The 144,179-nt window shown below is 39.5% G+C and overlaps 1 protein-coding gene and 1 long non-coding RNA gene across 4 annotated transcripts in view; both read right to left on the minus strand.

The window, feature by feature from the left end:
- Positions 1-3,777: 3,777 nt before the first annotated feature.
- LOC132824968 (protein Wnt-7b) lies at positions 3,778-90,456 on the minus strand. Of its 2 annotated transcripts, none has more exons than XM_060839894.1 (4): positions 89,816-90,456; positions 81,377-81,603; positions 21,653-21,924; positions 3,778-12,845 (listed from the first exon to the last, which is right to left on the minus strand). In XM_060839894.1, the coding sequence occupies exons 1-4, from the start codon at positions 89,884-89,886 to the stop codon at positions 12,366-12,368; spliced, it is 1,050 nt and encodes a 349-aa protein (XP_060695877.1). In that variant the 5' UTR covers positions 89,887-90,456; the 3' UTR covers positions 3,778-12,365. The 2 variants fall into 2 exon arrangements, with proteins under 2 accessions (XP_060695877.1, XP_060695879.1); XM_060839896.1 differs by lacking the exon at positions 89,816-90,456 and adding an exon at positions 88,518-88,540.
- A 29,866-nt stretch (positions 90,457-120,322) lies between these two features.
- The window catches only part of LOC132824746 (uncharacterized), a 65,217-nt gene continuing 41,360 nt past the window's right edge, over positions 120,323-144,179 (minus strand). The window contains exons 2-4 of one of the 2 annotated variants that reach the window (XR_009645698.1): positions 131,474-131,646; positions 131,344-131,384; positions 120,323-121,411 (exon numbers count right to left, since the gene is read on the minus strand). This is a non-coding gene — a long non-coding RNA (uncharacterized LOC132824746). The remainder of the gene's footprint in view (positions 121,412-131,343; positions 131,385-131,473; positions 131,647-144,179) is intronic. The other variant, XR_009645697.1, reaches the window with a different exon arrangement.

A 144,179-nucleotide genomic window follows, 5' to 3' on the forward strand; every position in this document is an offset into this window, starting at 1 on the left:
GACTTTCTGTATGGAGTTTGCACATTCTCTCCCTGTATATGTGGGTTTCTGCTAGGTGTACTGGTTTCCTCCCACACTCCAAAGACATGCAGGTTAAGTGAATTAGCTGGGCTAAATGCAGAGTTATGAGGATAGAGTAAGGGGCCAGGTCTCAGTGGGATACTCTTCAGAGGGTCTGTGCAGTCTTGATGGGCAGAATGGTCTCTTTCCACACTGTATTGATTCTATATTGTCTCCACATATAAGAAACAACTGTTCTTTGTCTCAATTGAGCAGACATTTGCTAGTATTATTACAAACAGTGCAGACTGGACTGTTCATTTGCAATACCACACTGAAAAGATCTATAGGAAGCAAGAGAGAAAGATGGGTTTGAGGCTAAGGTCATTGTGATGGGTATGTCATTTAGATTCCTGAACTCACAAAACACTCCTGCAACACTTTCACCATTGTCTATCTGTGGAGGGAAGGGACGTGCAAAGGTTGTGATCTTGTGCAAGAACAAGGATGACCAAAGGGTGACCACAGCGATTGCATCAACTATCAAGTTGAGGATTGTTGGGAAAAGTGCTTGTCTGTGTTGTCCTTGACAGGCAGCAAATTATAGCCAAATGCATTGGATCCAAATCCCAGTGTGGTTCCAGAACTGGAAGATCCATAATTGACATAATATTTTGTGACTGGCATTTGCATGTGGAATGTCAGGAACAAAAGAAACAACTATATATTGGCATCATCAATCTCACCAAAACATTCTGCCAAGTGAGCAAAGGCAGTCTGTTTAAGCTGCTGGATTAAAGTGGTTGCCAAAGCTGCTCGGTGTGATCTCTTTCCATGACAGCATGATGGAAATGGTCAGCTATTACAGGATTGGAACCTTTGAGATCTTCAGAGGGTTCAAACAGAGTTGTCTTCTGATGTCAGTACACTTTGGCATAATCTTCTCCTTGTTGGTGCCATATACCTTCAGTTCATCAACAGAGGATGCCTACTTACTAGAATTGACAGAAAATCATCAGCCTTGTTCATCTGCAATCCAATGCAAAAGTGTTCCATGTTCTCAAGAAAGCATTGCTGTTTGCCATTGATGCTGCAATATCTTCCCATACTGAGTTACACCTGCAGCAGCAAATGGGCAGATTCTCTCACATTTATCAAGAGCTTGGTTTAACCATCAGCATCAGGAAGACAAATAATATGGTCTAAGATGGTTGCATAATGTCATCGTCAACTTTCACAATGTGGCCTCGGGGTTGTTGAGAATTTCACATCTATGAGCTTTACAATCACCAATAAACTTTTGCTTGATGTTAACATGAATGCCTGCAGTGCAAAAGCTGTACCTGTTATGTCCAAGCTAAATAAAATGCTGTGGAACTAAAGCAAACCGACTGAGAACACCAAACTACAATTTTACCAAGCACATTATGTTACAATGGTTAGACCTCAGAATCATATGCTAGGCAGGAGCAAAGGCTAAACAGCTTCCATTGCTTGGGAATATCTACACAGATTTTGCAATACTGAGGTTACACTGAGTTGGTTGATCAGATTATATTTGCTGTCTCAAATGTAACCTCAGCATTTCCAGACAAGCCAGATGACATGCCAGTTGCCTTAGCTTAAGTCAATTGTATCTTGGCTAACTCATCCACAATCATTGGATAGATGATACTGCATACCCTAGGACATTTTGTATGCAAATGAGATATGAAGATGGCAGACATTGATACTGACGATTGGAAAATAATAACCAATGGCTGTGACCTATGTAAGCTAACTGGAGGGGAATTGGAAGAGGCAAAGAGAACTGAAAATAAGTGTCTGGCTAACAAGTGGTCCCAGAGAAAACAGAAGCCAACAAACCCTATGCTTTCTTAGTCCAGTATAATTTTCTGCAGTAACTGTGGCAAGAGAGTGATGCTCCCAATCCACCCCAAGGTTATATTGAACACAGAGTTGACAATCAAGGCACAAACCATCATCTGACAAGATGGATGGCAACCAAAGCAGTGTATAGACTGCTGTAACAAAGAGACAACTTCATAGTAACTTCAACCGGTATCTTTCTTTCTCATCTCTATAACTAAATTCAGATTCACAAACTGAATGAAATTTGGACTTAGATTCTCATTATTAGTTTAGGAACAAGAGCCTCAGTATTAAATGTTCAGCTTATTTTGTCACAATTAAGGTAAACATCATAGCGGCGACCTTTTTGGAGCAGGCCATTGTCCACAAACCCATTTTCCAGCAAGGATCATGAGGTGATCCTCAGTTACTTGTCCTTGCTACTCCAAAAGATTTGCTTGATTATAGCCCTTTCACCTAGAGATCAAAAAGATGAGAGTTCAAGCTCCTTATCAAAACACAATCTGTGTAGATACTCCCAAGCACTATTGTATTGATGCTATCATTACAATGCTATCCTTCGAATGAAATTTTAACCTGAGTTTCTGTTTGTCTTTTCGACTGGTTGATCTGAATGATAAGGATCTATGTCACTTGGAACAAATGAATGGGAAGTCTGGCCGTAAGTTTTCCCTCAACCACAATCATGAAGTTGACGGAATCAGGTAATTCTGCACTGTGCTGGTACAACAGGCTGAGGGACACAACAAACACACTGCTGTATTAGCAATTCATCATATGAAGTGTTCTGATTTGCAATTACACGTAAACAACAGTATCACTACCACTACAATGATGGAGAGCAGCTAACTCAGCATGAACCAGGTATCTGTCACTGTCCTTATGTTGTAGTACTCGCAATTCAGTGCATTACTGTTGGCTGTTGAAAGTATTCTTCCTCAACTTGGTGGGGATCAGGCTGAAGTTTCAATCCTGTACTAATCTGATTTCAAATTAATCAAAGCCTATCAAATATGAGCCATCCATGCCTCTGTGATTTCTTAAGTTATAATCCAGCATCAAAATATGCCACATTTTAACAAGTAGGTGGATGCATTTCCTATGAATTGAGTCAAAACCAAGTAGATTCGACCTGTAGATAGTCTTTTTGATTATTGTGTCAAACTTTCCTCTGCGCTTTTACTGTAAGCAAATACTTGAGAGAGGAAGAGGTCGAAGGAAAGGATGTTTTAAAGGGGTTAATTGGAGTCATGCAATTGATGAAAAGATTACCCAGATCCCTTAGTGAGAAAACAGTGACTCAGTTTCACCAGTCCTGTCACTTTTAGCACTTTTTTTTCTCTCTTTTCAGCTTGGGTTTTATTTAAGCAGCGGACACGTAGACCCGCAGTGAATTAGATCAGAAGCATTAGCTTGCAGAATATATGCCAATGAGCTAACGATTCTGACACTTTGACAATACTAGCCTTACAGCAAAGTACTCACACAGCAAAACCCATTTTTGTATCTCATTTTTTTAATTGTGAAATGTTTGTCAGAAAGAAACGGATTTATTTTCTGTCAATCCAGGCTAAATATCAGAGGTTATCCGGTTCCGGTCCTTAGGGCTTCAGACAACTAACAAAACACATCTTATTTCTGCTCCGATAGTTCCCTGCTATGCCTTTCAGATACAGGGAAAAGTAATGAAAGCATAAACTAGTTGAATGTGGCAGTACTGTGCCATTCATTGCTTATGAAGCATCACGTGATATGCCTTTATTTTTCAAACAAAAAAAGTGTACCTGCAAAAATGGGAATTTATTTTAAGAAAAATAAATTACAACGAGCTATGGTTATTTGCAAGAATACAAATTAAACATTATATAGAAAAATATTCTCTTTGAAAATATATACTTAGTTGAGTTTCTACATAGAGGGAAAATGCATTGCTTAAAAGCAATGGGAATTGTTCATGTCAGGCAAAAGTGCTGGTGTTTATACAAATTGTTGTAGATCTGTGTAGCTGGAGTATCTGCTGTTCAAAATGTGAGACTGAACTTTAATGTCACTATACACACACAGTTCAAATATGTAGGCCTTTCAGTCATTGTCAAAAGCATAAACTGCTCAAAATATCCAAAAATAACTATCATGCAACTCAGAAATTACAAATCAATTAAGTCGGATTTACATTTTATTCTGGAGGATTCCAGCTGGGAAAATTAATGTTCCATCCCAGTTTCATGTCAGGAAATTCAATGAGTGAATCTCCCCTTCCCAAATCATTCAATCCAACAAATATAACTGTTAGCACAGATTTAAAGTAGAATATCTGTGTCATGTTTTTTCTTTTTGACAAATGTTTTCTTTTTGTAGGTCACCTTTTTTTGCTCAACTGAAGTGGAAGGCTAATACCTGTTTGTTCCCATACCTATGGCTCCAACAAGTACTCAGTTTCTAAACATGTATTTGGGATGACTTACGTACGACTTTGATTACCTACTTACTTTGTTTACTTACAGTGTGGAAACTGGCCTTTCGGCCCAACAAGACCACACCGACCCGCTGAAGCGCCCCCACCCAGATCCATTCCCCTACATTTACCCCTGCACCTAACACTACGGGCAATTTAGCATGGCCAATCCACCCTGACCTGCACATCTTTAGACTGTGGGAGGAAACCGGAGCACCCGGAGGAAACCCACACAGAGACGGGGAGAATGTGCAAACTCCACACAGTCAGTCGCCTGAGGCGGGAATTGGACCCGGGTCTCTGTGAGGCAGCAGTGCTAACCACCGTGCCGCCCACCAGTCCAGTGACTTTGGGATGATATGTGCAAATTATTTTCCTCCTCTGCATCCATCCATGGGGGAAATGAAAGCATAGACTTCTCCTGAGTACTTATTCTCTCGAGCAGTTCAACCAATATTGGCTGCTAAACTGTTTGACGAATTGTGTCTCACCACGCTGCTACTGATTTCATTAAAAATGTTAAACAGTCTACAAAAAGTCTTGGTATCCACAGGGCTGCTTTCTTAGCACCTGAAAAATTTATGAATCTGATGCTTTGAGCACTTTTTAAAATCATAAGTGAGGATCACTAGCAATTCTAGCATTTGTTGTCCATTCTCAAGTGCCCTTAAATTGAATGTTGCAAGGCCGAGTCAGAAGACACTTAAAAGTCAGTTACATGATGGTGGATTTGGAGTCACATGTAGGCCAGATCGTGTAAGGATAGCAGATTTCTTTCCTTCAAAGAAGCTAGTAAATCAGAAAGGCTTTTAGAATAATTGATTCATCATTACTGATGACTAGCTTTCAATTCCAGATTTTTTAATTAATTGTATTTAAATTCTACCAGCTGCCAGAATGGGATTTGAACCCTTGTCCCCAGAACCTCTGGGTAACCTGTCCGGTGACATTAGGAGGAGAGTGGAGAGTGGTTAAATAGTTTGTTCCCTTTGTTGGTTAACTACTAGGGAGAAAAGAAAGCAGTTGGATGTCTCTTAGCTTTTAGGCCTTGGGATCTACTAAGTGTACAGCTTAAAACAGATCCAAAAGTTAGTCTGTTGTCCCAATAAATCTTACTATAGAACTGAAGGCTATGTACAAGTCCTTAGCAAGAAGTCCTGTAGAGCTTTTATGCACTCAGAAGGAAATATCGCAGTTATATTGGCCAGCGCTTTAACACTATATTCTGGTTTGAAAACTTATTCAAAATTACCCAAGAAAATTTACATTCATCACCAGAATGCCCATTTTTAAATTATGTGATAATGTATGTTTTTGAAGGGTACATTGTCAGCAGATGTATTGCTTCAAATAACTGACAGATAGAGTATTGTCAGTGTACTAATGTCCACAACATGGGTTTATTGTCTATGAATTCACATATCTTGCAGTGCTGCAATACCAATGTGACAATAACTGTGCTTTGTGAATGTAAAAGAAGGTAGTGTAGGACAATTTTGAAACAATTTAAGGCATCCAACATGAGAAATAGGAGCAGGATAGACTGTACAATCAGACTTCAACTTTACTTCACTTTCCTGCCTTATCCCCATTTCCTTCAATTTCCATAGAGACCAAACATTTGATTATCGCAGCATTAAATGTATTCAACCACAGAGTATCCATAACCCTCAGGAATAAAAAAATTCAAATAGTCAAAACTCTTCCATTTCTCCTCATCTCAATTCTAAATGATAAACCTCTTATTGTGAGACTTTGCCCCTGTGTTTTAGATTTTCCAATCAGTGAAAACAATCCCTCACCATCTACTCTGACATGTTACTTAAATATCTTACATGTTTCAATTAGATCACCTCACATTTTTCCGAGCTCTGGGCAACTTAGGCCCAATTTACTCAACCTCTTATTATATGATAATCCCAATGATCAAGGGACTAATTTAGTGGACCTTCAATGTCCTAAGTCCAATAAAAATAATGCAATGCAACATAAATTTCTTAAATATGGAGACCAAAGTTGCACGCATTATTGCAGACTTCATCTCACCAGCCCCTGTACAATTGCAGGACAAATTCTACATTCCTATACTCCAATAATGTTTAGTAGTCTTGAAAGTTTTTTTTAAAAAATGGCTTCTCTATCCTTACTTCCAAATTGTAAAACTTCACATTTTCCCAGATTATACTCCACCTGCCATCTTGTTATCCTTTAAATATCGATATGTCTTTCCATTTCCTCTGTGTTCTACCCACAGATTACCTGACCACCCAACTTTGTATCATCAGCAAACATAGATGGAGGGACAGAGTAGTAACATACGTAATTCATACATTACAGTGCAGGAACATACCCTTCGGTCTGCCAAATCTGTACCAATTCCTATTCCTTATTTAGACCTGCTACATATTGCCCATGCATGGTATCTCAACATCTGTTTGCCTCACATTCACATGTCTATCAAGATGCCTCAAACGTTGCTAATGTTTTGCTTCTACCACTTTCACTGGCAGTGTGTTTCAGGCACTCGGCACCCTCTCTGAGAAAGATTTTCACTGCCCTTCTCCCCTAATTTTTCCCCCCCTCACCCTGAACCTGTGCCATCTTGACGTCAACCTTTCCACCTTGAGAAAAAGCCTCTGACTATCCACTGTATCTATGCCTCTCATAATTTTGTAGACCTCTCAAATCACCCCTCACCCTCAGTCTTTCCAGTGAAAACAATCCAATTTTATACAGCCTCTCCTCATAAATAACGCCTTCCAGACCAGGCAACGTGCTGGTAAACCTTCTCTGCATCCACATCCTTCTGGTAGTGTGGCGACCAGAATTGTATGCAATCTTCCAAATGTGGCCCAACAAAGTTTTCTACTGTTGTAACATAACTTGCCAACTTTAAATTCATTGCCCCGGCCAAAGAAGGCAAGTGTGCTATATGCTTTCTTGATCACCTTATCCACCTGTGTTGCCACTTTCAGGCATCTGTGTACCTGTATGCCCAAATCCCCCTCTATGTCAATGCTTCAAAGGGTTATGCCATTTATTCTAGAATTCGCACCTGAGTTTCATCTTCCCAAATGTATCCCCTTGCATTTGTTTGGATTAAATGCCATCTGACATTTCTCTGCTCAACTCTGAAATGTACCTATATCCCACTGTATCCTTTGACAATCCTCCTCACTATCTGCAACTCCAGCAATTTTGGTGTCATCCACAAACTTACTAAATATATAGTGTACATAGCTACAGCCCTAGCACTCCTCTAGTTATAGCCTGCCAAATGGAAAATGCCCTGATTATGCCCAGTATTTGCCTCCTATTCATTAACTAATCCTCTATTACCCCTTACTACCTGAGTCCTTATCTTGCCTGTTAGTCTTCTGTGTGGCACTTTATTGAATGCATTTTGGAAATACAGATATACTGTATCTATTAGTTTCCCAGTATGTGCAGTATTAATTACATCCTCCAAAACGCTAACAACTTTCTCAAAAATAATGTACCTTTTGCAAAATTATTTGATTTGTCCTAATTATACTTCTCTAAGTGCATTGTTAGGACACTCAGCATCTATTCTGACATATCCCTTTCAAACTTACATGTTTCAGTGAGATTGCTGATCATCCTAGGAACCAAGTAAGTGAATCATCAATATGCCATTTCCAATACACGTAATGCAATAGTATAGTCTCACTTTATCCCAGAGACAAACGTTAGGTTAACTGGACAGTAGTTCATTTTCTCCCTCCCTAATTTCTTGAAATGTGGTGTTACATTTGCATGCTTTTTGCATGTGTGACTTGTTGAATGTGTACCTTGCCAGTTAGTCTTCATTGGGGTTGCAAGGTTCCCACACAGAAATCAGATAACTTGATGTAATGTCTTATTTGTTTTATGGTTTTAAATAAACTAACTTGAGGAGTTAATCAAGCGATTGCCATAAACATTAACATGACAGAAGCATTCCCAAATCTAAGGAATTTTGGAAAGTCATAGTTACAGCCTCCCGTACATCTGCATTAGAGGCAAGAAAACTGCAGATGGTGGATTCCGGGGTAGACAAGCAGGAGGTGGGAAGAACACAGCAAGCCAAAGTATCAAGAAGTGGAGAAGTCAACGTTTTGGGTGTAACTCTTCTTCAGGTCCTGATGCTTCCTAGCTTGCTGTATCCTTCCAGCCTCCTCCTTGTCTATCCAGTACATTGCAGCTATCTCCCTTAGAAGCATAGAGTTTTAGGCAATCAGTTCTAAGGGATTTGTCAGGTTTAAGTTGTAAAATACTTTAAATTACCTTGACTTTCTCACTACATATTCTCATAATCCAAGTATATTGTTTGATTCTTTTAACACCATAGTCTGAAAAGGTTTGGGTGACAGTGGTTGCTCATCTGATTTTTTTTTCTTGTCATGTACATTAACTATTTTCCAAATTTTGTCAATCTCATTGCCTGAATTGGGTGGGGATGAGGAGTGGATATAAGACAACCTGACCCTTGTTCATTCCAAGGAAGAGTTCTAGAAGGGAAGTAAGAGTTTGTGCTAGCTGGCAGCATATTTGGAAATCCCCTAAAAAAAATTGCAGTGGTGTTTCTGTGTCAGCATTCTCTTGGAGGTAAATAGAATTGACTTCCAATTCTATCAAAGATAGCAAATAACACCAACAGTCTATTCAATTCCTAGCTGTCCTTGAATAGGAAATTGCCTCGTGTTCTCTAGTATTCCATTATGGTTCCATTTTGTTCTATTGGCGTAACAGAATGGAAGTGGAATTTATTTCAACTTTCAGCTTTGAATATTGTAATTGAAAAATGTAAACTTTAACATTTATTTCCATTTTCTCCAATACTAAGTGCCACCTTGTAATTATACAATGTAGTTTGGGCCTTTTTTTTGACGTTTTAATTTTTATGTTGGCAATCACTGTAAATGTGTTAAGCTGCTCAAGCAAACTCTGTCTCTATTGTGTACAACTACAGGAAAACATTGTTGAAGGAAGAATTCAAGGCTTGTTGAGGGTGATATTGAATTGTTTTGAACTGCCACATATCCAGCTGCCTGATATAATTGAACTTGCTTCATTGTCGTATCATTGCTTACATGTTCAATATCCAGTTGTATTTCTTCTAAAGTAATAATTTCTCTTCTGAGAATCTGGGAAAAAGGTTTTAGTAACAATTGTAATGGATGCAAACCACAGCAAAGCCCTTTCTTGATGTCACATGATATGAATTCTCAGTGGAGTCTGTTTTTCTGAGGCTACTAAAGTCAACTGTAAAACATCTATTACTGCCCTCGATACTACCAATAAACTGAGATCATAACTTGCATATTTAAATGATCACTATCCCTTCTGGTCTGTTTGTATATGAGAAAACTGAAAACTTTTACATAGGTTTTAATGATCGTTATGAGTAATTTTGAAGATTTACAAGTTATTGCAAACTTCAGTGTAAATGGGACTACAGATAAGTTCCCCAAATCATTTCTTGCTGGCAAGTAACTCATTACAGTGTCTCTATCATACTGGTAGCAGACCAAGATCTTATAATTTATCTGGAAAAACCTTCTAAACTGAGTTTAGTATTATTTGATGACTAGCAATTAATTTTAAAATCCCTAACATACTGAATGTTTCAGTCTTTTCAGGATGTCACATAAATCAAAACTCAGATTTTGGTATGCTCAAATATGTCTGATTTCAAACATGTTCACTACAAACTTAATAACCAGCTCCTTGAATTAAGTTCCCATTCTAAAAGGTTCTGGATGGCTGTTTGAAATTTGGGTATGTACTATGGTCCTGAGCCGGTGTGTTTTCCTGGCATCTTTCAGCACTTATTGTTTTCTTTGCTTTTTCATTATTTTTCAGTCACTTAATTGAAATCATTGAATTGCAAAAGTGGCAGAGCTGTGGCTACCTATATGGTGATGATGTATGTGTATGAATACAAGCTCAGCTCGTATCTTTACTGGAAAAAGTGCCAGTCATTTTCCAAAATATAACCTCAGCAGACAGACATCAATTGTGTCACTATCCACAGGTGATTTCATAATGCACAACCAGGTGAAGGACAGTGTCAAAACAGGAAGAAACCAGAGATGGTAACAAACTGAAGGTATGTTCGACAGTGCTTGTACGTGGTCACAGATGAAAATGTTCCAGCGTGGAAACTGTATGATGAAGGGAGGAGGCATGGTTGTCAAATATTCACTTAAAAGTAATTATAACAATATGAGTCATCTCATTTCAAATTTCTCAGTCATACTGTTATGTTATCAAGTTTTCCATTATATTATTAATGTTCTGGTAGTGGTTTCCCAGAGGGAACTGGGTTCAATCCCAGTTGTGCACTGATCTCTTAACTCTAGGGATTTTAGTAGGACAATGAAAAGTGTGGTCTCAGCTTGGCTTGCCAGCTAAAGTATGGTGCTTTGAGTGCTGTTTGGCATAAAGCAAATAAACTAGTTTTATTCTGCTACCTGAACAACACTCAGCTTCCACAGGCCAAACCTGAAATGGATTATTTCCTCCTGATTGAAGATGAGGGAACTATGGAAAGGATGAAGTAAGTCCATAAGGACGAAGTAAATCTAAGCCATATGTTTATGTAAGATTCCATGTTTAAGTAATTGAATTGTCTCAGTTGGTTACAATGTGGCACATGTGCACTGTAGATGAGAAAGCACCTACTGAAACCCATAATCCATTGTCTTGAACTTAATGCATGGGGTGAGGGAACAAAGCTACGTATAGACCAGCCAGCCCACAAATTGTATGATAGTCATGTAGTGAAAGAGAATACTATATAGTTACAACCAAAAGAGCACATTTTCAGCCACAATCACCTTTTCTAGGATATTCCTTTTCTGCAAAATGCAACAGTGACAAGGGTCAAGTGGAGACACAATACTGATCAAATTAAGGATCAATGTATTGATCTGAGTAATAAGATATCCTCAACTATAAAACATTTATAATCAATAATTATGGTCAGCCATATTTGTAGCAAATAACATCCCTTTGTCCCAGCATTCAGGAACTTTCTTTCAAAATAAATTATTTTTTAAAAGAGTATTTGCACCTATGAATACCTTGATGTTAATTTTAAAATTAAGTTGTTCATGAGTTTCTCTATAACATTCTAGCCACTTGTATTGTTAAACTATTGGCATATATGTAGAGTAATGTCACAAAAATATTTGGGAACATATCCAAATAAATGTGTTAGAAGTCAGAAAGGAATCTAACAAGTTTACATTTTTAAAAAATTACAATATTACTACCCGTTAGTGCTTAATCTTGCTTGTGTTCTACAACATAAATAAACATTTTTAAGATATCCGAACAGCTCCAGTGAGACTGGACAAGACATATATTTAGTCATTTTGAAACAAAATGATCTGCATGGCCTCCAGCCTTACTCTGAATGTCAGCACATCATTTCTACAATGATGCAGCTCAGTTATTTCCAGTTCTTAATTACAAGAGTAATTTCTTGTGATCCTTTGCCATCTGATGACTCTCCTAACACCCCGCTGCTCACTTTGCTTCACACTTTTTCTTTATTGTGCACAATTACTGTTTTCTAGAAGCATAGGATTGTGCCACAGTTGAGCAGAATTTCTTGTGGGGAAAATGAAAATGGGGAGAATCTGTAAAGTGCACAGCATTCTGAGAGTTGTAGCTTGTTCACCTATTGTACAGATATCAACAATATCACCCATAAGAATGGATTGCAGTTCCCAAAGTGCATTGCAATTATTGCAGACTTGCACTGGCGTTACATATGTCAAATTGCATCTGACTCCTGGTTTATGGTGATCATGAGATGGAAACATCAGCCAACCTACAACATCCTCTCAAGCAGAGAGTGCATTTTTAAGTACATACACAATTTTGTACTGAAAAGGTGGTGAGTTAGTATTAAATTCCATTCTTCTTTTGTTGACTCCTTCCAATTTCTTTCTTCTCCATTTCTCCCGTGTTGTTTCTTTTCCCCTGGATGAAGTATCTGACTTTTTTTTCTGGCAGGTTGACTTTCTCACTTACAGGTGAAGACTTCAGTTCTTTCACTGCATGTGTTACATTTGACGAAACAGCACCAGTGGAACTTGCAGTTGCACTGCCACACTTTGGTATACTGGTGGGTATTGTAACCTCGACCACAGCACATCAGGTCACAGCCATCTCCATGAAGAGAGGTGCGATTACATAGTCTTCCCTGTGTTCCTACACTTCCTGTTGAGCTATCCTCCTCACAATAGTTTGGTGATCGGTCAATATAAACTAAATCTGTATCCATGGGCTTTCGATAGGTCCTGGGCTTCTTGATTTTGAGAAATGTGGGCTGTCGTAATCGGGTGGCCCTGACAGCTTCAACATGAACAGCTTCACTGTACTTTTCTTTCAAAACATATCCAATCTCTCGGAATTTGGGAAGAGTTGTCCAACATGTCTTGGTAGTACACGAACCAGAAACACCATGACATTTGCATTCCAACTTCATCCTTTCTTCCAAAATCTATTGAAGTTAGAATAAGAAGTGTTACATGTGAATATCTTGACTTTAGCCATGCTTTATTTGAGATATTGCTCAGTTGATATGAAAGAATACCAAGAGTACCTTTGCAACTAGTATACGATCACTAAAGTAATATTTGCTTATTTTGCTTGCTTGCGATCTTACAGAACTGTAAAATATTACTTGTTTAATGTATTTTAAAAATAAAACTGCTTTGCTACTGATATATTTATTAAATCTAAAAATAAACATCTTTCCATTATTTGTCTTCTCAGCTAAGATATGACTGACTGGATTTGCAGCAACAAAAGCAAAGAAAGAACCAGGTTCCTAACCAATTAGTTAGTTGGATACATGAAGTGTTTCACTTTGGATTCCAAATTCAAGCTTTAAGAATTTTAATCTATCTTTTGCTCTCAAATGTTGGCAGATCTGATTTTTCTGTTCTTCTTTAAGATTCTTTAAATCTGCTTTAAATCGATGAGATTGTATTGAACCCGCAGATTGCCAGTGTTGGTTTTCTTATTGATTCCTTGGAATTCTTTATTCCACAATCATTTCACGTTGCCATTTCAGTGTGTTTTATTTGATTGCCTGATCCTTCAACACATTTCCTCTAATCCTTATGTTTGTTACATTTGGTTTGAAAAATTATATATAGTGAAGCCATCTAAAAGTGCTTTGGAATTGTCCATTGAGGGTCATTCTAAAAGTCCTCATGAGCCCTTTAACCAAATTTCAGTCAATGGTTGGTTAATTTTAACACTTTCCTTCTGCAGGTGTTTTGACATGATCTATCTAATGGCAGCATCCCAAATCAAGCTATGGTCAGAGACACCATGGCATTGCCACAAAAGAAAACTGGTGTCCTTTCCCAATACATCTATGGCTCTGCTGCTGGGATCATAGATCCACAAAAAAAAACTGGGTTTGAGATTCTACCACTAGAAGACCCATTTAGCAGTCTATAATAAAGTCTCAGAATCGAAATAAAATAAATGCACAAACCTATGGGTGGTAAATAATGTAGGTGTTTGGATTGATCCTTTAAATCTCAGATGTATTGACGCACATTGTAACCAATGAGAAAACAAAGTGTGTGCTCCTAGTAAAGTCACAAACTTTGAATTTGCACTAATGGAGAGAAAGCTAACTAAGATATAATGCAAAGTATTTTAATTTGATCAAATATCCTGTCATCACAAACTTGTGTCTTCAATACAAGGTTCAGGATGAACCAGTTTTTCCATTTACTTCAGCTGATTAGCTTATTGCCCCTTCCTTGTTGACAGTTAAGTTTCAACTGGTATTCAGAATATTACTTTTTTTTGTATCTGCTTCTTTCTGTTGACAGTCAGGAATGTGGAATACGTTTTGAGGAATGTGAGTTTTTTTTCTCATCTGTTCATTTTGCTGGGGTTAACAAAAAATTCTCTGCCTACTTGTCTTTTCACCTGGAATCAGTGACCTCTGACTTGCCAATCAGTGGACTTCTAGCAGTTATATGACCTTATACTAGTTACAATGTGCATGTTTCAACTGGAAATAATTTGGACTCTGAAACATTCTGATAATAAATTGATTACTGCATAAATTGGCTAGATAATAAACAGCTGCAATGCATCCCATTGCTTTTCTGAAATATTTGTTGATAGTTTTACCACCCAGATGTTGCCCATGGTATACTATCGTCCAAACTAAATAATTTCCAGCCCAAACAAATACAATAGTCAAGTACCCACTATAAAATTATATGTGTCCAGTCTGTAATGGGTGTGTAAAGATTATATTTTTAGCTTCTTAAGTACTAGGTGGAAATGTTCATGCTTTAACGCTGACATGGCAAATTCAAACAAACATCTGTACTTCAGCATGTTATAATTACAGAATTATGTTACAGATCATTTCTCTTGAAACGGATATTGACATTTTCAAAACTTGATTTAAAAATAATAGATTTCTCCAGAATCTAATGAAAGCAAGTAATAATTCATTTTATACATGGCCGTTAATGTTACATTTGCTGGATTACTAGCCATAAAATGGGTTAACTAGTGAATTGACTAGCCAAACCAAAAACACCCAAGCTAAATTCCTGAAGTATCAATGGCATGAATCTCATCCCATGATCTACTTCTATAGCCACTGGTAAGAAATGCCTTCACTAAAAAAGCAGGCTGCTTACAACTGATAGTAATGTGGTGGTCTGCATCTTCCTTTAGAAAGTATTTTTGGTTTAGCACCTTTTTCATTGAAATTTCACGCTTATATAACTCTTCAGCTTTATATTAAAGTGCTAAAATTGTTAACTGATGCATCTTCTGTGTTTAAAAGATTTCCTTTTCTCCCCCCTTTCCTAGCCTATTCCATGATGTGGAGGAGCTGGTGTTGGAGTGGGGTGGGCAAAGTTAAAAATCACAATGCCAGGTGGTCTCTGCTCCACACCCACCTGATGAAGAATCAGTGCCTCGAAAGCTAGTTCTTCCAAATAAACCTTTTGGATTATAACATGGTGTTGTATGATTTTTAACTTCAACCTATTTCACTGTGCTATTTCCATTTTCACTTGCTGTCTCTTAAAACAGAGCAGTGGAAATTACATTTCTCAGAGGCATTGTTCATGTTTTTCTGCAATAGATAACAGGAGACTTGTATTTCAAATGTCTTTCACAACCATAGGACATCCTAAAGTGTATTACAACCAATGATGTATTTTTGAAATGCAGTCATTGTTGTAATGTAGGTATTATGGGGTCAATCCAGGTTTTCTTCAATCCATGCATGAGTAGAATACCACACAGACATGGAATAAGCTCTAATTGTGCTGCAGAAAACTATCAAAGCCAAATGAAATCTGAGTATTAGCTTGAATCAATTGTAATATTCTCACACTCTGCATCAAAATGTTGAAGGTTCAAGCTCAGTTGCCAACCTGAGGACATACTGTAACTGACATACTATAGCTCAGCTCTCACTCTGAGGACAAACAGCAGATGTTGGAGATCCGAAACAAAAGTAAAAAGTGCTGGTGAAACTCAGCAGGTCTGGCAGCATCTGTGGGGAAAGAAACAGAGTTAATGTTTTGACTCAAGTCCAAACTGACTTCTTTGTAACAGATGTAGGGTGTAAGTGCCTTGGGTTTTACAGTGTGGGGTGGAGCAAGTGGAAGGAAAGGGAAGGTCAAGGAAAGGTTGGAGGGCAAGAGAGATGAGAGATCACAGGTGTCACAGAGCAAAAGGCAAAGGGAGAGTGAGACAAGAAACAAAGCACGGATCAAAACTAGGTTTTAATGATTAAATATTGATCAGCTCTGCTGAAAACAAAACCATGAAGACTGTGGGGTGGTGGAGGAAGGAGGAGGTATCAGATGGAGGATAGTGGTCTGAAGTTGTTGAATTCAATGTTGACTTCTGCAGGCTGTAAAGTGTCCAATGTCAAAATGTCAGCAATTTATAAATTAAATCAAATACAATAGTGAAAGCAGGACAGGTGATGTGTTGCTACTGCAACATTTGGAAGTTGCTGCACATCAGTGGGATCGAGAGTGAATATATCTGTAGTGAGTGTTTGCAGCTTGAGGAACTTCATATCTGAGTTGGAGAGCTGGAATCTGAGCTGCAGGCATTGCACAAATCAGGGAGGGGAAAGGGCTACCAGGACATTTTGCTCCAGCAGGCAATCACACCCTCAGACTAGGAAATTCAAAATTGGTTTGTGATCAGGGACAGGAGCATGGGACTGTAGGTAGATAGCAGGATGTAGGGGGTTCCAATTGAGGAGCCTTAACCCATACAATTGTCCAATAATTACAAGGTTCTTGTAAGCTGTGCAGATGAAATTGGGGACAGCAGGGAGAAGGAGCAAACTGGTCATCATGCCTTAGCTCAAGGAGTCATTCAAACAGTGGAGCAAATAGGCAAGTAGTAATGGTAGGGGAAAGTATTAGGGGGATAGAATCTGTTCCCATAAGCAGGCATTCCAAAGGAGGTGTTGCCTGCTTATTGCCAGGGTTAAAGACATCTCCTTGGGGCTGGAGAAGAACATGGATGGGAGGAGAGGGATCCAGTTGTCATCATCCATGTTGATACCAACAACATTACTAGGACTTGAAAAGAGGTACTGCTGAAAGTTTGAAAATTTGGGAGCTAAACTGAAAAGCTGAATCTCCAATGTAGTAATCTATAGATTACTATGCGAGTCACAGGCAAAACTGGTACAGGGTAAATAAAGTCAAGGAGTTAAATGCATGGTTCAAAAGTTCATATTGTGTCAGTTCATGGGTCCTTGGTACTAATATTGGCATAGAAGGGAGCTGTAAGCGGGGGATGGGCTTCACTTGAACCATGGGACCAGTGTCCTAAGGAATCAAATAATTAGGACCATAAGGGGGACTTTAAACTAAGAGGTTTTTGAGTAGGGATGGGGGGTTATGGTGGGTTGGGCCAGGGGTTGGTGGGGGTTTGGAATGCAGGTTTTTAAGCAAGAGGATGTAGCAGTATTATAGGGCAGCTATTTGGATAACAATACCCACATTGGGGTGGGAATGGACAGAGTATATAAAGATAGAAAAGCAGCTAGAAACAGAATAAATGGGAGAAGAAATGATAAAAAGGCAAAATTAATGGTTCTTTACTTCAGTGGTGTATTCAAAATGATAGAAATGAATTAATGGCACAAATAAAAATAAATGGGTATGATCTTATCACCAATATAGAGAAATGGTTACAAAGCTGAGAACTAAATACTCAGGGTTATGTGACTTTTCAAAAGGATAGGCGGGAAGGAAAGGGTAGTGGGGTAGCATTGTAAGATAGAATTAATATGATAGCAAGAAATGATCTTGGATTAAAGATGTCAAATCAATATAGGTGGAGGTAAGAAAAGAAATAAGAAGGGAAGACAATAATGTTTGGAGAAGTAATTAGGCCCCGAACAGTAGCTGTACTATCAGACTGAGAAAATGGATATAGGAGCAATTCAAACCTCTCTGCTGGAGAAACACATCATTATTCCTCCAGAGACCTTATTGAAAAGCAAAGCCTTAATAAACAGGATAAGAGGAGAGTACATGGCATTCTATTGTACAAAATGCACTTAGATTGTGACTTAATATGCAGAACACTAAGTAGGAGTTTTTCAGAAAGTACGCATGGATAGAGTTGACTTCCTATGAGGTAAGAATTTAGTCTGAGTAAAAGTTATAGCTTTGCCATAATCAGAGAAAGTCTGAGTGAGGTTAAAGTGATGGAGCCATTACAGGAACAAGTTCCATCATGTGTGGTGACCAGGGCAATGACTAAACAGAGGTAATATCACAATCAAATGCCTTTCTTTAAGGGTGGGTATTATTCAAAGCAGGTGTCTTTAATTGAGGCTAGGAAAGCAGATCCAGAGTTAAGCTTGCACTGGAGCTAAGGCTAAAGCAGTTCCAGAGTACTAAAAATGGAGTTTTGATGAGAAAGTGGAGACATCCTCACAGACCTGCAGATGAGGAATGGATGGTTTATCAGATAGTGCTATTTCCCGTATCATACGGAGATATTGTAAATAGCAAATTCAGTTCCTTCAGGGCATGTATGAATATGGAAAATTCAAGCATCAATAAAGTGGCATTTTACGTGGCCAAGACTTCATCAGAGTGTAGTGCTGTTCTGTAAAATATACCATTCATATCAGGTAGTGGAAAAACCTCATCATGTAATCAAGCAGTGTATCCTTACTGTTATGACAATGACAACCTGATTGCCAGAAGCTATTACTTGGAAGATATTATAGATAGAGTAGAGATGGAAAAATAAACTTTTTTTAATTCCATATGGACTCCCAGTAGAAATACAGGTAGGATCAAGATTCCAATCATATATCTAAAGATTTTCAGGACATATTAAGTAACTTAGATGAATCCTCAATGCTAGATTATGTGTCCATTCCTCTAGAGATGGATGTAAAATAGCACAGGAATATTTCAGAAAGCTTCACAGGTAAAGACGCTGCAACTTTTTAAGCAGTGTTAGTGTTATTACCTTTACAAGGTGAATCTCTGAAAGTGACATACAATAGTAAGGTAATTAAGAGAATTAGTACAGTGACTTATTTGATAGATACTCCAAATTGCAAGCAGAAGTATCAGTTGGAAAAATAAACATGTTAAAATGATACCAGAGACAGGAAGATAATAAACAACAAATATGTAAAATGATAAGAATAATGGCAGTTGACGTACACTGCAAGAGTGAGGTAGGGAAGTGAGGAACCTTCCACAATCCAATTAGCCAATACTGGAAGTTAGACAATATGTTCTCATACTTCAAGGAAGAATAATGGAAGATCTAGCAAGGTTACTTAGAAAATTAAATACAATTTGTAAGAATACACAAGAGTGTACAGTGTTAGCCAGGCACAATGTGGATGTAGCAAAAGCAGTACCAAAGAAACAACAGCCTTATTAATTATGCCCAGAGGAACAAGCTCAGTAGAAACTGAGATGCGGCACATGTTAAAAAAAAATCACTTGATTTAACCTAGTCAAGTCTGTTGAAGTTTATCAGTGGTGTTAGATCTTGAACCAAATGGATTGGCTAGATTCTGCATTGATTATAGAAATGTAAACGCGATAACTAAAACAGATTTGTATCCAGTCCTTTGGTTAGTAGACTGTATGGATAGGGTCGGAAGTGCTTCATTATTTACTAAGATTGATCTATTGAAGGGCTGCTGGCAAGTACCCATAGATCATTTAGATAATGTTTGGATATGCAGCAATATGGGAGGAACATGTAAAATAAATTAGGAGACTTAATTTAAGCAATTACTGTTAGCTGACTGAGTATAAAATCTTGCTAAGTGTGAGTTTATGACAGCAAGGATGAATTACCTAGAGCACATTGTAAGGTAAATATTACCCTCCTACAAAGAATAGCAAAAATGAAATCTCTAATAGAATTCAACATTTCTAAAACTAAATGATAAATCATGAGATTTCTGGGGATTGTTGTTTTCAGGGAAATTGTTGCATAACTTCAGCATCATAGCTATACCTCTAACAGACTTATAAAGAAAACGTGCAAAGATAACATGGTCAAAAAGTGTCAAACAGCTTTTGAGAAGCTGAAAGCAATCCTAACGAAAGACCCTGTGTTAGCCACCACTGACTTTACTAAATCTTTAAAAATGGCAATTGATGTTAATGCCTTGGGGGTGAGAGTGCAAAAAGATGAATTGGGAATAGAGACACAAGTGAGGTACTTTTTAAATAAATTAGACAGTGGACAAGAAGACTCTGGGATTTTTACTGGTTTTAAACATTTTACCATTATGTCTGTCGACCACAAAGAAACACTGACTACAATCCCATTTTTTTTTTAGTGAAATTTATACCTCAAAATATGAGATTATTTTAACGCAGCTTGTTAATTCAACCTTTATATTATAAACATTGTTCATATTCTGGAATTTAAAAAGAATTGTTGGTACATTCTGAATAATGTGATGATGCTGAAATAGTTTGAAAATTGGAGAATAGATGATAACCAGAAATCATCCAAATCATATGTAAAGAATGAGTAAGAATGAATGTATGTAACTTTTTGTGTTTGATTATATGTTTCTTAACTGGACCAGGGGGTGCCACCTTAGCTGATTACACTCCCACTACTATATCAGAAGATTCAAGAACTAATTCAGTTCTTAGAAGCTCAGAAACAAAACAAGAATTGTTGGAAAAACTCTTCAGGTCTGGCAACATCTGTGGAGAGGAAGCCAAGTTAACATTTTAAGTCCAGTGACCATTCTTCAGAAAGTACTGTAGAAGGGTGACTGGACTTGAAATGTTAACTCTACTTTCTCTCTACAGCTGCTACCAGACCTGGTTAGTCTCTCTAGCAATTTCTGGTATTATTTCAGATTTTCAACAAGCACAGTTCTTTGTTTAGTTTTTACTTAGAAGCTCAGTATCCAGGCTGAGAGTCCAGTAGAAATTTTGAAAGATTGCTTTATTGTTAGGTCTTCAGATGAGATTTCAATCCAAGCTTCTACCTACTTTTTTGAATGTTGATGCAGAATATAAAAATTTGCTGGAAACCTATGGATAAATATAGGTAGTGTCCTGATCTTTTGACTATTTTTCCATCTTCCACTAACAGTGAAAAAGAATTAATTATTTATCTCAGGACTGTGCACACAACCAAAGTAACAGCAACGTAATATAAGTTTAAATAGTTCATTGTACATTAAAGACTTGAATTTACATACTCCTTGTCATGTTGCAAGGCATCCCAAAGTGTTTTTAAAGCCAATTTTTGAAAGGACTTGAAATACAGTCACTGATGCAATATGTGTGAAATTTGAGATGTTTGAGATATTGCTGAGAAATAATAATAAAAGAAGGTACCAAATAGTTGCAAGTCTATTTTTTCTTTTGGCTATCTTTAAATATTGGTTTTGTAATCTGATTAGATGGCTCTTTGTTTCTTCTGATTATCAGGCCTTTCATTTCTCTTTTCAGATTGCTCTCCTTTTTTGGCTAAATGCTAACCAATCTGCTGAGAATGGTGTGGAAGTGGCACATGCAGAGTCATCCTATATTCCTGTTTACCCTAATCTTCTTTGGTTTAGTTTAAATATCTTCTGAAGGATGGAGGTTGGCTTGATTTTTTTTCTGTTCATTTGCATATTGGAACATTTACTGTTTTTATTCAAGTGCAGCAGAAATTAACATTTCTCAAATAAGCATTGAACATGCTTCAATGGAACTATGTTGAAATCCTTAGCTTAGCTGATGTTGGTCACACATCTATCCTCAAAATTACCTTTCTCCCAGCTTTGTTGTTATGCAGATTCATCAGCCTCCTGGCGTTTTTTTTAATTTCCCTTGCATCTACAAATTTCCTTGAGAACTCAATTCCATATTTGATGTCTGCCGAGCAGCCTCCCCACTTCCAGCCTTCGTCTTGGTTGTAGTAGCCCTGTTTCTCTCGATCACAGCCACAGTTGCTCAGGTTTCCTTGACTGCAGGCAGCAGTCACTGCATGAGCTACACCAGCTGCAGTGATGGCATAAGTGAACGCTGCTTCTCGACTACCTGTAGACACAGGATGTCAGCAGTTAGTGCAGGGCATCAGACACCTGTAAACTTATTGAAATTTATCACATTATTTTATTGAAATAAAACCCTTTTAAAGCATTAATGGAAAGATGCATGGCTGACAGTTAATTAAATTACAGAATATCAGAACAGCAAACAATCTAAGTGACAACAGAATATTCTTAATTTGTTATTGTGAAGACCATTTACCGGAGTTCTTGGAAGGCACCACCTAAATTGAAAATAAATTCTCCCAGTCTTAAAACGAGGAGCAGACTTTGATTTGATTTATCATTGTCACACGTACCAATGTACTGTTTGTTGTACCAACTTTCTAAAAAAAAGGGCTGCCCTCTATTATGGAATAGCTCTCCCCACAAACTTGCACACCCTCTAAATGTTTTGTCAATACACAAAAATGAGTTTTGGGTTTTACACTCTTACAATGACTGACATCCTCTACCTCCAGATAGGATGCTTTCAATGGTGCATCAATAAAAATTGATAAGAGTCATTGTGGACATGCTGAATTGCCTTAGCTTTCTGAGGAAGTAGAGGCTTTAATTGATCTACTTCTTTAAGATTTAATTTAATCTACTTATTCGTATAAACTAAACAGGAAGCAGCAAGAACAGTTGAGGCTGAGTTGATCAAGTTATTGAGTACATGCTGGCAAACTACATAATCAGCAAAAATATAATTGGTTCAAGAGATAGATGTAGATTCAATGGATGTATTGGTTCTTGTGGTTTTCTGTCCATGCCCAATCCCCCTGCCCTTCATTGCACCCAACCACTCAAACAATATACAGCCTACACTGTCCTTATGTTCCATCAGTAAGATGTTATATTGTAAGCCCCAAAGAGCTCCTTTGCTGTGGTTTAGGTCTTGGAACAGTGTGTAATATAAAGGAAAAAAAGAATCAAAGATTTGGCATATCAATATATGAAAGACAGGCTTTTATTTACTTGTTTATGCAATAACAGCCTTAAACTTTGCTGCAGGGAGAACAAGACTTGATTTGCTAAAGATGATCTTAGCTGTATTTCACACCATGGGGCACTAATTCCAAGAAATCATCCAGCACATCAAGAGTGAGAGGGTTTGTTTAAAAGGAGAATTCTTACAAGTGAGACAGATGAGAACTATGGCCTAGTGTTTTTTTATCCTGCTGACTTCATGACTTCATTCTGAGAATACCAATTACATTAACAAGTTTGGAAGCCTCAGTCAGACTGAAGGAAAAGCAAGTCATCATAAAATACAAAGCAGTGTGTATGGTGGGTGAAGCGGAAGCAGAAAATATCCAGTTTGTACAAAATAAACGTCAATTTGACAAAATATTTCCAAGGCAGCAATCAAATTCCAGTTTCAAATCTTATTCAGCTCTGCATATAAAATCTAAATGGCTTATCATCACCTAAATATAAAATTCAGTTTCACATGTTGAATTCCTCTGCAGGCTTTTTTGAAACGTGTTATTTTGTTGGGTCATGTCTACTTAGAGCAGTTCAACAAAAGTCATCATTCTAAAAGGGAGATTCACCATAGACATCTTTCTTTATTTGACTTTGCTTCGAGATTTTTATGAAGTTAGCAACGAATGCCAAAATGCTGGTGACGCTCAATAAGTGAGATTAAAGCAACTTAGGACATGGAATCAAAATTCTTTATTGTCATGTGCATTCAATATAAAATGCAGTAAAAAGTGTGTACTGTCACCATGTATAGGCGCCATTCTCATTAACTTAGAATAAAATTTTAAAAACAGATAGCTTAAGAGAATCCAACTTTTCCTTCTCTGCTGCTACAGTCCCACTCCGAGCTTCACCAGCTCACACCCTGTGGCATTGAAATACCTTCTCTATTCTCTCCATAGGTTTTGTCTCACCTGCTGTCTGTTTGCAATGTTTTCAGATTCGGGTTTACAAAATCTGCAGTTAATATTAAGATTCCTTATTTAACGGGCTTATGTTTCTCTTCTATTCTTCTCTGAATGAAGTTGAAATAGCTTTACAGGAATTTGAAAGACACCTCACAATTTTGAATAGATTTACCCTCAACAGATTCACCCAATGCAGAGAAACAATCAACGAGGCCAAGAGAATATTCAACTTAATGGCCAGAACAATAGGATACAATTCATGGGAAGTTATAATCAAACCACGGTCTGATCTCATGTAGAATTCTGGTCTTTGAGGCACAAAAGGAACATTCAAGCAATGCAGACTTTATAAGGAATACCTGTGAGGCCAATCCCTAGTTACTAAATTCTGTGTTTTACAAGAACTGACTGAAAACCTGAACAAAATGTGTCTGAAAAATGATCATGTATATAAATATGGTAATTACTGGACCATAATGGTAAATCGGTTGAAAATGTGTTGCTGGTTAAAGCACAGCAGGTCAGGCAGCATCCAAGGAATAGGAAATTCGACGTTTCGGGCATAAGCCCTTCATCAGGAATGAGGAGAGGGTGCCTGGCAGGCTAAGATAAAAGGTAGGGAGGAGGTACTTGGGGGAGGGGCGATGGAGATGTGATAGGTGGAAGGAGGTCAAGGTGAGGGTGATAGGCCGGAGTGGGGTGGGGGCGGAGAGGTTAGGAAGAAGATTGCAGGTTAGGAGGGCGGTGCTGAGTTGAGGGGACCGACTGAGACAAGGTGGGGGGAGGGGAAATCCAGTTTCTCCAGTTTCCTCATTTCCCCTCCCCCCACCTTGTCTCAGTCGGTTCCCTCAACTCAGCACCGTCCTCCTAACCTGCAATCTTCTTCCTAACCTCTCCGCCCCCACCCCACTCCGGCCTATCACCCTCACCTTGACCTCCTTCCACCTATCACATCTCCATCGCCCCTCCCCCAAGTCCCTCCTCCCTACCTTTTATCTTAGCCTGCCTGGCATTCCTGATGAAGGGCTTATGCCCGAAACATCGAATTTCCTATTCCTTGGATGCTGCCTGACCTGCTGTGCTTTAACCAGCAACACATTTTCAACTGTGATCTCCAGCATCTGCAGACCTTATTTTTTACCCCATAATGGTAAATCTGCTACAATTTATTTAATTTGTAAGACACATTTTGACAAAACCTTTTGTCTTGAACTCATCAGGACAATTCGCAAGAATACCAATATAAAAGAAAATACCATTTTTTAAATATATAAAACAGAGCATGCTGATTGTTTGGCAAGGAGAAAGTGAGGATTGCAGATGCTGGAGATCAGAGTCGAGAGTGTGGTGCTGGAAAAGCACAACAGGTCAGGCAGCATCCGAGGAGCAGGAGAATCAATGCTTCAGGCATAAGCCCTTCATCAGGAATGAGGCTTCTGGGTCAAGGCTGAGAATCAAATGAGAGGAATGGGTTTGGGGAAAGGGAGCTGAGAAAGCGATAGGTGGATAAAGGTGAGGGAGAAGGTGATAGGTCAGTGGGGGAAGTGATGGACAGGTCCAGAGGGCAGTGATTGTTTGGCAAATGGATTCTAATTGGTTGCGGCGTGCAATGGAGAATACACCCATTATATGATTAGATTAGATTAGATTAGAGTTACAGTGTGGAAACAGGCCCTTTGGCCCAACAAGCCCACACCGACCCGCCGAAGCGCAACCCACCCATACCCCTACATTTACCCCTTACCTAACACTACGGGCAATTTTAGGTTGACCAATTCACCTGACCCGCACATCTTTGTGACTGTGGGAGGAAACTGGAGCATCCGGAGGAAACCCAAGCAGACACGGGGAGAACGTGCAAACTCCACACAGTCAGTCGCCTGAGTCGGGAATTGAACCCAGGTCTACAGGCGCTGTGAGGCAGCAGTGCTAACCACTGTGCCACCGTGCGGCCCACAAATGATGACTGTCAAGCTTTTCTTAAATAATTAAATAAATTCTAAACTTGAACTCTAATTAAACAAGCCATTCTCCTGAGGATTTAGCCAGAGAATACCTTGGTTAGCTAGAGGCTTAAAACTTAATTTTACTTTTTTTTGTTTGATACTTATAGAAACATAGAAAATCAGTGTAGTTCTATGGTTCTTTTAGGTTTCTCCCACTGATCATGCTGCCACTTCCACTGCAGTACCCTGTTCCTGCTTTCTCTTCATACCTCATCTTAACTAAAGTATTCAGGTGTAGCAATAAATGGGGCAACATTCAGATGCTGGAAGCATAACACAGAAGAGCCCTAACATTTAATATCCAACATCTGAGTTGAGGAAAGATTGGAGTAAAGTGAGCTTCTCAGCCTTCAAAGCAGGTGATATAAGTGATCTTATAGCAGCATATAAAATAGTATATGTTAGATTAAAAATAACAAAATTATTCCAAAGCAAATTACAAGTTTCAGACAAGGGGTCTTGATTCCTGATGAAGGGCTTATGCTCGAAACGTCGAATTCTCTATTCCTGAGATGCTGCCTGGCCTGCTGTGCTTTGACCAGCAACACATTTGCAGCTGTGATCTCCAGCATCTGCAGACCTCATTTTTTACTCAGACAAGGGGTTAACAGGTTCAACTCAGAAGGTGAGTTGTGTAATATATGTATTAAATACATATTTAAATAGATTATTAAGGTTAGAGCTTTGGAATTATACGGTACTTTTTGGAGTCGATATTGTACTGATGAACCATATGATCATAATTTGGGAGAAAGTACAAAAGTCCTCCCAGCATCTTGCATATCATCTCACTAAAACGTTGTTCTCGAATAAAATAATATTGAATGTACAATCAGAAACCTTTGCACTTAGTGTGTTTAGTCATTGCTTTGTAAATATACACTGGATCCTTTCAGTGGTCCAGATAGGAACAGATTCTGTGTGATTTATCAGAGGTTGGAACATAAGAAGTAAACAAACTAGAATAATGGCCTCAATTTTCAAGATGTCACATTTTAATCATGTATAGAACTAATTATGAAGAAGAGTGTACATTTATACAATGCTCCAGTAACTCCTCAAACTTACTGAATTTCAGTAACTGTTATTGCATTGTTAAATATGGCAACTGCAGAATTATAGTTTACAGCACAGAGGGAAGCTTTTGACTCATCATCTCTGTGGCAGTTATTTGATGAAGCAGTAAATTCAATTCTCAGAGCAAATGCAGTGAATTTATTTTTTGGTGGTGTTGGTTGAAGGAACAATAATGGCCAAAACAGAGAGATCTCTTGCCATGGAATAATTTATGCTTATCTGAACCATGGTATAAAATCTAATTAAATGTAATTAAATTCAATAATGTAGCTCTCTCAATACTGCAGACATATTAGTCTCAATAGTGTACTGCTGTGGAATTGACTTGAATTAAATTTCTTGATTCAGAAGAAATGGCACAAACTGAGATTAGCTGCATCCTCCAAAAGTTTTGGTTTAAAAACTTCTGAAGTGTAAGTCAAGTTAATAACTGTTATCTTTTCTCTCTCTGAACATTATGAAATTAGAGCTGATTTCAAAAACTGATAAATATGGACCATAAACGTTATTTTAAAAGATCATTTTACGAGGTGGGGCTCCTTGAACAGTCACTTTTCTTGAAGGTTTTGAAAGTTATGATGTTATTAACGGACTTGTCTCCTCAGGTTTTGAGTGAAATCAGCCAGTTCGGTGATGCTGCATGCGCCTACAGGAAAGTTCTTTGATGCTGGCAATGGGAACATGTTCAGAGTTAGACAAGAATGACAGCAGGGAGATCAATAGGATGCAATTGAATAGACTTGACAATAGAATCTTGCACAAATCTCATGGAAACTGACATTATTCTTGTAAAATCAAATCAAATTTATGTTAATCCTATAATATGATTGGCTGTTCTCTGGATGTTTGTTCACACACAACAGAAGTTACTAAAGTGACCTAAAGATGTTGGCTGCCACTATAGTATTTTCAAATTAAAATTAAATAAGTATTCATTTACTTATGCAATTTTTCTTTTAAATGAACCATATGCCTTAACTTTCAGAAAGTGTGATTGAATAGGAGCCATATACTCTACTTGTAAAATTAAAACTGATACACTTTATATCTGCTTTTTATCATACAATCATGTGACTATCCCAAGTAGTGAACACAGATAAAGGTGCACACTTCCAAGTATGTACAGATGTATTTATTGCTGTTATGATTGCAGCTGTTGTTACTGGACAAGTCAGATCCCAGACACAATCCTAATTTGATAGATCATGGAGATTAACAGAAGGATCTCTTGCTGAAACATAAGCACACACTGCTGCAGCTTTTGCTTTAACATTAAAAAAAAAGGAGTGTATTAACAAATGAAATTAAAATAAATTAGAGTAAACCAAACCATCTACTTATTACCCAAATTCAAAGACTTTTAAACACGCAGTAAAAGTATAATTAATTCTAAAACACTCCTTCCCAAAATTGAAAAGAAATAAAAAAGCTTTAGGAAAGTACCCAAAATACCATTCTTAAAATACTCACACCAGAATCCCTGTAACTAAGACCCCAGTGGTTTAGGTGATTTGTGATTTCAACCTTTGTCTAGAACTGCAGAGAGATTCTTCCTGGAGACTTTATACACTTGAGCTTAAACATACTCCTCTTAAATAACATCTTCAGGGTTTTAATTCTAGTCTGGGAGTTAACTCTTGTTAGGTTGCCTTAGATTGAAGAGTTAATTTAAGTTCAGTAAATATCCTCCCCCTCTCAGGAGCACTAGTCTACACAGCCAGACTGACTAGCAAGGTTAGATCTCATGGAATACAGGGAGAACTAGCCATTTGGATACAGAACTGGCTCAAAGGTAGAAGACAGAGGGTGGTGGTGAAGGGTTCTTTTTCAGACTGGAGGCCTGTGACCAGTGGAGTGCCGCAAGGATTGGTGCTGGGCCCTCTACTTTTTGTCATTTGCATAAATGATTTGGATGCGAGCATAAGAGGTACAGTTAGTAAGTTTGCAGATGACATCAAAATTGGAGGTGTAGTGGACAGCGAAGAGGGTTACCTCAGATTACAACAGGATCAGGACCAGATGGGCCAGTGGGCTGAGAAGTGGCAGATGGAGTTTAATTCGGATAAATATGAAGCGCTGCATTTTGGGAAAGCAAATCTTAGCAGGACTTATACACTTAATGGTAAGGTCCTAGGGAGTGTTGCTGAACAAAGAGACCTTGAAGTGCAGGTAGATAGGATAGTGAAGAAGGTGTTTGGTATCCTTTCCTTTATTGGTCAGAGTATTGAGTACAGGAGTTGGGAGGTCATGTTGGAGCTGTACAGGGCATTGGTTAGGCCACTGTTGGAATATTGCGTGCAATTCTGGTCTCCTTCCTATCGGAAAGATGATGTGAAACTTGAAAGGGTTCAGAAAAGATTTACAAGGGTGTTGCCAGGGTTGGAGGATTTGAGCTACAGGGAGAGGCTGATCGGCTGAGGCTGTTTTCCCTGGAGCGTCAGAGGCTGAGGGGTGACCTTATAGAGGTTTACAAAATTATGAGGGGCTTGGATACGATAAATAGACAAAGTATTTTCCCTGGGGTCGGGAGTCCAGAACTAGAGGGCATAGGTTTAGGGTGAGAGGGCAAAGATATACAAGAGACCTAAGGGGCAACTTTTTCACTCAGAGGGTGGTACGTGTATGGTATGGGCTGCCAGAGGATGTGGTGGAGACTGGTACCATTGCAACATTTAAGAGGCATTTGGATGGGTATATCAATAGGAAGGGTTTGGAGGGATATGGGCCGGGTGCTGGCAGGTGGGACTAGATTGGGTTGGGATATCTGGTTGGCATGGACAGGTTGGACCGAAGAGTCTATTTCCATGCTGTACATCTCTATGACTCTATGACTTCACAGGACTGCCCAATTCTCAAAGTAAAACAGAAACTAAACATTTTCCCCTCTAAGGTATGAGTGTTTCCTTTAAAAAAAAGTTCCATAAGTTTCTAACAAGGTTTAAGGCCCCATTATTTACTTTACTGAGTCACAAAACAATCTAAGTTCAACAAAAAAATCCATAGTTGTGTACACAAACCCATTCACTCTAGTCAGACCTCAAAGACTATTTTAAAATAAATCACCTTCTCTACAAAATACTTAAAAGTTAATCATTAACTTCAGACTCATAGAAAATCCACAAGTTACTAACTCAAATATCAACCTAAACTTACAGTAAATGATATTAAATATATATCACACAGTTTACATCACCCTGAACACAGTGGTACTGTCTCAGAACCTAAAGGTGCATCCTATTAAATTACAGAGATTGTGAACCGTCATAATACATGGGGATATGTTTTGTAATCATAGTGGACTCAAATTGTCCATAAACATCTTGATAGATATTAAACACAAACAACCAGATTTACTTTGATTTTCTTGAACTGTACAATTTTTTCACCAATTGAAAGTATAATTAAAATTATATTTCACCTTTTTTTAGGTGATAATAAGAAATCAGGAACATAAAATTAGGAGCAAGTACAGGCCATTTGGCCTCTTAAGCCTGCCCTTAAGGCTAATCATATTAAGTCTGTCCTGCCCCAGGCCTTAACTGCTGTTTTCTGCCAGCCACTCATAACCATCAGCTTGTTGATATTTCAAAACTTTTTCTACTTTCTCTTTAAATATTTTAACTTCCATTACTCTCTGGAATAGAGAATTCCAAACATCTACTCCTATCAGAGAAGAATTTCCTTCACATATCAGTTTTAAATGAGTATTCCTTTATTCTGTAACCCTGACCCTAGCTTGAGACTCTCCACTCAGACTACTGTATATTTCAATAAGACCACTCCTTGTTCTTCTAAATTCTAATGAGTAAAGTTCTAACCTGTAGTTGCTCTTGATATGTTAACCCCTTCTTGCCAAGAATCAGTCCACTGAGTCTCTTTTAAACTGCTTCCACTGCCACTACATCCTTAGTTAAATAACAGGGCTAAAACTACACACAGTACCACAGGTGTGACTTCAACAACACCCTTATGGTTGTAATGAGATTTTCCTATCTTTAGATTCCAACTCCTTGGCAAAAAAGGCCAAAACTCTATTTGCCTTCTTAATTGCTTCTGGCATTTACATGATAACATTTTATGTTTCATGCACAAAAATATTGTGCTTTTCTGGATTCTCTTTCCATTTAAATAATTGTCTGCCTTTTGATTTTTCATACCAAAGTGCACAACCTCACACTTCCCTACATTATACACCATCTGTCCAAGTTTTTGCCCACTCAACCTATCTGTAACTCCTTATGTATTCATCACTACCTGCCTCCCACCTATTTTTATATCATCTGGCTATATCACACTCTGTCCCCTCCTCCAAGTCAATAACACAGATAATAAATATAAACTTACAAAATACAAGCACAAGTCAGCCAGTCAGTCCTTCAAGTCTGCTCTGCCATTCAATCTGGTTCTGGCTGACCATCCAACTCCATACTCTTCTTTTGCTTTCTCCTATAATCTTTGATTCCTTTAGCTCCAAGAACTGTAAGTGTTTCCTGGATGTAGGTTTGCTCGTGAGCTGGAAGATTCATTTCCAGACGTTTCGTTACCCTACTAGGTAACATCTTCAGTGAGCCACCAGGCAAAGCACTGCTGATAATTCCTGCTTTCTATTTATATGTTTGGGTTTCTTTAGTTCAGTGACGTCATTTCCTTTAGTGATGTCATTGCCAGTGGTGGTACCATTGTCGGTGGTGATGTCATTTCCTGTTCTTTTTCTCAGGGGGTGGTAAATGGGATCCAAGTCAATGTGTTTGTTGATAGACTTCCGGTTGGAATGCCATGCTTCTAGGAATTCTCATGCGTGTCTCTGTTTGGCTAGGATGGATGTCCTAGATTAGATTAGATTCCCTACAGCGTGGAAACAGGCTGTCCCAGTCAAAGTGGCATCCTTCCTTATCTGTATGTAAGGACACTAGTAAGAGAGGGTCATGTCATTTTGTGGCTAGTTGATGCTCATGTATCCTGGTAGTTAGTTTTCTGCCTGTTTGTCCAATGTGCTGTTTGTAACAGTTCTTGCACAGTATTTTGTACATGACATTAGTTTTGCTTGTTCTGGATCAGTGGTGCTGGAAGAGCACAGCAGTTCAGGCAGCATCCGAGGAGCAGCGAAATCGACGTTTCGGGCAAAAGCCCTTCATTTTGCCCAAAACGTCGATTTCGCTGTTCCTCGGATGCTGCCTGAACTGCTGTGCTCTTCCAGCACCACTGATCCAGAATCTGGTTTCCAGCATCTGCAGTCATTGTTTTTACCTTAGTTTTGCTTGTTGTCTATACAGACCCTAGGCAGGTCTAGAAGTCCTCATTCCTTTCTGAGTGTGAGAATCATCATCGGCAGCCGTATAGAACAGTTATCTCATCTTCAGTTTCCCCACTCCACTTCCCTACCTCTCCCCCCAAACACCCAATCCACAGGAACCATTCAAAAAATTTGAGGGTTACTTGCCATCTATTACAAACTTGTTGCTCTTCTCAGTCTGAGAGGTTTTTTTATCAGACCCTCCAGCTTTTTCAGCCCATCACCCTGAACTGAACAGGGAAACTGTCTCCATGTCAATTAAGGTGGCAACCCTGTGAAAATTCAAATTTGACCATTTGCTCCTCTGGGGTAGGCTTGGGACTTGAAAACACCACCAACTCCTATTTCCTGCCCCATGAGAGAATATCCAGCCCTCTGTGTCTGCAGTATGTGAACTAAAAGGACAGGAGTGATCTAATCAACCTGCTAATCATTTACAGATGAAGTATAAATATGAGAGGGATGGTGGAGAATGTGTTCCTTAGAACCATATACAACAATGTGAACAGTTGCAATTTCAGTGAAAGTCTCTACAGCACAAAGCTTTGAATATGGAGCACTTTCTCCCATTGCTCTTTAACATTAAATATGAACTTCCTCCTTCTCTTCACAATTACCTGGAGCATTCATCAATTATCTCCAATTTGAAATTATCGGAATACAGTCCTGTGTGAAGGCAACTATTTAGTTTCTAAAGTAGAATTTGTAAAACTAAAGCTGTAGACCATTGTTTAGTTAGGGGCAAAAGAAAGGATTCATTTATTGATAAAACTATCCAGGTGGCCTACAAAAGTGAACACAATGTGCTCTTGCAAAGAAAGCTGAGATTCATTCATAGTATTTAAATGCTTTTTTTTTAGAAAGGACAGAGATGTAACTCAATGCCTGACTCCAAAACAAAGATGGTATGTCTACCTTCATGCTGCGTTTGCTCACTTGCACACTGGAAGGAATTTCTGACGCTGTTCATATACACCAAAAATGCCTGCAAATTCCATTTTTTTTAAAAAGGGAATGCTTCTGGGTGGGAATGAGCTGAAGATCTGTAAATCTTTTGCTGCAACATCTAATAATTCTGGAATGCAAACACAAGCAACAGATAGTCATCAGCACAGATAGCATCACCCCAGGCATCACACAAGGTGCAAGATCGCAGATAAATCACTGGTTTCAAAAACACATTGATTTTAAGTTCTAAAAATAATTCCTGGATGATCACAATATAAAATTGGTAAATTCTATGATACTTTACAGCTCTCAGTTAGAAATATCTAGAATACAAGAGGAGAAGAATAAGCTAGCAAATTCAGATGGTTATTAGTATTACCTCACATTTTGGCAAACTGATACAATCCATCATATATTGATAAGCACTTGAGAGGCAATGGGTTAATCAGGTGCAGTCTGCATTGACATGTAGAAAACAGGTTGTGCTGGGATAATTTAACTGTAGTCTGAGAAAATTGTAGTGTATATCTGAAGGGAATCTGGTTCAGTTTGTATGTTTTGGCAAAATGCCACATACAAGACTTATGATAATTAAAACAATGGCACTAAAGAAATGAGAATAAAAAGTATAGTGAAGAACAAAACAAAGGATAGGGGGTAAATGGTTATTCTTTTAGTATTGATGTAATTTGCCTAGAGCTGTTTCACCAGGGAAGTGTTTCAGAAACATGAACAGACTATTTAAAATCCCACCTGCTTTTTTTAAAATTGAAACATCTTCTGGATTGAAGTATCAGCAGTTAATAATGAAAGAGAAGGTGTCAGGATTTCACATTGTTTTATTAACATCAGACGATTCCTAACATTGTGTTCAATAAGGCTACCCAAGGGAAATACTTGCAGTATAAATTGGATATCTCTGGCCTCTTACCCTACCTTTATGCTTAAATTATGAATCTTAGATTTATTTTTTAGAGAAACCATCACATTCATTGTGAATTTTGCCTCAATTTAAAGTGATCCTTGTGCTGGTGAAAATGTTGATGATGTTGGATATTAGTAAGTCAGAATCATAGAATCCCTGCAGTGTGGAAGCAGGCCATTCAGCTCATCGAGTCCACACCAGACCTCTGAAGAGCATCCTACCCAGAACCACCCCATCCCTGTCATCACCTAGCCTTCACATGCTTGGACACTATGGGCAATGTAGTATGGCCAATCCGCCTAACCTGCACATCTCTGGTCTGTGGGAGAAAACTGGAGCACTTGCAGGAAAGCCACACAGACACGGGGAGAACATGCAGGCTCCACGCAGACAGTCACCCAAGCCTGGAATTGAACCTGGGTCCCTGGCACTGAGAGGCAGCAGGGTTTCTTTGGGTCAGTGACATAATTTCCTTTGGTGATGTCATTGCCAGTGGTGATACCATTGCCGGTGGTGATGTCATTTCCTGTCCCTTTTCTCAGGGGGTGGTAAATGGGATCCAAGTCAGTGTGTCTGTTGATAGAGTTCCGGTTGGAATGCCATTGAGCAACCGCTGATACGTCCAAAATATGTCAAATTGTGCACAGCAAGAGTCCATAAACATTGATTGAGATGAATGATGAATTAATCTCTTTCAATGGTTTTGGTTGAGAGATGGACATCAAGAAAACTTCTTTTTTTTCAAAAACAAATTCCTTTTTTTATATCTACCTGATTAGCCTTAACATATAGCAGATATTCCATTGTTCGTTGGCATCCTACAATTTCATAGGGAACAAACTGGAAAAGGGAGGTGGGCTATTTTAGCCAGATTTAAACAAGGAAAGTCTTACTAACAACAGAGAGAATCTTAAAAAAAGCCCAGTGACAATGTTTCATGACAATGAATCAATAACAATAAAACTGCCCCAAGCAATCAAATGGGGCAAGCCAGTTCATCTCTCAGAGACCATGAATGTAATAATGGGAATGTCACATTTCAGCAGCTTTAATTATTTTAACAATGAGCAACTAAGTAACATTAGAAAGCACAACCTAAAGTAAACATTCAGGTGACTAATACATATATAAAATTTATTGGCTGCCTGGGAACAAGTTAGTGGCTGGAATATATATGAGAGACTTAGATGGCTTATTTCTAGAATAATAGATACTTAAGTTTACCTTTCAGGGTCAAACCTAATCAATAGGTTAATTTGTAAATTTATACCTGGATGCTTTCGGTGAATTTAATTATGATTTTGACCCAGAGACAATGAAAGAAAGGTTATGTAATTCCAAGCTGTGATGGTGTGTAGCTTGCACATGGTTGTGTGGCCAAGAGGTCCTGAATTTGGAAGGTGCTGTCAAAAGAGTCTTGGTGAGTTGCGGCAATAATATTGTATATGATATATGCTGTTGCCACTACACTAGCAATGGAGGGAGTGAATGTTGAAGGTGATAGACAGAGTGACCGTCAAGCAGGCTGCTTTGTCCTAAATGGTGTGCAATTTCCTTTGTATTCTTGGAGCTGCAATCTCAGCAACAACCAACTGAATTTATAAAAGTGCCTAAAAGTACCATTGCAATTTTCTTCACAGAAGTATAATCAGATGAAAGCTGATATTCAGCCAAAGAATTAGTCACCAAAAGCTCGGTAAAGGGCTAAGCTAAGGAGGAGACATAGAAAGATTTAAAACATCAATTTGCATTAGCCTGTAAGATTATAAAATGTAATTTCAAAGGAACTTTCTTAAATATATTTACCACTGATCTATTTAAAAAGATACATCAGATCAAGTAACCAAAAGTTTGACTAAATGGGTAACATTTAGGGGCAAATTTAAGGAGAAGACAGTAGTGCAATTTAGGGATGGTATTCCACTATTTAGTACCTTGACAGCTGAAAGCATGGCGGTGGAGTGAAGGAAATCCAGATACACAAGAAATCAAATTTGAAGGAATACACAGAACAATGGAGGGTTGTAGGGCTGGAGAATATTACGAGGAGGGCAGAGATTCCTTTTGGCTGAAAACACAGCCATTGGTGGATGAAAGATGTATCCCCCTGAGATAAGTACCACCATCCCCAATTTTTTACTGTTTCAGTGGAAAGAAAATCTAAATGCAGACTAGGCAACAACTCTGCAGTGCACCTACATTCTGTCTGCAAAAGTGAACCCGAGTGTTCTGTTGCTTGCCACTTCAACACACTGCTGTGTTCCCTGGCCAACATTTCTGTTTCAGGCTTGCTGCAGAGCTCAGTATAAGCTGGAAAAAAAGCATCTCATTTTCCACTTGAGTACCCTGCAGCCTTCAGGATTTAATATCAGGTTCAATAATTGCAGGGTCTGAACATCTTCTTCCATGTCCTTACCCCAACTCCACACACCAGGCCTTGTCATCACACAAGTTGCTATCACAACCAACCAATTGTCAGCTACTAACAATCCTTTACCTATTCTTTTGTCAGTCCAATGGTCTTTCTCTCTCTCTGGGTTCCAGAGCCAGGATAGTGAGTAGTTTAGAGGGGAACCTGTAGGTAGTGTTACAATGTATATGCTGTCCTTGTCCTTCTAGATGGATATTGTCCAGATGTTGCATCTGAACACATAATGCTTCAGTATCTGCGGAGCCGCAAATGCTGAACGTTATGCAATCATCAGCAAATATCCCCATTTCCGACCTTATGATGGAGAGATGGTCATTGATAAAGCAGCTGAATGTGGTTGAGCCTAGGATACTACACTGAAGAATTCCTTTAGAGATATCCTGGAGCTGAAATGACTGATCCCCAACAACCACAACCATCTTCTTATCTGCCAGGTATGGCTCCAACCAGCAGAGATGTTGCCAATTCATACCCATTGATTCTTGGGCTCCTTGATGCCACACTCAGTCAAGGGCTGTCATTCTCACCTCACCTCTGGAATTCAGCTCTTTTACCCATTTTTGAATTAAATCTGTAGTGAGGTCTGGCAGAATCCAAACTGGGCGTCACTGAGAAGGTTATTGCTGAGCAGGTGCTGCTTGATAACACTTTTGATAACATCTTCCATCACTTGACTGATAATCAAGAGAAAACTGATGGGGTGATAATTGGCCTTTTCGTTACTGAATATACCTGGGCAATTTTCCACATTGAAGGGGAATTGGCAGTGTTACAATTGTACTGGAAGACCTTAGCTAGGGGAGTGAAAAGTTCTGGAGAAAAAAGTCTTGAGTCCTATTGCCAGAATGTTGTCAGGGCCCCCAACCTTTGCACTCTCCAGTTCTTCCAACTATTTCTTGATATCATGTGGGTGAACTGATTTGACCAAAGAATGTTATCCGTGATGCAGGAGACCACTGGAGGAGTCCTTTAAGGATCATCCACTCGACACTTCTTGCTGAAGAGTGTTTCAATCTTATCTTTTGCACTGATATTTTGGGTTCTTCCATCATTTAGGATGGGGATATTTCTGCAGCATCCTCCTCCAATGAATTAACCAATTGTCCAGCACCATACATGACTGAATGTTTTAGGACTGCAGAGCTTAGATTTAATCCAGTGGTTGTGCTCTCTCTCTCTCACTTGCTCCAACAACCATAACCATCTTTTATGCAATCTATGACTCTAATCAAAGAAGGGATTTCCCCGAATTCTCCCATTGGACCCTTATTGCCACACACAGTCAAATGCTCCTTTGATACCAAGGGCAGTCCGTCTCACTTCATCTCTGGAGTTCAATTCTTTTGTCAAATTTGGACCATAGCTGCGATAAGGTCATAAGTAGACTTGCCCTAGTGGAACCCAAACTGAGCATTAGTGAGCAGTTTGTTGATGAGGAAGTACCACTTGATGCTACTATTGATCACTCCTTCCATCATTTTACCAGTCACCAGGATGGCCAGGTTGGAATTGTCCTGCCTTTCTACATTGCCTTTTAGATGCCAATGTTACAGGTATAATGAAACAGCTTGGTTAGGGGTACAGTTAGTTCTGTATTCTCCATGGCAAAGATGAAAAAAAAAGGTCTTTACAACAATCTTAGACCACAGCTAGGATTAACTGGTAGTTAATCTGGTAGTTGAAAAATTATTAGATTCCAAATAATAAAATTGCCAGATGGGAGACAGTCTGGAATTCTAAAGCCAATCTAGCAGTAGTATTAGCAGCAATATTTAGGGATTAGCCAGATAAATGGTACATTTCATGCCTTCACTTCCCTTACTTGAAGAAAAAACTGGGTGTGTTAGGTAACATTTGTTGAATTTATTTGACATAAAAACAGGGTTAAAAGAAAGTAATAAGGACAAAGTAATGGAGTACATGAAAGTACTTTACGGCATTGGACACTGATTGTAAATCTACCAAAGAAAAACTAAGTTGAAGGAGTTTGTTTGATAAAATAGCAAAAGATCTGTACATGAGCAAGAATATAGGGCAATATTTGGATTTTAGTGATACTTTTAATGAAGTCTTCTAGAAAGCTGTCACATAAAATCAGCATGTGTAATTGCTGACTGAAATTGGCTGGGTAAAAAGGAACACAATGACTTGGAATGGGAAGCAATCTGGCAGAAAGTGTTATATATGGAGTTTCATAGGCTCAGTGCAATAGCTGACACTCCTGATACTTCGATAAATAATCTGCAAGTGGTTAGTAACTACTTCTCAATATTTGTAGATATTTTTAAAATAGCCAATGGAGTTAGGACTATCAAGAATGGAGAGAAGCCTAGATTGTTTGCAGAAATGGGCAAACAACTGTGATATCAGTTTAGTATAGGTAAAAGGTAAAGTAATGAATTTAGGGAAAAGGAACAAATGGTTGTGTATATAGCATATAATTGCAGAATCAGTGGGAAATGGTAACTAAGACAAATCATAGGAAAAACCTTAGAGCCTTAATTGGTCCCTCAAAACATCAAGGTAATACTTGGCAGCTGCCAAAGATAATATGGGATGTAGATCAAAGACAGTCATTTACTCTTAAAGGGAAAATTAGTCAGACCCCACCTAGAATACTGTGTGTAGTTCTGAAATTTTTACCAGAAGGGATGCATGTGAATAAAATCAAGCTACTAAGATGATAAGAAGGTTACAATCTTAAATACAGATTTATGACGTGGGATTATTCTTGTTGGAAAAGAGAATGTGAAGTGGTGGAGTATAATGTGATTGAAGTAAGGCTCAGAGATATAAAAGATCAGTCGGGATTATTTGAATTAGCACAAGACAGCTGAACAAGGATGAGTTTAGGCACAGCAGTATTACCATCAGACATCATATAAGGGAACATTATTATTACTGACAGAATAATTGGTTATTGGAACTGCTAAATGAGGGAGGTTGAGGAGCATGACAGTTCATAATATCATGAAGGCAAAGTTGGTAAGCACCTTAATGGGAAGCATATTAATGGCGTGATTACACGCAGCTAGGTCTTTCTAGCTTTAACTGTCTGGTTCTACATTAGCAAGAAAAGGTTACAAGGCAAATAACAAGGCATTGAACCTATGTTGCTTGAAGGTTAATGATAATAAGGTAATGTACAGGTCATATTATCTGTGAATAATATGAACATACAACATAGAAGCACAAGTAATCTATTTCCCCCCTTAAGCTTGCTCTACCATGCAATAAGATCATGATGGATCTATTTGTGTTTTGAATTCTATATTCCTATTCACTCCTGATAACCTTTGATTGTTCTGCCAACCAAAACATTATGCAATTCTGTCTGAAAAATATTTGTCGCAGGCTGAAAGTAGTAAAGTTGCATGATGGGTCAGGGGAATGTTGAACAGAAGATAAGAAAAAAGATTGAGATGCATCATACATCAGATAAAAAAGCTATAAACCACTGATTGGAGGCTGATGTGAAATGTAAGGGAATGTGTTTGACAGAGTATAATGGAGAGCTGGAATTAGCTTAGGTAGTGGATTATCTGAAGTCCATTAGGCAAAGAATAGTTGAGAAATTGGAATGTGGTCCACAGTAATTAACAGAAACCAATGAATATGTTTGATAGAGGATAATAACAAATTGAAATTACTCTCAGGACGACTGACAACAGTAGAAAAAGGACAATAGAATGCTCATTTGTATACTACTGTGCGAAGTTTCCCAATAATATTATTTGGAAACAGAAGTGGAGAAATGATATATACTTTTATGTTTGATTTGTAATTCCATGATGTGATAAGAAGGGAAAGACCTAGTTTTAGTTTAATTTTGAGTTCTGAGAGTAGAGAAAAGGTTGGCTAGAAGTTTGCTAATATGTGCATGTTAATGAAGATTACTGTTTAGACTTGAGCTTGATATTGAACTGCACAGTGTCACCTAGTAAAAAAATGTCATTTATTTATTTAAGGATCTCAGGAAAGATACTAACTTAAGAAAATAGCATAACGTGAATGTAGAAATTTGGCAAAAACAAGCCAATAACAGTCATGCCAACAGAAAAAGGAACTTTAAAGTTGAGACAGGGTAACCCTCCCGTAAGGTTTGAATATCTGTAAAATTGCTGCTGAGGGTAAAGTGTTGAATTTTTATTTCTAATATTTGTAATAGGGCCATTTCAACTTGTTCACGTGTGGTGTAATATAGTTAGTGTTTTGTCCTTTTGTGTGGAATAAACTTTAATGTTCTTTGTTAGAACTATATTGACATCCTACTGAGAATATGTTCACTGACTGGCTGCTAGGGTAAACAAATGGGGGAAAAAGTATGGTCCATCAAGCTAGGTTTGACTCAGGTGTCTGAACTGTCTAGTATGACCATCAACTCGGATCATAACACTGCAAAGAAAAATGAGGCAGTGACACACAAAGCACAGCTGAAGCTATCAAATATTAAAAGGAAGCATTAGCAATTTACAGAGGATGAAAACCTGTATTCAGAAATGTTTTTACTTCCTTGTGAATTATTTGAGCAGTAGTTAAGCACACTATGATTGCAATTACCATGGAAGATAGGTTGTTTCCTGTAATATCATTATTGCAATGTGTTGTGTTATATAATACAACTTCAGGTGAGTCATGTAGCAGAATTGTTCATGAGAACTTATTTGCTTATCTGTACTATTGGCTTTCACAAAGCAAGTAAGCATTTCTGCATTACCAGCATATTGAAACATCTATGATTCTAATTCCCCACAGTACTGGAATCATTGTTTTTTTGCTGTCAGGAAACTACATCTGTATTACACTACATTAAGCTGTTTATGCAAACATTGTAACTTGCTTTATAACAGTCAGTAGTGCAAGTGAGCAGACACATTTTTCATGAATAACTGTGTTGCATGACTCATCTGGAGATATATCACACACCATATTGCCGTAATGTGAACATTTACAAAATATTACAGGAAACAACTGTCTTCTACAGTAATTGTATCAATCATAGAGTGCTTAATTACTGCTCAAGTGGCTCATATACAAGGAGAATTGTGTTTGAAAGATTACCAAAGGCTGGCTGGGTACTTTGCTTGGGATTGCCAGAGTAGAGCAGGAGCATTAATGCAGGTATCATGTATCACTGAATGGCACTGTGCAGTAATGCCACCAGCTGGCTGCTCCAAGGCAGATCATTAGGGTCATAGAACCATATAAAGTTGCAGCATGCAAACAGGCCATTCAGCCCATCAACCCCATCTGTCAGTTCTTTCTCCACACTTGCTGCTGTTGTGCACATCAGGAGAGCAATCGCCAATCACTAAGAAAATAATTTTCAAACATTTGTATTTAAAAGGATCTTCTGGATAAAAAAAAATTCAACAAGTAGTTTTAATTTGAGAAAGAGATTATAGGGTCACTATCAACCAATACAAGTGATACATTTTGGCAGGTTAAGGTCACGAATTCCTATTCTTTTGGATGTAATATGGATATAACATACGCATATGAAAGACTTACCAAATGCTGTTTGTCAACATCTGGCTTCCATAGTCCAAAAAGAGCATGAGTAATCATATTCCATATGCACGTATACTTATTAAAAAATTCAGTTTAACACTTCTTTATTGGAAATGTTAATTGAAATAGTGTTAGTTTTATTGTTGCTTATTCTATGCACATAGTACATTGGGGAGAAGCAAAGAGGGGAAATTGTTCTCTAAGCTAAGGTTTGTTTTCAGTGCTTATATTGCTAGGATTTCAGCTTGATCCTCCCACATCAATTAACTTATGACCTCAGCTATGTAGCTATTACACTTGCTAACTGGCAGCCAGAATGTACTTAATTAAAGTAAAATGGGGTACAGTCAGCAGGAGATACCTCTTACCCCATTCTTTCTGAAAGCCTTTTCAGATTATTAGAATCACTTTTACAGCTTAATTTCTGGAGTACATTGTCTGCAGAAACAAATTAAGAAATTGAGATAATTTACTTCATGAAAATGGCAATGATTCGGGTTAAATCTCAGTCTCATTCTCTCAGCCAAATCTCTGTGAGGTCTAGTACCGTTCTTCTGCATATATAGGGAAATAGTACTGAGGTACTCTGATTTTCCGGTATACAGAAGCATGGTCCCAATACTTTAATGGATGAAATTTTAGAAAATGTCTACCCCATTCTGATATGCCTTTACCATTATATAAGCAACTCAGCATCAGTTTCAAGTATATATCAATACCTCAGGGGTGTTGTATTACAATATTGGAGGAATTCAGTACCATATCCCTAACCATTCTGTTTTTCTTAAATATGTTGATACTGCTATGAATACAGTATTGTCTTTCTGCTTATCATAATATCAGAAACTATAAATATTATTTATTTAGTTAAGAGTAATAAATTAACAATTTTGACAGTAAAGGAGGATTTTGAGAATACCATCCAGAATATGATTGAATTCAATGACACTCAATGAGAGAAAAAAGAATCAGAAACCAAGATTTACAGATGAACCAAAGCTGTATTTGAAAGTATGAAGTTGGAATAAACAATTAAAGAGAATAATATCTTGTTTGTTAATTCTATTGTTCAATAACAAAATCTATGGATGACAGCAATTGGATTACAAAACAAATGAAAGTGAAAGCAACAGTTCTAGGGAGAAATAACAAAAGTCTACAACAATGCTATCCTGTAGGATTTTGTTAGTTGCCAAACTCATGACAATCAGGAAAACATACTTGCATGATATAAATGTAAGCAATATTAATATAACATAATCTTTTTGTAATGTTTTGAAGTTTAAAACTGTCATCATTTAAGATCTATACAGTCAATGCTGACTTCAAAAGGACTTTTCAAAGTAAGCTTATCATATATGTTCTCAGAAAGTGGTGACAATCTGTTAAATGAAAAATCTGCTTCCAATACACTGATCCAGCTTATTAAAGAAAGTGACAAATTTCTTAAAAAGTGACTATTTGATCATATTTTAGGAGATTATGGGAGTGAAAAGAATTGATAAATCTCTACAGATTAGCTTCTGTGTTGTGATTCTTGGCACGCTTACATTTATTATCTGTCTTTCAGAACTCAGTTTCTGGGCATTTATTAGACCTTTTGGCAAAGAACCAAGTCTGTTAACTTTCCTTTCACACCAACAGCACCCTATTCTTTTTAAGCACTTATTTCAACAGATCTGTTGAGGGGAAAGCTGAACACTTTTGCATGTTCCTGCACAGCCCCAGCTTACCAAAATTGTACATTTCAATCCTCTTTGGCAACCGTGCACCTTAACTACCAGTTAAATAAAACCAGTTAGCATGCCCTGTCCTATTAGATTCCTGAAGAAAATTTCAAGAGCAATGAGACCACTATCCCTCTGAAGTCTGGCCCTGAGTACATCACACTTCACAAAGTGATCCCATAGATCTGAATGGCTTATCCTTCAGAGGTAACCAGAAAGAACAGGAATAGAGACGGTAACAAATGGCAATCCATTTGATTTTATTAATTGAGCAAGTAGCCTTCAGCTTCCAGGTCAGTAGAAATCAAACACTGGAACAAATTTTGATAAAGTGCCATCATCTGACTAATATTTGATTTCTGTCTGACAGCAAAATGATTAATTCTTCCTCACTCAATTAGGGATGTATGACAATAGTGGACTAGAAAGTGAAACGTTTCCAACTGCTGCAATTTTAACAACTCATTATTGTATGGTGTATTGTTTGGCTTTAAAGTGAAGAGCATAATTTTGTCGCATATCTGTGACTGAACAGCCTAAGTACTGAGAACATTGGAGAATAGTGTTCTAAAAGAGTTATTTTTCTGTAAGGATGAACATGAAAAACAAAAGAGTTTTTTTTAAGCAGGACAAAAATTGTGAAGGGCAAATAATTTTAAATAGACAAAAGACAAAGAGAAGGACAGGTCAGAATAATTATATGAACATTTGGTTTAATCTTTACAGTGGATAAGCAGAATAGATATTCCAGAGATTTAATGAAGACTAAAGATTAGTGAAGAAGAGATTAGTATGAAGAAAGAATCATGCTGATTGTATTAATGTGCAGAAACCATGAAATCTTCCAGATACTAATGATTTCTATATGAGGATGTGAAAGAAATAGTCATGGGTTTGCAATATTTAGTTTATTCAAAGTTTAATAGATTTGGTCATTGCTTTGGACGATTACGACATTGTAAATGTATTCCACTATCAAAAAAATGAGAAAGGAAGAAAAAAAGAGAGTTATGGGAAATGTTTGGGAACTGTGGGAATGGGCTTGGGGATGAGGAGGCTGAAAAATTGGCAGAGAAGGTAGTGAGTTGTGATGCCCCCTCACCTTTCCACAGATATGGCATTCTACCAGAGATGAGGAATGTAGAGGATGGCTCTTCTGTCCAGAGGACAACTATTAAGTGGCCTTTTCCTATTATAGCTTTCCTTTTTCCAGTAGAGATGGGCTCTGTGGCATGTGTGGAGACTGCCTAGTGAGCCCTGACCATCTCTCAAGTGGCTTGTTGGTGGAGGGGATTCTCCCAGTCAGGTACCCTCCGGCTCATGGAGGACCACTCAATTCCACAGAAATGGCTGCACAGCACCCTTCATCAGTAAATAAGCACCTTACTAATGTAATCTCCCAACCCAGACAGTCCTCACCAATCGCCTGATCCCATTTACCTTGATCTAAGTGTAGTGGTCCATGTGTGGTCTCCAGCAGTGGCCACCACTCCCAATGGCTCTGCTGTATTTGAAGAGCTTCTAGATGGGAGGACTGGCACAACTTGAGCAATTAGGTCTCCATAGTGTAGTCAAGGCTGTGCCAAATGGCCAAGGCAAAATAACCCTGACTTTCTGGTCTGTCATCTGGATCATTGCCACTCCAACTGAATCCATCCCAGTAACTGCAGTTCAGTGGTAGGGAAAATCACAAAAATCCATGATCAAATAATATTTGGAAAAATCTGTACTGATTAGGTTTAAAGGAGAATGATTCCATTCTTGTTACTAGTTTATTTTGTACAGTCTAAGTATAGAGAGTGTGATTGAAGGGATTACTCTTTCAGAGAGCCATTACAGCTACATTCGACAGAGTAGCTTTCTTCTGCATTTTAAAATTTCAACCCTGACTTTTCTGAAAGTCCTTTCTGTCATTATGTAAGTGCTAGATTGAAAGGGATAAATATATATCTCATGAGTTTGGATTTGCTTTGAATATCTTTTTGTATTTAGTGGCACTGGCCATTCCTGCAAGAGGATCCAAGTCTTTGCATTTTAACTATCCAATATGTAATTTCCCAACATAGTGTTACTAGCAGATTTACCCCATATGCTGTTGCCATCACCTGTGTTGACAGAGAGTTTGAAAATAGTATCACACAGTGTCTTTTGTCACTCAATACCTTTTGTTCTGTCGAGATAGTACTGAATAACTCCTGTCTGATTATTAGATCTCTCGGGCACACCACTTTTGTGGACCCAAGGAGCTTCAAAGTAGTTGTGTAACAGTGTGATGGAATTGCCAGTGATAGTTTAGAGGGTATAAAAGCTGCCTGTCATGTCTTTAGCTCCATGCAAAGTTCTGCTGATTCCTACATCTCAAATTTCACTCTGCTGGACATCCATGTAATCAATTATCTTTTAACTTGCAAATCTAGGATGCATCCTGAATGTTTTATCCATGTCCGGTGAACCCGCTCATGTGTTTTGTTAGAAGTAGATTATTGTTGATTTCTGACATGACTGGCGTATTATGTGCAGTTTTAAGCAGCACGTCTGAAAGGATATTTCAGCATTGCAGAACGTGCAGTGCAGATTAGCAGAATACACCAGAGTTGAAGAGATTAAATTGTGAGGACAGGTTGCCAAAATTGAGTTTATATTCCTTTGCATATAGAAGATCAAGAACTGATTTAATTAAATTATTTTGGAATTTCAAAAGAATTGATAGGATAAGTGAGAAACTCTTTCCTCTAATGGGGATGTCCAGAACAGAGGGTGTAACCTCAAATTTAGGGTGATGCCTTTGAAGCAAGACGTCAGGAAGCATTTTCACACACGCAGTAATGAAAATCTGGAAGTCAACTGAACATTTCAAAATTGAGATTGTTGAATGTTTGACAGGCAAGGGTATGAAGGATAACAGAGCCAAGTCAGGTCAATCGAGTTAAGGTGCAGATTAGCTTGGATTTAATTGTACTGTGGTAAGGACTCAGAGTTGAATAGCCTACTTCTTCTATTATGTTCCTATCTGCAAACTGTGGCATTCCAACGAACTGTTTCTCATGATGATCAGTTTGCTAATTGCATTATGATCACTTCATCTGTCCCTTTCTTTGGAACTGTTGCCCTTTGTCACTTTGCTGGCATTGCTTCTTATTGTTCAAGCACAAATAATAGCAGCATATTGCTTCTGTTTTAGTGACAATCTGACAGGCTTCAGGTATCTTTAGGTTGATTTCAATTATGAGTAGTGTAACTCCACACCATAAGGAAGGATTACAAGTCAAAATAGAGTGTACTGTGCACACTCATGGATGCTTCCTGGTATGAATATAAAAACAAAGAAATACTGGAAAACTGTTGACTATTTGTTAGAGGGTGGTGGTTTGACAAAAGTGTTTGACATTATGAGGAGATTAGTAAATGCATGTAAAGCAAAGACTTTAGTAGTTGAGGCATATAGGAGAAGGAAATGTAGAATTAAGAATATATCTAAGATTTGGAAAAGGGAGCAAAAGAAACCTTTCACACAAGATTGACAATGTACAACAAATGAAAGGTTTTCGAATCCGATTGTGTTAACATTTCTGAATGGATTAGATAGATAGTTAAAGGAAAAGGAGTTATGAGAATGAAGCAGACATTAATTGATAGACAATATGCACCAAAATGTACTGATTGAGCTAAACAACTACTTTCCAGGTTATAATTTCAACATAGTTCTATGCAAGTATAATTATGAATTAAAAATCACGAGTTACTTGCATTTTTATATTTTTAATTGAGTAAAACATCCCAAGTTACTTCAGAAGTCCTTAATTAAACTAAATTCATAGCAACCAAAGAAATAGGCATGAAGAGAGGTAACCAAAGCTTGACCAAAGAGGTAAATTCTAAGAAATGGCTTAAAGAAGGACAGAGATTTAGAGAAGTGAAAAGGTATAGGAAGGGAATTCTAGATCTTAGAACCTGGACAACTTAAGGTACCTTGACCCATTCCACTACCTTGTCCCTCTGTCAATGTTTTTTTCTATTCACTCGTTGGATGTGGATAGCTGGAGCAGCACTTATTGCCCATCTCTAATTGCCTGGGAGGGTAGTAGAGGTGGGTAACCTCTCAATCTTTTTAAAGTACTTGAATGAACTCTTGAAGTGTTACAACGTTCAAGGCTATGAGCCAATTGCTGGAAAGTGGAACTAGTGTAGATTCTGATTAGTTTTGGCAGTACCAAAGGGCTTCTTCTGTTTTGTATAATGCTCCAATTTGATGCCTTTCAGAAGGTAATTGTGAGCCACCCTCTTAAACCGCTGCATTTCCATTTGGTGCAGGTGCATCTAACAATACTTGTAAGGGAGGGAATTCCAGTTTTGTGTTCCGCTCACAGTGAAGGGTTGAAGCAAGGTGATAGGTTTGAAAATGATTTGGAGATGCCGGAGTTGGACTGGGGTGTGCAAAGTTAAAAATCACACAACACTAGGTTATAGTCCAACAGGTTTAATTGGAAGCACACTAGTTTTCGGAGCGACGCTCCTTCATCAGGTGATTGTGGAGTGCTCCACAATCACCTGATGAAGGAGCGTCACTCTGAAAGCTAATGTGCTTCCAATTAAACCTGTTGGACTATAACCTGGTGTTGTGTGAATTTTAGGTTTGAAAATGTAATTCATAATCATCCACAAAAAAATGCACACACACTCATTGCTCTAAACAATAAGATCACTGTAACTGGAATGCATGGTTCACTTTCCCAGTGGATCTAAATTCCCTGTGCAGTATGGTCAAATTGTTCATCAAACTTACCATGAGTGACTGTTATTTGCTTGGCCTTTACCCTTTGACTTTCCCTTTGTGGGTAACTCTTATGATAGCAAGGCTACTGCTGGTATAGCTCTTCATGAATGGGGACACAGAAAGTTTGTCACTATGTTTAGGTTGCAGCGAAAAATAAGGCACAGAATATTTTAAAACATTTAAAACTCTTTCCAGAATATCAGAATATTACAGGCAAAAATATCCAAATACAAGATGCAGATAAAACTCAATACTATAAGGGCTTTGTTACAAATTAAATGTTTCTAACAGTGCTGAATAAAACCCAATGTAACCGCAAGCAACATGTTTTCTGGTAAGTGTTCAGTATGAACAGGGATGTGTAAGGTAGGAATGTGTACTTATACATATTAGCCTTAGATCAGTGATAAGACCTGTGCCTTTGAATCAGAAGATTATCACCTCCAGCCACACTCCTATTTCTGTGACATGCTGAGGGACAATGCACTATTAAAGATGCTGTATTTTCAACTGAGAGGAACATAAAGATTAGAGGACACAATTCAAAGAAGAGATCCAGCATCTTCCAAGTCAATATCTGTTTTCTAAACGACACATCAAAACACGGCAGTTTATCTCATTACAGCATGAAGTGTGGAAATTGGCTGCTGTCATTCCCATCAACAACATGACTATACTTCACTGGCTATGAAATGCTTCAACATGTTCTGATGGCGTATTAGGCATTACTTGAAAGCAAATTCTTTCTTTAAAAATTAATTTCTCAAAATCAATGGCAAGTAATTCAGAATCAGAAATTGAAATCTGCATTGACAATAATCTAATCTTGGTGCAGTTAACTCTATAGCAATAAACAGAACCTCTAGTTCACAGGAGCCCACATGATATTTGACAAAGAAATATGTTAACCAATGGGAAGTTAGGACTTTAAACCCCAAATTTCTTTATAATGGAAGTGAAAATAAGGTGAAACAGTTATTTATAGTGATCCACTAGGTGTCACTGGTTCACTTGATGAGTACACTGAACTTACAGTATTTGGTTACTTTTTGGAATATTGGAAAAGAAAGTAGTAATGAATAATGAAATGCTACAAGGGTATTCCATGTGTAGTTTATATGGTATCTCTTCATGTGCAAGAGAGGCCTAATGTGCCTAATCAAGACTGAAAAATGGATCCAGTTGTTAGAGAGATGGTGAGGGTGTTTGATTTCTGTCACTGAGGAAACTGTGAATGATGTGTGTTATACAGGAGTGTTTGAGAAGATGTTAGTCTGGTTCTCTATTACAGAGCTTTTGATGAAATCATTGTATGAATAGTCTATTCACTGGAACTCATTAATTCAGTGTTAATCGCTTTTTTTTTGTCTGTAAAGGTCACCATCCCAAACAGCTTTTAGCTTGAGGACCACCCTCAGTAACACTCCTAAATACCGCTTTCTCCAGTGATGGGACCCCAGCCTGTGTCTACAGTTTCCAATGTGCGGAGCTATTCAATTCAGTTTCTGAGTGGAAGCCAAACTCCTCTCCACAGTAACAGTGTAAAGAAAGTAACCAACTCTAAAACCAGTTGTTTAAGTGGAATGATTGGCTTTTATGTTGTAATGGGAACCTTTCATTTGCTCTCTGGGTGTTTTCTCTTTGTTTGCCCTGGCTAAAAAGCAAAAGGAGAGGGAACAGCACTGAATCCAACTTTGGTGATATCATAAAGACTGGCTACATGAAGGCCCAAAGATTTAGACAGCAGCAAATCTGCGAATGAACGCAGGTGGGAGATGTTGTATGTGGAGATACTGCATTACAAGTATTACTGTAGCAATAAGTTAGCTCTTCTTTTAATGAATACATACTCAATCATTCACACGTGCGTGCACACACACATTGCTAAACACACACTCTCACGCACTCAGTAATACACACATACACATACTCACTCTCACGCATGCATGAAGACAATGAACAGTAGAAGCATTCAAGAATTTGATCTTAATTACCCCCAGACTACAATGGTGTCATTTTAAAATGGATCTTGCATGGAAAAAAAAGTTAATCTTTTAACTAGATGAAAAAAAATGCAATTCTAAAACTGATCCTCATCTAACCCAAACCAATTATAAAAATAGGTTTTCTAGTTTAAAAATGTTTCAGTTACTTGGATGATGTGACTAAGAGCCTGTTCTGTTTGTTTTTAGGGCTGTCATCAATCATCACTGCATGCCAGGTTCACCTCCAGCAATCTGACAGCAGCCTGGGCTCCTGACTGCACCCACCTAGTTGACTGATAATTCTGAAGGTAAACAAGCACAGGAACCTTACACTTACAGATCAAGAGAAAGTGTCTACAGTATAGGTACTTATGAAATGATTATTTTTAGGACAAACCATCACTGAATGTAATGCCACCAATTGGAGTCTGATTTTTTTCCACAGTTGGAGTTTTTGGGCTGTGTTTAATATTCACTTTATATTGCAGAATTGATTCAACATGGGGTTCTCAGATTGAGTAAAATCTTGTGGAATCAATTCTGATTTTTTCTCATGGTGAGATTCCATTGGAACGTTCAAGTACCAGTTTTCCATCCTATCGCACCCTATTCTTCCTGAGTTGTTCTTGCCATAAAGAGTATTGTCTGAAACAGATTTAGTTATCACATTCTGAAAAAATCCAGTCTTGCTCATAGCTTTCTTGAATATGGATCACAGCTTCTGAGAAAAATAATGTTTTTGGTTTTGTCTGTTCTTTAACTTTGAGGGACAGCAATATAAGTTGTTTGCCGTCAGCCATTGGACTTGGTGATACAAGAGGTTAATGCATAGTCCTTTCAGATGCACATAACCGATGTTGATAGGATGAATATTTCTCTTGGATGCCTCTATGATATTGTGCGAAATAAATTTGACAGTCATGATGGACTGAACAGCATACTTATGCGTCATTTCATTTCTTAAACCAAGTTACTCAGCTATGAGACTGCCCACAAATTAGCATTAATTTGGCAGTCTTGTTTAATGCCACTGCTGCAGGAAACAGGTCCATCACACTTATGCTGTGACAATTACTTTTGAAGCTGGATTGCACAGAAGGAACATTTTTCTGTATTTAAGGCATTAAAATAAAAAGACTTGCATTTACATACAGCTTTTCAGAACCACTGAACATCTCCAATTTACTGCCAACAAGAAACTTGCTTTGAAGTTCTAGTCTCTGTTGTAATGTTTTATAATGTTGTAACTGTGCTGCAGTGCACCTAATTGAGGAACATCTGATGACAAATCTTAGAACTGAAAACCTTTTCCATACTCTACAATCATCCTTTATCTTAAACAACCTCTTATAAAGAAGTTTTTAAAACCATTCACTCTTTCAAAAAAAAAGCAGTTTGAATACTATTCTATCCAGTTGCAGAATATAATATGGAAAAGTGCTGTTGGAACTGACTGTACAAACAAAACACAAAACCAGAACTGTCTTGTGTTCATGTGCCTCTTCAGGTGTGAGTTCTGTACTTACTCACTGAAGTAGGAGAAAGTTACCAGCTGAATTGTTTTGTACTTTCATTCAGTGAGAAGCAATATGTTCAGCTACCTGAACTGTCTGAAATTTTCTGGGTATGAATGCAAGCAGTACTGAACAGTTGGGAATATTGAGACTTATAAGCAGGGGGCCAACTGGAATCAGATTGGAAGCACTTCACTGGCTCAAGTCATACCTTGCAAAAAGAAATAATTTTGTTTGTTTGATATCAATCAACTAACCCTCAGGGCATTGCAGGAATTCTTCAGGGCAATGTCCAGGTCTAATCATCTTCAATCGCTTCATCAATAACTGTCCCTCTACTGTAAGGTCAGATTGGGGATGTTTTTGCATAGTGTTCAGTTCCTTTTTCATCTCGTCAGATACTGAAGAAGTCTTTGCCTAATCGCAGCAAGACCTGGACAACATTCAGGCTAACAATTACATCATACAAATTCTAGGCAATTACTGTGGGCAAAAAAAAATTGAATCATCTCTCTTTAACATCCAATGCTATTGCTATTGCTGAATTGTCATTATCAGTACCCTGTGGGTCACTCTGAACCATAAATTTAACTGGACCAACTACATAAATAATGTAACTACAGAGAGAAGTCAGAGGCTGTGTAATTTGCAGAGAGTAGCTTGTCTCCTGATTCCCCAAAGAGTTTTCCACCAGTTACAAGGCACATACCATGAGCATGATGGAATACTTTTCACTTGTTTGGATGAGTGTAATTTAAACAACATTCAGTAACCTCAAAACCATGCACAACAAAGTAGCTCACATGATCCATCCACTATTTCAAATGTTCACGCCTTGTAGCATCATCATATAATGTGAGCAGGATGTACTTCTACAAGATACACTGCAGCAAGCAGGTCTCCTTCAGTAGCATCATTCAATCCAGTGACATCTATTACACAGAGGAACAAGGGGCAGCACATATATGAGAATACCATTACCTACAATTTCACCTCCAAGTCAGAATGGTCTGTGACTTGGAACTATATCACTATTCTTTCATCAACGCTGGGTCGCAATCCTGGAATTTCCTCAAATACTGTGGGTAAACTATACTAAATGGAATGCACTAGTTCAAGAAGGTAGCTCCCCATCACCTTTTCAAGGACAAATAGTGGTGTTCACCTTGCCAAAGATGCTCTAATACTGTGAAAGAATAAAAAACATAAAATCTTCTTCTTTTTCAAAAGACTTAATCACCAAATAAACCACCACATGGGGCACTGAGACATCCAGAACAGAAACAATCAAGATTCAATTTCCAATCAGTGCTGAGTTTAATGATCTATGGTAATGTGGCCCGTAATAGGTGGAAAACTCAACCTACAGAAAACGGTATGTGAGCTGATAAGTAGCAAATAACATTCACACCACAGAAATCTCAGGCAATGAACAACAGCAACAAGAGAGAATCTCCCCTTGACATTCAATAGCATTGTGATCATTGAAGACTCCACTATCCTCATCCTATGGGTTCCCATTGATCAGAAACTTAATTGAACCAACCACTTCAATACTGTGATTACAAAAGTAGGCTAGAGGTTGAACATTCTGAAGTAACTAACTCACCTCCTGACTCTTCAAATCCTGTCCACCATCTAGAAAACATAACTCAGGAGTTTATTGGAAAACACTCCACTTGTCTCGATGACTGCAATTCCAGCGCCATTCAAGAAGCTCCATAACTCCCAGGAAAAAGCAGCCTACATGATGGGAATATCATCCACCACCTTAAACATTCATTTCCTCCATCACCAACACACAATGACAACAGTGGGCATTATGCACTGCAGCAACTTGCTGAGCATCCTTCAACAATAACCTCCAAACCCACAACCTCAACCATTTAAAAACACAAGGGCAGCAGATGCACAGAAACACCACTATGAACTGCAAACATGCACTTTAGCAGACATGCGATCCATGGATAGTGAAGGTAGATGTTCCAACCTGAAGAGTCATCTCGAATCGAAAAGCTAGCTTACTTTCTTTCCATGGATGCTGCCTGACCCACTGTGATCTCCAGCATTTTTTGTTTCTATCACATAGCTGTTGAGAACGCTCTAGTGCCTGCTATTAGTTTGCATTGGCAGGGTTTGCAGATTTCTATCAACCTGCTTCTCCAGTTTTGAATGCATCTTCCTTGGCCATCAAGTCCTAGAGTGAATCTCAACCATTCTGACTCAGAGGTAGAGATGCTACCCACTGCGCACAAGCCCTCCTAAATACAGGAGCGTCACAAATAAATCCATTCAGGAATTCAGAAGAAACTTGTTTACTCAGGATAATTGTATTATGAATTTCACCACCATTAACATTAGTGGAAATGAATAGTGATGTTTGAGCAGAAGTTAGATGGGCACACAGGTGAGAAGAGATTAGGATATGCTGAGATGGTTAGATGTCAAGGATGGAAGTCACTCCTTTTTAAAATTCTTTCATGGGACCTGGACCTCGCTGCTAAGGACAAGACTTGTTGCCTATCCCTAATTACCTAACCAGTTTCCTCAGCCATTTCAGAGGGCAGTCAAGAATCTATCACATTGCTGTGGGCTGGAGTCCCTTGCAGGCCAGACCAGGTGAGGATAGCTGATTCCCAAATGCAGTTTTATTAAGTTTAATCATTATTTCATGGTCACCATTATCAAGTCCAGCTTCATATTCTACATTTAATTAAGTAAATTCAAATTCCTGTAGCTGCCATGATGGGAATTAAACTTGTGTTTTCATAACACTGAGCTGCATCTCTGGATTACTAGTCCAGTGACATTACCACTGTACTGCTGTCACCCCTCCATGTGCTGCATGAACAACGCTGTAGACCAGTTGAGCCAAGTGGCCTGTTTCTCTGCTGCAAATTCTTTGTAATTCTATATAGTATTGCAGAATTCAATTTGCACTCTTTAAGATAATCATGCACTGATCATTTAACAGTGACATTTTAAGAAGGTTTGACCTAGCATTTTTTTTTAATTTGGAAAACAGTTCTCAAAACATACATAGAAATTAATGCCTGCTGGCCGGCCAATTGCATAATTGAATTAAACTATCTACTGCTATGGGAAAATAGTATCACATCAATGAATAAACCAGTGAATCAGCGGATGTGAAAGCTCTGAAGTGATTAAAACCGGTTATGCTACATTTCAAACAAGTTTATCTCAATCAACTCACTTTAATCAAACAAGGAAGTAGAAATTTGAAACAATGCCTTGCAGACTCATGACAACTTTTCTCTTTCCATTACAGATTGATGGGTAAGGTTAACTATGACATTGAGATCAGCAGTGGGGTCAAACAAGGTTGGGTTCTGGCACCGATATTCTGACTTATTCACTATGTTGCTGTCATGTGCCATCCACAGTGGGTGTTCCACTTATGTACGAGAACTGATGGCTAGCTCTTCAGCTTTGCTGAACTGAGGTCCAAGATGAAGGTGTGCCAGCTCATGATCAGAGATGTTCTATGTTATGGGATGCCATACCAGCCTTCCACATCAAGGAACTTTCCTTGGACAGACTCTGTCACACTTGTTAAGAATTTGGTTTGACTGACAACTTCAGAATTTGGTTTGACTGAGTGACATAGTCCAGGATGTTGCCATACTGATATCTATCGGCATTGACAATGTGATCCTAAGGTTGTTGATAGCTTCTCATATCTGGGCTTTACAATTGCCAATAATCTGTCACTTAATGCTGTGAAAACTTGTGAAAAGGCTGATTTGTTCAAACTGATTCAAAGAGTGTAGAACTACAGCAACCAGCCAAGGAATATCAAACAGTGAGTCTACCAACCCTGCAGCCACAGTGCTCCTCTCTACAGTGGTGAGACCTGGACTTCGTCCGTCAAGCAGAAGAAAAGGCATTGATTTCAGATATATCCTCACCATCTCTTGGCAGATCAAGATTTCCAACTCAGGTTCAGGAGAGTTCTAATTCCATCAGCATACACTTGTTGCTAAGTCAACAACATCTGCACTGGTTTGGCCACTTTCATTGAATAAATGATGATTGTACATGCAAAGACAATGAACTAACCACTCAATTCACTCATGATCACAACTTCCTGGTGTCCATTTCTTTACTATTTATCTGTAATGCTGACAATACATCATCACAACAGCATGCTGACTCAAAGATGAATTGGGGAATAATAGCACAACACTAGGTTTAATTTGAAAACATAAAAGGCTCATGAAGAATAAAATATGAAGATGGCTGAACTACAAAAAGATAAATTTCAATGAAATAAAGTAGGATCTCATCCAAATTCAATGGGCAAAAATACGAAAACAGACAACCTTGAAATATGAGATGAACAGCTTCCAAAACAATTCTTTAAAGGCAAAAAAAGTGTGCTGGGAGTAATTATTTCTTTCTGGTTGGAAAGTTAGTGCTGAGCGGTTCAATAATTTAAAACTGCTACAGAGAAGCTAAGAATAATGCATTTTCACTGAAAGGCCATGTTTTGGGGAGTTTTGAGAAGATTTGTAGCTCAGGTTGAGGTTTTGGATATAGGTTTGCTCGCTGAGCTGGAAGTTTCGTTTCCAGACATTTCGTCACCCTACTAGGTAACATCTTCAGTAGGCCTCAGATGAAGCACTGCTGAAAAATTCCTGCTTTCTATTTATTTGTTTGGATTGGTGATGTCATTTCCTGTGGTGATGTTATTTCCTGTGGTGAAGTAACTTCCTGTTCCTTTTCTCAGGGCGTGTTCGATGGGGTCTAACTCAATGTGTTTGTTGTTAGCTTTGGGAAGAGTTGAGGGAGAGATTATTCCTTCTTTTAAGAGATTAGATAAAAATTTGATGTAGAGGAAAATGCAGGACTACGGAGGAGGGTCGTGGGTTTAGTTCTGGATTCTTATAGAAAAACCTGGCATTGAAAATCGGGCAAAAGCCTTCTTCTTAGATAAGAACATAAGAACTAGGAACAGGAGTAGGCAATTCATCCCCTCAAGCCTGCTCTGCCATTTAGTACAATCATGGCTGATCTCATCTCAGCCTCAACTCCATTTTTCGGCCCACTCCACACAATCCTTCAACCCATCACTAATTACAAATCTGTCAATATCCTCCCAAATGTATTCATTGTCCTGGCATCACATTCTAAGTAGTGAATTGTACAGATTCATAACCCTTTGTGAGAAGTAATTCCTCCTCATCTCTGTTTTAAATATGTTACCACTTATCCTAAACCTGTAACCTCTCAAACTAGATTGACACACAAGAGGAAACACCTGATCTATATATACTTTGATAATCCCCCTTTAGCATCTTATATACCTCAATTAGATTTTCTTTCATTCTTTTAAATACGAGTGAGAATGGGTCAAACTACTGAATCTCTTTTCATAAGACAAAACTTTAATCTCTGGAATTAATCCAGTGAACTTTCTCTGAACTACCTCCAATGCAATTATATCCTTCTTGAAGTAAGTGGACCAAATCTGTACACAATATGCTAGATGCAGTCTCACTAATGCCTTGTACAGTAATACTTCCCTACCTTTATACTCCATTTCTTTTGCATTAAAACCAAAATTCCATTTTCCCTCCTTATTATCTGCTATAACATTAGCTTTCTGTGATTTGTGCATGAGGACACCCAGATCCCACTGAAATGGAGCACTCTGAAGTTTCTCTTCATTTAGGTAATAAGTTGCCTTTTCATTCTTCTGACTAAAATGGATAACCTCACACTTACCCACATTAAATTCTATCTGCCAACTTTTGGCCTAGTCACCTAAACTACCCATATTCATTTGTAAGCTTTCTATTTCTTCATGGCAACTGACTTTCCTTCCTATTTTAGTGTCATCTGTAAAATTTAGCTATAGTACATTCTAACCCTGCATCCAATTCATTAATTTACCTTCTAAATAGATGGAGCCCAAAGACCAAATCCTGTGGCTCACCATTAGTAACAGCTTGTCAATGAGAAAAAGAACCATATATCCCAACTCTGTTTTTTGTTGATTAACCAATCATCTATCCAAGCTAATGTATTAGCCTTAACTTCTGTATTAACCTTTTGTGTAATAGGTTATTAAATGCTTTCTGGAAGTCCGGGTCTATAGGACCCCCCATTATCCACTTTGCTTGTGACATCTTCAAAGAACTCCAGCAAATTAGTCAAACATGATTTACTTTTCATAAAACCATGCTGACACTGATGGATAGTGTTTTGACTTTCCAAATGACCTGTTACTACTGCCCTATTATTGGATTCCAAGAATTTCCCAATGACAAACATTAAACTAACTGGTCTACAGTTTCCTAATTTCTACTTTCTCCTTTTTTGAATAAGGGCATTATATTAGCATTTTTCCAGCTGACAGGAACCTTTCCAGAATCCAGGGAATTTTGGAATATTATAACTAGTGCATTCACTAACTCAGCTACCATTTTGTTTGAGATCCTAGGAAAGAAGCCATCAGACCCTAAGGACTTGTCTGCCTTTTGAGATGTAACTTTTTGTTATATACACCAAGTATCTATAGCAGAGAAAATAAAACAGTTCAGAAAACCACCAGTCCAAATGTGTTCAGAGCATAACACCATCATAAAAATGAGCTGCATAGGAACTACTCATTTGTACTTCAGTATAATGCACATTGCCAAATATACTTTTCTAATCACTCATCTATATCATTGAGTATACTCTAATGCTGATACTAAAGCCAGTTGGTAATATTAAGAGCACTAATGCATTTAATAGATATTTTGAGGATCCTCAAACATGGTGACATTAGAAAAAGCTATATTTGTAATGCATTTATCATAGTGAAGCACTACGAGATGCATTGCAGGAACAAATAAAGTAAAATGTGATATCAAACTCAAAAGAAATTAGGTCAGATGACCAAATCCTGTTCAGAGAGAACAAACACAATTTGCATTTTATAACTTTTACTTTAGAAAATGGTCTCAAGGCACTTCAGAGAGGTGTCATCAAGTCAAAATAGAAGTTAAGCCAATTGGCTGAGCAGTAGTTTGATTTAAAAGGTGTTTTTTGAGAGGAGCCTTAGAGGAGGAGAAGGATGTGGGGAGTATATTCTATTTCATGTGGAATTGTAGTTAGATGTGTTTGATGTAGTTAGTTTGATTAGTTTAGATTAGTATGATTAGTTTAGATGTAGTTAATGTTTGCTCAATTTGGATAGAATGTGCCTTTCTATCTGAAATTCAATAGTTTACTTCAAAAGGATTGACCATGGAATTCCACATTGCCACTCACACAAGTACTGTGTCCAAACCAGAACTTGCATCCATTCCTGATGCAACCTGACCTGCTGTTCTTTTCCAACACCACACTCTCGACTCAGAACTTGCACCTACCCATACTGCCCACACTCTTCCATCCATAGTTTGTGGGCTCAACTTATTTGTCTGTCGATTAATAATGCATTGGTGGAAGGGGAAGCCTAGATGTTTAGACTTCAGCCTTGAACAAAAGGTGATGGAGTAAGCACTAGGTAGTTAGGAATGTACTTAGTGCAAGGAGTTAATAGAAAACAGTAATAGGTGGCTCATATACAATTTTGTGATATTGGTAAGACATGTTTTGAAATGGCAGACCTGATAAGCCACAGTTGGAGTACTGTATGTAGCTCTGGTCACTGTACTATAGAAAGGATATGTTTGCACTGGAGGGGGTTCACCAGGATCTTGCATGGCTTGAAGTATTTAAGTTATGAAGAGATGATGGCTAGGATGAGGTTGTTTTCTTTACAGCAGAGAATGCTCAGGAGGAACCTGATTGAGGTGTACAGTATATGATTATAAGAGGCATGGACAGGGTGGATCGACAGCAGCTGGGTCCCCCCCCAGTTGAAGGATCAATAACAAGGGACATAAATTTGAGGTCAAGGACAGGACGTTTCAAGGCAATTTGAGGAAAAGTTTTTCTCACACAGGGTAATAAGAATCTGGACTGCAATTCCTGGGACAGCAGTGGAGGTAGGAAACCACTCAACCTTTAAAATAGATGTGGATAAACACTTGAAATGTCATAACATATAAGGTGATGGACACATGTTGGAAAATGGGATTAGTGTAATTAGGTCAGTGCAGACTCAATGGGCCAAAGGGCCTCTTCTGCTCTGCATGATTCTATGACTATGATAGAGGTATTCAAAGAAAGAAGCAGCAGCTTGCAAGAAAGCAGAATATAATCAAATATTTTATTGGGGTTAATTTCCAAATCCTCTGAATTAATCACAGAAAAGAGGAGAGAAGCCGTTGGATGCTCGCAGAGGAAATCTCAAAAACAAATGTTGTGCCACCTGGAAAGAACTGACAGCAACACTGAATTCCAGAAAATGTTCAATGATCAATTGACAGAACCATCTATTTGTCATTCAAGATTTTAAATTAATTAACTTCTCTAGAATTTCCATCATTGTGTAAAGCTTCCTTCTCCCACCATGGGATTTGCTTGTATTATCTAGAGGCAAGATTGCTTTTTGTTTTTCATCTCCACTAATTCTGGAACCTTCTTTAGTAACTCCCTGTTCTCAATTCCATACCTCTGTGTCAATGGAAAAATAAGGCATGTGTGAAACCATTGTATGGCCAACCAGATACAACCATAGTAGTTTTGTCATTGGATTAGTAATCTGGATTACATTTGAAGGCATGTTTTACCAATACCACAGAATAATCTATGAGCCTTTTACTGTTTTCTGTTAACTCCTTGTGCTAAATACATTCCACAGCTATCTGCTGTTTACTCAGTCGCCATTTTCACAAGCTGCAGTATAAATTATAAGCTTCCTCTTGGACCAAAGCATTACTAATGGACATTCAAATAAACTGAACACACAACTTATGGAAGGACAAGTGTGGGTGGATGCAAGTAATTGGATTAATAACCAAGGATCTGCAGAATGAGATGGGAATTTAAATTCCGTTAAATATAGCTGGAATAAAAAAGGCACTGATGAACATGCAACTACCAGATTAGTAAACTAGATGGGTATTGATCAATGTCTTTTAGGGATGGAATTTTGTTGTCCTTATCCTGCGACTACAGAATACAGCAATGCAGTTAACTCTTCCCTTCCTGCTGAAGTGGTCTACCTAGCTTGTCAGTTGTGCCAAACCACAATGTAACTGTCTGATAAGCATTAAGCTGGCCAGATCACCCAGCATCAACGTCAGTACCATACGAAATCAAGGTGCACCAGACCCAGTTGATCCTGCAAATGTCTCCTTGCTAACATCTGGGAACATGTCAAAGTTGGGAAACGCCTCTAGCGACTAGGCAAGCAATAGCTTGGCAAAGTAATATTAACACAATTGTACCTTTTCAGTCAACATCCCACCCCATCATCATTGTTTTATGCACTCACTTTTTAGACTCTGCCATCATGAGAAACTGGCATATTTATGGAGCTCCCTTCTCCTGTGCAGAGCCTTGTTTCAATTTATTTCTTGTTTATGATGACTTAGCTTTGTCTAAAGCATGCTGCTGCTGTTTATTAAGTTATCCTGTATTGTCGCTTTACCAGGTTGGCATTCCATTTTTATACATATCTGGTGCTACTTCTGGCCTACTCTTCTAAACTCCTCACTGAATCAAAAATCATAACCTGATTTAATGATAACAGTAAGCTAGATCAGCTAAGGACATGGCAGGTTTCTCTCCTAACAAGACATTAGTGAAACAGATGGGATTTTTACAACCATTAATGATAATTTCCTGGCACTATTACAAACACTAGCTTTCAATTTCAGATTTTTACTATTAAAGTAAATTTATTAATTAACTGAATTTAAATTCCACCAGTTGCCATGGTATAATTTGAACCAATGTTGAAACTCTGGATTGAATCCAATGATAGGACCATCATGCCACCATCTCCACAGATAACATGTCAGTTTGGGACTTGAACAATAATTTTGGGACATTACCAATAAATTGTTTAGAAAATGTCTGAACATAACTGGGAAGTGCTATATTTCTGGTACAGTGGATGATGCACCTTACTATGGAAATTTGCGACACCTCATTTATGTGCTATTCTCTCTTTAACAAGGAAAAGGATTGACAGTCTTCATATGGTCAGAGTGGAGATGTTTCATTAAGTCTGCAAAGTCCCCAAAGATCTCCACCAGTATTGCCAATTCTGTAATAGTGCAACTTGAGGACTCTTTGACAGTCTGCACATAATGGCTTGTACTCAGATGAATTCTAAAGGCAACTGAAATAGAACCCAAGGTGAATTAATTTTATTCATAAAATGATATGAAAGTATTATTTTACATCATGCCAAGTTAGTGCCATATTGAGGTCCCATAGCAATACATTATGCTGCAAATTTAAAAGTACATTGTCTACAAAACGTATTTGAGAAGCCTCTTTTTTTTTGTTTTCAGAAAGTGGAGACTACTTAATTTTTATTGTAATATAATGTAACAATGCATGGGTGTGTTTTATGGGATCATATATTTGTCAGAAAACTAAATTACTAAGAATTGCTACCATTGATCATAAACCATCAGGGAATCAGGGATCGGTGCCATTGTCCTATGAAACATCTGGAAATCAGGGCAGTCTAGGAATTGGTGACAGTAACCATTGAACTTGCAGAGACACAGTCACTGTTTAAAGAAAAATATATTCTGTTAAAATTATGAACTCTACTTTGTCCAGTGCTTCAGTGTTTGATGAGATTGTTGGCACAACAATAGTACCTCACAATAGGGATGGGAGAAAGGAATAAAAACTGCAGGAATAATGGGAAAATTTAGAATGTTGGACAAATTGAATTGTTCTTTGGAAAAGCTGGCATGGATGATGGATCCGATGACTTTCTTCTGTGCCACACTGTTCTAGGGGTTAGGCCCATCTACACTGCAGCAAAAACAGCAATTATTTATAAACTAATTTAATTAATTTATTTTAGTGTTAATATTGTCAAAGAGCAATCAGGTTAGAAATTTGTACCTAATTTTTTCAATTTTTGTTGAACCATATGTGATCTGTTAAACCAAAGTGAAATAGGACAAACGTGTATATATAAATAAAGGCAATTTCTCTAAAGGTCTGATGATCCGTTCTGCTAGTTTAATGTCCATGTGATGAAAATAAAATTTGCTCCCATATTGTTCTACATGTACTTTTACTTTTCAGGTTGTCATAAATAAACTTAATTTAAATGAAATTTGATTTGTTTCTATAATACAGTGCAGTAGTAGAAGGTTTGGTTCAGTATTGTAATATTTCTTGCAGCTCTGTGTTTAGTGCAGTAATGTTTTCAGTACATTATAAGTGCACAGTGGTGCTCAATGTGGTGTTTCAGTATTAATACAGTATTGTACTGATGCATCAGTGCAGCACCAAAGTAGTGCACCACTTTCAGAGAAGCTGCTTTTAAGATGAGATATTAAACTGAGGCCCAGTCAACCTTGCACATAGATAATCCTGTTATGATATTCAAAATATCAAGGTGGACTATCTGTCATTGACCTCGATACCAGAAATGACAATGACAAATTCACCCCTGTCAACCTTGTAAAATCCTCCATACTAACATTTGAGGATTAGTGACAAAATTGACAACACAGTCTCACAGAGCAGTCAAGCAACTGCTCAATGTCATCATTTTCACAGAATCACATCTTGCAGACCATGTCCCAGACAATACCATCACACTCCCACCAGCAGGACAGACCTAGCAGAAGTCGTGGTCTGAAGAATACAGTTGGAAGGGAGTTGCCTTGGGAGTCATCAACATTGATTGCAGAACCTAGATGAAATCTTCTAGTATCAGGTCAAACATGGGCAAGCAAATCTCCTGCTGATTACCAGGTAACTTTCCACTCTGGCCAGCTGATGAATTGGTGCTTCTCAGTGTTGAACACCACTTAGGGAAAGCAGTGAGAGTAACTAGGGTGTGTAATGTACTCTAGTTGGGGGTTTTCACTGTCAATCAGAAAGAGTGACTCAGCAGCAGCAGCACTGATTGAGCAGGTCAAGTCCTAAAGGATATTACTACTAGAATGGGTCTGTGACAGGTAGTGAGGAAACCAACAAGAGGGAAAAACAAATACTACTTGCAGAACCAATGGATCTGATCTCAGTCCTAATACATGGAGCTGTGAATGATAATGAACAAATTAAACAACTCCAGAAACATCCCCAATCCTCAATGATGGGAGGGCCCCAGTGCAGTTATCTTCAGCCACAAGGGCCGAGTGACGATACAACTCAGTGTCCTGCTTCAGTCCTAAGCCAACTTGATCCATTCCACATGATGTGAAGGTACTGGAAACTGTGAAGCCTGTGGACCCTGCGAACATTCTGGCAATAGTATTGGAGACTTGTGGTCCAGAAATTGCAGCTTCCCTGGCCAAGATGCTCCAGTACAGTATGACCACAATACTGACATCAACCCGACAATGTAGAAAATATGCAGATACACAGAAAGCAGGACAAATCTAAACTGGTCAATTACCACCCCATACATCCACTGCTGATCATCAGCAAAGTGATGGAAGAAGTCATCAGTATTGCTATCAAGCAACACCTACTTAGCACTAACCTTTCATTGAAGCTAGGTTTGGGTTCTGCCAGGCCCATTCAGCTTCTAATGTCATTACAGCCTTGGTTCAAACATGAGAAAAAAAAAGAACTGTATCCAGAGGGGAGTTTAGAGTGACCGCCCTTGACATCAAAGCCCTATTTGACTGAATGTGGCATTAAGATCCCCTCACAAAACTGGAGTCAATTGGAATCAGGGAAACTTTCCACTGGTTGGAGTCATATCAGGCGCATAGGAAGATGGATGTAGTTGTTGGAGGTGAATCATTTTAGCTTCAAGACATCTCTGCAGCAGTTCCTAAGAGTAGTCATAGGGCCAATTATTTTCAGCTGCTTATTCAAAGATCTTCTTGCCATCATAACATCAGAAGTAGCCCATTCACAATGCCTCAGATACTGAAGCAGTTCATGTCCAAGTGCGGCAATATCTAACCAAGATTTAGGCCTGGACTTACAAGTAACAACTAACATTCATGCCACACAACAGCCAGGCAATCACCACCTCCAAGAAGAGAGAATCTAACTATTGCCCTTTGAACATTACCATCACTGAATCTCCTACTATCAACGTCCTGAGAGTTACCATTGACCAGAAAATGAACTGAACTAGCCATATAAATGCTGGAGCTACCAGACCAAGTTCGAGGCTAGAAGTCCAGCAGTGAGTAACCCACCTCCTAATTCCACAAAAGTCTGTCCATCATCTATAAGGCAAAATTCAGGAATATAATACAATGTTCTCCATTTTTCTGGATTGGTGCAGCTCCAACAACACTCAAGGAGCTTGATACTTTCTAGGACAAATTGATTAGCACCACATCTAGAAACATTCACTCTCTCTAATTCCAAAACACTGAAACATTGGTGTTTTCCATGTGAAAGATGAAATTCACCGAGGCTTCTTAAACAGCACCTTCATAATCAATGACCATCCAGAAGGACAAGGACTCCTCGAAGTTTCTTTCAAATTCAAATCATCCTGACTAAGAAATATTTTCAGTTCCTTCAATGTCACTAGGTCAATATTTTGGAACTCCCATGCTAACATCTGTGAGTCTACTCATAGCAAATGAACTGCAGCAATTTAGGGAGGTACCTCAATGCCATACCTTCAAGAGCAACTAAAGATGGTTAATAAATGCTGGCAGAGTCAGCAAAGCCAACATCCCACAAATGAAACCAAAAGCAAGGATGTTCCAAGATGCTTCAGATAACCCTTATCTCTTAACCAGTACAATAAAATTAAAAGATTGTTTGGTCATTTATTTGATTGTTCTTTGAAGAACCTATCTATTTGTAAATTGCAAATCCTTACAACATTAACTGTAAGGTTTTATTGGCTGAGAAGAGCTTTGGGACGACTTGAGATCATGGCAGTATTATATTAATGCAACGTCTTTATTATAATGTTATTGATATGATTGTGGTATGTGGCTGGGTGTTGTGCACAGAAAAGTATTGACTTACTGTTCAGTATGATATTATAAGATTTGATACGACATTGTCTGAGCAGCAAAATAGTATTTAATTTGTTTTCGCTGTACCAGCTTTGTCATAAAACTTTGGCATTAGATCTATTTAAAATGCTCAGCTTCTCTAAAATACTCCCTTTTAAGATGATCCTGAAAATCTAACTCTGTGACCAAACTTTAGTCATCTGCCCTAATATCACCTTATATAATTCAAATTTGGTTTGACCAGTTTTGAGAAGTGCCTTGGGTGTATTACTATATTAAAGGTGGTATCCAAACTCAAGTTGTTTTATTGTAAAATGAACAAATTGCTACAAGCCTAACCATTTTTGAGGTTTTCTTTCTATATGAAAAGCTGATTCAAATGCTATCCTTGAATTCATTGGGCAGGACTGCTTCATTCACCTTTGTGCAGAAGTTCACAAACATTATTGATCAACTCCTGTTAATCAATAACTTTCTAGTAGTAATTGGCTTAGCGGCTACAGTTTTCTTTGTTTTATGTTCTTTAATACACTGAATCCATCTTGCCCTGGTAGTTATATAGGCTGGAATGGTGAATAATCCAGAAATGTATTCTAAACAACACTCCTAATTTTATGGCTACATTTTCTTTAATTACTGTGAAATAAATCTTCACGAAGGCAGTTATTTTCAGACAATAAGTTTGAATACATAAATGTAGGCCTAAAATTTGTTATTAGGGGAGTATTTGGGATTAACTGCAGGTCATTAAAAATAGTTGAATGAATGCTTACCTGCCTGTGAGAATGCTGCTTTACTTCTACATATAAAACAGTCTAACCCCACCCATACAGTCAGCTGTCACAGTCTGCAGAATAATACTTAAATAGTTTACACACACATTTAACTGCCCAGGATTACTGAAGGGGTCTCCTAAAAACATCTAATCTTGTAAACTTGGAATCGATTTGCTGAAGAATGAAATATTCTGTTCAGGGCCAAGTAGACCTGGATACAGTTCAGCATGAAGCTGGTTGACTTAAAGAATTCCATTTATGTTTCAATATTAAGTAACTGCCCAAGTTACAGACTACGAAGTAAAACCTGATAATTTTAAAGCATTTTGTAAGGAACCATTCTAAGCATTAATAGAAACTGTTGTGTAAGAAATGCACTGAATGCATTGTGTGTCAAAATCTACACTACCTAAACTAGCAACACCTTTGGACCTATTCATACTTCTTAGTCTCTATAATTTTTTTTCTTTATTGCTTCCATCACTATTCTTCTCCTTGACCATTTGTAAGTGTTCAGTACAATATATCCAATGCAGTATCAATATTCAGTATATATTGATGTTATTGGTATGGTTTCGTGCTGTATTGCACAATATAATATCATATTTAGCACTTTAGTATTGTATTGATCTCTGTAATAGGCCCTGAACACTTTGCTATTTTGAACACTAAATACAATGTTTACACAGTATTAAAGCATTCAATCCATTCAGTATAATGTTGTATTTTAAATGTTCATATTATATTAAAGGTTTAAGTAGAATATTGAACTCTTCCAGTGATTATTATTAGATACTGTACTGGACAAGGGCGGAACAGTGGCTCAGTGGTTAGCACTGCTGCCTCACAGCACTGGGGACCCAGGTTCAATTCCAGCCTCGGGTGACTGCTCGTGTGGAGTTTGCACATTCTCACTGTGTCTGTGTGGATTTCCTCTGCGTGCTCCAGTTTCCTCCCACAATCCAAAGATATGCAGAAATTGCCCATGGTGTTCAGGAATGTGTAGGTTAGGTAAATACAGAGTAATAGGGTAGGGGAATGGGTCTGGGTGGGTTACTCTTCGGAGGGTCAGTGTGAACTTGTATACAGAGTACAAGATCCTGTACAGGACAATAAGGCTCTGTATAGCATCATGGATCCCCTTATAAAACTATAGGCAAAACTATAAGCTTAACATGTAATATTGTATTGTTCTGGCATTCAAAATAAGTTTCAGTACAAAATGGTAAGTCTTTCCACAATGTTATGCATTTCTGTATAGTATTATGAATTGTTTTGTACAACTAACACTATTGGATTTTGTAGACTGCATTACAGCACTATATAGTATGGACTATTCTTGGGCTCAATGTAGTATTTGGTGTTTTGAACAACTTCTACGCAGAGTATGCTCTAATTTCTCTGTTCTGTGCAAGGCTGAGGTTCTGTACAACTTCATATTTTCTCTGAGCATTTTAAGGTTCTATAGAGCTTTCCTGACTTCTCACCTTCAATAGAGATTTCTATGCAGCACAGTAAGGGTGGGTGCAGTGGAAAACTATGTGGCTCTGTTGACTTCTGAATAGCATTGCAAGGTTTTTTTTTACCACTTCAACATTATGTATAACATTATAGGTAACCTGAAAATGCAGTTTGTTAAATGCATTCTGTATTCAAAATGTCACAGTCTCTGGTATAATATTAGATACTGTGTTAAGTAACAGGTCATAAGATTATGTACAGAGTTGGAGCCCTCTGAAGTATTAGTGATCAGTGCAATACTATAATGTGCAGTACTGTAGTGTAGAAGGTTTTTGTAACAAGAGTTCACTAAAATATTCTAATTAGTTTAATTGCAGTGTACATCACAATATTAAATTGCACAGCATAATACAATATGAACCTTATAGTTCACTTGCACTTAGTGTTCAATGCAATGCCCAATTTAGTGTAATAGTGAAAGGTGCATAAAAACTGGATCAATATAACTGGAATTTGCTTATAGCACAGAAGTCTCATGACCCTAAAATAAAAAGAAAGCCATGTCAACGTACATGCACCTAGTCCAGAATTTAAGCATTTCAGTTAAGTATGAGAAGTGTTTTTAACTTGGTCAGTTTGGTGAGATTAGAGCAGTATGATGCTCAGCACAGTTATATATGGAATGGGATACAGTGCAAAGCCTAATACTGTTAAAATATCCAGTACTAGTGTAAATAACAGTACTAATACATAGTATAGCCCTTTTGTGGTAAAAGCTATAGTGTATAGTGTACTAGAATATATTTAGGTATATTCTAGTATTCAGTACAGTGTTGTGTTAGGATGTATAAAGTCATATGTCATATTAGGTTCAATACAATATTATAATATTTGGTATAGGGCTTACTAGATTGTATTGCATAACATACAGTGTGTTGTATATTATCATATATCCTGCTGAATTTTATGGCATTTGAATATTTTTCCCTTAGTGAGGTAGTAAACTGATGGAAGAGTGAAAGTGAAATTTATCCCCAGAATATGCTTAATGGTATAATTATATATACTGACATTAGCATAGAATGTCACATACATGTGATAAATTAAACTGTATTGATTTTGCAAATAATTGTCTTCATGTAACATGTAACACCTCTTATTCTTTTTGACTGTTGTATCACATGTGAGAAGAAAATAAAAATGGGTTTCATACTGAATGGCGATTATATCTCTGTAAAAACATTCACATAGCTATCATGCAAAACAGTGAGGCCATTTTGGTCTACTGTGTCTAGACAGCTCTCCAAATAAACATCACGCTTTGTGCCATCTCTTGCCTTCTCCCTGTAACTTTGCACATTGTTCTTTTTCGGGTATTGATTTGATGAACACTTCAATTGAAACTATCTCCACAGTACTCTCAGACAATGCTTTCCAGATCCAGCTGTTTGAAAAGGTTTTTGCTTATATCACTTTTGTTTGCTCCTTTTATTAATTATTATAAATCTATGCTCTCTTATGCTTAATCCTTTTATGAGTGGGAGCATTTTATCTCCATTTATTCTGTCTAGACTGCTCATTATTTTGAATACTTTTATTGGAATTTCTCACAGCCTCCTCTTTAAAGAAAACAGACCCAAGTTTTCTAATCTGTATTCATAACTCTCATTATGAGAATTCTCATAAATCTCTTCTAGACTCTTCCAGTGTCTTTGCATCCTTTCTAAAGTGTATGTCCAGAACTTGACACATTGCTCCAGTGAAGTATGACAGTGTCCTCTTCACAATTTCCAATGTTTGCATGTTTCAGTTCATCTGCATTCTGAGGTCTAGATCTTTAATATATGTCACAGAAAGCAAGGATTGCAATGCTGGTTACTGGGGAGTTCCATTACAAACCTTCCTCCAACCCGATAAACATTTATTATCCATAAACTTTGTTTCCAGTCACTCTGACTTTTTTTATTCATGTTGTTACTGTCTCTTTCAGTTCACAAGCTATCTTTGCTCACAAGTCTGTTACATGATTCTATATCAAATGCTGCCCGCAAGTCCATTTATGCTACATCAACAGCATTGTCCTCATCAACCTTCTCTGTTACCTCTTTAAAATATTCCAATCATTGTAGTTAAAATTATTTTCCCTTTCAAAATCCATTCCAGCTCTCCTCAATTAATCTACATTTGGCCATCACTTTGCCCCAAATTGTTATTTCCAGGAATTTCCCCAAGAAAATAAATTGACTAGTCTAGTTGTTTTGCTTATCTTGGCATCTTTTTGAACTGGGGCATAGCATTTGTGATACTTCCAACCTAGTGATACCATTCTTGCATCTAAGGAGGACTGAAAAAAATATTGCTAGTACCTCTGCAATTTCCCTCCTCAATTCCCTCAGCAAGTTTGGATGCATCTCATTCAGTCCAGGTGCCTTGTCAACTTTTGACAAGGTCTTCCTTTTTGATTTAAAAAAAAGGATGTAAAGTATTCACCTTTGGGTATTTCAATACCACTATAATAGTCTTAATACTTACAGTGTACATAGAAATAAAGAAACTAGGAGCAGAGATAGGCTATTCAATTGTTTGAATCTGTTATGCCATTTAATATAATCATGCCCTCATGAGACAGTCCTGACATCTCCACATCAGCTTATTGAACCTCTGCTGTATTCCCTCAATGGCAAATATATTTTTTCTTAGGCAGGGGACAAAAACTACACCAAAGCCCTATATAACTGCAGTAAGATACCCTTACTTCTGAACTCAAATTCTCTTATCTTGAAGGCCAATTTACCATTTGCCTCCATTTGCCTTCCTGACTGCTTGCTCCATCTGCTTATCTACTTTCAATGCAGAGGGTGGTACGTATGTGGAATGAGCTGTCAGAGGAAGTGGTGGAGGCTAGTACAATTACATTTAAAAGGCATCTGGATGGGTATATGAATAGGAACGGTTTGGAGGAATATGGGCCGGGTGCAGGTAGGTGGGAGTAGATTGGGTTGGGATATCTGATCGGCATGGACAAGTTGAACCGAAGGGTCTGTTTCCATGCTGTACATCTCAATGACTCTGTGACTCTAAGACACACATCCACACTTCCTAATATCACCATTTAAATAATACTCTTTCTTTCTGTTTTGCACACTGAAGTGCAGAGCTTTATGTTTAGCCACATTGTGCCGCATCACCATGTCTTTGTCTACTCACTCAACTTGCTCCTTGCAACCTCCTCAACTCTCAATCCTTCCCAGTTTTGTGTCATAAGTGAAGTTGGAAATGTGGCATTGGTTCCCTCATTCATATATCATGAATAGCTAGCACCCAGAGCACTGATCCTTATGGTATCCCACTAATCACAACTTGCTACTCAGAAAATGATCCATTGATTCCAATCCTCCATTTCCTGACTGTCAACGAATTTTCTATCCACGTGAATACATTACTCCCATCCCATTGTTTTAACTCCTTATGAGAGACCTAATGAAAAGCCATCTGATAATCCAAATACACCACAACAACTGGTTCTCCCTTATCTATTCAACTAGTTAAATTCTCATAGATTTGTTAAGCATGATTTGCCTTTCACAAACCTATGCTTCCTTTGTCTCATCCCATTGATGCTTTCCAAATGTGTTATCACAGGTTCTAGCATTTTCCCTACTACTGTTAGGCTAACTGATCTGTAGTTCATTGTTTTCTTCTTCTCCTCATTCCATGTCATTCCATGTGGAACCTACAGCCTAAAAGGGCAGAACATTTTAAATTGAATATTTTCAAAAGTGCAATAGAAATAGGTTTTTCTCAATATACCATGTTCCATTCTGAGATATCTCAATACAAATTTCAATACTCCTCAATATTCACTGCCCATATTCCTTGTCAGATGCAAACTATTTAATACTCAGTGATGCTCTCTGCCTCTGTGTGTAAATACATATCCCCTCACCACTGGCCCCACTTCACCCTGCTCTAGAAGCAGTCCTAAATTTCCTTTTACCACCAATTTGGGATTCCCACTTATTTACAGTGCAGTGAAGCAATATAAACTTTTGTATTAGTACCTGAACAGTCCACTTTTACATCTAAACAATAGTGCTTATCACACTGATTACCACAAGTGCTTTTGAGCCCCAGCAGCTGAGAAGGTGTAAAGATCTGCAATACTACTGAACTGGTCACTAAGCATTTTTACACCTGGATTAAAACACTTTGTTTAGCAAGGCAGTGTAGACATAGAGAATCTCTCTAAGGTCACTATATTTGATCACCATTCATCAAGAGTCAATAAACTGCCTGTTATTCTGAAAACTTTCCTCAAGGGCAGCAATTTACCTCCAGTTAGTCTAGAATTGTGCATATTTACAGAAAATAAACTTTATAACTTTATCAGCCTCTTTAAAGCAAAGCAGGTGCATATTAGCAGCAGAATAATATATTGTGTGCTGTATTATATACGTAAGGGTAATTCACCTTACTATGAGCAAACCTATGAAAGATCTATTTTTATTATGGTATGTTATTGCAATAAATGTTTTTGGGTGTTGAATGTTTTCCATTCTTGTGTTATTACTGAAGTAAATCTAATGTACAATCATTTATTATTCCCTCACCTTTTTCACTGCCTTTTCCATATGCACCTAGCTGCTGCAATTTTTTTTAATATAAATACAGGCCAGATGATTAAAGTTGTAAGTTGTATGATTATGAATTTATGACAGTAATTTAGCATGAATATTCAAAAATCACTCAGTTGTTTGTGATAATATTGAAACTGCTGGATTGATGGAATGCATTTAGCATGCTGCTAAACATCTACTATATAGTGTCACACTGAGTGGATAAAGCAAGACAACACTTGCAAAAAACTAAAAATGGCAAAACCACAAGCAGGCAATTGAAATTGTTAAATTAATAGTGTAATTCATTCAAATGTTTTTAATTTAAAATTGTAAAGTAGCCTGGGTCCTAAAATTACTTTGTTGGACCTTGACCTTAATAAAAATATAATGTCTGCCTGAATTTCCTCTCCTTTTAGCTCAGTTGACTGAATGCAGAGAGATACCAACAGCATGGGTTGAATTCCCCCATCAGCTGAGGTTAACATGAGGCTTGCCTTCCCAGCTTCTCCTCTTACTTGAGTCGTAACGACCTTTTGGTTAAACCACAACCAGTCAACTCTCTCGAATGAAACAGCAGCCCTATGGCCAGGGAGGACTATGGCAACTTTACCTTTTAAACTTTCCTCAATGAAATTATTTTGAAATTGTTGCATCACAGCCCTTTGTGCAATTGCATCTACAACATCAAATTTGTACAGCAGAAACTTTTAGTCTGTGGTTGAGAATAGGACACAATATCTGGCATCTAACAACGATACACTTGTCAAGGTTTGGGTCCCAATCTCATAGAAGTAAATGGATCGATATATCACTGCCCAGCAAAGATATCCCTCATTCTAACAAGCACTAATTTGACAGCATACAGAATGTCCATTCTTAGGGACATACTGTAGTATACTGTAAAATATGTTGACAAAAACATCTTCATCTCTTAGATGATCTGCATCATAATCTTGTTGAATTTCCTAAATTGCCACATTATATAGAAGTATATGGTGGTCCATGGTTAAGTTACAGCAAAGATCGAAGTGGACACTTGTATTGAAACTTTAATAAGCAATTAAAAATAGAAAAAAATTAAAAATAAAAAAAATATTAGAAATAGAACTGACACCTTCGGAGTATGATCCTGATACATTTTGAAGGCTGAGCAGCATGAGTTTTGTTGTTGCAGTCTATAACATCTGAATCTCAAGCCTATATTACAACCTCCTTCAAATCACTACTCATTTTCAGTTTAACTATTTTTCTTTTTTTCTTACCTTTTTTTCCCGAGAAACAAATAGTGATGTTAGCTGAAGTTTAGGGACATCATGATCTTACATCACATTTTTTATTTCCCAGTTAGATTTCCTTATTGTTTGGTTAGCTTTTTTGCCAATTGAAGTTTTCTCCTTATTTAAACATTGATAACCCTGATCAAGGACAGCCTCTTTTTCTAAAGAAATCATTCTTCTTTATCTGCCACTTACCACCACCTTCCCAATATTTTTAATACAATTGTATGTGAAGGCAAAAGCTTGGTCAAAATAGTAGGATTTTAAGGTGAATCTTGAAGAAGAAAGAGTGGTGGAGAGCCAGAAATATTCGGGAAGAGAATTCCAGTGTCTTTACAGCTTAAGATTCAGCCAGCAGTGGTACAGCAATTAAAATTGGGATGCTCAAGAGACCATACATAAAGAGTATATATATGTTAGAGCATTGCAAGATAGGGGAGATTCCAGGGGTAGTGAGGGGCAAGGCCATGCAGGGATTTGAGGACAAGGCTGACAATGCAAAAATAGAAGGAGCGGGAACCAATACAGGTGATGGGTGAAACGGACTTGGTACAAGTAAAGACATGAGGAGCAAAGGCTGGGTTCAAATTTGAAAAGGATTAAAATGTGGGAGGATGGCAATGAACATATTGAAGCAGTCAAATCTGAGGTAAAAAAAAGGCAGGAATAAGGGCTTAGGCAGCAGCTGAACTTAGGTCAGAATCTGGTGATGTTACCAAGATTGAATAGGCTATCTAAATGATAGTATGGTTGTGTAAACAAGGTCAAGTATGATATCAAGGTTGCAAAGATCTGGTTCAGCCTCAGATAGTTGTTACGTCAAGAGATAGAGGAATGGAGTTTCTGTTAAAGACTCAAAGCATTGCTTTGGTTTTCCCATATTACATTGGAGGAAATTTCTTCTTGTCCAATACCAAATGGTGAACATACGATCTGATAATTTAACAACATTGAAGGAGTTAATAGAAATAACTGTGAGGTATAGCTGGATGTTATTAGTATACATATAAAAACTAACTATATAGAGTTATAGAGATATGCAGCATGGAAATAGACTCTTCGGTCCAACTCGTCCATGTCAAACAGACATCCTAAATAAATCTAGTGCTATTTGTCAACACTTGGCCCATATCCCTCTAAACCCTTCCTATTTATATACCCATCCAGATGCCTTTTAAATGTTGTAATTATACCAGCCTCTAACATTTCCTTTGGCAGCTCATTCCACACACACACACACACACACACACACACCACCCTCTGCATGAAAAGCTTGCCCCTTAGGTCCCTTTTATATCTTTCCCTTCTCACCTTGAACCTATGCCTCTAGTATTAGACCCCCCCACCCCAGGAAAAGGTCTTGTCTATTTATTCTATTATGCCCTTCATGATTTTATAAACCTCTCTAAGGTCACCCCTCAGCTTCAGACACTCCAGGGAAAACAGCCCCAGCCTATGCAGTCTCTCCCAATAGCTCAAACCCTCCAACCCTGGCAACATCCTTGCAAATCTTTTCTGAACCCTTTCAAGTTTCACAACATCCAGCAGGGAGACTAAAATTGCATGCAGTATTCCAATAGTGGCCTAGCCAATGTCTTCTACAACCGCAACATGACCTCAGAACTCATATACTCAATGCAGAGAAAAAATGATGAAGAGCTTGTGCTCAAAACGTCAACTCTCCTGCTCCTCATATGCTGCTTTTCCAGCACCACATTTTTTGGCTCCTATGCTCACTCAATGTACCCACCAACAAAATCAAGCACCGTCTTCACTATCCTATCTACCTGCAACTTCACTTTCAAGGAGCTATGAACTCCAAGGCCTCTTTGTTCAGCAACACTCCCCAGGACCTTACCATTAAGTTGTCTCCCGATTTGCCTTTCTAAAATGCAGCACCTCACATTTACCTAAACTTAAATCCATCTGCCGCTCCTCTACCGATTGGCCCATCTGATCAAGATCTCATTGTACTTTGAGGTAACCTTTTTTGCTCTCCACTACACCTCCAATTTTGGTGTCTCCCACAATGTCTTCTATATTCTGCATACCTCTTATATATTTGGATAATATTGTGCAGTTGAGAAATAGGAAGGTTTGGAGTTTAGATCCTTGGGGGACACCAGATGTAACAATATGATCTAGGAAGAGAAATCATTCATTTTAAGGTAGTATTCTGTCTTGGACTAGATGGATAACAATGGAATCTGGCCAGTGAAGTCTCACTTAGTTGGATGATAATGAAGAGGCACTAGAAAAGAATGGTGTGCTATTTACTGTATCAAAGACTACAAATTGATTCCGAAGGATGAAAGTGATTAGTTTGCCTTTCATTGGATGACAGTTGTTACTTTGACAAAAGCAACTTTAGTACTTTGTGAAGGAGAAATCAGACTGGTTGAATTCACTCATGGAATTACAGAAATGTTGAGCACAGATTTGAGAGACAACACATCCAAGATTTGGGTTCAGTGAAGAAAAGTTGGAGATGTGGTATTTGCAAGGAAGATAAGAGGGAGAGCTATAAATCAGCTATTTAATTCTCTCAAAGTTAAGTGGATCCATTACTTTTGAGACATTGTACATCAAAAAAATCAAAAGCATAAAGAAGGGAAAGAAAGGTTGTTTTTTTTCTGACTTGGGGTTGGGATATTTTAGGCATTTTGTAGTCAGCAAACATCCCTCACTAATTCAATTACATTGACCTCAGGATCTACTTATACCATTTTCTCACAGGGAGTGTCTGAGCAGAAGACTTAAAGGGATATATCAGATCAGCAAGGGAATAACAGCAAGATTACCTGTAAGTGGTATTTGGGGGTGGGGAGGGGTGGAATAACTTTATTATAGGTTTTGTAGATCAAATGTTTCCTAGGTAATCACCGTGAAACGTTAACCCTGCATTCCTCATTCCTACACTTGCTTCCTGACTGCTGAATGTACCAGTATTTTCTGTTTATATTTCAAGTTTCCCTTTTGTACATCTCTTCTGAGAATGGAAATAAAATACAGTAGCGATGTAAAATGGACTACCAATTTGTTGAGAACTTTGGGCTCTGTGGATTGAGTAACACAAGCAAAAAGAAACTATCATATACGGCCTTTAGCTGGACATTCCCAAGATACTTCTTGCCATGTGTCAAAGTGTTACAGATTTTCCATTCATCTTTATAATCAGATAAATGTCCTATTGTACAGACACTGATTGCAAAGAACACAAGTAGAAATTCCTGGCTAACACTACCTTGAGGATATTTTGTCATTGATGGTGAGACAAAGCTGTTCTTTCATGAGTGTATTTGATCTCTTGTCACTTTAAATGAGCAAAATAACTTGAAGCTCATCATCAGTGGTGTGACTGAACTGGAGATTCTGTTTATTCTAAGCATGTGACTCCTGATGGTACATTCTTTAGATCAATTTCAGAAAGCCTGAATGCTACTGAAGGGAAATGAGAACTATGCAATTTTCCATGTTAATATTTCATTTTATGTATTTCTATTATAAATTCAAATGCTTATAAAATATTAATTTTTTAATGTTAGAAACAAGACTCCACCTGCCACCATTTAGTCTAATGACACCATGCTGCTTACATTCGTTGTGAGAAAAATAAAGGTAAAGCTCTCCTGAATGATGTGTTAAGTCTGCAGAGAAACAGCTGTCTGTGTAATTTTTCCACATTTCAGAGTTAATGGACATCATCACCATGGCATCATCAACTGAAATGACAACAAGCAGGAATCTGCTCCAAATATAAAGAAGTTAACCTTTATTCAGTAAGTATGTATGTTTAATTAAAATGTACTGAGGCTAACACTGAGAGACATGGAAATATATCTTCCTACACTTTCCCTTTAAAGACATCATATGTGAGGCAATGGCCTTTCACGTGTATTTAAAATATTTAACTTTACAAAAGGTAATCAGTAAACATGAAATGTTGGATTCTTGTCTTGCATTGAAGCAGTGGAAGTGTCATTGTCTGATGTCCCTGCTGAACAGCAAAAGTTACTTGGGGATGTTGGGGCTGAGGCTAAGGCTTGGATGTTTAGGTACTCTGCCTCTGAAAGGTGGCAGTTTCAACTCAGTGGGTAAATATCTTGAATTAATTGCAGGATGTATCTGTGGCAAAAATTTGGAATGTGATCCATAATCTGGCTTTATTCCACTATATATCTTTCAAAGGGACTGTTTCTATGGTGAATATATTAGAATATTTGTTCTGCATTCACATCAATTTATGAGTCTATGAGGCTGGTTTTGCACTGGTTTGAGCAATCTGCTTTGATGTGCTTGCCTAATATAGAAATGTTTCTGATGCAATAGTTATTTTTTTTTTTGGAATGTTTCTTTAATGAGTTTAAGCAATTACACAGCTTTATTCTGCAGACACAGCAAACAAACATTTCATTCCTGTCAATGCTTACTGCTGACATCCAAGTTGCTCAGTCTTGTGAAATGGAACTGAAGAATAACATTAATATGCAACATGCAACCTTTATTTCACACAGTGTAGCTCATGAACATAACTTTGGTGGAAGTTAATTCCTACTAGTGGAGGCATACTGTCAGACTGAGGCTGTACAAAGTAACCAGAAGTGTTGGTTTTCTGGACATGCAGCACATCTGACAATTTTTTATTTGTGTATTATCATTGTTCACATTTAATTTCTGGCAAAGTTATTACTAAAACGTCCACTGAATATTAAATATAAGAAATATATGGTGACACCATAAATCTGAACAGCAAACAAATTTATATTCATCACCCATCCCCAACTATCATCTTTGCTCCAGAATTAAAACTGTAATTTTTTATCTTTTCGATATTTATATTGTTTATATTACAGGGAATGTTTATTCACTTCAAACTCTAAATGTTATCTTACTCTAGTAATTGCATTTATATGTACTGGTGACTTTAAGCAGACACTTTTCAATTGTAGTGATGTTCCCATCAAAATAGTATGGCCATTGCAACTTTGTCAAGAAATAGTTTTGCATGAAGTTATTCTCTACATTTCTTTTAGAACAATTGTACATTTGAAGAAAATGTAATATGATATTGTTCTGTTATAAAGCAAACAAGATTCCTGTAAGATTTATTCTCTTTGTTGATCAGAAATTAAATATTGATGTTAGTCACATTGTGTTGATTCAGTCAAGGGCACATTTAACCCATGACAACCTCATCAACAAAAGTCAGAATAGGATACAATAGTCAGTAATTGTAAAGATTGCTTTCATCATACAAATGAAGCACACTGTGGAATGCATTTCATGGCAATCAAATCACGATGTAGGGGGAAATACACAAGTGGAAACAAATTGGAAGAGATGAAAGTTTTGTATTGTATCAAACATGTTGCTGTTTGCAAAAGCAACACATGATTGTGTTGTATTCTATATAACACTATATAAGAAGTATTCTATATAAGATCACCTTGCCTAATTACACCTGATGCTAGTGAAACTTGAAAAACTCCCAGCTTTTACTAATGCTTTGGCAGTTATATTGATGTAAGTAACAATCCCGATAGATCATGGCAGGAAAATGTGGGATACCTACCTGTAGTATAGGAATCGTTATATTAAAATTAAAGCTTGTCCTCAGTAATATTAAATTGTACAAGCCAGTGTTTTAAGCGTACAGAGGTTTATTTGTAATAAGCATATTATGGGATTGGTATCTGAAATAAGTGTTTACATCATTGGTCTAATGTGATAATATCAAGCTAAAGTGTGACAACAGCTCAGAGCCGAGATATTAATATTTGATGGATTATCTTATATTGTAATTTAAGATTGTGGGAGTTGTGTTTTTCTTATGATCATGGTAATTGATATCCAGTTTTCAGACTAATTAAAGGTATAAAAGAATATGCAATTTGGCACAGTGCTGACATACAGAGTACTGGACTCTTTTAGCAGGTTGTTACATATTTGGACCAAAATTTAAGATTCTGAAAGTTTATTGGAAGCAACTGGGAGACATGTAGTCTTTAAACACTAATATTAGATGAAGGTGTTGTAAACTGCTTTTGGTGCTCTATTATTCTACCTGTATTTTTACATTTCTGAATTGCCCTATTGAAAAATTAGCTTGCCTCAGTACAATGAGTAGTTTAAGCTTGTTCAAAGTAAATGTGGTATTTGATATGCTGTATCTTTGAAGTCATGCAGACGGAAGCCTAAGAATTATTTTGACAACATCAGAAGGAAAATACCCAAGACTGATTCCTACAACTAAAATATTAGCCCATTCTTGTTAAGAGGTAGGTATATGTTGTCACTGAAGTGTCATTCATTTGAGTGTATTGCCTGAGCATCATGCTAATAATACTAACGTAATGTTCAATTCTATATTGTAGGGCTTCCCAATCAATGAGAAGTGGATAGGATTTGGGGATCACAAGGTCTAAGACGGCAATGGTGACCATGCAGCTCGGATGCAGCTTTGACAGCCATGGTCACTTTAAATACTTGCGGTTTTTTTTCTGACCTCAGGCATAGCTTAACCATCTAGTCGAAAGTGAGGACTGTAGATGCTGGGGGTCAGAGTCTAGATTAGAGTGGTGCTGGAAAAGCACAGCAGGTCAGGCAGCATCCGAGGAGAAGGAAAATCCACGTTTCAGGCAGAAGCCCTTTATCAGGAATGAGGCAGGGAGCCTCCGGGATGGAGAGATAAATGGGAGGGAATGGGGCTGGGAAGAAGGTAGCTAGGAGTGTGATCTGTCCACTGAGGCCCGATTGCTGCTACAACCTCAGCGGGTAAAAAGATGACTGTTTACTTTCTTAGGGCTTCAACCACCCCTCCCAATTCTCACCCTGTGACCACACCAAATCTGGGGCATTCAAACGGCATCAGACTGAGAAAGAGATTAACAGGTACTCTTATAGTGGGTATCGTGCATGTAAATCATAGTCTGCAATATTAGTGCTAAAGTAGAACTTTGATGACAACATCAGCAATACAACGCCGAGACAGAGTTTGAAATGAATCCCAAAAAAGCTGAGAAATCGGTGTGTGCTTTGTAGCCAATAGTCAAAAGGGTCGCTTCTTCAGATCGGCCTGCTCTCTAGGGGGTCACAGCACCCTGGGCTTTCATCTCCAACGCTGCCCCCTAGTCTGTCCTGAAACAACGCATTTCCCAGAGAGCTGCACTTGATCTATTTTGCTGTGACTCACCCACTCTGAGCTCCTGTCCGAAGACTGTTTTCTCTCCCAGTGCCGAGCAGTTCCAGCGGCCGTGCCTGAACTGGTACTGACACTCGTTGATGCCCATTTGTGCCCCTTCCCCGATCACGATGATGGCATCCGGGCGGCTCTGACAGATCGCCCGCTGCCGGGGTGCCAGTCCTGGGATCTTGTTGCAGATGATATTCGCTCCCAAGGCCACCACTGAGGACAAAGCTCTGAAACAGAGATCAAAAAGAATCAATCAGATCACACAAAACTGACGGCCCGAGCAGCGATTCCAGTCAAATCGCGTCTATTAACTTAAGGCGATCCCCAGGCAAAATCCTATCGCCTGTGTTCCCAAACCGGTGACTTGGCTGAGTTGCACTTCCGAACAGACGGTCATTGTGTTGCATTGGACGTAAATCTACGGAAAGGTTGACATTGAAGTGATCCTGTTACAGGAACGGGTTAAACTAGAGAGCACGTCCCCACCATTCACTGCCGTCCCCGGGAGTTCGCGTTCTGTCTGCTTCCCTTGAAAGAGAGAGGGAGAAAAAAACCCAGAGATCTTCTGAAGGATTTGGGTTAATATGTAATTAGGCTACAGAGAGAGAGAGAGAGAGAAAACATGTGGGATTAAGTTTAACCGGATGAAATGGAGAGTGAGATTGGGAACACAGAGAGGGAGGGGCGAGAGATTGAAGGCAGGCTCAGAAAGTGAGCCGGACTTTCCAGTGCACTGTACTGTACCTGGAGAGGAGTCCGGTGCTGTGCCAACCCCTCCCCGTCCACCAGCGCCCTGTGCTTTTCGCCATTCCCTCTTCCCCAGTCCACAGTAAATGGCAATTCGCCATCTACACTGAAAGTGGAAGGGAGAGGCAACCAATTGACCAGCTGGCGGTGTGAGTACCGCAGCGTGAATATACAGGTAAATAAATACACCCGGGCGTCCGAGAAAGATCCAGAGACAGAAACAATGCAATTGGAACACCCCCCCCCCCCCCCAACCCCACCAACCCGAGTATTAGCATTTCCAAGCCAAACTCTGAAGGTACGATTTAAATCGCCAACAATCTTAAATCATTAAAAGAAAAGGTTGTCTGACTTACAGGTAACTTCCGCTGGTGAGGATAAGAAACATTTGCGGGTAATAAACTGATAGCAGCACACTGCGGGATATAAAGATGATCATGTTCGCTGTTTGCGGCAGCTCCTACTCGATTTGTTTGTTTTATTAGAATAAGAATGCTAGATGCTAATTTTGCGCTGGGTCTTTGTTTAAGTCCTCGGTAGTTAGTCCTGTCCGGTGTCTTGACGCTAAGCTGGTGTTTTTGCCTCTCTTTCATGACGGAGCAGGGGTTTGCAGTTGTTCGGAGTTGCGGTTCGAATGGTTGAGTGTTTTGTGAGAGTTCATCTGCTCTCAGGAGACCGCCTGTTGCAATTGGGCAGACAGGGCTAATCCCAGCCACTGCAATCCGCCCACTCCGTTTCAAATCACAATGGGGCAAACATGACAATGAAAATTACTCAGATCTGCTGATAGACAGTTAGGCAACTTCCATACACAGCTTCCTCACATTTTAAAGGGAAATTAGTGATTAGCCATGGGTCCAGGATACAATACAACGAAACTAGCCATGTATAAAGAGGCAACCACTTTCATTGGGTTCAGTAATGTTATTTTGGACGCTGCAATGTGGAGGGTTTCATTTAAATAGTCACACGTTATTTTAAAGATTTTTTTTTCCAAAACAACAGGTCATCCTCCCTTTGACATGGCATCCTAATCTTATTCAAGTACCTCGTTTGGTCGGTAATATTAAATTCAACATATCTTCGTAAAATAAAACAGAGCCTTAAGAATGTAACTTCTATGTAAATCCATCCACGCACGATTACATGAGGCGTACATTGATTTGACCGTCTTGGATATCCGGTGATCAGTAAAAGGCCAGTTATGGGACAAGAAGCCTTACGATGTGAAATTTGTCTTAATTTTACTGCATAGAATTGATAATACGACTGATTTTCAAAACACAAAATATTATCATGTTTGAACCATTTTCCACTGACTGTACTGATAGCCTTAGGTGAACGTAATCCAGGTCCTGGAGACTCAGTACTCCTGGTGTAGGCATATACAGTAGCGCCAACACTTGTAGGTATTACAGTCGCAGTTTCACGTGGGGAGTACACTAAATCGTGCATATATCATTTATACAATGGGTGGTGAGGCCATCAGAACGTGTAGTCATTTGGAGATAAAGAGCTCACGACCCACAAAATAATCCTTCAGGACAAGGACTGGCCAAACAAGCACCGAGGATGCTGGAGAAGCTCAGCAGGTGTGGCAGCATCGGTGCAGAGAGAAATACAGTGTTAACGTTCCTGACCATTCTTCAGAACTCCAGGCCCTTCCAGACCTGCTGAGTTCTGAAGAATTATTAAGTTATTAAGAACTGGCAAAATATTGTTGCTGTTAGGGGCAGGGGAGCACTTCTATGAAATATAAACTTCATCTTTTAATTTGAAAGGATGGTTTTGGAAGGAGAGCATGTATCTTTAGTCAGTGTTTAGGTTAACCAGTGCCAAGCAGGGAGAGCCGAGAGGACGAGAGCTTATTTTAATGTTTTCTTTCTGTAAAAATGTCATTTTAGCAGTGTAACTGAAGTGATATAGGACCTGTTTGAATTGCTTCATTGTAAGGTAGTGATATTAAAAAGTTACCACGACCTTTTAAAGAATGACGTGAACGTTCTGCTGTTAATATTGGGTTCCCTGGGCAGCACCCCTAGTTATTCCAGTCGTCTTGCTATCAGCTAAGCGGAAGCCCAATATTAAGAGATAGATGATTGTAGATATTAGAAAATCAATCTGTTCAGGCACATTGTGACACCCCTGGGGCAAGTAGGCCTTGGACTCGGAAGGGCCTACACACCTGGTTGAAACCTTGGCGCTAAAAAGGTGATATACCGCCCAAGGATTTTGTCAACTTAAATATTTTTGCGAATATATCAAATATTAAGGGGTTGGTGTCACGGCCCTGCCTCACCAATCTAGCTTCGTCAGCATTCGTTCCCTTGCCTTGCCCAAAGAATGCCTTGTTCTCTTGGACTGGACCATTGCATCACCATAACGCCGCATCGCCCTAAAGGCGATGCAAAAACTCAGTATAACCCTGCACATGAGGGGCAGTGGTGACGCCTCCCTCTTGGACCCGAAACCACTTCTGCTACGGAGTTTTCAGAAGAGAGTTCAGCAGGTTGATTCAAAATAACCCGGAACGTGAGGTTTTAACTTGGCTGGGTTCGGGGCAGTGCCCGCCAATTGTGGTTTCACACAGTGGGCTTTCTAACTTCAGCGCGGTGCTGGGAGGTGGGAGTTGTGACAGAAACAGAACAGCATACGCTGTTTAAACTGCCTAAAGCATTCAGAGCCGGAGGTAGTGTCCGCATTTTCCAAACACTCAAAATTAGATATTGGGACAGGATTAAGCTGAAATGCGCAAAGTTATTCGGTAGTGAAGAATGATTTTAAGCCCTTCTGACTAGAACCAAGACTCCAGTGCAGCCAAAAAGACCCAAGAACAGCCCATCCCGCAGTCCAGTCCAAACCCCCTAGTCTGGAGTCTAGCACGAACCAACCAAGACTTAGAAGAAACATCTCAATATGCGAGACCGGAGGTGTTCTGAGTGAAAATTTAACAAGCTTTATTGATCAGATTCTGCTCTAACACTTCATACTTGACTTTGTACCGAAACACAGTACAGTTATCCGCGGTATCTGGTAAAATGAGGGGTTTCGGGATGTTACTCTCCACACCTGCGATATCTTATTGTTTTCCCGAGCTCCCGTGCGGGTTTCAATCAAGTTTTTGCACGGGGTACCGTGGTTGGATGATTTGAAAGGGTTGATCTGAACCAATTAAAATTCGGAGGTCATTTTGAGAGGGTGGTCATGTTGTCTTAGCCCAACTGGCACGGAGTAAAAAAATGAGGTCTGCAGATGCTGGAGATCAGAGCTGAAAATATGTTGCTGCTTAAAGCACAGCAGGTCAGGCAGCATCCAAGGAACAGGAAATTCGACGTTTCGGGCCAGAGCCCTTCATCAGGAATGAGGAGAGGGAGCCAATTTTAACATTTAAATGAAAATTAGCAGAATATGGTTACGTTTTTAATGGTATTGGATTATTGACAACTCTTGTGGTACAATGTTTTGTTACCACAATGTGGTACATCGCTCCCCTCGAAGTGGGAGATCCGGATTCAAGTCCCACCTGCTCTAGAAGTGTGTCATAGCGCTTCCGAAGTGGTTGATGAGGGGGAAAAATGATTTTTAAAAAATGGACAGTTCACGAATGTTTTATTCTAAACCAGCATTGGGACAACATTTAAGTTGAGCATTCCGCGCTTCTCCCGTCAGGACGAGACACGGCGGGAACACACATGTAAAAGCAAACTTGTGATCTAACGGTGCACTTCTCATAGTGATACCCCGTCCTTGCGAAATTACACGATACTATTTATCTCGAGTGATGGATTGGCGTGGATTAGTGAAGATCAAGTTTTGCAGTTAAAATGTCGAATGGTGAAGTTTTATGTGTGACTAGTATAACTCGAACACTATTTTAGTCTGATGTGTGAAGGCAGTGTTCGTCTCCTATGGAATGTTTCGGTGCGTGGGGGTGCTGGAAAGGTAGCACTGTTCGTTACTATTCGTTCAGAGAGACTAACTGCAGTATGAATGGAGAGGAACGATAGTTGTTGGTATCATCCAGCATGATGTGGACACTTTAACTAATTAAAGTTTCACTCTGGTGTAAAGCCAACTCTGGACAATACTAAAAATACAAATGATGGAAATGCACACTGTACCATTAAAATAATAGCTACTTAAATGGTGACAGGTTATATACAATGATGTTGACATAACGATAAAAGTCGTGGCTTGGGTAGGGCACCAAGATGAAGAGTACTTTAGTGATTGCTTAATTCACTGCACTGACTCAATCGTTAATTTACTGCCCTTGAGGTTACGAGGTCACAATTGATAGATGCTCTTGCAATCTGTTGTCAGTCTGTAATATAGATACATATTTTTTTCTGGGCCGACCGGAAGTTGCTACTGCAGTTCAACACCTGGTCTAATAGACAAGGAATCTGCTCCTTTACACCACGTTCATCCAACGCCGAATAGAACTTTGAGGTACAACTACTCCCTCAACTGCTCATTAGAGGAACGTTTGTTTTGTTTCCAAATAACTCGTATCTTCCAGTTCGTTCTTGTTGTTAGTAAGCCTTGGGGATTTGAGGCACAATTTCTGGAATTACTTTCGCCCAGGTGTGATTGCAGCTGGATTTAACACGTACAGTATCTTTAATTTGATTGTCTCTTAGAAACTAGGCAAGTAACATATTACTGAATAATATTGCAACATGGTTGAAACTATTTTCATTGTTGCACCTTCTCAGAACTAGCTAGCATTACCTCTAGGACCTTGCTATCCATTACCTACAACAATGAAGCCCATTAAAGTCACTTTACAGTTTGTAAATGATCGACGCTTTACAGGCAGTGCCCAGAGTGAAACACCTGCATGAGGGAGACAGTGAGCTTTGTGTACAATTGTTTGAGGTGCACCTAAGGTAGTCGGAGAATCTAACCTAATTGCGAGTTTAATCTGCTTAGTTTCACTGATCTCTTGTCAAATACTGAAATAATTAATTTGGGTTCATTATGACCAATAAATAGTTTTAAGCAACATTTTCATATTTACTGATTTCAGCCACTTTTAAGACAGTCCAACAAAGTTCCTCCGGAAAGACCGTGCTTGAAAAGCAGCTTGATTCATGACCAATTATCCCAAGAATTGAGTATTCCTGAGAATAAGGCTATTCGTTCGAAAGTCAACGCGACTAGAACTGCTAAAGCTGGTTTATGTCCCGTCAGCTACTTGGTTAGAAAATGAGATGGGGACGGGGAGAGACGAAGGGGTGGATGGGAGGGGAGGGGGTGGGGGGAAGACATAGTCTGTCAATTATTTCATATAGTAACCCGCGTGTTCCTGCAGTGAGCCATCCGCTTTGACTGGGTTCAAAAGTTGTTTTGTTTTGGTCGAAATCCGTTAGAAAAATGGCAGGGATGCTGGAAGTTTGATACAGAAAATGGATACTTTTAAGGGTCAGACATTTTCACGTCTCAAATTTTGACCAAAATCTAGAAAGTAAAGATTTTTAAAATAAGATGTTAATTGTTTTTTGATGTGAGGATTCGTTTTGTTTTTAAAACGAGTTGGGAGCGATACCTGAATACATTCCCTACATGGTATTCGTTAAAAGGCAAAAATCCCATCCTTTCTGAGAACTTTCTGATAGTCTCTTTGCAGTTTGTGTGTACGGAATGGCTGCTGCTGGTAGAATGGACCCTGTTAAACGAACAGGATGATATCGGCCAATGAAAATATAAACTTACCCGAGGAGAGCAGTATCAGGAGGGTTACATTTCCGTTTAAGAGATAGACCTCAATGAATGAACCGAGTGGGAAACTAGTCCCTCTCTAAATATGACAGTACACTTAACTAAAGTTTCCTGACTCGCGTCTGCTCCCGGGTTTCTGTGCACTGTATATATCGAGTACACGCCAGCATAGATTTAGAGCGACATTCTCGGGGCGCCATAATTTGGACATTCGTGTGGTATCGCCAGTGATTTCTAACAAAAATGGCGTGTTGTATAAAGACCCATTTGTGTACATTCAACTTCAGAAAGCAACCAACATGGGAAGCTCGTCTGCTTTGAACATAACTTCTGGGCAGCTATTGGGTCACATTATCCGACTAAACTTCGAGTGTCGCTGTAGGTAACATGGACGTCACCATCCGGGGGAAATATTTCAACCCATATCTTTAAGTGACTCTCTGACTGAAAGTGTGAACTCAGGATATGCTACTTACGGTGCATTGGAATGCACCGCCCAAAACTTTAAACTGGGCTGAATATTTCCCCCCACCCGCTAAAAGAACGCCTCTAAGGAGGTAAATGAGAGGGTCTCAATCCTACAATAATCACATCAATTCCACAAATGTCAGCTCTTTCTCCGCACTCTGGGCTTTGCCTGTCTGCAAACGGTTCCCCTCGGAGCATACACCTGTTAACGCCGCAACATCCACCCAGATCCGCCGCTGCCTCGCCTGACCACGTAGCTTTCCAGTCGAATTTCCTGCAAATCCAACTCCGACCGGCTCCGCTCGTATCATTCCGCCTAATCCAGGTAACTTCGGAGCTGTTCCTGAACAAGGCTTGGTTTACCAACAGAAGAGAGCCTGTGCTCTCCAGGTTAGCGAAGAGGCGTGGCGGTGGCTCGACAAAGTTTGAACTAATCTCCCAAATCCAAACATTCCCCTGGGATCTAGAGCGTGGCTTTCAGTGGGAATTGGGAGGTTTTTGTTCTGATCATGAATTGGGTCGTTACACTGTGTGTGTTTAATTGCTTGCCTCCTCGCAGTGTTTCCACTCGATGTGAATTCTTAGGGAGCTAACAGGACACCTATTTCACCCCCCCCCCCATCCCCTCCTTCCTCCATCCCTGTCCTCGGACTGCACCCCTCCAAATCCCAGAGGCATCGTCATCTCTTTACAAGATTTAGCACAGTCGGGGGAAAAAAAAGTTGTGCATTCCTCATCCAAAATCCCACAACTATGCAGCGCCAAAAGTATTTGAGTTCAGAGGGGATAACAGGTAGCAGCGCATTCTAACAAACCGGGACTGTTGGGTTAGTGCTGAGGAATGTGGAAATACAACTCAGCCTTGCAACTAATAAGGGCACAGAGGCAGGCAAGTTGGCAAATATTCATAAACGCACAACCTGTGTATTGAGTTAAAACCTCTGCTTGACAGTAATAAAGCCTGATCACTGAATAGCAGGTGTCAGCAAGTCAACACATTTCTACAAATTCGGCCTATTTTTTTTGTTTAAATTCTGCTCGCGCTTCTCCCCGGGTAAAACTGGATTTTTTTTTCTCTCCAATCTGTTGCATCAGAGGAGGGCAGACAAACCAGTTGTCAAATAATTTCAACACGTATATATGATGGATAGCATCAACGGTTCTGCCCAGGCCTGTACATTCGCTATGATTTGGAAACCGACTGCGAGAGATCTCTTATCGTGTGATTCATTTTTAAAAAATATGATGTTTTGAAAGCGATGCTGTACAAGCTCATTCGGTGGCTCGCGTCATATTTAAGGGGAACAAATAAAAGTCTCTTTTACACGGGTGTCACTCAGTCACCTCAGTCATGAGACCCAGAATGTATATATAGTTTGCAGAAATCACACCCGTCTGCACATTACAGGATTTCGAACTATTTCGCTCTAATTGTTTTCTGTTTTGTTGAAATTTCCAGATTTCTGAAAATTTCAACAAAATTCTGATTTCTTTACTCACCCTAACTTGACATAGATGAAACCCAGGCAGAGGAAGACATATAGGATCCACCGTCGGAAGTTCCTGTGCATGTTCTGGAGTCAGGGCTTCGCCGGAAAGCCTAAATTGTGCGATACTGTTGAAATTAAACACCCCGCCACGCAAACACACATACACACACTCCAACTCTCAGAATAGGCAATCCAGTTTCAGCGGTGGGGCCAGTCTCAAATCACTGCACAACCTGCTCTCTCGCGCAGTAGCAATGATGGGACACTCAGATCCTTCCAATTCCATGTGGATCTCTTCTCCATTTGTATTCAGTTCACATAAAGAGAGGGAAACAGACTGACTCCACAGTGTAACCAAGAGAGGACACCAGCGGGTTATTCCAGGTCTGCTCAGACATTGCATTGCATGTGTTGTTACTTGTCCCGAATTCTCCAGTCCTCAGCTACCTAGAATCTTTTTGAATCGTCTGGGGAGGGAGGGGTGGGGTGGGGGGTTTCTTGGAGACAATCCTCAGTTGGAATGGGTTTAAAATATCTCGTCGCTTGTTCACATCGACCTCCGCCTGGCGAGATCCATTTACCTGCTGATATAGGTTACTGCAGAGCGACACGCTCGTCACAAAGGAGCGAAATGAGAGAGATGCAGACAGAGAGATACGCCTCTAATAAATCAAGATAGGAAAACGGTGTCGAAGCAAGCTGCTGCCCATAGCTCGTGAAAGCACGTGTTACTTTTATTTGGAAACCCCTTCGCTGCCAAGTAAAAAGATAGGATGTGACAGGTTGTGTGAGACAAACGCTATTCAATAAGAATGTGATTCTTAACGCTGTCATCTGTCCCTTTTTTTTAAATTTAACACATTGAAGCAAGCACTCCCCTTTTTTAAAAAAATGTATACGCGGTAGAAGACGCAGCTTTATCTCTGTAGCTCCATTGTCGAGAACAGCAACCCGAGATCTGACATTTCAAAGCCACATCTTTACAGCAGATATAAGTAGAGACGGGAAGACATTGTATGTATACCATAAAGTTTTACACGCATTTCATGTGTAAAATTCTACAGTTTGTGCCAATGTGATTTATGCAAGCCGGGAGGGGGCGGGGCTCCGTATTTTTAATTAATCAAATGTAAATTTGACCTAGTCTAAATTTGATTATTTTTCCATTAACTTCAGTTTGAATTTTCCTGTCCAGGCATCTCGGAGAGAAAAATGAGGAGGGCACTATGCTGGTGGTAAACACGTTTGTGGCGTCTTTAACAAGATAACCCAATTTGCTTTCACGGGGCATAGCCGAGATGAATTGGAGCAGATACTGCTCAGAATCACACAACATTGTTTTTTTCTGAGCGTTTAAAAGGAGGTCGCTATTGCTGTCCAAACGTCAGCTATCCGGTGCAGATGCAGATGGTGACAGACTCCATGTGTTTGCTATATGCCATTCTTGAATGGTTTCACGAAGGGAGTTGTGAGAGTGCCAAAGATGGTGCAGCCTGTTAGGTTGATTGTCTAATAAAAGGTGTAGGTCTGACTACAGCCACACATTATCTGCGGTTATCCTGAGTGCTGACACACAAATTGCTTCCCAACATACGAACAACGAACTAATTTCCACTTGGGAGTAAACAATGCCAATTGCCCAGGGAAAACTGTACAATAACATATTAAAATAGATTGACCATGCACAAAGATAAAAGATTATGAGAACCACTTTCTTTTTACGCGTGACTATCTGTATCTCTATGTGGACATGTGTGTACCTGCATACGTCTGTATGTCTGTGCGGATGTGTATGCATTTGTTTGTTTGTATATGTGTGCATGTGTATGTATTTATGTGATGTGTATATGTGTAGCCATGATGTGGAGGAGCTGGTGTTGAACTAGGGTGGACAAAGTTAAAAATCACACAACACCAGGTTGTAGTCCAACAGGTTAAATGGAAGCACTAGCTTTTGGAGCGCTGCTCCTTCATCAGGTGGTTGTGGAGCACAAAACCATAAGACACAGAATTTATATCAACAGTTTACAGTGTCATGTAACTGAAATGATAAATTGAACAAACCTGAAATTATATTAATTATTTCATCTTTTAGAATGGGTTGCGGGTTTCTGTTCATTAATATGTAATTCCCAGAACTACGTTTAAGTCACCTTCTCCAGACAACTTAAGGTTTTTATAACAAAAGGTGACCTCTCAGCTCACACTAAGCATTAAAGGTGTGAACTTAGAGTCTGTCTGTATCCCAAGCAGACGCTACAACAACCGATGAGTGGACACTGTGTAACAATCACCAGACTGGGGACACTTCAGCGGTCAGGGACATTCGGCCTTGGATCTTAGGGTAACCATCCTCCAAGGTGAGCTTCGGGGCAGCCAACAACGCAAAGTGGCCCAGCAGAGGCTGATAGCCAAGTTCGGTCCCCATGGGGATGGCCTCAATCAGGGGTCTTGGGTTCATGTCACATTACAGGTGACCCCACTACATTATTTTCTTTTCTCTCACACACTTTCACTCTCTCGCTCCCTCACCCTCCCTCACGCATGCACACACACATATAAGTCTACGGGGTGGATTTGTATTTGCAGAATTATATTTGCAGATGCATTCTAATTTACTCAAAAATGCACAGTCTGGAGGCAGTCAATATATGTAAGATTTTGTACATTCCACTTTGGAAATAGAACCAGTCTGATTCAATTGAGATACAGACAGATTCTGATCTTATCTTTAATGCATTGTCTGAGTTGAGATGTCACCTTTTGTTATAAAACCTTAAGTTATCTCGAGAAGGTAACTTAAAAGAAGCTCTGGGATTTACATATTAATGAACAGAAACCTGCAACCTATTCTAAAAGATGAAAGACTGAACAACAATCCAGATTTGTTCAATATATCATTTCAGTTGCATGACACTGTAATCTTTTGATAAGACTCTGTGTCTTATGGTTTTGTGCTCCACAATCACCTGATGTAGGAGCAGCGCTCCAAAAGCTAATGCTTCCAAATAAACCTGTTGGACTATAACCTGGTGTTGTGTGATTTCTAACTTTGTAAAAATGTATCTTTTTTGATGTGTATGTCTTTGTCTATTTGAATCTATGCATATTTGTGTACATGTGTGTATTTGCGCATGTTGGTGGATCTGTTTTTGAAACCTTTCCTGTATGTGTGTATCTCTGTGTGGATGTTGTCTGAAATCACTACTCCAGCAACTCCCAGATTCTGCCTGAGTTTTCAATCATTCCTTCAAGCAATGTGTATCTGATCGTGGTAAAAATATCGCACCATCACTACCTGTTATCGTAAATTGTTGATCAAACGGAACCTGTAATGCATATCTAGTATTTTATCCTGGAGATACAATAAGAAGTTAGGCCGCACATATTTTTCACCGCCTCATGTTTACATTTGTTTTTAAAGTAGTTACCGTTTCTTTTACTTAAATATTCGTCTATGTTTGGTCTACCTCTCACTTTCAACCTTTATTTTCAGCAGTTATCAGTTTACCTCGATCGTTTTTTGCATCATTCTGGTCATTTCCCTCCAGCCCCCAATACAGATTTATAATTTCTCTACCTTTTCATTTCAGTGCTCTTACGCCTTCTATTATCTCACCATTCCCTTTTTTTTGCCCTCTACCCCTGACTGGTCATGTCATCTCCTTTTCTAACCCATCACCAAATCAACTATTGGTGACCCCAGCCTATACCGCCCCCACCTCATGTTGTAATTGTTGTGGTCACTATTGGGACACCAGAATCAGATTTTTTTGGGGACCGCTATGTCTTTCCACACTCTGAATAATTGATTCATTTAACATGCATTCATTCACGGTGCTCAGTGGTGAGCAATGCTGCCTCAGAGCACCGTGGTCCCAGGTTCGATTCCAGCCTCGGGCGACTGTCTGTGTGGAGGTTGCACATTCTCCCTGTGTCTGTGAGGGTTTCCTCCGGGCGCTGTGGTTTCCTCTCATAGGCCAGGTGAATTGGCCACATAGTGTTAGGTGCACTAGAGGGGAGTGGGTTACTCTTCGGAGGGTTGGTTTGGCCAAAGGGCCTGTTTCCACAGTGTTGGGAATCTAATCATGATGTGAAATTGTCTTAGTTTAATTTTTGTCACTGTCTTCCATTTCTTTTCCAGCTTAATTGGATTCATTATTCAGTGAAGGGATATTTCTATGTGTGTTTGGACTTAAAGAAATTACTAGATCCGAAGGACCAGACTCTTTGTTTCGGCCTAATCGAAAGTCCTTAAACTTGCTGAGAGTCTGAGGGAAAGGTCTTCTCTAAACCGAGGCGGAAAAAAACTACAAACATTCTTAAATGACATTTTTGAAATGAAAAATAATTGACCCGTCCAACTGGCTGTGACAGATCAGTTGTTTGCTCAGATATAACATGCATCTAAGGATCTAATTTCCCATAACACTCCAGCAACAGCGTTTTGAGTTTCTGGGAGTTAAGGGGAAGTCGCACCCCCCTGTGGTGAGAGAACATCATTGCAGCGACTTTTTTTTGTGCGTCGCAAGTTCGAGCTAAAGATAAATCTAATTGTAGGTTAATACTGCCATCTAGCAAGCAAATTATTGAATAGCTAACGTGACTTTTTTTATTGATACTTCTTTAGAGCGGACTTAACTCGCGGCAGCTTCCAGTTGAAGCTTCACTGTCAGCGTGAGAGCATGTTTACCGTCGCTGTCTGCTCTCTGATCTGTCAGCCCTTTCTCAGGTGCCAGCACGCCCGCCTCAAAACTACAAACAAATTAGTCACACGCCGGGAGTTTAATAAACAATAACAACAAAAAGCGTGTCTGGCTATCCAGTACTACATTATCAGATCGTTCAGAGAAAAGTTTAAACTGAGGCCAGCTCTGCTGTCTTCCATGCTTTCTAAAGATTCCAAAGCATCATTTCAAAAATGACCCAGGAAGTTGGTCATGACCAGTTTGGCCATGACCAAATGACCAGTATTTTGACCCTCAATCAACAATCCAAAAAAACTGATTCTTTCAAAATTGCAGTTTCTGTACAAGTGAACTGCACTGCTTCCTACATTCCAACATTACCTGTAAAGTGCATTGCGATAACTGATGCTCGTGAAAAGCACTGTGGAAAATGCAAATCTTTCACTGAAAGTTGAGGAATCAGTGATTCGCCGGTGTACAAATGGGTTACATCCAAGGAATTTCACTTGTCACTTTACTTCTATCTATTACTATCAGCAGCAACAGTGGCTCCCAGCTATATCTCCATAACACATGTTAATAGTCCCTCTGGCTCCTTCAGAAGCACTTGGATTAATAATTTTCCTTATCAATTAGATATTAGCTTTGAACTCAATAACGTAAACTCGTCTTACTTCAGTGCTGACGAAAAGTTTTTAATATTTACGCAGTGCAGGCACTGTTAGAGGTAACCGATTGGTTATATGATTTCACAGAAAATTCTTCATGACAGCAAATGCCTGCATTAAAGTTGTTATGCCTATTTAATTTATTCACTTTGAGTTATGAAACCACTCAATCAGCTATTTTAGCACTTCAAAGTTGTTCAAAATCAGTTGTTGAGGTATTCCTTTGTCTTTTGGGGTGTCCAGGGAGGGATGTGGGCTAGGTGGATTAATCATAGGAAATGTAGGGTCATGGGGATTGGGCAGGAGCTCTTAGGAGGATTAGTGTTGACTCAAACAGCTGAATGGCCTGCTTCCACACTGTAAGGAATCTGCAATTGGTTTTATAGCTTTAGCAAAATTAAGATATGTTGGCTAGCAACAAGCAGTTTATGTTTAAACCAGGGCCACATTTCTTCAAAATATTCTCCAAAATGCTGCTCAAGCAAGTAGAATCATCATAGAATTCCCGCAAAGTGGAAACAGGTCCTTCAGGCCAATAAGTGCACACTGATCTTCTGAAGAGTAACCCACCAAGATCTACTCCCCTACCTTACTTTCCTATATTTACCCTTTGACTAATGCACCTAACCTACATATCCCTGAACACTATGGGCAATTCTAACATGTCTAATTCACCGGACCTGCACATCTTTGGACTGTGGGAGGAAACTGGAGCATCCAGAGGAAACTCACACAGACACAGGAAGAATGTGCAAACTCCACACAAATAGTCACACAAGTCCAGAATCAAACCTGAGTCCCTGGCACTTGGAGACAGCAGGGTTAACCACTGAGCCACTGGGCCACCCAAAGTACATTTTCTATTTTTATGTGTACAACACAGATGACAAATTCTGAACAATTAACTTCCATAAATAGCAACTAGATCAATGAATAGCTAATTTGTTTTTTGGTCATGTTGGTTTCATTCAAATAAAGAAGATTTTTCTAATCCTCCTTTGATAACAACAACATTCATCAATTGAAGCAGTCAGAAAGGGGCTCAGTTTAATATCTCATTAAAGAAATTAATGGAAGTAACGGCAAGGAAACTGATCATTCACCAACTGTTTTGGTTACCCTTGAATTGCAAAAATAATTATGATAATAACTACCCACCAAGTTCTCATTTCCCTTCAATTCATCTTCCTTTACCCATTTAGCTAACTTAATATTGATTATTGACATAGTTTTTGTCTCAGTTATTAGCATTGGAAATGAAATTCCATAGTTTTTAGCATTCTTGTGTGGAAATAAGATTTTTCTAGCTCTGTGTTCTATTACATTTACAAAATGTAAATTACATTTACATTTACAGAGAAGTCTTAATGGAATTGTGTTGAACTTTGATGGGACCACAGCCAGAGGAATGTGTGCAGTTCTGCTCAGAAGAAACAGGAGCAGGACTAGGCTACCTGACCTGTTGAGCTTGCTCCACCATTCAATAAGATCATGATTGATCTTTTCATGAACTCAGCTCCACCTCTCCACTAGTTCAACATAACCCTTTATTTCTCTACTGTTCTAAAATCTATCTTTGCCTTAAAACATTCAATGAGGTACCCTCAACTACTTCACTGGGCAGGGAATTCCACAGATTCACATCCCTCTGGGTGAAGAAGTTCCTCCTCAACTCAGTTGTAAATCTGCTTCCCCTTATTTTGAGGCTATGCCCCCTAGTTGTAGTTTTACCCACCAGTGGAAACCACTTCCTTGCTTCGCTTCATAATTGTAAATAAGATCTGTCTCATTCTTCTGATTCCAATGAGCATAGCCCCAGTCTACTCAATCGCTACTTATAAACCAACCCTCTCAACTCCAGAATCAACCTAGCGAACCACCTCTGCACCCCCTCGAGTGTAGCACATCCTTTCTCATGGAAGGAGACCAAAAATGTACACAATATGTCAGATACATCCTCATCAGCATCCTAACCAGCTGCAGCATAACTAGCCAATTTTAAATTCCATCCCTCTAGCAATGAAGAACAATAATCCATTTGCATTCTTAATTACCTGCTGCACCCGCAATCCAACTTTTTGTTATTCATGCACAAGGACACCCAATCCCCTCTTTGTAGCAGTATGCTGCAATTTTTCACCATTTAAATAAAAAATCCACTTTGCTGATATTTGTACCAAGGGAATAATCTCACATTTACCAACATTGCACTCAATTTGCCAGACTGTTGGCCACTCATTTAACCTATTTATATCCCTCTGCAGCCTTTCAGTGTCCTTTGCACACTTTGCTATACTACTGGCTGCCATATTACAGCAATGATGTGATTGCTCTGCAAGGAATGCAGAGAAGATTCACCAGGATGCTCTCTGGGAATGAAAATTTAAATTATAAAGAAAGGTAGGATAAGCTTTGTTGTTTTCGTTGGAGCAGAGAAGACTAAGGGACAATCTGAAAACGGTGTACAAGATTATGAGAGACATAGATAGAATGGATAAGGAGCAGCTTATTTGAAGGGTCAGTCACGAGGGGACATGGGTTCAAGGTGAAGGGAAGGAGGTTTTGGAGGGGACACGAAGAAAAGCTTCTTTACCCAGAGGGGGATGATGTTCTGGAACGTGTTGCCTGGGAGGGTGGTATAGCCAGGTTGCCTCACAGCTTTTTAGAACTATCTGAAGGAGCACTTGGCATGTTGTAATATTCAAGCCATGTGCTAGTAAATGAGATTATGTTGAAGGTGTTTCTCCAATGTCAGTGCAAACCAATCGGCTGAAGGACCTCTTCTGCACTGACTGATTCTATTTTTATTCCAATTGGCCCATGTTCTTAAATCCTTAACTACTGAAAATAATTTTCTATATCCTGCCCCATTCCCTAATAATTTCAAGTACTACTATCATGCCTCTGATTGAATGGTAATACAGTAGGCTCTCAAATTTATTCTTCTGCTGATGTTTTATGTGTCATTCATGGTTCACACTCTCGACTCTGATCTCCAGCAGATACTCCTGCTCCTTAGATGCTGCAGGGCTGGCTGTGCTTTTCCAGCACCACACTCTCCACACGGTTCAACTAGTACCATTCTTGCCTCTCAGTCAGCAGGCTAGTTGGTTCAAATCCCATTTGAACATAAAAATCTCAACTGCAATAACCAGGGAGTGCTGCAGTGTCAGTGATGTTGATATTTAGAGGATATACTAAACCAAGAGCCTGTCTCCCCTCTTGGGTGGTTGCAGAAGATCTCGTGATACTATACTGAAGAACAGGTAAAAACAATGACTGCAGATCCTGGAAACCAGAATCTAGATTAGAGTGGTGCTGAAAAAACACAGCAGTTCAGGCAGCATCTGAGGAGCAGTAAAATCGACATTTCGGGCAAAAGCCCTTCATCAGGAATACTGAAGAACAGCAGTGCGTTATTTTTGCTGTCCTTGCCAATATTTACTCCTTAATCAGCATTACAAAAATAGGTTATCTTATCATTATTTCATAGCAGTGTGTGGGAGCTTGTCAAGCAAATAACTGCTGCATTTATTAGATTACTGCAGTGTTTCTACCTCAAATGTACTTCATTGGCTATAAAGTGTTGGCAATGTCCTGAGATCTCACAAGTTGCTATTTAAATCCAGACCTCTCTTTGAATGGGCTTGAAAGTAAAACTTCTGACAAAATGTGTAAGATTAATAAAACCGAGATAATTTGTACTTCTAGAAGAGCCTTTGAAAGCTCAAGATTTAAGTGCTAAGTAGCTTTGAAACATATGTACATTACCCCTTGCACCTATCCATGCTTTCCACTGTACTTATCCTTCCCAGATTAACTCCTTTCCACCCAGCAGATTTCTTCTACCTATTATCATCACTTTGCTGAAAGCACTCTTTAAAATTATGAAGAAAAGGTTAAAATATTGTAATTATTTGCAGAACCAACTGTTCTATGGAGCAGTTAGGAAGAACATAGCTTCCCTCAAGGACCTAACTATTTTAGTTCTCATGCATTGCATTATGTTCCAGAAAAACATGTATTTTTCTCATTTTCTTCTTTAGTTATGTTTATTTAAAACTTCCTGAGAACTAGTAAAGTAGGAAATAAAAGGGCAGGAGCAAGTGGCCTGTAGGCAGACTCTTACTTCACTTTAAGTTAATTTGCAAAATTGTCCTTGGTATAAATGAGAAGTTTCAAAAGTCAGAAAGTATATGAATGTTACTTTCAACTGGTCACATCCCAGTGCTAAACACAATGTTGAATGACCCTGATTGTACCTTTAACTTTACTCAGAGAAACTGTCAGGATTTTCTTCAATCTGTTGCAGAGAACCAAATGAGTAAAAATACATCTCCAATATTAAACACTATGAAGGAAGAAGAATCAGAATACTTCTCTCATAAGCTTACCCCAGGACCTTCGAAGCAAAGCAAATAGATTACTTTGTATCACAAGCTGACCTCCTATATGCTTTCAAATCCTTCCAATATTCAACATTTTCTGCCAAGCACATTGAGCGAGTACGCTTTCTGGCACTCTTCAATCTGTTTCAAGCTTGTCATAAATACACCTACCTTTTTCCATTCAAAGTTTCTTGCTGATGATATAGGAAATATTAGAGATATGCTGCATTGTCATGTTCAAAAAGATGCATTTAATTTGTGACTTTTACATTATCGAACCGTTCACTGAATAAGAAGGAAAGTAAATAGATTAAAGTATAGGAACAGTGATATTACATGATATTTTATGAACAAAATCAGAATCATGGAGGTGATAAGGAAGGGAGTTGTTTCAACAAGTGCCCAAGACAAGTTTCTGCTATAATACATTTTATCCAACATGGAAAAGGACAGTTTTTAAGATATAGTTCTACAAAATTAATGGAGCAATAGATAATGCATGTTTTGGGAACATCTATACACTATGAACATAGTTAGGTTTGATGTAAAACTTGATAAGGAGCGCGAATGGTCAAAGATAAAAGGACAATGAAAAATAATGCTGTAAAAAGGGAAGTAAAATCAACCCAGAATAGCGAGGAAGGGAAATGACAAATAAATTAATACACAAGTGATGGCAAATCTTCAAACTGAGATGAGCAGAATGCATATTGGACAGAGTGTAGAAATAAAAATAATAGAACAAAAGTTGAGTTATTGGATAAGTCATAAATTTATTGTTTTAAAAAATGAACTCTGTGAACTATCAAGCCAATATAATAGAAAGTTAAGTTAAATATAGAGAGATAAAAAGAAATTTGGAAGGGTTGAGTGGAAGTACAAAGAAAGAGAAGGGTACAAAGGTGGCACAATCATCTGATGAAGGAGCAGTGCTCTGAAAGCTAGTGCTTCCAAATAAACCTGTTGGACTATAACCTAGTGTTGTGTGATTTTTAACTTTATATATACCCCAATCGTTCACCAGCACCTCCAAATTACAAAGAAAGAATAAGAGATAAAGATGGAACATGCAGATCAACCAACCTAACATTAGTGTTAATATGTTTCTAGAAGCAATAATGTGGTTAAAATTAATAATCTTGCAATGAAATGTTAATGCATTTTAAAACCATGGAAAAGATTAAAGCAAAGGTGAAGACCATTTAAAAATGTGATTTTATGAAGACTGAAATATTAGTAGACATACAAAACCAACACCTCCAGATCTTAAAGGCATGCTGACAGAATGTGCAGAAAAATCAGGAAGCAAATAGCAGAAGTTCTGATTGCAATCTTTCTATGTACATTGGTAAAGATTACGACAACAGAACAGACAGCTGATGAGAGTAATATGGTTGAAGTAGTGTACACGGACTTCCAAAAGACTTTTGTGAAAATGTCACATAACCACTTTGTAAGTGAAGTTGGAGAACTGTGGGGAGGATAGCGTTAAACTTCAATAGCACATATTTGACTAGTTGATTGGGCAGTCATGTTGCAGATGAAATGCAAAGTAATATCTTTCTGGGTAAAGTGGCCTGATTTTGTGGTGTAAATATTCTATGATTTTGTGATTTCAGAAGATTGTTGACCTGGAAGTGATTATGGAGATAAAGTGCGGCAAGAACATGGAGGAATTTGAAAACAAGGATACATATTTTAAAATGGAAGTGTTTTTTTTAACTGAAAACCATTGGAGGCCAATGTGAATAGGAGGATAGGTCAAAGGGGCTTGGTGCAAGTTGTGCCATTTTACAATATTAGAGGCATTGGAGAAATGCATATTTTATTGTCATCATGTGGGATCCTAACTTGGGTATACTATGTTAAAATGTGTAGATCACAGTATAGTTAACTATGAATAAATAATAAATAACTCTAGAATGATTAGTAGATGCGGCAGATGGAAAACAAATGACACTTAACGTGGAGAAAAATAAGGTGACATTTTGGGAGGTATAAAATTCAAATTTTAGTTTCATTATATGTAAACTTATAGTTTTGACACTGGAGACGACAACCATAGAAATTGGTATGGAAATTATTAAGTTGTTTTATTGTAAATATTTTCATTGGGAAAAAGATTTTAAATTTTTTACAGAATTACAAAATCATTACAAAATATTATAACAACCTTATAATGTAATGGCAATAACAGAAAACAAACTACTACTCTAGTCCACAAACCGCTGAGAAGAGAGAAAAAAAACCACAATTCAATAAATAATTAAGAAAAAAAAAGAATTAAACCAAGTTAAACCAAAGTAAATAAAGTTATATTCAGTTAAGTTACTGCACTCAGTGCAATCCTACCAAAGCTCCCCACCACCAGGAGCATCAGTAAGCAAACCCGCATTTGTTAAGGATTCTTCCCCCAATGGGTCCCCGGACAGCCAGATATAGCTCTCATAACTACACAAAGGCCCTGACCAATATAGCTGACAAGTCTGCATCTATATAATTCATAAAGGGCTGCCATGATCTATAAAACAGTTCCATGTTCTATAAAACAGTGCACCATCCTCGTAAGAAAGTCCATGGAGATGTGCTCCATAACTAATCTATGCCAACAAAAAAGTCCCTGGGGAATTTCCAACACCCAGCTCATTAGATTGTTCTTCCTCACACAGAATAAAAGAATATTAAACAGTTTCTTCCCACGTGCATCCAAAGGGAGGAGGTTTGGCAAATCCAAGAGGAGGGACTCCAGATCCAACTTAACCTTAGTTCCCAGGACCCCTTCCAAAACACTCGTTATGGCATTCCAATATTTATGAAGCTTATGGCATAACCACAAGCAATGGGTAAGAGTACCAACATCTATTTTACATTTGGGCACATTGAGGATGCTCCTGTCTTAAATTTTGCAAGCCGCTCTGGTGCCAAATGAGCCTTGTGGAGTACCTTCAGTTGCATAGCCTGCATCCCGTTACTAATGGAAATCTTCCTTACCTTCTCCCAAATATCCTCCCATACCTCTGACAAGAGTTCTGCCCTCAATTCCTGAGTCCAGATTCCGCATAGCCACTCAATGTCCTTTCAAATATTGCTTCCTAACAAGCGATAGAGGCTGCTAACTGAGAGAGTACCTGTAGACTGGAGCACTCTCATCTCCATATCCGACATATAGGGACTAACCATCAATGTAGTCTTTTTCTGTATAAAGTCCCGAACCTGAAAGTAATGAAAGAGGTCCCTCCTAGATAACTTATATTTCTGATTCAGCTGCTCGAAAGGCATCATTCTCTCCCTGTCAAATAAATCTCCCAAACAGGAGAATCCTCTTGACTCGCAGAGCTTGAAACCAGAGTTCATTGACCCCGGCCGGAATCCTAACATTCCCACTACGGGAGTGTAAGGGGAAGTTTTTTGTAAGTTGCCCTCACCATACAGCATCACTCTCCATGCTTTAACTGTGTTAAGGACAATTGGGTTTCTGCAATGGTCCATAACAGTCCTCATCTTGTTCATAAACAACAAATTGATGAGGGAGTATTTTACCTTGGAGTCCTGATGTCCACCAGATTGACCGCGGGTCCTGGCAGACCCGGTCAGCCACATAGGATGGTAATGAACTCAATTAATATTTCTTATAGTCTGGGAAATCCAAACCTTCCATCTCCTGCAGAAGCTGCAATTTGCCCAGCTTAATAAGAAGCCACATATGATGCAAGATGAAAGACCCAAGCCAACTGTAAAGCCTCTGTAGTGCTTGCTTAGGCAGCATTAAAGGGAGCATTTGCATGGGATAATAATAAGCGAGGACTGATGGATTACTGGCCATTCTCAAATTAATGTTCCAAAAGATTTTAAACTCCCACGAAAAATACTCTATAAACATACTATCTTTCAAGAGGAAAGGATCCATGTGCCAGTGCTGCGAGCCTATCCCGTTACCACCGGCCTTGACCTCCATGTACACTGCTGCATGATCGGCAATGGCTGTGTTCCCAATTCTGCAAGACAACACCAAAGTCAAAAAGGTTGATGGCACAACAAACAAGTCAATTCTGCTATAGCACTCATGTGGATTAGAAGACATCTCCACACATCCATCAACCCCAGCTCCCTGTTCGAGTCCAGCAGCTGCCTGGCTTGCAGGGACATACCCGCAAGACCCCTAGCATCCTGCCCACTTTGGGGTCAATAAGATGATTAAAGTCTCCCCATATAATTGTATGACATGCCCCAAGGGCCATCAATCTGGAAAGTGCATCTGTTAAAAATTTCAGGCGATGTGTGCCGGGTGGGCAATATGCATTCAAGATCCTGTACTCCTCTCCATGTGTTAAAGCTTTAAGAATTATAAACCACCCATATTCATCCTTTATTTGGTCTAACATTTGAAATGGGAGATTCTTCCAGATGAGTATAGCAACTTCTCTACTTTTTGAATTAAAGGATGAAAAAAACATCTGTCCAAACCCTCCCTGCTGCAACTTCAAGCATTCCTTATCAGTTAAATGTGTCTCTTGCAGCAAGGCTACATTGACCCTCTCTTTTCTAAGGCTTGTCAGTATCTTTTTTCTCTTTTTTTTATAGATATTTTTATTGAAAATTTAACATTTTTACAAGTTTACAAAAAAGCCCAAGTATAAACATTGATATACAATTAAATCTTAAATAAATAATAACCAAAATTTATCAAACAAAAAAAAGATACCTAGAGAAGAAAAACAAAACTCAACTGACTACTAATCTAACCTACAACTAACCAGAGTGTATAATTAAGTCTCTTACATTATTCAAAGAAGAGAAAAAAAATAACCCGACGGATAACACAGAAATTGGGTAGTGAGATACATGCTCGGAATGTATTAACATCAAATTGTAACAAAACCCGTATCCATGCGGGATTCCTCTCCCAAGGGGCCCTGGACCAGCCAGGTTCGCCATCTCAATTAAATAAAAGCCCTTGTTAGGATGGCCGAAATATCTGTATTTATGTAATTCAAGAAGGACTGCCATATTTTATGAAATAATGCGGTCTTTCGGTGCACCATATTTGTAAGGAAGTCAAGGGGAATACATTCCATAATTAATCTGTGCCAATTTGAAAGTCCAGGGGGGGCCCTCAGCCACCCAGTTTACCAAAATAATTTTCCTTGCACAGAAAGAGAGAATAGAAAATAATCTAGGGAGGATAAGTTCGAAAAGTCCAAACGGAGGGATACAGGGTGCACTCTTCTTTCCATTCCTAAGATTTCTGTCAGAGCACTCATTACTTTAGTCCAATATCTACGGATCTTATGACAGGTCCATAAGCAATGTACAAGAGTGCCCACCTCTATTTTACATTTGGGAGACATTACAGATGCTCCTGCCTTAAATTTTGCCAATCGATCTGGTGCTATATGGGCCATATAAAGTATCTTCAACTGAATGGCCTGAGTTCTGTTGCAGATAGTGATTCTTCTGGCGTTTTCCCAAATGTCATTCCACATTTCTATAGAGATTTCCAGTCCCAAATCCTGATCCCATGTTTTAAGCAGATTGTCCATATCTCCCGATACTTCATCATGTAATAAATGATAAATAGTTCTGACGGAAGATACCCCCATTGGCCGTAGCACTCTACATTCTGTCTCTGATTTATAAAGACTATCTAGTAATGTAGTCTTCTTCTGTATGAATTTGGACATATCAAAAGAGCTCTCCATTAGGTAATCCAAATTTCTGACACAGCTGTTCAAAAGACATCAGGACCCCTTCTTTAAACAGATCCCCTAAACATGAGATACCCCTGGATCTCTAGAGTTTGAAAGTGACATCTGTAGACCCCACATGCTCATGCTCCCACTATCGGCGCATAGGGGGATGCTTTATGTGAGTTGCCCTCATTTTGCCTCATTATATTCCAAGCTTTAATTGTGTTTAGTATTATAGGGTTCTACAGTGATCCGTAATGATTTTCCTCTCGTCTGAAAATAAAAAGTTAATAAGTGGCCATTTTACTTGAGAAGCCTCGATGTCCAGCCAGATTAATTGCGAGTCAGACAAGACCCAATCGGCTATGCAACTTAATAGGGAACTTAACTGATATTTCCTAAATCAGGGAAATCCAGTCCTCCCCTTGCCTGTGGATGCTGTAGCTTCTTCAGCTTAATGAGGGACCGTCTATGATTCCAGATAAAGGAACCCAACCAGCCATATAATTTAAGTAGTGCCAGCCTCGGCAGCATCACCAGAAGCATTCTCCTAGGGTATAGGAAATTCATTTTAATTAGTGCTATTCTACCCAGCCAGGAAATTGGAAGGTCTCCCCATCGCTGTAGGTCCTGCCTTATCCTTTCCAGTAAATGCACAAAGTTAGCTTTGTATAACTGACCAAATACTGGGGTAATAAAAATGCCTAAATATAAGAAACCCTCCAGGGACCACCGAAAGGGAAAGTGGGATCCGTCCAATACTAGCAAGGCCACCCATTGGCATAGTTGAGAAATTAATTTTATAGCCTGAAAATGCACTAAATGTATTAATAACTTGGATTAAATGAGGCATGGACACAAGAGGATTACTGAGAAATAGGAGAACATCATCTGCATAAAGAGTAATTTATGTTTACCTGTACTAAGCCCATATAGCTTCTGCTAGTGGCTCAATTATTAGCATAAATAGCAAAGGCGAAAGAGGACATCCCTGACGGCAGCCCCTATCCACACTGAAGCTATCTGAGCCTAATCCATTGGTAATCACAACTGCTTTGAGATCACTATACTTTTGGTAAACACCTTTCCAACGCCAAACCTTTCCAATGTGTAAAACAAATATGACCATTCAACCCTGTCGATTGCCTTTTCCACGTCTAATGAGACTACTACTCCTGGTATCTTTCCCTGATGACAGGCTTGAATCACATTCAAAACCCTTCTAACATAATTGGATGATCTACGGCCCTTAATAAATCCCGTCTGATCCTCCTTTATGATGTATGGCAATACCCTTTCTAGCCTCAATGCTAATGTTTTAGAGAGGATTTTAAAATCTACATTTAGCAAGGATATTGGTCTGTATGATGTACAATCTTCTGGGTCCTTTCCTTTTTTGAGGATAAGAGAGATGTTCGCCTCTTTCAGCGAAGGCAGGAGACAGCACTGACTGTATGAATAGTTACACATGTCCATAAGTGGACCAGCCAATATTCCTGTAAATTCTTTATAGAGCTCAGCTTGAAAGCCATCTGGGCCAGGCTCCTTACCGCTCTGAAGTTGCCTGATTGCATCAAGTATTTCTTGGATTGTTCGGGGAACATTCAAGACAGATCCCTGTTCCGGAGTTAGGTCCGGAAAGGTCAGGTTTTTAAAAAATGACTGCATCCTCCTAGTCCTGTCTTCGCAATCCTGCGATTTATATAAATCAGAATAAAATTTTCTAAAGGTTGCGTTAATCCTTTTATGATCATGAGTCAGGATACCCGTACTTTCCTTGATAGACATGATAGTTTGAGGGACCTTCTTTTTCTTTGCGAGAAATGCTAAATATCTACCAGGTTTATCGCCAAATTCATATAACCTTTGTTTTGCAAATAATATTTCCCTCTTAGCCATTTGGGTAAACATGGTGTTTAGAGCTGTCCTAAAGGCCGTAATCCTTTATAATTTGATAATATAGGGTCTGTCAGTGTATGCTGTTTCAGCCGCTTTTAAGCAAGCTTTGAGCACACGCTGTTGTTCTCCCTTTAATTTTTTCTGGGTCGCTGAGTAGGAGATGATCAAACCTCACACGTAAGCTTTGATGGTCTCCCACATTATTGATGGGTTGCTAGCCATACCTGAATTCATTTCTATAAAAGTTTTAAATTCTTGAGAGAAGTACTTTACAAATTTACTATCTTTCATCAGAAAGGGGTCCATACACCAATGCCTGGGGAGATGTCTCATTGTTCCTCGCCTTGATTTCCATATGTACAGCAGCGTGTTCAGAAATTGCTATAGTACCTATTTTACCGGATAATATGGAATTTTAAAAAATCGAGGAGGCAAAAAACATATCAATTCTGGTATGACATTTATGTGGATTGGAGTAAAAAGAAAAATCTCTGCCCTGTGGATGAAGGCATCTCCATATATCTACTAGTCCTAATTCTTTGTTCAAATCCATCAATTGTCTAGATCTGGGAGATACTCCTGCAGTACTTTTGGGAATCCTACCTATTTCCGGATCCATAATACAATTAAAGTCTCCCCCTATAATTGTATGACGGGCACCGAGAGCCATCAATTTTGAGAAGGCTTCCGTTATAAATTTAAAAGGATGTGCTGGAGGGGGATATACAAATTTAAGATCCCATTTCCTCTCCATTTATAAGGGCTTTAATCAGAATATATTGTCCAGATTCGTCTTTTATCTGATTTAGGATTTTGAAAGGGAAATTCTTCCGAATAAGAATAACAATTCCCCTGCTTTTTGAGCAGAAAGAAGAAAAAAAGGCCTGATCAAATCCACACTGTCATAATTTCAAATGTTCTTTATCCAACAAGTGTGTCTCCTGTAGGAGAGCTATATCGACCCTTTCTTTCTTGAGGTTTGATAATATTTTCTTCCTTTTGACTGGTGAATTACTCCCCTTGACATTCCAGGTGCACCACTTAACCGACTGATTAACCATAACCGTCCGGACAAGTCCGAGATCCCTCAGGAGGGGAAACCCTATCCAGAACATTCCGAGCATAGAGCATATAAAATTTACAAAAATAATGCTCTTTAATACACTCACATCGATATAATAAAAACTATTTCTAAATAAAAAAAATATAAAACGTATTTAAATGGATATTTTCCCTCTTGTTCCCGGGGGTATCACTTCCTTTCCAACAGTCCATCATATCCTCTCCCAACCAGTGCCCCACCCTTGTCCCAGGCGGTCCTCAATAGGATGAAGAATATTCAAATATACTACAGAGCTAGAGTTAACAGTGAGCACCCTACCTCCTCCCCGCTCCCCCCACTCCCCCACCCACAGGTTACCTTATCCTGCTTTATTTCTGTCTTTAGGAGCGGGGTTGTTTTCCCCTGTTATTTTGTATTATTATATTTAAAGTGTAGTGTCGCTGGGTGGCGTAAGGAGTACTGAATATTTAAGTCCCTTAAACACTTCTCGGCTTCATCAAACGCCTTCCTCTTTTGGACCAGAGCTGGGGAAAAGTCCTGGAATAACATAATCTTGGATCCTTTATAAATCATGGTTTGGGGATCTTTCGAAGGAGGTCAAGTGATAGGCCGGAGTGGGGTGGGGGTGGAGAGGTCAGGAAGAAGATTGCAGGTTAGGAAGGCGGTGCTGAGTTCGAGGGATTCAACTGAGACAAGGTGGGGGGAGGGGAAATGAGGAAACTGGAGAAATCTGAGTTCATCCCTTGTGGTTGGAGGGTTCCCAGGCGGAAGATGAGGCGTTCTTCCTCCAACCGTCGTGTTGTTATGGTCTGGCGATGGAGGAGTTCAAGGACCTGCATGTCCTTGGTGGAGTGGGAGGAGGAGTTAAAGTGTTGAGCCACGGGATGGTTGGGTTGGTTGGTCTGGGTGTCCCAGAGGTGTTCTCTGAAACGTTCGGCAAGTAGGCGGCCTGTCTCCCCAATATAGAGGAGGCCACATCAGGTGCAGTGGATGCAATAGATGATGTGTGTGGAGGTGCAGGTGAAATTGTGGCGGATATGGAAGGATCCGTCGGGGCCTTGGAGAGAAGTAAGGGAGGAGGTGTGGGCGCAAGTTTTGCATTTCTTGCGGTTGCAGAGGAAGGTGCCGGGAGTGGAGGTTGGGTTGGCAGGGGGTGTGGACCTGACGAGGGAGTCACGGAGGAAAAGACCATTCCCTCCATGACTCCCTCGTCAGGTCCACGCCCCCCCCCCCCACCAACCCAACCTCCACTCCCGGCACCTTCCTCTGCAACCGCAAGAAATGCAAAACTTGCGCCCACACCTCCTCCCTTACTTCTCTCCAAGGCCCCGACGGATCCTTCCATATCGACCACAAATTCACCTGTACCTCCACACACATCATCTATTGCATCCGCTTCACCCGATGTGGCCTCCTCTATATTGAGGAGACAGGCCGCCTACTTGTGGAATGTTTCAGAGAACACCTCTGGGACACCCGGACCAACCAACCCAACCACCCCGTGGCTTAACACTTTAACTCCTCCTCCCACTCCACCAAGGACATGCAGGTCCTTGGACTCCTCCATTGTCAGAACATAACAACATGACGGTTGGAGGAAGAGCACCTCATCTTCCGCCTGGGAACCCTCCAACCACAAGGGATGAACTCAGATTTCTCCAGTTTCCTCATTTCCCCTCCCCCCACCTTGTCTCAGTTGAATCCCTCGAACTCAGCACCGCCTTCCTAACCTGCAATCTTCTTCCTGACCTCTCCGCCCCCACCCCACTCTGGCCTATCACCCTCACCTTGACCTCCTTCCACCTACCACATCTCCATCGCCCCTCCCCCAAGTTCCTCCTCCATACTTTTTATCTTAGCCTGCTGGACACACTTTCCTCATTCCTGAAGAAGGGCTTATGCCCGAAACGTCGAATTTCCTGTACCTTGGATGCTGCCTGACCTGCTGCACTTTTCCAGCAACACATTTTCAGCTCTGATCTCCAGCATCTGCAGACCTCACTTTCTCCTTGGGGATCTTTCCCAAGATTTCTGGAAACTTCTAAGAGCATCTGCCTCTCCTTGTAGCTCTGCAACCGTAACAGGAATGGGCGGGGGCGTTGGTTCGAACCGGGCCCACTCCACCCTTACCTGGCCTGATCCAGCCTCCAGATTTAAAAGCTGGAGAAGCCACTATTCAAGAAATGCTGTAAGCTGGCCTTCCTCTTCCCGTTCGGGAAGGCCCAGCAAACGAATATATTTTCAATGACCTCGATTCCTGAGGTCGTCAATGTGATTTTCTAAGGTCTGGACTCACTGTTCGAGAGTCTGGACCTGATCCACGCCGGTTCTGCTGTAGTTTCAGAGGTCGCGGACTTTAGCTCTGCCCCTCTGACTCGGCACTCAATTTCCTTGATGTCTCAGTCGTGCTTTTGTAGCGTGGCTGAGAGTGAGTCCCATTGGCTCCGGGACTCTTCAATGAAGGCATCAATCTTCGCATCGAGTTTAGAGATTATTTTCGCAAGGCTTGCCACTGTAGATAAGTCCCCCGGGGCGGCTGTAACACCTCTGCTGCAGCTGGGGAGGATGGGGGAGGGGTTCCTGCCTGCTGAGAATTGTGGGCTCCCTTCCCTTCAGTCATTTTTACTGGAGATTAAATTGTTTAAATGCAGTTCTAAGTAAGTTATTACATTATGTAAAAACTATTTTGAATGATTTGCTGAGTGTGGCGGGGTGGGTGACCCATTTTGCCCAAGTCTTGGGAGGAGCACTATAGACTCAGACTTGCTGGGTCACCGCCATCTTGGATCCCCCAATTTTTTTCTCTTAGTTGGTGAAGGACTCCCCTTAACATTACAGGTGCACCATTTAAATAAATGGCTAGCCATAGCCATCCAAAACAGTCCGTGACCCCCGTAAGAACCCTACTCATAGCACACCGAGTGAAAACAAGAAACAGTTTGTATAGATTTAAAAATACAACTTCCAGAACTACCAAATCAAAACTTCTAACATCTGCTTCTGCAACATACCAACATATCACACAAGTGAAAGGAGACTTAACCCCTTGCCCACAGGGGGGCGCTCATACCACCCATTAAACCCTCCATGCCTCCTTCTGGCTGGAGCCATGCCCCCACCCCAGACAACACACAGTAAGAAAAAATACGCACATCATACAACAAAAAAGTTGAAAGTGGGCATTCAACCCATCCCATCCATACTGTAACCCTAGGCGCTCCTAGTAGAACAGAAATATATAACCTCTCCCTGCCTTCCCAACTGCACACCCCATCCCATTTCGGAAGAAAAAAACTAAAGGAAATGACAAGGAAAAAAGAACAAAGGATGACAGGAGGGAAGAGAGAAGAGAGAAGAGAGAGAAAAAGAAAAAAACACAATTATGACCCCTACATATATTTAAAAAAACCCTGACAACCAGGTAAACCAGGAAAATTACAGGGAAAAACAAAATAAACATTATTATTCACATTATTCAAGCCAGCCGGTCTATTTTAAAGCACCAAGGAAGTCCTTTGCCTTTTCCGGTGAGTCAAAATTGAACATGGATCCTCTGTAGCTGAAACATAATATTGCCGGATATCTTATGGAATGCTCGATATTCAAGACCCTCAGTTGCCTTTTTACCATGTCAAAGGCCTTCCTCTTACGAATCACAACCGCAGAAAAGTCTTGGAAAAACATAATTCATGATCCTTTATATATCAGAGCCTGTGGATTCTTCCCCAGTGCTCTGGAGGCTTCCAATTTCATTTGCTTGCCTCCATAATGCTGGAGTTGCACTAATACTGGGTGGGGGTGCTGGTCTGATCTGGGCCTGCGCACTGCGACCCAGTGGGCCCGCTCGACCCGCACCCGGCCTGCCTCGACTTCCAGCTTCAAAAACTGTGGGAGCCATTGCTCAAAGAAGCTGACGATCTGGCTTTCCTCTTCCCATTCCGGAAGCCCCACCAGTCGGATGTTCTTTCAACAACCTCGAAAATCGAGATCATCAACCTGCTCCTCCAAGGCCTATACCCACCGTTCCAGGGCCTGGACCCAACCTGCCGAGGATTCCGCCATGTTTTCGGATGCCACGGCCCATTACTCCACCTTCCAACACACTGCCTGAGACGCTGGATCTCCTGGTCATGTTTCTGCAGCATGACCGAGATTGGTTCAAGCCTGGCCCGGGTCTCCTCCTTCACAAACCCCAAGACCAGGCTCTGCTCCATAGTTAGGTCCTCTGGGGTGATCACAGAGGCTGATGCTGTGGCCATGGGCATGTCCATTGTTGCAGGTAATGGTGGGTGGGGGGCGGAGGTGGTTTGTCCCTGCTTGCTATGATCCTCGAGGATCCTTCCTTTGGTCATTTTCCTAACTATCGTAAACTAACACTGAACAATTCTAGGGGTGAAAAATAACTATTTCTACCACATTGAGTAATAAAAGAAGGGTGAGTGCATCACTTTGTCTGGGTTCTGGTGGAGAGCTTAGCAGGGCAGACTACTGGGTTGCCAGCATCTTGAATCCCCATTATTATTCATTTGACTGCTGGGAGTCAACAAGCAACCATTCAAGTTAGGGCTTACAACTGCACATACTGATTTAAAATGTAGGGTAATCGGGCTGTTATTCTGGGAGAGTTGGCATGTTGACCAAAATAACCTTCTTTAACCTCTTCTTCTTGTACTTATTTCTTAGCACAAACATTGTTAGCTATTTCGTTTGTGTTCTTTGGTTGGGCAGTAACCCAGATTCCTCTTTTTACTCAAACTGTAAGTGAACTTGGTAAGGTAATATTCCCTAATGGAGACCATGACAGTTATTATTGCTCACTGTAATAACCCAATTGGTTCATTAAAGCCCTTTAGGGGAGGAGATATGCCATTCTCTCCTGGTCTAAATGTGACACCATGACACACAGGAATGTGACTCATAATTACTATCTAAAATGGCCATGTAACCATTCAGTTCAAGAGAAATTAGGGATGAGTTACAAATATTGGCCTTTCCAGAGATGCTATGAGAGTCTTTTTTATGACACAGGATATTGAAATCTCAGTATAAAAGGTTTACGAAACCAAACTCAAAATTTCATGCAGCTGTCTCATAGCTCCCCAGTGATTAGGAGGCTAACTTTAATAAATTCTTCATGTCCCTAAGACATTAATATCCAAGCCAATAATTCAGAGTTCAGGCTGAAATCTTTTGGTTTAATGGCTTTTAGTTTTAACTTTTGTATAGGCTGTGTACACACATTATGGGTAGAAAGGTAGAAGAGGTAGGCAGGTAGTACAAGAGTCTCCTGTGGCTATCCCCATTTCAAACAAGTACGCTGTTTTGGAAAATGTAGGGGGTGATGAATTCACAGGGGAATGTAGCACCATCAGCCAAGTTTCTGGTATTGAGACTGGCTAAAATGCAATGAAGGGAATGTCAGGTTCCAAGAGATCGATTGTGTTAGGGGACTCTCTAGTCCGAGGCACAGACGTTTCTGAGGTCAGCAGCAAAAAATTAGAATGGTATGTTATCTCCCTGTGCCAGGATCAAGGATGTATTGGAGAGGGGGAAAATTTTCTCAAGGGGAGATGGCCTAGCAGGAGGTCATTGAACACATTGGAGCAAACAATATAGGAAGGGAAATGGATAAGATTCTGAAGGGAGATTACAGAGAGTTAGGCAGGAATTTAAGAAGGAGATCCCCGAGAGTAGTACTATTTGGATTATTCCCAATGCTACGAGCTAGTGAGGGTAGGAATAGGAGGATAAAGCAGATGAATGCATGGCTGAGGAGCTGGTGTATGGGAGAAGGATTCACATTTTTGGATCGTTGGAATCTCTTCTAAGGTAGAAGTGACCTGTACAAGAAGGACAGATTGCACCTGAATTGGAAGGGGACTAATATACTGGCAGGGAAATTTGCTAGAACTGCTTGGGAGGATTTAAACTAGTAATGTTGGGGGAGGACCCAGGGAGATAGTGAGGAAAGAAAGCAATCTGAGACTGGTACAGTTGAGAAAAGAAGTGAATCAAACAGTCAGGGCAGGCAGGGACAAAGCAGAGAACAAGGTAGGACTGATAAATTAAATTGCATTTACTTCAATGCAAGAGGCATAACAGGGAAGGCAGATGAATTCAGGGCATGGTTAGGAACATGGGACTGGGATATCATTAGCAATTAAAGAAACATGGCTCAGAGATGGACAGGACTGGCAGGTTAAAGCTCCAGGATACAAATGCTACAGGAAGGATAGAAAGGGAGACAAGAGAGGAGGGGGAGTGGTGTTTTTGATAAGGGATAGCATTACAGCTGTACTGAGGGAGGATTTTCCCGTAAATAAGAAAGGGATGATCACCTTATTGGGATTGTATTATAGACCCCCTAGTAGTCAGAGGGAAATTGAGAAACAAACTTGTAAGGGGATCTCAGCTATCTGTCGGAATAATAGAATGGTTATGGTAGGGGATTTTACCTTTTCAAACATAGCCTGGGACTGCCATAGTGTTAAGGGTTTAGATGGAGAGGAATTTGTTAAGTGTGTACAAGAAAATTTTCTGATTAAATATGTGGATGTACCTACTCGAGAAGGTGCAACGGTTGACCTACTCTTGGGAAATAAGGCAGGGCAGGTGACTGAGGTGTCAGTGGGGGAGCACTTTGGGGCTAGTGACATAATTCTATTAGTTTTAAAACAGTGATGGAAAAGGATAGACCAGGTCTAAAAGTTGAAGTTCTAAATTGGAGAAATGCCCATTTTGACAGTATTGGGGAAGAACTTTCAAAAGCTAATTGGGGGCAGATGTTCACAGGTAAGGGAGCCACTGGAAAATGGGAAGCCTTCAAAAATGAGATAACGAGAGTCCAGAGACAGTATATTCTTGTTAGGGTGAAAGGAGAGGCTGGTAGATGCAGGGAATGCTGGATGACTAAAGAAATTGAGGATTTGGTTAAGAAAAAGATGGAAGCATATATCAAGTACAAACAGGATAGATTGAGTGAATCCTTAGTTGAGAATGTGTTGCTGGAAATGCACAGCAGCTCAGACATCATCCAAGGAGCAGGAAAATTGACGTTTTGGGTCACAGCCCTTCATCAGGAATCCTTAGGAGCATATAAAGGCAGTAGGAGTATACTTAAGAGGGAGATCAGGAGGGCAAAAGGGAACATGAGACAACTTTGGCAATAGAGTTAAGGAGAATCCAAAGAGTTTTTACAAATATATTAAGGACAAAAGGGTAACTAGGGAAAGAATAGGGCCCCTCAAGAATCAGCAAGTCAGCCTTTGTGTGGAGCCGCAGGAGATGGGGGAGGTACTAAATGAGTATTTGCATCAGTGTTTACTGTGGAAAAAGACATGGAAGATATAGAATGTAGGGAAATGGATGGTGATATCTTGAAAAATATCCATATTACAGAGGAGGAAGTGCTGGATGTCTTGAAATGCATAAAAGTGGATAAATCCCCAGGACCTGATCAGGTGTATCCTAGAACTCTGTGGGAAATTAGGGAAGTGATTGCTGGGCCTCTTTGTATCATCAATAGTCACAGGTGAGGTGCCGGAAGACTGGAGGTTAGCTAATGTCGCACCACTATTTAAGAAAGGTGGTAAGGACAAGCCAGGGAACTATAGACCAATGAGCCTGATGTCTGTGATGGGCAAGTTGTTACAGGGAATCCTGGGGGACAGCATGTACATGTATTTGGGATAATCAGCATGGCTTTGTGCATGGAAAATCATGTCTCAAAAATCTGATTGTGATTGTTTGAACAAATAAAGAGGTTGATGAGGGCAGAGCAGTAGATGTGATCTATGTGGAGTTCAGTAAGGCATTCAACAAGGTTCCTCATAGGAGACTGGTTAGCAAGGTTAGATATTATGGAATATGGGGAGAACTAGCCATTTGGATACAGAACTGGCTTGAAGGTAGAAGACAGAATGTGGTGGTGGAGGATTGTTTTTCAGACTGGAGGCCTGTGACCAGTGGAGGGCCACAAGGATCAGTGCTGGGTCCACTACGTTTTGTCATTTATATAAATGATTTGGATGTGAGCATAAGAGGTACAATTAATAAGTTTGCAGATGATACTACAATTGGAGGTGTTGTGGACAGTGAAGAAGGTAATCTCAGATTACAAAGGGATCTTGATCAGATGGGTCAATAGGCTGAGGAGTTGCAGATTGTGTTTAATTAGATAAATGCAAGATGCTGCATTTTGGGAAAGCAAATCTTTGCAAGACTTACACACTTAATGGCAAGGTCCAAGGGAGTGTTGCTGAACAAAGAGACCTTGGAGTACAGGTTCAGAGCTCCTTGAAAGTGGAGTCACAGGTCGGTAGGATAGTGAAGAAGGTATTTGGTACGGTTTCCTTTCTTGGTCAGAGTATTGAGTACAGGAGTTGGGAAGTCATGTTGCAGCTGTACAGGACATTGGTTAGGCCAGTGGCAGAATATTGCATGCAATTATTGTCTCCTTCCTACCGGAAGTATATTGTGAAACCTGAAAGGGTTCAGAAAAGATTTACAAGGATGTTGCCAAGGTTGGAGGGTTTGAGCTATAGGGAGAGGATGAATAGGCTGGGGCTGTTTTCCCTGGAGCATCAGAGGCTGAGGGGGTGACCTTATAGAGATTTATAAAATCATGATGGGCATGGATAGAATAAATAGACAAAGTCTTTTCCCTGGGGTGGGGAGTCTATAACTAGAGGAGATAGGTTTAGATTGAGAGGGGAAAGATATAAAAGAGACCTGAGGGGCAACATTTTCACACAGAGGGTGGTGCGTGTATAGAATGAGCTGCCAGAGGAAGTGGTGGAGGCTAATACAATTGTAACATTTAAAAGGCATCTGGATAGGTATATGAATAGGAAGGGTTTGGAGGGATATGGGCTGGGTGCTGGCAAGTGGGATTAGATTGGGTTGGAATATCTGGTTGGCATGGATGAGTTGGACTGAAGGGTCTGTTTCTGTGCTATACATCTCTATGACTCTGTTGGTGCACCTTAAACATGCGTATTGATGAGCAATAGACCTCCATTCTGTAGGACTGATAATGTCCCCACAGGATCCTGCTTAGAAAGATTAAAGCACATATAATCCATGTACTAGCATAGATTAATGATTGGTAGATAGAAGAGAGGAGGAATGAATGGGTAAAGCTTACAATGGCAGGCTGTGATTAGTGAGGCAAGGAACAGCATTTGACTCCAGCTGTTCACATCTGATATCAATGGTTTGGAGGTGGGGACCAAATGCAATATTTCCAAATTTGCAAATGATACAAAGCTAAGTGGAAGCTCCAGGAAGATGTAAAGTGACTCAGGAGATTTGAACAGGATGTAGTGAATAGGCAAAAACATAGCAGGTGGAAAATGGGAGATTATCCACTTTGTAGGAGGAACAAATATGCAGAGTATTTCTTAAATAATACAAGGTTGGAATGTATAGTTTAACAATAGGACCCAAGTGTCCATGTCAATAAGTCATTGAATGCTAATATACAGGTGGAGCAAGCTATTACAAAAAGTAATGGAATGTTTTTAATGCAAGGGCATGAGCATACCGGAGTAGTGTCATCTTTCAATTGTTTCGGAGCTTGCTTAAATTGCACCTGGAGCACTGTGTGCTGTTTGGTCTCCTTATCTCAGGAAAGATATTACTGCCATTGAGGCATTGCAACAAATGTCACCAGGCTGATGTCAGGGATGGTGAGAATGTCCTATGAAGAGAAGTTGGGCAAACAGAGCCTGGAATTTCTAGCATTTCAAAAAATAAGATGCATTCTCATTGAAACTTACAAAATATTTAAAAGGGTAGACAGGGTAGATGCAAGTGAGCTATTTCCCCTTCTGGAGGAGTCTAGAACTAAGGGGCATAACTTAAAAATAAGGGAACCCATTTATGTCTGAGATGAGTTATTTTTATTCCAGAGGGTTGTAAACCTTTGAAATTCCCTACCACAGAAAACTGTGGAGGATTCGTCTTTTAGTATATTTAAGGTTGGAAATGATAGATTTCCAGTTACCAGGATGAATGGGATTGGGGATGGGAGGATGAGTAAAAGGCATTGCAGTGTTTAATCAGTCATGATTGTATAGGATGATGGAGCAGGCTCACTGGGCTGAATGGTTGACTTTTGTTCCTATGAGACAGTGTGCCACTGGGAACTTTTACATTGAGGGAAGTATGCCTGATGACCTCTGATTTAATTTAGCTGCAGTTTGTTGTAAAGTTTAAGTGCAGGGCAGCCACAGATATCGAGATCAACATCTCTTCCCTTCCCCACCTCTCCGTGTGAGTGAAAAACAGATAAGTCAAGAAAACTCAAGTGAAGAATTCTAACAGAAAAAGACTTAGGACCACTGGATCAACTACCAAACTGAAGAAATACCACTGTGTGACAAACAACAGCATGTCATCATTACTGAAATCAAAGGAATTGTGAGGGGCAATTTAACCCATTTCTTGTGACTTTTGATCTCTGGAATTTTTTTTCTTTGTGTATACCTTTTCCACCCATGATATCTGTATCAAAATTATTTGCATTTTGTTCACTTTAATCCTGAATAAATGAGGGGTATTTGTATTTTCTAAAGTATTATAGTTTAAGTAATGTAGTAGTCAGTTAGAAATCCTTTCTTTTCTCTGCCATATGTCAAATTAAGCATGTTATAATAGTTATTTGCTGTGAATAACAAATCCTTTTGTCCTGGATAACAGTCAGCCAGGTTAATTGATTCTAAAGGATCACTAGACCTGAAATGTTGATTCTGTTTTCACTCCATATACGCTGCCAGACCTGCTGAGGTTCTCCAGTAATTTCTGGTTTTGCTTCAAGTTGTTCACCTTGGTGGTCTAATGGGAGTTTGCAGTTTGTGATGGTTTGTGAAACAGTGGAGCATGATTTTCGGTGCAGTCTTTGCAGTTAAATTGTGCCAATCATCCTTTATTTCTATCCATATAAAACTACCAAAGAATCTTACAGTTTTTCGGTTGCTTTCCACAACATTATGGAAAAATGAGAACAATGTCTTGACTTTACCATACTTTGCAGTCATCTCTTTTAAGACATGTGAGGTCAGAATAGTAGCTGATTCTTACCAAACCAATTTCTCTACCTTTTAGTTGCAGCACACTTGATTGCTGTTCATCCACTTTTCAGCTGCTGCTGTCAATTTTGCTTTCACAATAATCTTAGAACGGACAGTTATGTCTAAGGATTCACCTTTCCTGCACTCCCCGGATTTAGATGAATGCAATGTGCAATTAACTAATAACGATAAGGAGCTACAATTGTTCTTTGGTCGAGGTTCATAAAATGGAATACGTTTGAAAGAGATTGTTGGTTAGACTATTGACATATTGGCCAGGATTTTATGTTAGGAATAGTGATGACACTGACAATGCTCATCCATAATACCTTTAAGTCAGACAGTACATGAGCAGTTAAGCATAGAAATCTGGAACTGGTGCATCATCGCCCAAGAAAATGTTATTTAAATTTAGTAAATTTCTGTTTCTATAACTAATGGTATAGGAAAGGCTACAGAAATCATTGTTTAATATGTTCTCATAATCATCAGTAGGTAAGAGTGAAATGAAGCAAGGAGAGGCGACACAGAGTTCAAGGTGTAATGTACTGTGCCCCAATCATAAAGCATGAAAGTATGTGATTTGTGTCTTTGTTAGTGTAATGATTGGAACTAGGTGGATCTTATTGAATGGGATCCTTGATTGGCATTGTTAACCTAGGTCAAGTGGGAGCCCTGGATGGCCAATGTGTGTGTGTGTCCATATATATAATAAAGGGTGACTTGATGATGGAATGCCAGCCTCTATGCAGATATTTCAGTTAATCTCTTTCCTGTGCTGTGGTTTGATCAGAAACCTGATTGGAGAAATTCAAACATGCAATTGTTGAATAGTTGGGTTCATATTTGGAAACTGACAACTTTCAGATTTCATTCATTAGCTTTCTCCTGTGAACACCCATCACACATGAAGGTGAAGTTTCTATTTTGTGCAGAATGAATTTCATCACCTCAACTACTGTAGATAAGGGAAAGTGTTAGATAACTGAGTTATCTAAAGATTGAACTTATGGTGTAGTTATTTTAGACATAGAGTGAAATAAACATAATAATAAGAAACAATGTAGAGTGTATTTATTACAAATAATTAAATAAACTATACATCAAAGGTAATTGTTATAAGTTCGGGTACCAATGACTGGTGGCTTAAGATTAGGGGAGATCACTGCAACATTGCTACACTGAGTCCAAAGTCGTCTAATTATGAGCTATTTTTTCAATTCACTCATGGAGCATAGGTGTTACTGGCTGGGCCAGCATTTATTACCCATTCTTGTTGCCCTTGAGAAAGTAGTGGTGAACTGCTGTCTCGAACTGCTACAGTCTCTGGTCTGTAGGTAGATGCACAGGGCCGATAGGAATTCCAGAATTTTGACCCAATGACACTGAAGGAATGACGATATATTTCTAAATCAGGATGGTGAGTGGCATGAAGGGGAACTCCCAGGTGATGGTGTTCCAATGCAGCCCTTGTCCTTCTTGATGGTAGCGGTCATGAGTTTGAAAGGGGCCGTCTAAGAATCATTGGTAAATTTCTGCTGTGCATCTTGTAGATAGTTCACACTGTTCCTACAGTGATTGAGGGATTGAATGTTTGTGGATGCAGTCAGTCAATCAGGCAGCTTTGTCATGGATGGTTTCAAGTAGGAGTTGCACTCATGGAAGCAAGTGGGGAGTATTCCATCATACATCAGGCTTGTGCTTTGCAGATGTTAGAGAGGCTTTGGGTAATCAGGAGTTGAGTTACTTGCTGATGTTCCAAGTCTCTGACCTGCTCTTGTAGCCGTTATTTTTATGGCTAGTCCAGTTGAGTTTCTGGTCAATGGTAAATCCTCAGGATGTTGATAGTAGGGAGCTTAGTGATGAAAATGTCATAGAATTTAAAAAGGTGATAATTAGATTGTCTCTTACTGGAGATGGTCGTTGCCTGGCATTTGTGTGGCACTCACTATGTATCAGCTCAAGTCTGGATATTGTCCAGGTCTTGCTGTATTTGGACATGGACTGCTTCAGTATCTGGAATTGCAAATGGTGCTGAATATTGTACACTCATCAATAAACATCCCCACATCTGACCTGATGATGGTCATTGATGAAGCAGCTGAAGATGATTGGGTCTTGGACACTATCCTGAAGAACCCCTGCAGAGACATAGCAAAAGATAAACCAGTAAAATCTTAGCAAGAAGATGCACTTGCAATACATAACATATTTAATGCATGGTAGCAAAAGTTACAATTATCGTTAACTAATTCAGAATAATTACAAGTAACTAGGAGGCAGGTGTTTACAACTGTCTCCATTGGGACCTTGCTAACTGTTCCTCCACATGACGACGGTGTGACATCATCAGTTTGGGTGGAAGGCTATACATCTCAACATTATTGCTCTATAAAGTGATGTCTGTAACAATTAATGTTCTGGGAAGCTTTGATGATAGATTGAGAGTGTGAATCTAAACGTTCCATTTTAATTTGTTCCAGATGGATTCTCCATGAAGAGCTGTTGTACAACAAAAAGCATAGCCTATTAAAATCAGGAAAGTAATAATTATATTCAATATTTCAAATCTTCATCAAGCAAATGTTAAAACATTACTCTACAGATTTGTTTTATCACTAGAAACTTTAATAATCACGCCATAACTCTTGACAGTTTCACAGAGCCAATATATAAACATAATTTATATTATCTATTTTCTCTTTCCTCTCTTGACACAATAGTTTCACTATTTACAGATGATGGTATCAAGATGGTGCTGCAAATTTTCTTCATTTTCAGAGTCTCAGATATAAATCAGGAACACAAGATAGCCATTCTTGAGTCTGCTTTACCATTCAATTAGGTTACGGTGATCTGAATTTTAATTTCATCTATCTGCCTTGGTTTCATAACGGTTACTATCCTTGCCTATTGTTGTTAGGTTTGAAATTTTGAGTTGATATAGTCTGAAAAGGTACGGAACATTCCATTGACATGTATTCAGAATTTATGCTGAGTTTCTAGGGTTGGAAAATGGGAGCAAACAGCTCAACTCCCCCAAGGACAAGTCTGTTCTGAGTATACCGAATTTAAACTCAGTTGTCCCAGAGCCATAACTGTAGCAAACCTAGCAATGCTGGAACTGAGTAATGTGCACTACTGCAATCAGTTCCTGGGTGCAGAATACATAGCTACCAAATTCAGGCATATCTAAGGATTAGGATGGGAGGGGGGGATCCAGACACTTAAGGAAGAATACAAAGGCAGTGCTATTTTGAAGGTCACATGGGAAGGTATAAAGGGCAGGATGTTTCACCCTTGTAGGCAAAAGTGAGGACTGCAGATGCTGGAAACCAGAGTTTACATCAGAGTGATGCTGGAAAAGCACAGCAGGTCAGGCAGCATCCGAGGAGCAGGAAAATCGACATTTCGGGCAAAAGCCTGATGAAGGGCTTTTGCCCGAAACGTCAATTTTCCTGCTCCTCGGATGCTGCTTGACCTGCTGTGCTTTTCCAGCACCACTCTGTTTCACCATCATGCATAGTGCAGCGCCTGAAGAAATAAGCTTATTTCCATCCCATCACAAAGTTGGTCAAAAATAAGGCTTCCCATTCTAGTTGATCTTATACTGGCCAGCATATTATCAGAATAGAGGGGAATCGAGGTCCTTAAGTGGGCAATAAGTGGTCTAAGGACAACTGGCTTAGTGGGTGTCTTATCTATTGGGGTGTGTGTGTGTGTGTGTCCATCCGTCCGTCCTATCAATAGCAAATGTTCATAGATTGAGTCCTTGCTCAAAGCAGAAAACAACTTCCAGGCACAGCTCTTTACAGGAGTTATTAGTCACCTGATTTGATTCAAAATTGATTGAAAATAAAGTCATGATTTTAACCTAATTTTTTTTTCAGAAATATTAATTGAGTTCTGGTCAGAAAAGCATAATGATGTTTCCTTAAAGATCTTACTCACAAATCTAGTCCCCAAAACTTCCAAGAAAACTATAACTCTGATTCTGACTTCTTCTGCCTAACTAGAACAGGGCGAGGTATTTTCGTGACGGGGTGAAAGGGCAAGGGGAAAGCAGTGAAAATACTAACATAGCATGCAATGTACATGTTTAATGGACTCGTCTGGCCACATGTGGATCTCTTCGCACAGACTGGCAAGTCCCTCTTTGTGATGCAAAAGTTAAGGACTGATGATGTATTTAATACACTAATATTGCAATCAGCAGCATCTATAGTTCGTTTCTGGTGTTAGCCTCACTAGTGAAAACCAGCACATGGGTTAGCAGACAAAAAGGATAATCAAAACATGTTTTTTGAACATTGTCTTGGGTGCCAGGATGAATGTACTTACACTCTCAGGCAGCACTATCAATCCTTGGGATACCACAGTCTTACTGGATACAATTCCCCTTTCACTTATCTCGCTGGGCCATTCCAAGCTGTCCTGGGGTGTTTTGTAAGATTCTTGTCCACTTGCCTGATGTCATTAATGCCAGATTAAGAGGCCCTTGATCTGTTCACTTGACTTTTGGGAATTAAAATAGCCCAGGGCTTTTCCTGGTGAGTGGAGAGTATGTGGGATGCACATTTGGCTGGCCCTTGGACTGGCAAAAAGAAATAAACTAAACAACTTAGCATCAGGGAATATTTGCTTGCTCAGTCTCATTTTCAACCCAAAACAGATCATTCTGTATAAAATTGTAGCTACCTTGTTCACTATTACACTCGTCAATTGTGTAACAGACTTTTTTTATGAGCATTGATATTAAGTATATGAATACATTTTTATTTAAATCTTGTCTTCAGTATGAACGCAAAAACTTGTCAAATGCAATATAATGTGAGAAAATTGTGAGGTTATGCACTTAGGCAGGAAGAATAGAGGTGTTGAATATTGTTTAATGGAGAATGAATGCAGAAAGCTGCAGCATAGATGATTTGGGCATCCATGTGCATAAATCACAAAACATAAGCATCTAATTTCAGATAATAGGGAAGGCAAATGGAATGTTGGCCTTTATGTCAAAGGAATTGGAAATATAAAGTATAAAACTATACAAGGCCGTAGTCAGACCACAACTGCAATACTGAAGAACAATTTTGGGGCCCTTATCTAAGATATACTGGCATTGGAGACAGTCCATAGAGATTCATGAGGCATTCCTAGCTGTGGAGGGACTGTCTTATGAGGAGGACTAGCTTGGGCCTGTACTCATTGGAATTAGGAACAGGTGACCTATTTGAAACATTGAAAATTCTTAGGGACTTGACAAGAATGTAAGAATATAAAAAGCAGGAGTGGGCCATCATGCCCTTTGATCCCACTCTGTTATTCAATAAAACCAAAGCTGATCTTTTTGTGACCTCAGATCCATTTAACTGCTCTTGCACCTTAACCCTTAATTCCTTTACTGTTCAAAAAGTTACCTATCTTAGCATTAAGAACATCCAGTGAGGAAGCCTCAACTGCCTCACTAGGCAGGGAATTCCACAGAGACACAATTCTTTGGGTGAAGAAGTCTGAAATCTGCCTAATTTTGAGGCATGCCCTCTTGTCCTAGTTGCACCCATCAGTGGAAACATCCTCTCTACTTCTATCCTATCTATTCCCTTCATGATTTTATATGTTTCTATAAGATCCCCCCTCATTCTTCTAAATTCCAATGTATATCATCCCAGTCTACTCAGTCTCTCCTCATAAGCCAACTCTCTCAATTCCAGAATCAATCTAGTGAATCTCCTCTGCACACCCACTTGTGCCAGTACATCTTTTCTCAAGTAAGGAAGCCAAAACTGCAAACAGAATTCCAGGTGTGGCCTTACCAGCATCCTATACAGCTGAAAAATAACTTCCCTGCTTTTAAACTCAAACCCTCTGGCAGTGAAGAACAAAATTCCATTTGCCTTCTTAATTACCTGCTGCACCTGCAAATCATTCATGCACAAGGACACCCAGGTCCCTCTCCACAGCAGCATGCGGCAACTTTTTACCATTCAAATAATAGTCCTTTTACTGTTATTCCTACCAAAATGAATTACTTCACATTTATTAACATCGTACTCCATCTGTAAGACCTTTGCCCATTCACTTAAACGAAGCTCTGCCACTCATTTTAGTGTCATCTGCAAACTTTAATAGACAATATGTGGTCCCCGATGCCAAATCATCTCTCAATTGTGAATAATTGCAGTCCCAACACTAAGGCACACCTATCGTCGCTGATTGCCAACTGGAAAGCACTTAGTTATTCCCACTCTTTGCTTCCTATTAATTATTTAATCCTCTATTGACATAACACCACGCATCTTTATCTTATGCAGTAGCTTTTTGTGCGGCTCCTTTTGGAAATCTCGATACACCACATATATAGGGTCCCCGTTGTCCACCGTGCTCGTGATGTCTTCATAGAATTCCAGCAAATTAATTAAGCATGACCTGCCTTGATGAGCCTATTCTGCGGCTGTCCAATGGGACAATTTCTATCTAGATGTCTTGTTATTTCTTCCTTGATAATAGATGCAAGCATTTTGCCAACTACATAGGGAATTATAGACTGGTTAGCTTAACCTATCTTTTGTCTGCCTCCTTTTTTAAACAGTGGTATCACATTTGCTGTTTTCCAATCTTCTGGAATTGACCCAGAGTCTAGTGAATTTTGGAAAATTACCGCGAGTGCTTTTGCCATTTCTCTTGCCATCTCTTTTAGTACCCTGGGATGTATTCCATCAGAGCCAGGAGACTTGTTTACCTTTAGCTTCATTAGCTTGCCCAACACTGCCTTTTTATGGTCATTTCTAGATCCTCGCCTACCTTAGTTTTCTTATCATCAATTACTGGCATGTTACTTGTGTCTTCCACTGTGAAGACCAACACCCAATCCCTGCTCACTGCCTTGACTATTTCCTCATTTCCCATACTTAAATCCCGTTTCTCACCATCTAAAGAACCAATGTTTACCTTAATCACTTTTTCTCATTTTATACATTTAATAGAAACTTTTGATGTCTGCCTTTATATTCTGAGTTAGTTTACTCTCATAACATATCTTCTTTATAGCTTTTTTTGGGGTTTTCTGTTGACCTTTAAAGTGTTCCCGTTGTTCTAGTTTCCTATTGGTCTTTGCACTTTGTATACATTCTCTTTCAATTTTATATCCTCCTATATTTCCTTAGATATTCATGGCACATTAAACCCTTTCCTACAGTCCTTCCTTTTCACTGGTATGTTCTTTTCACTGGTTTATACATTGAAATATTGCTTTGCAAGTCCTCCATTGATCGTCATCTGTTCCACCATAAGGTTAATGCAGAAAGGTTGTTGCCTGTTGTGGGAGAGTCTAGGACCAGAGAGCATAATCTCAGAATAGGAGTCTCCTATTTAAGACCAATGAGGAGAATTTCTTCTTTTAGGGGGTAATGAGATAGATTTTTGATCATTAAGTGAATTGAGGATTATGGGGAAGAGGCAAGAAAGTAGCAAGAAAGCTCAGCACTGTCCCCATGACTTGTCCTACCTGCCTATCTTCTTTTCCACCTATCCACTCCACCCTCCTCCCTGACCTATCACCTTCATCCCCTCTCCCACTCACCTATTGTACTCTATGCTACTTTCTCCCCCACAACCCCCCACCCTCTTCTAGCTTATCTCTCCACCCTTCAGGCTCTCTGCCTTTATTCCTGATGAAAAGCTTTTGCCCGAAACGTCGATTTTACTGCTCCTCGGATGCTACCTGAACTGCTGCGCTCTTCCAGCACCACTAATCTAGAATTGAGGATTATCAGATCAACCATGATCTCACTGAATACTGGATAAACTCAATGGGCTGAATTGGTCTATATCTCTTACATCTTGTGGTCATGGTATGATTTTGTTTTAACATCATTTCATATGATTAGATGTTTTGGGACTAGAGGCTAAATAAATAGGTGTAGCATTGCTATGGATATTCCTGAACACTTTCGTTGGTATTATCTCAACTAATCACATCAGAAAATATTTCTAGGTAAGTAACGAGGTTAGATTCAGTAATATTCTGAAATTAGGATATTCAAATGGATGAACAAAAAACACAGCATTATGACAGGGGACAATATAGTGAGGGGGATTGACAATGTTTTCTGAAGCAAAGAGTGAGAGTCCAGATGGTTTTGTTGTCCGCACAGTGCCAGGGTTCAGGACCTTTGCTCAGGAGTGGCTCCATTTATTGTGGTCCATGTAATTATCAATGATATACACTGGACAAGGAAAGAGGTTCTGCATAATCAATACTAGGAGCTAGGCATCAAAATAAGAAACAAAACTTCAAAGATAATGATTTCTAAGATTACTGCAAATTGCCTTAGGACAAATTAGATTAAAGAGATAAATGTATGAATTAAAAGTTAGTGCGGGAGAAGTGGTTTCTGGTTTATGGGGCATTGGCATTGGTACCTGGGAAAGTGAGATGGTCAATATGTAAACTGGACTGATGTTCTTGTGAGCTTCATGTCAAGGGAAATAGACAGGGTTTTGAACTAAATACCAGGGACAAGGGATCAAATTCAGTAATATGTAGTAAATCATTGGAGACAGGGCATGAAAGAAAACTATTAGTGTGGGAAATGAAAACAGACCAGCACAGGAGGAACAGAAAGTACAGATTAAGAGTTAATCAGCATATAGAGCTAGAGGTTACAAAAAGACTAAAAAGGACAAAACTCAAGGCTATGTATCTGTATGCACATAACATATGAAAGAAAACAGATGAACTCAGAGTCCAGATGGAAATTAATAAATATGATCTGGTAGCCATGACAGGCATGTGACTGCAGGAACATGTGGATTAAGACCTAAATTTTGGGGGGGTATGTGATATTTAGGAAGGACAGTCTTTTGATACAGAATTTGCAACTCCACCCACTCCCCACAAACCACCCAACAAGGTGGGTTTGTGGGTTTTGATGTCCTCTTAAAGGCCCCATTCTGCTGGTAGGGGAATTCATAAAACCAAATGCAAGTTTCTGCGGAGGGCCCTTGTTATCAGGTACACAGTGGCTACTTGAGGTATCCAATATCTGGATTGGGAAAGGGCCCACTGAGAGCCAATACACACCTCAGCCCATTTTTCCAACCCCACTCTCTACAACCTCCATCCAACGTTGTGGTCTGGTTGTCTTGCTGATCCTGGATCTGTATTACTGCCTCCCCCTGGTGGCAGTGACAGCAATGAGAAGCATTGGTTATTGCCACCAAAATTGCAGCCATTTCTCAAAAGGAAACACTATGGGGCTTTTGTTGGCACACTTTCTGGGAGGCAAGACCCCTGCCCCTTTGAGTAAATTCCACCCTATATGTGCAGCATACATTTATCATCCTTGAATTAGATTCTTTTCGTTATATGCTGTTGTCTAACAGACTGAATTGTTGAGGAGGTTTTGAGTCCTGGTTCATATCATTTAAATATGTATTTGCATTGTGGGAATCTAAAACAAACAATTTAGTCAGCATGGACAGGTTGGACTGAAGTGTCTGTTTCCATGCTGTATGGCTCTATTACAGGGAGCTTGAAAAAGATGGAGGGATGGACCTGGTAATTAAAGATGATAGTACAGTGGAGAGGGACAACAAAAAATAGTGCAGTAACAGTTTGGTTAGTGATGGGGAATGATAACCCAAGAAGTGACTTGTGGGACTGGTGTAAAGGCCTCCTAATAGTTGCCACGTAACAGGCAAAGAATATATATTTGAGCAGCACTACTCAATGGTTAACATTGCTGCCTCACAGTGCCAGGGACCTAGGTTCAATTCTGACCTTGGGTGATAGTGTGGACTTTCCTCTGGGTGGTCTGGTTTCCTCCTAAAGTCCAAAGATGTGCAGATTAGGCAGATTGGGCAAATTAACACAGCCATAGTGTCTAGGGATTTGCAGGCTAGGTGAATTAGCCATGGGAAATGCAAGGTTACAGGGAAGGGATGCTCTTTGGACATTCAGTGTGGACTTGATGGGCTGAATGGCCTGCTTCTCCACCATAGAGGTTCTATGATATAATGGAAGCTTGTCAGAAGAGTTTGGTGATTATCATGGAGAATTTTTATTTTCATACAGAGCGAAAATATCAGATAATTAAATGTAACCAAGATAAGGAATTCACAGAAAATTTTCAGGATAGTTTCTGAGATAGCATGTTCTGGTATCAACCAGAGAGCGGGCTATAATAGACCAGATATTGACTAACGAGATAGGACAAAATAATATTTATAGCGAAAGTGCCCTTAGAGTCTAAAACTAATACTTCACACTTAAACACAGATAATTATGAGGGCACGAAAGTTACGCTAGTGAAAGTATTATGAAGGTTAAGATGTTGGAAACAAATATTTAAGATATTTAAATACACGAAACAGATACATTCCAACAAAGCAGAACCCATCATCAATGATTAACTAAATAAATTACAGATAGGAACAAACTGAAAAGGAAAAGCATATAATTGTGTAATATGCAGGTCAGGAGATTAGACAAAAGGTTTAAAAAAAGCAACAACTTAAAAGATTAAAAAGGAGGGAAATTATTTAATCGAGGAAATAATAAAGTTAGCAATTGTCTTACAGAAATTCAGTCTGGGAAATTAATAATGGAAAATAAGGAGATGGCAGAAGAACAGAACAAGTAATTTGCAAGGAATAAGCAAACACCATTGTGCTCTTGGTCAAACATAACTATTCCTTCCTTGGCCCCAGTGTGTAAAAGTATTGACCTTGAATGAACTGGTCAGCAATGTCAGGGCAGTGAGGTGTACAGAACACAAGGAGCCAATGTATTCAGTTTGTGAGGGACTGGGAGTCTGCAGGTCTGTGTCCTGTACGGTGCATGGGTCTATGTGTAATATTTTGTTTTCTGAAGAGCCTCACATTGGTGGGTTTTTCATACCATTCCTCACAGATTGAGAACCCTACCTGGCCCACTGCAACTGTGGTCATGGTTGTTTTCTTTTCAAAAGCTGTTTCCAATATGATGGAAGGCAACAGCAAGGTCTTCAAGTTGACGGGCACCTAGATATTCGAATAACCATCTCATGAATCCCCAAGGCTTCACGTTGCCCCATCTAAAGGAACCTGCAGTTGCTCACCATTCCCATCCATGCTTTACCATGCACCCCTTCTTGCAAACACAGTTTCACCTTTCATAGCTGATAATTTTCCTTCTTCCCCAAGCCTGCAACCCCCAATCCCCTTGAATAGGTTCCTGACTCTCCTTCCTATAGCCAGTGCCCCCTTGTCCCCTCCCCCAAACCGCATTTCCCCTTAGTGTTTCAGGGTAAACCAGGCTGACTGTGGTCCAGTTCCTTGAGCAATCTAACCAGACAGCTCCAGTTGAGAAATGCCCAAGCACCTGTCCAATGCCTGTACATCTCCTGAATTGCATTGACCTGAGATATGGACTGACCATGACCCACTTCCCAGACAGCAGAGGCACAGACTCCCTGACGAAGAAAACTCCAACTGGACACCTGATGTGTCAATCCCCTGGACTGTTACTGGACTCTGATGACTTACCATGCTAATATGTGCTGCCACGGATTTTGGTAAAGACTACTCCCCTAAGATGTGGTTGCTTTCTGCACATGTAGTGTGTCTGTCACACAAGATACTGGCGCACGGTACATCATGAGACTGATGGAGCACACTGCCTCACAGCAAGGTGAACATGGCCATGGACTACTGACCAGCAAGGCAAACTGCCTGGTTTTATGACTGCACTGATAGGCAAGGGAGGGATACTGTCAGTATGCAGATAGGCGCTAAGTGAACAAGGGCTAAGAGAACAAGTGAGCAATTCTAAGATGCAGTCTAAACTAACAGCTGAGTACTTACCCAGGAACATAAACCCTGTGCTCTGAAGTGTAAATCTCAACTTCCTAAGCATCCTACAGGTAGGAAAGGTGCCATGAAGACCCTGAGAGTTTGGCAATTACTGGATGCCAATGTCAGTGGATGAGGGATGTTGCTAGTGCCCATGGATTGTGCCCAGAGATACTATCTTTTTGGATGTCATTTGGAGCTGATGACAAGCTGAAGTCACCAAGTACCCGCTCTGACTTACTTGTTGAGAATTCTTGGCATCTAGCTCGTTTGGCAGTTTTGCTAAGAAAGAAAGATGAATATTAATGAGGTGAGTTGTGGTGTTATTTAAGCATTCAACAAGCTATAATCTCCCTTAATAGGGAACTTACCAATACCTCGTGAGAATTCCACCTTGATGCCTGGAACTTAGTTAAAAGGTATAGCAAGTCGTTCCCACTGTCGAAATGGGTCTGGCTGCACTTGCATGATTCTAACAGCTTTTTTGCCATAAACCACATCTTTCACATCCCTATAAGATTCCACCCTCTAGGTCAGTTAACACCTGTCATAGAGAAATTATTAGAATCTATTAGTAAAGACATCATGACTGAACATGTGAATAAATTCAATGCAATCAGACAGAATAAACACAGTTTTCTGGATAAGAAATCATGTTTAACCAATTTATTGGACTTCTTTGAAATTGTAACATACTGTGGCTAAAGGGAAATTTGTGGATGTACTGAACCTAGATTTTCAGAAGGCATTGGAAAGGGTTCCATGTCAAAGGTTATTGAGCAATGTAAAGACTTGTGATGTAGGGGGAAACATAGTGGCAAAGATAGCAGATTGGCTAACAAAGAGGAAACAGGCAAAAATCTTGCCAATCATAAAATGATTGGCAAGATGTACCAAGTGGTGTGCCACTGGAATCGGTGCTGGGCCTGTAATTCTTTATAATCTGAAGGGATTGAAGGTATGGTTGCTAAATTTGCAGATGTCATAAATGTAGGTGAAGAGGACAGTGGCAAACTTCAAGACAATATAGATGGTTTAGGTGAGTGAGAAAAATGCTGGCAAATGGAGTATAATGTGGGAAAATCTGGAACTGTCCATTTTGGCTGGAAGAATAAAAATGCATATTATTTCAAATGGTGAGAGGTTGCAGAGATCAGAGATGCAGAGGGATCTCAGTCATGATGCATGAATAATGGAAGGTTAGTCTGTTGGTACAGCAAGTAAAAAAACAAATAGAATGTTCTTGCTTATTGTGAGGAGAATTAAATATAAAAAGTAGGGAGATTTTGCTTCAGTTATAAAGGATATTGATGAGACCACATCTAGAATACTGTGTAGAAATTTGGTGTTTAAGAAAGTTAACAATCACACAACAGGTTTATTTGGAAGCACGAGCTATCGGAGGGTGTTGTGTGATTTTAAATTTTGTACACCCCAGTCCAACACTGGCATATCTGAATCATGATGGCTATTTAAGGAAGGATATAAATGTGTTGGAGGCAGTTCAGAGAAAATTGACTAGACCAATACCTGGAATGGATAGGCTGTCTTATGAGAGAAAACTGGGCAGGCTAAGCTTGTATCCATTGGAGTTTAGAAGAGTAAAACATGACTTGGTTGAAACGTGCAAGATTCTGAGGGTTCTTGACTGGGTGAATGTACAACAGATGCTTCCTATCATGGGAGAATCTAAAACTAGGAGTCACTACTTAAAAATAGGGGACTCCCAATTTATGGCAGAAAGAAAATTCTTTTCATTCAGAAGGTCGAGTGTGTTTGGAACTCTTCTGCAACTTTTAACTATTTGTGTCCCTAAAATAATTCAGATTCTTGATAATTGAGTAAAGATAGCTACAAAGATATGAAGGAGGAGCTGGCCAGAGTTGATTGAAAGGGGAGCCCAGCAGGGAATCCAGTGGAGATACAATGGCAGGAGTTTCTGGGGTAATTTGGGAGGCACAGCAGAAATTCATCCCATTGAAGAAGAAACATACTAAGGGGGGGAAAGGAAACCTTGCTGTCAAGGGCAGTTAGGGACAGCGTAAATGCAAAAGGAAATGCATGGAATGTGAACAAGTTTTGTGGGAAGCCAGAGGATTGGAAAGCTTTTAAAAATCAGTAGAGGACAACTAAAAATAAAGAAAAAAAAAGGGGTGGAGAAGATGAAAATGAAGGTAAGCTAGATAGTAGTATAAAAGAAGACTTCAAGAGTTTTTTTTTAAAAGACATATAAAAGTTACGAGAGAGGCAAGAGTGGGTGTTTGGCTGCTGAAAAAGTACTAATAAGGAACAAAGAAATGGCACAGAATAGAATAGGTACTTGCATCTGTTTTCACAATGGAAGACACCAACAGCATACTAGAACGTCAAGGGGGTAGGGGGCAGAGGTGAGTGCAGTGGCCACCATGAAGGTGGTAGTGCTGGACAAGCTGAAAGGTCTAAAAGACAGACAAGTTACCTGGACCAGATAGACTATACCCAGGCTTCAGAAGGAGATAGCTAAAGAGATTGTGGTAATCTTTCAGAAATCACTGGAGTCAGGAATGCTGCCAGAGGATTGCAAAATGACTAATGTAACATCCCTGTTTAAGAAGGGTGAGAGGCAGGAAATTATAAGCTGGTCAGACTGACTACAGTCGATGGTAGGTCTTATAGTCCATTATTAAGGATGAAATTACAGAGTACTTGCAAATGCACAGGAAAATAGGGCTGTCTCTGCACAGTTTTGACAAGAAGAGGTAATCTCTGACAAACTTGTTGGAATTGAGTGGGTAATGATCAGGTTAGACTAAGGAGAGCCAGTGGAAGTGATTTATGTGGATTTCCAGAAAGCATTTGACAAGGTCTGACCTTGTATCTGAACTCACACCAGAATCCCACCCATCTGTCATTCCTGTGTGCACTGATCTATGTTTAAAATCAGATTGAAGATTTGTAGCTCGTGTATCCGTTGTTGTGGTTCTGCTCGCCGAGCTGGAAGTTTTTGCTGCAAACGTTTCGTTCCCTGGCTAGGGAACATCATCAGTGCTGTTGGAGCCTCGTGTGAAGCGCTGCTTTGATGTTTCTTCCGGTATTTATATTGGTTTGTTCTTGCCGCTTCCGGGTGTCAGTTTCAGCTGCAGTGATTTGTATGTGGGGTCCAGGTCGATGTGTCTGTTGATGGATGTTCTTGCCGTTTCCGGGTGTCAGTTTCAGCTGTAGTGGTTTGTATATGGTGTCCAGGTCAATGTGTCTGTTGATGGAGTTTGGGGATGAATGCCATGCTTCTTGGAATTCTCTGGCTGTTCTCTGTCTGGCTTGTCCTATGATAGTGGTGTTTTCCCAGTCAAATTCATGTTGCTGGTTGTCTGAGTGTATGGCTACTAGAGATAGCTGGTCGTGTCGTTTTGTGGCTAGCTGATGTTCATGGATGCGGATTGTTAGCTGTCTTCCTGTTTGTCCTATATAGTGTTTTGTGCAGTCCTTGCATGGTATTTTGTAAACTACGTTAGTTTGGCTCATGCTGGGTATTGGGTCCTTTGTTCTAGTGAGTTGTTGTCTGAGCGTGGATGTTGGCTTGTGTGCTGTTATGAGTCCTAAGGGTCGCAGTAGTCTGGCTGTCAGTTCTGAGACGCTCCTGACGTATGGTAGAGTGGCTAGTCCTTTTGGTTGTGGCATGTCCTCGTTCCTCGGTCTATCTCTTAGGCATCTGGTGATAAAGTTGCGTGGGTATCCGTTTTTGGCGAATACCTTGTATAGATGTTCCTCTTCCTCTTTTCGCACCAATAGAATAAACAACACACTAAGGAATCTACAAAAAAAAAACGGACAGATAACCAAAGCGGACCAGCAAAGAATGAAACCTGAAAGCAACAACACCCCCAGATTCTATGGACTACCCAAAGTACACAAACCAGACATCCCACTCAGACCCATAGTATCACTACCAGGGACACCAGCATACAAACTGGCCAAAGAACTACAACAAAAACTGAAACACCTAGTCAGCGGATCCAAACACTCCATACAATCAACACAGGAATTCTTGGACGTCATCAGGAATACACACATAGACAAAGAAGAAACCATGGTATCATTCGACGTGACGGCACTGTTCACTTCAATTGACAAAACCCTAGCCAGAGAAACAATAGCCAACCTACTGGACATACATAACAGAACACAGGAGGCCGAACATATCAACAAGGACGGCATACTTAAACTACTGGACCTGTGCCTCACCACACACTTTACATTCAACAATCAGATATACGAACAAATCAACGGAACACCCATGGGATCACCAATCTCGGGACTCATAGCAGAGGCAGTTATGCAAAGGTTAGAACATACAGCCATACCACAAATCCAACCCAAACTCTGGATCAGATATGTTGATGACACCTTTGTAATCATCAAAAACACAGATATAGAAAAAACACACCGAATCATCAACGCCACACTCACAGGAATCCGATTCACACGAGAAGAGGAAAAGGATAGCCAACTCCCATTCCTAGACGTGTTAGTAGAGAGAACACCCAACGGAGAATTCACCACAAGGGTACACAGGAAACCAACACACACAGACCAAGTCTTAAACTATGAAAGTAACCACCCCAACACACACAAACGAAGCTGCATCAGGACACTATTCAAAAGGGCCACAACACACTGCAGTACACCAGAACTGCGAAAAGAGGAAGAGGAACATCTATACAAGGTATTCGCCAAAAACAGATACCCACGCAACTTTATCACCAGATGCCTAAGAGATAGACCGAGGAACGAGGACATGCCACAACCAAAAGGACTAGCCACTCTACCATACGTCAGGAGCGTCTCAGAACTGACAGCCAGACTACTGCGACCCTTAGGACTCATAACAGCACACAAGCCAACATCCACGCTCAGACAACAACTCACTAGAACAAAGGACCCAATACCCAGCATGAGCCAAACTAACGTAGTTTACAAAATACCATGCAAGGACTGCACAAAACACTATATAGGACAAACAGGAAGACAGCTAACAATCCGCATCCATGAACATCAGCTAGCCACAAAACGACACGACCAGCTATCTCTAGTAGCCATACACTCAGACAACCAGCAACATGAATTTGACTGGGAAAACACCACTATCATAGGACAAGCCAGACAGAGAACAGCCAGAGAATTCCTAGAAGCATGGCATTCATCCCCAAACTCCATCAACAGACACATCGACCTGGACCCCACATACAAATCACTGCAGCTGAAACTGACACCCGGAAGCGACAAGAACAAACCAATATAAATACCGGAAGAAACATCAAAGCAGCGCTTCACACGAGGCTCCAACAGCACTGATGATGTTCCCTAGCCAGGGAACGAAACGTTTGCAGCAAAAACTTCCAGCTCGGCGAGCAGAACCACAACAACTGATCTATGTGGGTCTGGCAATGCCTTTATTTTAATGTTGTCAAGCAAATCATCACATCTGTCCATGAAACATCCCTCAGGTTCTCTCTCTATTGATTAGCCAAACCCTTGCCAGTTGTTCATGTTTAAACTGTCTTCCTCCATGTGTGTTCTGATTTTCACATCTACCACCAACCTTCCTCCTCCACTCCTCCCCTCCCCCCCCCCCACACACACACACACACACACACACACACTTGTACTGGTGATAAATTTAGGGAAAGACAACTACAAATTTGAGGAAGCTCCATTTCCTGTCATACACAGGTGGGTTGCAAATCTCCCCATGCCAGGCAGTTATCTAGTACAAGTAACATACCAGTGTGCTTCAATGATCCCCATGCTGGACATGTTGTTCAACTTATTAAGCAACAGCAGAAAGATAGATACATTAATAAACTAGCATTTTCTGCATAGCTTTCCATGCTGGGCTGACAGAATGTACCAGTTTTTGGTGTCTGGGCTGGTTATGTGAGGCAGATTCAGAATTTCATTTTATGAACCATTTCAGCTGATCTGGCAATGTCTTTATTCAATGTTCCATTCTTGTGATATGTTCCCTTCAAGATTTCACTCTTCCAGTTAGTTCAACTCTCCTGTCTATTCTCCCCATATTTCGAAAACATGTTCTCAGTTATTTGTCTGTTTCTATGTTTAACTCGAATATTTCTGTCCCTGTGTATGTTTCCCTGGCCTTGGATTTTGGCTCCCTCATCTATTGAGTACTGCATTGTGAAGCTCAGAAACAATGAAATGTATTGGGCTGTTGTTCACCTCCTCGTCTGTCCCATGTTGTGCTCCATGTTGGACATGTCTTTAAAATTTTGTCTGTGCCTGACCACTGAATGTCTGTTTGTGTGGTCAGTAACATAAGGAATCCTCTTGGGTATTATTGTAAAGGACCAGGCATCTAACTTTTAGCTGAGGGACTTCTGACTGACTCCTGTTATTGAAAAGTCAGTAGAGGTGCTGGAGATAGTTTGCTGGAGGTTGTGCTGTAAGCTGCCTCAAACATTCAGGGAGACTTGAGGATTAGGTGGCCCGACTCTGGATGGAGCACGAAGACTCTAGTTACAGCATCTGGGTCTGCAACATGAACAACAAATGGAGCAGAGGCTGCAGAGAAGGAAAACATGAGTGTGTTTGGGGAAAGGGATCTGATGTATTCACTCCATGTTTTCCAAGAATAGCTGGAAGTGCTGGATATCTTGAAACAAATAAATCCCTAGGACCTGATCAGGTGCACCCAAAAACTCTGTGGGAAGCTAAGGAAGTGATTGCTGGACCCCTTGCTGAGATAGTTGTATCATCGATAGTCACAGGTGACGTGCCGGAAGACTGGAGGTTGGCTAACATGGTATCACTATTTAAGAAAGGTGATAAGGACAAGCCAGGGAACTATGGACTGGTGAGCTTAATGTCAGTGGTGGGTAAGTTGTTGCAGGGAATCCCGAGGGGCAGGATTTACACGTATTTGGAATGGCAAGGACTGATTAGGAATAGTCAACATGGCTTTGTGTGGAGGAAATCATGTCTCACAAACTTGATTGACTTTTTTGAAGAAGTAACAAACAGGATTGATGAGGGCAGAGCAGTAGACATGATCTATATGGACTTCAGTAAGGTGTTCATCAAGGCTCCCCATGGGAGACTGGTTAGCAAGGTTAGATCTCATGGAATACAGAAAAACTAGCCATTTGGATACAGAACTGGCTCAAAAGTAGAAGAAACAGTGTGGTGGTGGAGGGTTGTTTTTCAGACTGGAAGCCTGTGACCAGTGGAGTGCCACAAGGATTGGTGCTGGGTCCAATACTTTGCGTCATTTATATAAATGATTTGGATGTGAACACAGGAAGTATAGTTAGTAAGTTTGCAGATGACATCAAAATTGGAGGAGTTGTGGACAGCGAAGAAGGTTACCTCAGATTACAAAAGGATCTTGATCAGATGGGCCATTGGGCTGAGGAGTGGCAGATGGAGTTTAATTTAGATCAATGAAAGGTGTTGCATTTTGGGAAAGCAAATCTTAGCAGGACTTATACACTTAATGGTAAGGTCCTAGGGAGTGTTGCTGAACAAAGAGTCCTTGGAGTGCAGGTTCATAGCTCCTTGAAAGTGAGTCGCAGGTAGATAGGATAGTGAAGGAGGTGTTTGGTATCCTTTCCTTTATTGGTCAGAGTATTGAGTACAAGAGTTGGGAGGTCATGTTGTGGCTGTGCAGGACATTGGTTAGGCCACTTTTAGAATATTGTGTGCAATTCTGGTCTCCTTTCTATTGAAAGGATGTTGTGAAAGAGTTCAGAAAAGATGTACAAGGATGATGCGAGAATTGGAGGATTTGAGCTATAGGGAGAGGTAGGATAGACTGGGACTGTTTTTTCTGGAATGTCAGAGGCTGCGGGGTGAGTTTAGAGGTTTGCAAAATCATGAGAGACATGGATAGGATAAATAGACAATGTCTTTTCCTGGAATGGGGAAATCCAGAACTAGAGGGCATAGGTTTAGGGTGAGAGGGGAAAGTTACAAAAGAGACCTAAGGGGCAACTTTTCACACAGAGGGTGTTGTGTGTTCGGAATGAGCTGCCAGAGGAAGTGTGGAAGCTGGTACAATTGCAACATTTAAAAGGCATTTGGATTGGCATATGAATAGGAAGGGTTTGAAGGGATATGGGCCGGGTGCTACTAAGTGGGACTGGATTGGGTTAGGATACCTGGTCAGCATGGACGAGTTGGACCAAAGGGTCTGTTTTCGTGCTGTACATCTCTTTGACTCTAATAGCATCCTAAGCTACACTTAACCCAGGAGCAGAGTGTGAGGGGACCCTGATTGAACAAGGAGCAGGTCACAGAGTGGTGTCAACACCTTCAACACGATCTGCAACTTCACACCAGTGGGAGGACAGTATTGCCAGTTCACAATTTCATTCAGCTTCAATGATCTGGAACTTTCCAGGCAGGAGTGAGTGACAGATTATTCTGAAGTTGAATATGTGGCCCCACATTCCTAATGAAAAGCTTATGCTCAAAACATCAACTCTCCTGCTGCTCGGATGTTGCTTGACTGGCTGTGCTTTTCCAACATTACAACTTTTGACACTGAAGCCAGGGAATCAACCCTGGTTCAATGGAGAGTGCAGGAGGGCATGCCAGAAGCAGTACCAGGCATACCTAAAGATGAGTGTCAACCTGGTGAAGCCACCAAATAGGATCACATGCATACTAAAACAACATAAGCAGTAAGTGATAGACAGTGTTAAGTGATCCCACAGCCAATGGATCTGATCTAAGCTCTCATCCAGACATGAAGGTGGTGGATGCTTAAACTCACTGGAGGAGGCAGCTCCAAAATATCCCCATCCTCCATGGTGGAAGAGCCTAGCACATCCATGTAAGAGGTAAGGCTGCAGCAATCTTCATCCAAAAGTGCCGAGTAGATGATTCATCTTGGCCTCCAGTGGTCCCCAGCATCACAGGTACCAGTCTTTAGCCAATTCAATTCAGTCCAAGAGATGTCAAGAAATGGTTGGAGGCACTGCTTACTGCAAAGGCTATGGGTCCTGACAATATTCTGGCAATAGTACCGAGACTTGTGCTCCAGAACTTGATGCTCCCTTAGCCAAGCTGTTCCACTATAGTTACAATCCTGGCATCTACCCAACAGTGTGGAAAATTGCCCAAGTATTTCCTGTACATAAAAAGCAGGACAAATCCAACCCAGCCAATTACCGCCCAATCAGTCTCCTCTCCATCATCAGTAAAGTGATGGAAGTTGTCACCAAAAGTGCTATCAAGCAGCATCTGCTCAGCAATAACCTGCTTAGTGATACCCCATTTGGGTACTGTTAGCATCACTCAACTCCTGACCTCATTACAGCCTTGGTTCACACGTGGACAAAAGAGCTGGATTCCAGAGAGGAGGTGAAAGTGACAAACCATCACATCAAGACTGCATTTGACCAAGTGTGGCATCAAGGAGTCCTAGCAAAACTGGAATCAATGGGTTTCAGGAGGCAAACTCTACAGTGGTCACAGTTATACCTTTCACATAGGAAGATGGTTGTGGTTGTTGGAGGTCAGTCATCTCAGCTTCAGGACATCTCTGCAGGAGTTCTTAAGGATTCCTCAGAAAATGGCCCAACCGTTTTCAACTGCTTCATCACCGACCTTCCTTACTCATAAAGGTCATAAAGTCAGAAGTGGGGATGTTCGATGATCGTGCAATGTTCAGCACCATTCGTGACTCCTCTGATCTGATTCACTGGTTGTGAGATTGCTTAGCTAAGTCTATCAGTTACTGCTTATGTTGTTTTGGCATGCATGTAGTCCTATTTGTGGATTCTCATCTTCAGGTATGCCTGGTGCTGCTTCTGGCATGCCCTCCTGCACTCTCCATTAAACCAGGGTTGACTCCCTGGCTTGATGGTAGTAGTAGAGTGGGAGATATGCTGGGCTATGATGTTACAGATTAGCCCTAGTTCAATTCTTCTGCCTTTGATGACCCACAGCGCCTCATGGATGCCCGGTATTGCGTTGCTAGGTCTGTTTAAAGTCTATCCCATTTAGCATGGTGATAGTGCCACACAACACAATGGAGGCTATTTTGAATGAGAAGGTGAGGCTTCGTCTTCACAAGGACCGTGCGGTAATTGCTCTTACTGATGCTGTCATGAACAGATCCATCTGCAACCAGCAGATTGGTAAGGATGAGGTCAACTATGTTTTGCCCTCTTGTTAGTTCCCTCACCACCTGCCACAGACCCAATCTATTAACAATGTCCTTCTTTGAAAGGATCAAACAAAAACATTTTTGATAGGTGGATAAGGGTATTACAAATAGAACAAACATATGATGTTCTTTGACAGACAATTATTTTGAAAGAATTCAAAAATTCACTTCCTGAAGTAGTGATAACTCATGTGGAAGTGCAGAGAGTTAAAATCGCAGGACTATCAGCAGAAATGGCTGATTAGTATGAGTTGGTTCATAAATCAAAGTTTGGCTTCCGACGTCAATTTCAGCCAGTGAGGGATAGAAATTTGGGTAAAGAGAAATCCCCAGGTGATAAGGGAAAAGGAGATCTCATTAAAGATAGTTTGCCACAGGGTTAAAAAGGAAACCCAAGAGAGAGAAAGAGAAATGGGAAAGCTCAGGGGTTTTCGCAGCAATAAAATGAGAGTTATGAAGTCACAGTGTTGGTGGTTTAGAAAAAGCACTGGGAGGACAGTTGTGGAAAAACAGGATAAGCCAGTGAGTTTTGTTGAAGTGGGAAAGGAAAGCTAAAAAGCTGCAATAGAATGTGCGACTGATTTGGTTGGTTGAGAAGATGCAGATCTCTTAAAGAATTTACTTGTGAAAGTAATATTTACTCACACATGCCAAGAGGAGCAGATAAAGAAATTAAAATCAAGAGAAATGGGAGCATATCAATCATTGATGGTGAGAGTGAAGGAGATATGTAATTCAGAAGGACGATGGCCAGAAAACGTGGTAACATGTGGAATTCATGATGAGATGAGGAGTGCTCTATTATATAAAGTGAGGTTGGAGTATTCGGTGAGAAGTGGTGACTGGAGGAAGTCTCAGATCCAGGAATACAATTTGTCCTTGGTAATGATAGTTGGACCATGAGTGGGAGTGATACCTACTATGATTGAAAAGCCAGTGGAAAATCAGGCAACTGAGGTATTAAAGGAAATGTTACTGACTATATGATAACAAGGTCACATAGTCCCAGATTGAAGCAGGGGGGAAAAAAATCAAAGAATAAAAAGAAGGAAGTTGAAGTACAATTATCAGAGACCATATTTGATCAAATGGTTGAGAAAAAACAAGAGGAGTGGAGGACAAAGGGGATATTTTTAGTTCAGAGAAATTAACTTAAATTATTTTTAAAAAATCAAAACTAAAGCAATTGATTCTACACATAAGAAGAATCTGAGTGTATCCCAGAACATTTCTTTCTTTAAAATGACATCTTGATGAGGAAATGGAGAACTTCATATATTCAGATGGATATGAAATGGGCAAAAGGTCATCAAGTTGTATACCAGTGGGCTATAAAAGGAAGTGTCATGTGTAGCACGTGAATTACCAGGTGGTCATTTGGGAGTAAGAAAACGTAAGTCAAAATCAAAGAACATTTTTACTGGCCTGGCCTGGACTGCATAAGGATGTGGTTGGAGTTTTCCAGACCTGTCACATGTGTCAGGTAATTAGAAAATTTCAGGCAGTGATTAAAAACAAAACCTTTAATACCCATTCCCATATTTGAGAAACATTTTACTTGATCACATGGCACCCGTACCTAAAACAAAAAGTGGGAATCAATAATTCTTGACCATAATTGATGTGTCCACTAGATTTCCAAAGGCCACTTCATTATGCAATATCATAGCTAAAAGGACTATAGAAGAGTTACTCAAATTTTTCACTAGATACGGACTAATACCAGGATACAAATCAAATCAAGGGTCAAATTTTATATTAAAATTATTCAAGGAAGTTATAGATAGCTTGAAAATAAAATCAAATCCACTGCATACCATCCACAATTGCAGGAAGCATCAAAATGGTGGCATCAACTTTAAAGACACTATTGAGGGCTTATAGTCAAGATTATCCAGAGGATTGGGATAAAAGAATTCCATTTGTACTTTTTGCAATTAGGAATGCACCAAATGACTCTACCAAATTTTGTCTATTTGAATTTTTTTTTGGGCATGAAGTGAGAGGAGCACTGAAATTAATTAAGGAGAAATTGGTGAGTCAGAGACCAAATATTTGGACTTTAGGTCAAAGGAAAGATTAAATAGAGCAGGTGAACTGGGTAGACAGCATTAAAAAGTAGTAGGGCATATGATGAAACACGAGGCAAACAATAAATCAAAAATTTGCAATTTTGCGAGTGGAAGTGTTAGTGTTATTTCCAGTGGTAGGTGAACTTTTCAAACCAAGGTTTGGTGGGGTGAATTATTTGATAAGAATGCCAAATAGAAAGAAATCTCAGAATGCGTCTTGTGAATATGCTCAAAAGGTATTTTGATAGGGAAGTAAAACAAACAGGCAATGTGTTACTGATTACAACACAGAGTGAAGAACCGATTTTGGAGGATTCTAAATTGGACATTCCTTAAATTAAATTGATAATGACAAAGTTCTCAAAAATTGGGCTAAATTATTGAGTTACCTTCCAAATGACAATCAGAATGACCTGAAAGAGTTATGACAATCACATGGGAAGTACAAATCTAGATATAGATATCGGAAATGCCGTCCCAATTAAGCAACATCCTTAACCCTCCAAAGTTGGCAGAGTTCAAACAGAGATTGAATGCATGCTCAAAGACAACATAATGGAAGTGAGTTGCAGTGAATGGAGCTCACTCATAATAATTGTGCCAAAACCAGATGGTATCCAACGATTATGTGTGGACTTTCGCAAAGTCAATGCAGTTACAAAGACTGATTCCATTTCTTAGTCCACATTTGTAAGTCTGTACTGAGAAGCAACTTATATTTCTAAGTTGGACTTACTCAGAGGATAATGGCAGGCACTTTTATCTGAAAAAGCAAACACAATTTTGGCTTTCAGGACACCAATTTAAAGTCATTCTATTTGATATGAAAAATGCGCC

The sequence above is a fragment of the Hemiscyllium ocellatum genome, chromosome 19, assembly GCF_020745735.1.
Source record: "Hemiscyllium ocellatum isolate sHemOce1 chromosome 19, sHemOce1.pat.X.cur, whole genome shotgun sequence".
NCBI classification, from domain to species: Eukaryota; Metazoa; Chordata; class Chondrichthyes; order Orectolobiformes; family Hemiscylliidae; genus Hemiscyllium; species Hemiscyllium ocellatum.

Coding starts and splice junctions, on each gene's coding strand:
- LOC132824968 (XM_060839894.1), bottom strand. CDS start 89,886: ATGCACAGGAACTTCCGACGGTGGATCCTATATGTCTTCCTCTGCCTG. Junction 81,604..89,815: donor TTCATCTATGTCAAGTTAGG/GTGAGTAAAGAA, acceptor TCTCTGTTTCAG/AGCTTTGTCCTCAGTGGTGG. Junction 12,846..21,652: donor ACAACAAAGCTGGGAGAAAG/GTAATTTTGAGG, acceptor TAACTTCAATAG/ATTTTGGAAGAAAGGATGAA.